Below are 122192 nucleotides of genomic sequence, written 5' to 3'. Positions count from 1 at the left end.
GTACTCTTAATACTCATCATTCACCACTTAACTGGAAAATTAATTTCACCAAGTGAGTAAGCAAGCTTAGTTCAGGGTGGGGAAAGAAACATGATATTCATTTTAAAGGGTGCTAACTTGAAAAAAAGGGTGCCCTGACTTAGTGGTTAAAAGCGCTGAGCTTGTCAGATGGAAAGCTGACAGCCCAGGTTCAAGACCTGTGCAATGGGGTCAACGCCTGTTACTTGTTACATGTTACTCCTACAAACCTAGCAGTTCGAAAGCATGCAAATGCAAGTAAATAAATAGGGAGTTGTCCCATGGCGTGTTGGCTGCAGCAAGTTATCCTGTGGTGAGATGGCCTCTGGATTGGCTGCAGTAAGTTGTCCCATTTTGCAAAAACAAAGCTCTCAGAAGTTAGTAGTTTCTTTAATTTAAGGAACTCTCAGAACAAATATTTTGTCCAGCCGTGTTTTCATAGCCTCTATAACAGGGATGAAATCCAGCTGGTTCTGACAGTTCTGGAGAACCGGTAGCGGAAAGTTTGAGCAGTTTGGGGAACCAGTAGTGGAAATTTTGAATATTTCAGAGAACCAACAAATACCACCTCTGGCTGGCCCCAGAATGGGGTGGGAATGGAGATTTTGCAGTATTCTTCCCCTGCCACACCCACCAAGCCACACCATGCCCACCAAGCCATGCCCACAGAACTGGTAGTAAAAAAAATTGGATTTCACTACTGCTCTATAATCAATATTCTGGTATAGATAAGCCTTCCTTAGAATTGATTTAGAAATTAGTTTTCAGATCTGTCCAGGAACCAAACATTTTTGAAGAGTTACTACCAACCCAAGTTAGGACTTAATTGCTAGGAAATGAATCCACTGTCTTTGATTGTCTAAGGCTCTAAGCTGTAAAGTGAAGTCTTATTTCCGCTTTGCACGATGAGTACATCATTTCCATCATTTCTCTAATTTCCTGCACCATTTTATTCTTTCTGTATTAGTATTGTTCCAGATTTAAAAGTTCTGCTGTTTTCCTTTTTTTCCCCAAAGTCAAGCTGCTTGCAGACAAAGCAATCCTCTCCGAAAGTTCTCACAAGTATTATCACTGATATAGTTCAAAGTATTCCAAAACAAAGATTCCAATTTGCAATGCTCTTTTTTCTCCTGAGGATGTCTCTCTAGAATCCACAATTCTCTTAATTGTTTAACAGAGTGTCCATTTTGTATCAATCTTTGTTAACAATCTAAATTCTTTTTTTTTAACTTTAAAGATACCAAATCAGTTTTATAGTCCAGTCCAAATTAAATAATACTTTTCCCCTCTTTTTTTTTTCTCCTTTAGTTTATCTTTAGGTATAGAGCACCTGTGTTGCAGTGTTTAATATCCAATTGTCTTTTATTTTTCTTAGTCTTCAACAAGAAAGGATGTATTTATTTTCTTTCCAATCCTTTAGTCAATTTTGGGATTATTTCTTCTAATTCTTAAAATTTTCCAGTTAATTTTATTCAAAAATAAATTTTCTTTTCGGGTTTTTGTCCCTTTAAATTTATTTATTTATTTATTTATTTTATATTGGATTTCTATACCGCCCTTCTCCCTAAGGACTCAGGGCGGTGTACAGCCAGATTAAAAAAAACATGCAGAACAAATATTAAAAACAATTAAAAGATATATAAATTTGGCCCAATTAAAACTCATTTACCAATTAAAAACGTTTAAAACATTTAAAAACAGTTAAAAATTTCATCTTAAGCCAGCCCGGCTTGTTTAAATAAATGGGTTTTAAGGGCGCGACGGAAGGCACTGAGGTCTTGGATTCTCCTTATCTCTGGGGGGAGCTGATTCCAGAGGGTAGGTGCCCCCACAGAGAAGGCTCTCCCCCTGGGGGTCACCAGCCTACATTGTCTGGCTGATGGCACCCCGAGGAGGCCCTCTCTGTGGGAGCGCACGGGTCGATGGGAGGTCATTGGTAGCAGCAGGCGGTCTCGAAGATAGCTAGGCCCTATGCCATGGAGCGCTTTAAAGGTGATAACCAACACCTTGAAGCGCACCCGGAAGACAACTGGGAGCCAGTGCAGCTCGCGCAGGAGCGGTGTTACATGGGAGCGCCATGCTGCTCCCGTCACTACCCGCGCTGCTGCGTTCTGGACCAGCTGGAGCCTCCGGGTGCTCCTCAAGGGGAGCCCCATGTAGAGAGCGTTGCAATAGTCAAGGCGAGAGGTGACGAGGGCGTGAGTGACTGTGCACAGGGAATCCCGATCAAGAAAGGGCCGCAACTGGCGAATCAGGCGAACCTGACAAAAGGTCCCCCTGGTTACAGCCGTCAGATGTTCCTCCAAGGACAGCTGCATATCCAGGAGGACTCCCAGATTGCGAGCCCTCTCTGTGGGGGCCAATGACTCGCCCCCAATAGTCAGTGATGGAGTCAACTGACTATATCGGGATGCCGGGAGCCACAGCCACTCAGTCTTGGAAGGGTTGAGCTTGAGCCTGTTCCTCCCCATCCAGACCCGTACAGCCTCCAGGCACTGGGACATCACTTCAAGGGCATCGTTGGGGTGGCCTGGGGTGGAGATGTACAGCTGGGTGTCATCAGCGTACTGGTGGTATCTCACCCCAAAGCCACGGATGATCTCACCCAGCGGCTTCACATAAATGTTGAACAGAAGGGGCGAGAGGACCGATCCCTGCGGCACTCCACAAATGAGAGGCCTCGAGGTCGACCTCTGCCCCCCTGCCAACACAAACTGCGACCGGTCGGAGAGAAAGGAGGAGAACCACCGCAACACGGTGCCTCCCACCCCCAACTCTTCCAGCCGGTGCAGCATGATACCATGGTCGATGGTATCAAAAGCCGCTGAGAGGTCTAACAGGACCAGAACAGAGGAACAACCCCTGTCCCGAGCCCTCCAGAGATCATCAACCAACGCGACCAATGCCGTTTCTGTGCTGTGCCCAGACCTGAAACCCGACTGGAACGGATCTAGATAAGATGTTTCCTCCAGGAATTGCGGAAACTGTCGTGCGACCACACTCTCAACAACCTTCGCCATAAAGCGATGGTTGGAGACAGGACGATAGTTGGCCAATATTGCCGGATCCAGGGACGGCTTCTTGAGGAGAGGCCTCACCACCGCCTCTTTCAAGGCGGTGGGGAAGTAACCCTCACTCAACGAAGCGTTGATAACACCCTGGAGCCAGCCTCGTGTAACCTCCCGGGAAGCCAGTACCAACCAGGAGGGACACGGGTCCAGTAAACATGTGGCCGCACTAAGTCTCCCCAAAATCCTGTCCACATCATCAGGAGTCACAGCATCAAACTCCTCTCAGATAACATTCTCAAGACTATTCCTCGTCACCCTGCCCTGATCTACCCAGTCAGAGTCCAAATCCCCCCGGATCTGGGCGATTTTGTCATACAGGTATTGTCCGAAATCCTCCGCCCTGCCTTCTAAGGGATCCTCCCGCACTCCTGGATGGAGCAGGGCGCGGGTCACCCTAAACAGGGCAGCCGGACGATTCCCTGATGACACAATAGAGGCGGAAAAGTAGTTAGACTTTGCCGTCTCTATCGCCACTAGGTAGGCCTTAATATGCGACCTTACCAGTGTTCGATCAGATTCAGCGAGACTGGCCCTCCAACCGCTCTCCAGGCGTCTTTTCCGGCGCTTCATTTCCCTCAGCTCCTCAGTAAACCAAGGAGCCGCACGGGATCGGCATCGGGTCAGAGGCCGCAAAGGCACAACTCGGTCCAAGGCCCCACCAGCCGCCCGATCCCAGGCGGCTACCAGGTCCTCGGCCGAGTCATGTGCTAGATCCTCAGGAAATGGCCCAAGCTCCGTCTGGAACCTATCAGGATCCATCAGGCGCCTGGGGCGGATCCATCTAATTGGATCCACCTCCCTGCGGCGAGGGGTCGCGGTTCGAAGATCTAGGTGAAGGAGTGAGTGGTCAGACCATGACAAGGGTTCCATGTCTATATCCCCTATAACAAGACCACTCAACCACTGGCCAGAGACAAAAATCAGATCCAGAGTGTGACCTCCCCTGTGAGTAGGGCCATGAACTAACTGGGTCAGGTCCATGGCCGTCATGGAAGCCATGAACTCCCGAGCCACCTCAGACGTTTCACCGACGGATGGCAAGTTGAAATCACCCATGACTAAAAGCCTGGGTGTATCTACTGCCACCGTGGCTATCACGTCGAGTAGCTCAGGTAGGGCTGTTGCCACGCGGCAGGGAGCCAGGTACGTAAGCAACAAGCCCATCTGAACCCCACGGCCCCACCTCACAAGGAGGGACTCACATCCGGCTATCTGAGGCACAGTGGTCTCCCTCGGACCCAGATCCTCGTTAATAATAACCGCCACCCCCCCGCCCCTCCCCTGAGCCCTCGGCTGATGGAATGCTCTGAAGCCTGGTGGGCACATTTCAACCAGAGGGACGCCACCCTCCGGGCCCAACCAGGTCTCCGTAATACCCGCCAGGTCCGCTCCTCCCTCTTGTATAAGATCGTGAATGAGGGGGGCCTTATTGACCACGGACCTGGCATTGCACAGCATCAGCCGAAGGCCCAGCTCCTGAGTATCTAAGCCACCTAGTATCCGAGCAGAGCCTTGGGGACCGGGGCAAGCAATTGCTCTCAGACAGCAAGTGCGAGCCCCCAGCACCTGATGTGGTCCCCTGCTCCCGCCATATCTGCCCCTCCCATTCACCGTGCCGATGGTACAGCCCTCATAGATATCGTCCCCCATCCCTTTCCCAATCCCTCGTCCGGTGCCCCCCGGATCGTTACCCTGTGCCGGGCACGGCTCTGACCCTGGTGGATTTCCCCCCCAATCCGCCTTAGTCGTCTTCCCAATATCTTTAAAAGAATAATTACAACCCCCTCCCCCAGAACCCCTTAAAATCTTTAAAAATTTCCCTAAAAAGCCCCATAAATTCTTCCTTGCTCCATGCCATCTCTCCGGACTCCAAAGTCCGTCATCGAGATAGGCCCTCGATAATGTGGGGGGCCAAATCTGCGAGAGGGGAGAATCTCGCAGGGCGAGGAGTTCCGACACCGAATACATATAGCTATCAAGGGGAAACAGTCCAAGGGTGGGGGACCACTGATGTTATAAGCGTAGGGAAAATTCCAGTCCATGGTCAGGCTGCCAAGCTCCACTGTCCTCTCACGACAGTGGCTAAGGAGGTGCATATCATTCGACCCCGAAAGTTTCCAGGGTGGCCGTCTCTCACCAGGCCAATCCATGGAGACTTTGATAGAAAGCTCAAGGGTGAGGATAGCCATATTCCGCCTCCTCGGCCCCATGTCCATAGAACCAGTATCCCTCCTGGGATTAGCAGCATCAGGGAATCCAATATCCAGCTCAAAGGAGGTTTAAGTTCGTAAATGTTCGTCAGAAAAGTTCTACATGGTAGGGAATCCAGACAGGCCAGATGGAAATGGGAAAAAATTAGGAGTAGTTCAGCAGGCCAAGATGGATGGGAAGCTATGATCGTAGTAGGCCAATAGGCCAAAGCTCAGTCTGAAGGAAGGAGGGGGGGATTCAAACCGCATAAGTTTGTAGTCATTTTCCAGCCCCAATAACCCTCAACCTTCCATTCTAGAGGGTAAAGCTCCCCAATTTCGTCCCCCCCCATCCAGCTCACCCTGGGGGGGGGCTCTGGGTCTCCCTGGGGGTAACCCTTCCCTCAAGGGTCATATACTCTCCAGTCACCCCAAAATCAGACCTAAAACCGCTGCTGAAGAGTCCTGGGCCGTCTGTTTGGAAGTCTTTAGGCCCTTGGGAGCCGCCCCAACCTTAGGCGCCCCCGTCACGACCACCGCCGCGGCCTCCGCAGTCCCCATCGCCATCGTCGCCATCGGCCCCCCCACGGACGTCCCCAGCCGCCCCCTGCCTCCAAAGATCCACCTCGAGGCATCCAGGGGCGTGGGGAACCTCCGTAGGGGCCTCACAACGCCGACGTCGTCCAGGAGCTGCCGCCGCCGCCGCCATGACCGCCCACGACCGCCGCCGCCGGTGCCGCTCCCCTGCAGGCCGCAGACCGCCGTCACCCACCGCCGTCCTGACGTCATCCCCCTCAGCGCTGGGATGATCCGGGGAGCCGACAAAGCTTCCAACGGGCTCCTCAGATGCTGCTTCGTCCGGGCGGGGGGTCATAGATGTTCGAAATGACCCCCCTGAGCCCCCCCAAGCCGAGGCATCGCCCCCAAGAAGCCGAGACTCAGCGCCAGAGCGCCATCTTGGGGCATGCGCAGAAGAGATTGAAATTCCGCTTACATCCTTTTTTCTTCCCCCATACCCATTAGCCTCTAGTTTTACACTGGGGGTTTCAGGTTTTAAAATAATTTTGTTGTTGTTGTTGTTATTTCACCTGTGGGTTGGCTTCAAAAACTCCATTGCATTCATCGCTCCTGCTCAATACTTATTTCAGTTGCCCCAGCTTCTTGACAGCTGCAATGGCTGCCGCCTCTGCCGCCGAATCGGAGAAAGATTCCTCTGACCTTCGAGGAACTTGCCTGTTCCTTTGGTCTTCTGAGGTGCCTCTCCTTCTTCCCCGTCCCTGGATGGTTCTGGTCCAAAGACCCCTCGGCAGCGGTTCGTCAATCCGGGCTTTCGTGGAGCTCATCAGAACACGCTAATTCCCCAACTGTCTCGCCACAACGCTTCCAGTTGAATCCCTTACAGAGAAGACTTGAGGAGAAATGTGATAATCATATTCACATTGTCATACAGAAGAGGCAATAGACTTGTTCTCCAGTACATTGAGGAGCAGAATCAAAACCAGTGGGCTATATGCCCACTCTTACCCAATCTAAAGCTAGATACCAGGCATTGACACACAACTAGCGCATTTGGCCAAGAACTAACAATCTGATCTTGGATTACTCAACCTGTAGGTCAGAGGGTTTATTTTGTTAGTGTTTTTCAAAGAGCATTGTGCTAATGTAGTACCATCCTTAAAACTTTGCCTACTGGTTTACAATAAAAAGTAATAAATTTTTGTAGGAAATAACAATTTTATTTATTTGTATATTTTCTGATTTTTCAACAACAGTGCAAGTAGAGTGACATTTGTAGATTGCTATGCTTCCATGAGCTGAGGTAAATGATACTTTGTCTCAGCCCACTTTGTACTGAAATGAATATTTTCTGTTTTGAAAACAATTTATTTAATCAAAGCTAGTGTACAGCTGTTCTGAGATACTTGAGGAGTAAGAAATGAAGGCCAGGATATTTAGGATGAGATGCAGACAGGTTGTCCTTGTTTAGCAGCTTGATTCTTCTAGCAATCGTTCATAGTTATAATAATGATGAAAAAGTAACTGTTTCCCACAGTTAGCTGAAAGATTTAAAATGGTTAAAAATACTTATGGAGCAAAGTAAGACAGAATTTGAAATACAATTGCATATGGTTTATGAATATTAATTGTGAAAATGTATAAACTTTTGTTGAAATTTGAAACAGGAAAAAACTGGTTAGAGAATATATGATAAAATGGGCTAATAATTTTGTTTATGATATAAAGATGGGATGGGAAACTCTTAGTGGGAAATATGTGGTTAAAAGAGTTGAAATGTACCGTATTTTCCCGAAAATAAGACCCTGTCTTATATTTTTTTGAACCCTGAAATAAGCACTTGGCCTTTTTGCCATGAGCTCAAAAGCCCGATTGGGCTTATTATCAGGGGATATCTTATTTTGGGGAAAACAGGATATATTGTGTTATGATTCAAAGATACTTTTTATAAAATAATGTGTTGTTGGTATAGGACACTAAAGAAATTATCTAGAACATGGGTGTCAAACTTAAGGCAGATCTAAGGGTGCTTAGATCTGGCCCACAGGGCCGCCTTGAAAGCAGTGAAGGACTGGCCCATGGTGCCTCTGCCAGAGAAAACGAAGCTCCCAAGCTCCATTTTCACTGGCAGAGGGTTTCAGGAGGCCATCCCAGCTGAAAATGGAGCTCGGGAGGGCCATATGTGGCCTTCCAAGCTCCATTTTCGCTGGCAGAGGGTTGCAGGAGGCCGTCACAGCTAAAAATGGAGCTTGGGAACCCATTTTCATTGGCAGAGTGTTCGGGCCACCACAGGCGCCCCCGACATGAGTGATGTCAAGATGGCCATGCCAACCCTGGCCATGCCCCCCACCCCCAAGGTCAAACACAATCCTGATGCAGCCCTCAATGAAATCGAGTTTGATCCCATCTGATCTAGAATGTATAAAGGCACTTCAAAAGTATGTTTGAAATGTGAACATCCTGATGGGACATTTTCATGCTTTGTTGACTTGTAAAATAGCTATGCAGTTTTGGATTCAAATATATACTTTGATACAAAGGATATTAAAGATCAATATTCAATTGAAGATTTAATGGAAAGATTCAGCATTCTCCATTATGGAGGACTGGTTGGTAAATTTGACACATTTTGTTGAAAAGAGTAAACTGACTTCTTTGAAAAAAAGAAAAGACATTATCTACATTTATTGAAGGTTAGGAAGCTTGAGTTCGAGACCCAAGCACTGCCATGGGGTGGGGTGAGCTCCCATCCTTCGCTCCAGCTCCTAATGGGGACATCAAACTGGGCTTCCCCCAGACAGTGGTGATGTCACCGGCTAATCCTTCAATCCAGAAGCACATAAATGCTTTCAACATGAGTGCGATGCGACCTATATTTATTGATGACTCGAAACTTCTTACGGTCTTTTTGCATAAAACTGGGGGAAAAAATAAACTTGCGATTTATGGCTTTGATTATTAGAACAGATAGATTATAGAAAGAAGAAGAATATGTTATAATTTTAAAGAATTTAAGAAATATTGGTATTGATAACTTTTATATAATTTAGCAAAGAAGAACCTTTTTGAAAGCATTCTGTGTGCGGATGTGTACATTTCTGAGAGCGAGAATCTTAGAATGTCACCAAGTAGCTGTAAAGCAGGTTTTGTAACCTTAACCAAAAAAGGCTTAATTGAGAGGAAATACCTTAAGGGGACAAACAAAGACTACCGTATTTGAAGCCTACCAGGAAGTGTACCAGAAAGGGAGCTGCGATCAGGAAGTCATCAGATGTTGAAAACTGCTGGATCCTGGAACCATGAGCACTTTATAACTAATGTCATTAGATGCCTCTTTAGACCTTGCCAAAATTTCAAGCAGAATTTATTTATTTATTATTTTATTTATTTTGTCGAATACATATTAGATAATATATGTAAGTATAAGCATGAACTGAATACATAAAATAGATAGGAAACATTAGGACAGGGATGGTAGGCACGCTGGTGCTCTTATGCATGCCCCTTACAGACCTCTTAGGTGAGGTCAACAATAGACAGTCTTAGGTTAAAATTTTGGGGGGTTTGGGATGAAACCACAGAGTCTGGTAGTGCATTCCAGACATTAACAACTCTGTTACTGAACTCTGTTACCTTTTCACTCCTGGGGAAAGGATATTGCAAAATCTCCATTCCCTCTCCACTCTGGAACCAGGCAGAGGTGGTATTTGCCAGTTTTCCGAACTACTCAAAGTTTCCGCTACCGGTTCTCCAAAACCTGTCAGAACCTGCTGGATTTCACCCCTAGACTCAAGTTCCCCCACCATACAGACATACACAAAAGTGACTCTGGTGAGAAGGGAAGGTTAAGTGCCCTCTCCATTTACTAAAATCTAGTTATGTACTGGCTTAACAGCCCCCCTATAACATTTCCTATTATCTCTGGTATTTTTTTAGAAAAAGTTATGCTTCTGATCTGATTGTGGAATACAAAGTAATTGGTTGACCTTTTCTACCAAGTGTCTTTGAAACCTGAATGGGGAATTTCCCAGTTACAGTGTCAGGTAGATCAAACTGACTTCATTTCAGGAACTGAATGCTGCCTCTGTCTCTTCTAATATGTTTCTTAATAAAGATAATTCTACTTTCAGGAAGTTTGGGTACAAAGGATGTAATGTGGTAATCACTGCATTTTGCAATATACTCTTCTCTTAGAGTAGCTGGTGATGTAACAGGGAAATTGTCACTCACCAAATAACTCCATCCCTCCCTTCTTATTAAGATAAACAGACCTCCCATTTGGTTTCAGTCTGAGCCAGAATTAGGCTCTGTAAGCATGGCTGCCTTCCAGCCTCACCTTTGGGTTGTCTTCCTGACTGGGGTTATTGTTGAGGCCTCTGCTGTGGAAACATTCCTTGCTGCCGTCTATGAACATGCTGTTATACTTACAGGACCCACACCAAAACTTGTCTCTCCAGAAGAAGCCCTGAATTTAATGAACAGAAATCTAGACATCTTAGAAGAAGCCATCAAAACAGCTGCTGAACAGGTAAAACGCACGCAGGGATAGTAAGTTCCATCTTCTTTGTACTTGGAAGCTGTGGAATCTCTTCACTGAACTGGCATTCTTCTTCTTTTCTTTTTGTAGGGAGCCCGTATCATTGTGACCTCTGAAGATGGCATTTATGGGTGGGTCTTTACTCGGGAAACAGTTTATCCTTATCTTGAGGATATACCAGATCCTGAAGTAAACTGGATTCCGTGCAATGATCCAGAAAGGTAATCTCATCAAATCTAAGTAGAATCTCCTTGAAGGTAAAGAGCCACTTTGGCTAGTGTGATGGGTAGAGAAAATGGTATTCAACCGGTTCGTACCAATTCAGGTGAACCCACATGCTCTGGCTCTATGACGTCCTATTTAGGCATGTTTTTCAGGCCAGGCGCATGTACGGAAAGCATGTGAGCAAGCAATGCATGGAAGGTCGGGTAGATGCGCGGAAGGCATGCACGGGGGGCAAACTGGTGGTAAAACTTGGAAACCCACCGCTGATGTGTAGCATATAAATTTAATATATAGGCTCAGTACACAAAGTAGTATAATGATTCTCAGTTACTTATAAGCACACTTCTCCATTCTTATAGTGAACTAACAGTCGGTTTTTCTAATGCTCTTGTATGTACACAACAGTGATTCCAATTTGTATTTGTACTGTAAAGGCAGAATTATAGCTGCTTGGATAATTAAGAATAGCCACACAACTTTATTTACCTCATATATAAAATATTTTATTACATTTTACTTGAATTTTGTTTGAGTAAGATTGCACATGCAATTAGGAAATGCTGTTAAAATGTGAGTTTTCAAGTGATTCCCAGTGAAATTTGATTTCTCATTTAAAAAAAAAATTCTTTCTGTATTTAAATTTATTAAAGCTGGTTTCTTTGGGAAGTATATTTCCATAAGTAAACAAGTCTCTGAGAGAAAATGTTCATACACATTTTGCAGATTTCTTTTATTATTTTATGTGGAGAATTGTGGAGTTCTAAAAATATTGTATCAGACTGAATTGATAAGCAGTCATAAACTTGTCTGCCCAGATTTCTGTCACTGGGTGGCAGTATGGCAATAGCTTTTTCCATGTAATATATTCATATTTTAAATCCCTTAGTTTACTGCACTTTTGTATATCTGAGAACATAATTCTCTGTAAAAAATCAAGTTAATTTCCTTTGGGGGAGTGCTGCCCTGAATATTATGGCCCAAGCAGATACAGTGCTAAAAGGTTTTCTGAACAAACAACATTCCTCTCTTGGTGGAATTCACCTTCAACCTGCTCTATCCCACCCAGCCTGTAGACACCAGATCAAGAGTCCACTGGACTTCTGGACTGGCTCTGGGTTGAAATATGTGGATATTATCAGCAGAGATGTCAGCCCCACTAGGTAGACTAAATCATAAAACCAACTCCACAGGAAAGCTTAGGATACTTGAATTGAGACTGGTTATAACAATAGAATCTTGGAAATCTAATCAATCTATACCACCTCTCTCTTCTTACGCTCCAGTGAAGTGGTGGGTGTCTGTCTGCACAATTTGCAAATATCATCTGGACATTTTGATGAAAAATATTTCATCCCCCTTTGCCTAAGCAACAGCTTCCTATATAGCTTCAAGATTATCTTCATTACTTTCTATACTACTGATTCAATCCAAAGCAACGGGTAGCCTCTTCCAACAATTTTATGCAAAAGTTAAAGGGATGTTATAATATTAGTTAACTCTAGAATTCTTCCAACAATTTTATGCAAAAGTTAAAGGGATGTTATAATATTAGTTAACTCTAGAATTCTGGTCAGCTGTGACCTGACCAGAGGCCAAGTGTCACCCAGAAGAATGGGTCTTGTAACTCTCAGAATTCCTCCATCAGGATAGCCTGACTAGAAATTCTCAGAATTGTCAATCTAGAACTACTGGCAGATTAATGCAATGTTTCACCATCTTAGTTTTAGTTTTAGTATGTAGAATAAATGTATACACTGCAAAAGAATATACAAGCCCCAATCTTGATATATATTATGAAGACGCAAATGGTTATACAAAATATGAACCAGCCACAGGTAATAAATTTGCCTCTTCTTCTGGGGTCACTTTTCTAGCCACCATTGATATACTGATAGTAAGACATCCATATATAATTTTTGCTTAAGATTTCCTTGAAAATATGTTATTCGTTTGTTCTTACTCAAAAAAAAAAAAAAGAGAGAGATCTCTTTAAGGCTGTTAATACTTCTAAACAAAGGGATCTGCAGAATCAGAGGTTTCATCCAAACAAAAATCAGCAATTGCATGACACAAGCCCCAGCCCTTTCATCCAGGCATGAAATATCAAGATGCAAAATGCATTTTACCAAGCTAGTATCTGTGTACTGTGGATCGATCTGCCAGATTTCTAGTTCCTAGATACTGCCTTTCTCATTCAGTTCTTCCTTTCCATTTTAGGTTTGGATTTAACCCAGTGCAGAAAAGGCTTAGTTGCATGGCAAAGAATTATGGCATCTATGTGGTTGCCAACATGGGCGACAAGAAACCGTGCAACTCCAGTGATCCAAAGTGTCCCAGGGATGGTCGCTATCAGTACAATACCAATGTTGTTTATGATTCAGAAGGAAAGTTTCTGGCCCGTTATCACAAGGTAACTATTATTAGGATGACTAATATAGGCTTCAAATGTTGTAATGTCCATTAGTTGCCATCTAAACATGGTAGCGCTATCAGTCAGACAGTCCTCTGTGTAAACACGGTACAAAATATAAAGTAATGCTGCTGTATTTGAATTAAAAGAAACATATACTCTCACCTGACTTTTCCATAAGAGCTTCAAGGAGCAAGGATTGCTCCAAGTACTACTAGAAGCATGAAACATTCAGGGGTTCATCTCTTTGTTTTGAGAATATGAAATCCAGTTATTATCAATAACTTCGTTTTTCCTGATTGTTTCTTTTGTAACATTGTAAAGGAAAGCAATAAAGTACAGATATGTAATAGAAAAACATCAGCATCACATGTGTTCGTCCCTGTTTTTATGGAATATTTTTCTTCTAATGATATAAATTGTCTTTATCTCTGTCTCTCTCCACCCCCACCCCCCTTTTATAAACAGTACAATCTTTTTGCCTCAGAAATCCATTTCAATTTTGCAAAGGAGCCACAGTTTGTCAACTTCAACACCTCCTTTGGGAAGTTTGGCGTTTTCACTTGTGCTGATATGCTTAACTTTGGTGAACCTGCCGTCTCATTGGTGGAAAAATTCAAAGTGGACACCATCCTTTTTCCAACTGCTTGGTTAAATACTCTACCCCTTCTGTCTGCTGTTCAATATTACTCAGCCTGGGCAATGGGAATGCGTGTGAATATCCTTGCAGCTAATATACACAAACCCAGTTTGGACATTACTGGTAATTACAACCTTTCTATACTTGGTTTAAAATTAGATCTTAATATGTATCATGCATATAAATGAATGCATACTAACGACTGGCTTAATACCTCACAGAAAATCATAAGTTGGTTTGTTTGTCTTACTTGACATACTGTGTGGCCTTGGCTTTAATGCTTTGGAACCATAGTTCATGGCTTAGCATGTAATGAGAATCTATTCAACTGTTGTGATTTACTGAGGCTTATCAACATGTATAAAATAAGCATATAATGTATAGGCAAACACAGTGGAAAATAAAATTTATTATTGCTGATGAGCATTCTAAAGTCGGTAAAATTAAGACTGGGGGCAATAGGCTGACTCTGCAAAACCACTTAGAAAGGACTGCAAAGCACCATGAAGCAGTATATAAGTCTAAGTGCTATAGCTATTGCTATTTTAATGATGAGAGATGTGTATTATATTTGATTTGGTGCCAGGTTTTCATTGCTTTCAATGTGCTTAGTTTTATAGTTTTAATATGGCCATTATGCTGTTTTAACTTCTGATTGGAAGACGCACAGAGCTGGTTATTAGATGGGTGGCTGTATAAATGTTTTAAATAAATAAAATATAGCAAAACATTGAAATGGGAATATAGCAACTTGGTGACTCAGCATAATACTATAGAGACCATGTTGACAGAATGACCATGTTGACAGAATGTAAAGAATAAAAAGGGAAGTGAGTCAGCACAATGGGGACAAAGTCAGAAGAACATAGAGAGGGAGGAACTGGAAGAAAAAGGCTTAAATTTTGTTTTATAAAACTCTGCCTGATTGTTAAATAATTGCATTTAAAATTGCTTTACCCAAATGTAAATTAGGTATGAATATGCCAAGGTGGTTTTGGTGTCAAAACTTAAAGTAATTCAGTCATCCAGGGAGAAACAATCTCCTGTTGGCTCCAACTCCAACTAAGAAGCCTTGGTGGAGTAGCAGACTAAAGCGCTGTTAAATAGCACTTAGTTGCCAGCTGCCTGCAATTACTGCAAGTTCGACTCTCACCAGGCTTAAAGGTTGACTCAGCATTCCATCCTTCTGAGGTAGGTAAAATGAGGACCCGGATTGTGGGGGCAATAAGCTGACTTTGTATAAAAAAGAGCACCCCTTAGGGCGGGCCAAAAGCCCTACTAAGCAGGTATATACAAAAGTATGAAGGCTATTGCTTAATGCATTGTAAGCCGCCCTGAGTCTCTGGAGAAGGGCGGCATATAAATCGAACCAATAAATAAATAAATAAATAAATAAATAAATAAATAAATAAATAAATAAACAAACAAACAAACTCTTAATTCATTATTTGTTTTAGATAGGGCAATTGCATAAACATAAAAAGAAGCATCATACAAACCAGGTGTGAAATCCAGCAGGTTCTGACAGGTTCTGGAGAACTGGTAGCGGAAATTTTGAGTAGTTCAGAGAACTGAACTACTAAGGTGGACTGCATCACCTTAGCAACAGACTTTCTGGCCCCATCTTCTGTCAGTAAGTGAGGACTACCTCTATTCCTTTTGCTATTCTTTCTCTGAGGGACACCAAGAAGCCCCTTCAGGTGCAGGATGAAGCTGAACAGTTGTTTAAGAAACAGATTTCTGAACTGATCAGGGTTAGAATTTCGAATCATCCATGTAAGAAATCCAGGCCTCTTGTATTCACTCACCAGGGATGAATCTGGCTTTGTTTCAGGTTCTGCAAAATTTTCATAAGCCAGTTTCTAGCAAGAACTTGACGAGCTGCATTCCATTACAGTTGTGATCTACCAGTAGAACAATGAACAGATCTGTCCATCTATTTTGTCTTCACAGGGAGTGGCATTTTTACACCCAATGGCCCGAAGGCATATCACTTTGATATGGAAAGCCAGAATGGCAAACTCTTGGTCGCAGAAATTGAGGCACGTCCCCGTCTTTCTCCCACCTACCCTCCACCTTTCAACTGGAGCTTGTATGCATCAGGGCTTCAACATTTCTCACCAGAGAGCCCAGTATTTCACAGCAGTATCTATTTTGATGATTTCACCTTTACAGAACTCTTGCAAGAGGCAGGAAACTATACCGTCTGCCAGAAAAACCTGTGCTGTTATTTGAACTACAGTATGGCAGAGAAACAAGAGGATGAATTTTATGCTTTGGGTGTTTTTGATGGGCTTCATGTGATTGAAGGAGAATATTATTTGCAGGTAAAGGACTCGATGAGGCATGATGGGTTGTGGGACTTTCGTGTATGGAAGGGAGAAGAGCAGGGATCCATATCTCAACTGGAGCAGGTTATTGTTCTGACTAAGGCATGTTGGCAACAGTTAGATTTCCAGTTAAACTCTCCTTCTTGCCGGCATCTTTTACCACAGCGGAAGGCAGCCGACTATTTAGAAAGTCAGCAAAAGCCAAAAGGCATATAAATAGCTTTGACATTCAGCGTCAGTATTGGATGCCTGAAACATCTGCTTCATTGCCTCAGGATATGCCTGACCTGAATAAAATACTTTCTACTGAATGGAAGGGGGTGGGATAGAGAAACTTTCCATGATAAAGTACTTTCTATGAATTGAAGGGGAAAAAAACTTTCAGCGTGACAAAGCCGTCAGGGCTACATACGCACAAACAACACAAATAAGACTATTCTTCTGTCTTTTCACCATTCTTATTTATTTACCAAATTTGTATAGTTGTCAAAAGTGACTCTTGATGGCATATAACAATCAGAGGAAACACACTCACACCCACACACATTAAGAAATAAATAGTATAAAAAACAAATATAAAACCCCACTAGGCAAACAGAGGATAAAAATGACCACCTCAACAATGGAACCATTTAAGCAATTTTCTGGTTCCCTGGGAGCCTCAGGCCTGGTGACATAACTAGGTCTTGAGGACTTTCCGAAATGATGAGCTGGGCTGATATAATTGGGAAGAGGTGATCCCTCAAGATAACTGGGTCCCATGCCAAGATGGGCTTTAAAGGTTAAGACCAACATCTTGAATTGGGCCTGGAAGCAAACTGACAACCAATGCAGCTCACAGAGCTGGAGTGTAACATGTGATGTTCTGGAAACACACATATTTTAGTTATTTTTTTAAAAAAATTGATTTATATGCCGCCCTTCTCTGGAGACTCAGGGCGGCTTACAATGCGTTAAGCAATAGCCTTCATACTTTTGTATATTTATACAAAGTCAGCTTATTACCCCCACAAACTGGGTCCTCATTTTACCTACCTTAGAAAGGATGGAAGGCTGAGTCAACCTTGAGCCTGGTGAGATTCGAACTTACAGTAATTGCAGACAGCTGGTGTTAATCACAATGCTTTTAGTCTGCTGAGCCATTCTATGAGATGATTATATAAAAGAGTGATGTATGACAGTTCTCATAGAACAATCCTTTTCTAGGAAAAGGACTGAAATTAAAAAATGAACTATTCCTAATAGCTTCATTATATCTAAAAGAATAGGGACCCTGAAAAGACTTGCTAGAGGAATATGGCGTACAACTTTTAAAGGACAGATTACAAAAATAATATTGAAGGGCTTGCGCTAAGAGTTATTTGCTCTTTCACTCTTTTTTTTTTTTTTTTTAGTTTTAGCACCCTCCTGAAAATAGAGTACTCTATATTGCTTGAGGTTGTATAAATCTACCCAGGAATCTTTTCAGCTGAAGAAATGGCAATAAAAACAATTTTAATGCATAAGTGTTTAGTAGTAGTGTAGATTGTTCCAGCTGTTGCGGACAGCATGGGCTGTTATTCTTCATTTTGGTTGACCTGATTCCTTTTTTCTCCCCTCTGACTGTAGATCTGCACACTCCTGAAGTGTAACAGCACAGAGCTGAAATCATGCGGCCAGCGAGTTGATACTGCTGTTACCAGGTTCAATTTCTTTTCCCTCAGTGGCTCATTTAACACTAATTATGTGTTTCCTGAAGTGCTACTCAGTGGGACCCAACTGGCTCCTGGAGAATTTAAGGTAAGTTTCTAAACTTCAGCAAGCATATTGACTTCTTGAGATATTTTTAGGTTAACAAATAAGCCACTTGAAAAATACATACTAAGTTACAAGAATAGTGTTGTGATTATGTTAAAAGCATATCTGCAATTTCACTAGTCTCTATGGAACAGAACAGAACAGAACAGAATTGGGAAGTCTTCTAGTCCAACCCCCTGCTCAGGCAGGAAACCCTATACCATTTCAGACAAATGGTTGTCCAATCTCTTCTTAAAAGCCTCCAGTGTCCAAGCACCCACAACTTCTGGTGGCAAGTTGTTCCACGGATTAATTGTTCAAACTGTCAGGAAATTCTTCTTAGTTCTAGGTTTCTTCTCTCCTTGATTAGTTTCCATCCATTGCTTCTTGGCAACCATTTTTTTCTAATATCATTAGTTGACGACTCTGCTGTGTGATTCATCCAATATACTATTTTCCCTCAGTGAAGAAGACTTGCACCCATTATATCCAGCAAGTAACCACTGGAAAACCAATAGTGTGTTATGACCCAGATTGTCTAGGCAGCAGCAGACTTCAATAGAGTCCTTTATTGCTCTGTTAAATTCCACAACAAACAGCCCTACAACGGCCCGGTAAGGCTTCACCCCAAACTTCCCTGAAGGCAGCCACAAACAAAAGCCAACAAGCAAAAAAAACCAATTCCCGATGGCAAAGACAAGCTGCAAGTTCATGGGACGAGGTCCAGAGTCAAGGTCCACAGGGCAAGTCAAGTCGACAAGGCAAAGGTACAAGGCAAGGCACTGGCAGAAACATGAGTCAAGGCTGAGTTTTTCCAACACTGGGGGAGTGCATGCCAAAGCAAACAATTGTTCCCAACGAAGACTATCTCCCCCCACCCACCCGGCCTCTGCTTAAGTCAACTCTAGCCAGGTATTCCTTGTGAGGAGGGGCAGGGAGACCTCCCGAGCAGCTTGCAGACTTCCTTTGTAATTGTTCCTCATCAGAGGGATCTGCTGTCTCTCATCACCATTGCCTGTCTGCAGCAGATTCCCTCCCCTCCTCCCCATGTCTGTGAGGGCAGGAAGCTCCTGTCTGGTCAACCCACCTCTCCCAATGCCTGAGGGCAGGGGTGAAATCTAAACTTTGTTACTACCGGTTCTGTGGGCGTGGTTTGGTGGTGGTGGGGTAATGTGACTGGGTGGGCATGGCCATTTTTTTTTTAACTTTTAAAACCATTTTTTCTACAACCTCTTTGGCTAAGAGGTTGTAAAAAAATGTTTTCAAAAGGCTCTGAGGATCCAAGCTGAGTTCCCTGATTGGCAGAGGCTTTTTTAAAAAAGCCTCTGCCGATCAGGGAACTCAGCTGGGATCGTCAGAGCATTTAAAAGAAAAAAAAACCCTTGTTTTCTGATCAGGGAACTCAGCTTGGATCCTCAGAGCATTTAAAAGAAAACAAGGGTTTTTTTTTCTTTTAAATGCCTTTGACAAGCCGCGTGATCATCAGAGGCTTTTTAAAAAAACTTTTAAAAGCATTTTTTCCGCCGAAGTTGTAGAAAAAATGCTTTTAAAAGTGAAAAAAAAAGCCTCTGATGATGTGCGGCTCAGCTGGGCATGAGGGGTGGGTGGGGATTTTTGCTACCGGTTCTCTGAACCACCCACCTCCATTGCTACCGGATCAAGCGATCCGTTCCCAACATTTCACCCCTGCCTGAGGGGCCTGGGACAGCATCACCTTTATCCCCTGACCTCTCCAAACATTCTAGAGGAGACGTGCCATCCCCATTGGATGGTCCTGGTTTCAACTCCTCCTTCTCCTCTGAACTGGGATCTACATGGTAGGTGGTAGGTGAAGAACAGCTTTTGCTGGAAGTGCTGAGAGTTTCATCTAAAGCAGGCTACATTAGACTGGACTAGCCCATTGACCTCCCATGCCTGTTCTCTATGGTTGTGTACTAAATTATTCAGCCACGAAAGACAAACTGAGTCCCTATGTTCTTTATTTCTAAGCTTATAATAAAGAGGGAAGGACGCGGTAGGTCAGTGGCTAAGAAGCTGAGCTTGTCAATTGAAAGGTCGGCAGTTCAGCAGTTTGAATCCCTAGTGCCGTGTAATGGGGTGAGCTCCTGTTACTTGTCCCAGCTTCTGCCAACTTAGCAGTTCGAAAGCATGTAAAAAATGCAAGTAGAAAAATAGGGAAGGAAACAGTGTTCCATGCCCCTTTGGTATTTAGCCGTGCCGGCCACATGACCACGGAAATGTCTTTGGACACTGCTGGCTCTTCGGCTTTGAAACGGAGATGAGCACCGCCCCCTAGAATTGGGAACAACTAGCACATATGTGTGAGGGGAACCTTTACCTTTACCTTTTTGTAATAAAGAGAAGGTTTGACCATATCCTGCTAGAAGAAACTTCTGTTGCCATCTAGGGTCCATGCTATAGTTTAGGCCTATACTGAGAATCAAAGAGTAAACCCCTGTACCTCAAGTCTGTCTTCATATTTGAATGAGTTCTAACCCTTGTCCACTATGTGCTTATACTGTAATTCGTGACAAAACAGCGCTGCCAAACATCACCTGTAATTCTGGCCCCAAAAGTATCAGGAATATGAATCATAGAGGCCTCGAAACAAACCAGGCCATTTCCCCTCCAAGATCAGCGAGTAACCAGATGTTATCTTTATTTAGAACAGGCAGCAGTAGAGATTGATGAAACTGGATTGTTTTGTCAGATAGCAAGCTGCATAAAGCAAAAAATAAATAAAAAATCCTGATCGGAAGCTGCTATGCTTAATTTTCAGCGATTAAGCTGTCGGTATTCTCAAGCATATTCCTTCTCCAATAAAAGTTTTGCACATGTGATTTTTAAAAGTATACTTTTTTTTAACCTCCAGGTTTTGCCTGATGGACAGATGATAAGTGAGAAAGGCCTGTCAAAACCACTTTTAGTGGCGGCTCTTTTTGGAAGATGGTATGAAAAAGACTCTCCACATCCTACCTCCACCGCACCATGAACCAGGCCTTGATGATTTCCTTTCCTTTCATGTGGACAATATTCTGTGGGTTGACAATATTAATCCTGGCATAGAAGTTATGTCTATTTTCTAACATTTCTAGCAGCTAAAGAGAAAAGCCAAAGTGAAAGATGATCAATATTCCAATATGCACAGGAGCCAAATGAATACTTCAAATGATGCAAACTTTCTTCATCCTTGAAAATTTATGGGAATCCAGATGTTACTGTATTTCCTTGTCTATATGAGTCAGGGTACCATATTTTTCGGAGTATAAGACGGACCTTTTTCCCCCCTAAAAGGGGGTGAAAATTTAGATGCGTCTTATACACCGAATGTAGCCTCGCCCACCCACTGGCTCCCACTCTTTGGCCTCTGTCTCCCAGCATTTACCCCCTTGTAGTAAGCAGCAAGAAGAAACAGCTCCTTTCAGCTTCAGCACAGCCTAATTAGCACAAGTTGATTGGATAGGCCTCCTGACTCTCAGCTGTTTTGCGCAGGGCTCTGCTGCTTGGTGTCAAGGAGGTAAATTGCTGGAGCAGATTTTTTTTTCTTGTGCTAATCAAGCTATGCTGAAAACGAAAATGAAAGTAAAGCAGGCTGTTTGCTGTTTGCTGCAAGGAGGCAAAATTGCTGGGAGGCAGAGGCAGAGGCAGATTTCTTTTTCTTGTTTTCCTCACCAAAAAAGGTAGATGTATCTTATACTCCGAAAAATACAGTACTTTTCATAACAATTTCCATCTTTTCACTTTCCACCACAAAGCTGTGGAGCAGGAAAAGAAAGGATAGTGCTACTTGGAACTTTAGGCCTCATTATTAGCATTTTAATAAAGGTGATATTAGGATTTTAGCATGGCATTCATGCTTCCTTACAGGCATGGGGCTGGTGTTGTTTTGCAGAGAAAACTACTTTTGAGAGATGTGTGTTTAAAAGTTCAAAAGGACATTGGGACATTAAAGGAAAAAAGGTCATTACCTGAAAACAGGAAGGGTCTGCTATTCTGATAAGCAAATCAGCTTGTGCAAGCAGACTAACCAACAGTTTTAACCATACAGCCTGGCACATTAAATTGAGGCAAGCAGTAGAGAAATTAACTGCTTGCCTCAATTTATTATGCTTAAACTGCTAAGATTGTAAGGAAACAGGAATTGTAGGCTAAGAAATCAATTTAAAAAGGGGGAAAGGTGTCTAGAAAAAAAAGGAACTGGACAAAAGGTGAGGAAACAGATAAAACATGGAGATGTTCATTAAGTGGGGAAGAGGCATTCTGAGAAGATTGTGACTCAGTAGTCTTTGTCGAAGGGGCCTGCAGGGGAGGGATTTGTGCTTTGGGCTGAGGGAATAAAAAGTTGATGAAATCTGTTCCTGGGTGTAACCCACATAGCTGGTCACCCACTCTTGCAAGAACATATTTTATAATAAACTGTTTGCTGCTTCACTTTATGACTCTGTCAAATTACTTACTGGTGAGTCTGTTTCTCACACTCCTTTTTAAGTGTAGGAAATCCTGTTTTCCCTTTAAACCAAAACCATTTATTTTAAAGCACAAAATTTAGCCCAAAACAAGCCTGAGTGGAAAAGGAGAAGATACAACATATTTTAGGGTAGAGGGTCCCCAACCCACAGTCTGCAGCTCACTACCGGGCCACGCCCCATTCGGAACTGGACCAAGAAAGTGGCGGGTGTGCGTGTGCAGCTCCATTTGTGCAAGCGGTGTGTGTGTGTGCTTGCACTCAAAGCTCCATTTGCACGAGCGGTGGGTGCACACGACCCCTACTTGCACAAATTAAGTTGAGCATGTTCACACGCATGCCTGTGGCTCACATGGAACCATTCCTTCACCCCCACTGGTCCGCCAAGCCACTGTTTAGAACAGGGGTAGTCAACCTTTTTATACCTACCGCCCACTTTTGTATCTCTGTTAGTAGTAAAATTTTCTAACCGCCCACCAGTTCCACAGTAATGGTGATGCGCGAGCTATTCTGGGACGAGGCTCTTTTTTTTGCGGTCGCACTATAACGCCATTTAGTTACACTTACATAACGTGAACTAAACTTATGCGTGGGCAATACAAATAGTATATTTTCAGAAATTTAAATTGTCACAGGGAATTTTATGAAAACCTAATGAAAATGTTTTTAAATAATGCTATGAAAATTTTTTAAAAAGTCAATTAAATTAAAAAACAGAAAAGTGCTTCAGTATCAGACAAAACCCCACCGCCCACCATGAAAGCTGGAACGCCCACTAGTGGGCGTTACGGACCAGGTTGACTACCACTGGTTTAGAAGTTTGTTTTCTCTCATATCTAATCAATGCCTTATTTATTTATCTTTCTGACCCATATATATTAAAATGTATGTATCATTTGTTTCTCTGCCCTATATAAAATCTTGAACCCCTTTAATAAAATGCTTTTTGCTTCTCCCAAAGTATTTGTGGTTCTTATTGTCAGTGGTGAGGGGAGCAAAAAGTCACTTTGCAAAGATATTGAGTGTTTCTGTCTCAAATTCAGGGGCTAGCTTCTTTCCAGCCCCACACCAACTCAGGCGCCCGGGTTTCAAAGGCAAAATTCGTATCATATCCTTGTTGATTGGTAGTTTTCTGCATTTGCGCATGATTGCTCTAGAAGGCATCTGGTTATAGTTTATAACCAGGAACAACTGTGCTTAAATATAATATTAAAAAACTTAAATAACAGTTGTATTTTTTAATACAGTTAGTCCTCAATTTATGACTGATTGCTTAACAACTGTTAGTATTTATGCCATAGAATGATCACACCCCTGCCATCCTAAATGGTCACATTGCTTCCCCCACCGCCCCACCCCGATCATGTGATTGCAAATTGGGTGTTTGGATACCAATTAATTTTATAACTGGTTATGGCATTTTGTGGTCATTTGGCTATGATTTGCAATTGAAATCCATTTGAATGAATGGATTCACACCTGTCAACAAATTTGCTTAATGACTGGTGCAAAAAATGTTGTAAAATCACTTTGAGTCATATGGGTGCCTCGGCTTACAACCGTAATGATTTATGACCAGATTTGCAATCCCAATTGCGACCGTAAATTGAAGACTACCTATAGTCCAGTGGTGAAATCCAATTGTTTTTTACTACCAGTTCTGTGGGCGTGGCTTGGTGGGCATGGCAGGGGAAGGATACTGCAAAATCCCCATTCCCTCCCCACTCCTCAAGGAAGGATATTACAAAATCTCCATTCCCACCCCACTCTGGGGCCAGCCAGAGGTGGTATTTGCCGCTTCTCCGAACTACTCAAAATTTCTGCTACCAGTTCTCCAGAACCTGTCAGAACCTGCTGGATTTCACCCCTGCTATAGTCACAATATCATCTTCAAGTTGGTTGGGAGCTGATCTTATATACTAATTACTGTGTCAGTGATGAATGTTGAGGCAACTGATCTGTTTTGCTTTGGTAAAGGGGAAAGAGTATCTTCCCAGGAAAAGTCAATATTGTTGATTAAATTTCTCCTTTCCTTAGTTTCATTGTCATATCTGGGAAGAGGAAGATATGGACAATCCAATCCTCATTTCAGGCCATAAATACTCTATTCATCTTGAAATCAAATGAACAAGTTTGAATTCTTCATGTTTCATCAATGGAATGATTGTACCAATTGAATATTGAGCAATGTTAAATTATCTCTTAGCTCTTTTAAACAAGCATTGGCATTTCCTATATTCAGAGCCTTAAAAAATCCTTCCCCACAGAAACAAGCAGTGAAGTTTCTGAACCCCATTTTTCTTTTAAACAAATTGACTTGATAGGCAACTTATTTCTATTTGTTATAAGTCATTCTATGTTCTATTAGTTGGAGTGGAAAGGCCACTGTGTAGTGAATAAAATGTTCTGAATTTTCTTTTTGTGTTTACAACACTTTTTTCCCCTTAAAATAAATCACTTGATTTATTTAAGCAAGTCTCCCTGGCTTACTTGGACACACATATTGTGGCCAAAATGGCAGTTTGTTATAAACTACTGGAATGTGATATGTAAATCTTAAAAGAAGGATTATGGGCAAGGCAGTATCACTGTACTATAAGCAAGAAAGGTGTGTGTGTCAGGGGTGAAATCCAGCAGGTTCTGACAGGTTCTGGAGAACCGGTAGTGGAAATTCTGAGTAGTTCAGAGAACCGGCAAATACCACCTCTGACTGGCCCCAGAGTGGGGTGGGAATGGAGATTTTGCAATATTCTTCCCCCAGGAGTAGGAAGGGAATGGGGATTTTGCAGTATCCTTTCCCTGGAGTTGGGTGGGAATGGAGATTTTGCAGTATCCTTCCCCTGCCATGCCCACCAAGCCACACCCACCAAGCCACGCCCACAGAACCGGTAGTAAAAAAAATTGAATTTCACCACTGATATATAGATATCAGTGATATATATATGTATATCTCCTACGATCAGTCTTATCTTTATGCAGCTTGAAGTGACTGTCTTGGGTATTAGGGATATTCTGAAAGCAGGGCAAATTGATATTTTATGTATTATATATTATGTATTATTTTTATTATTGTTATTGTTGTTATTGTTATTATTGTGCCTTGAAGTCATTGTTGATTCCTGGCAACTTCCTGGCCTAATCCCATTAGCTTTCTTGGTAACATTTCTAGAAGTGGCTTGTTATTGCCTTCTTTCTGGGGCTGAGGGAGAGCGGTTGGCCCAATGTGATCTAACTGGCTTTGTACCCAAGGTGGGACTAAAATTCATGGTCTTCTGGTTTCTAGTCCAGGATCTTAATCACTGCATCAAATTGTTTGTCCACTGGATTTTGTGTGAGTTGAACTTACATTTAACACATTGCCTTCCTTAGGCATCTAGTAGATGAATGCTGATTAAAGCTCTCATTGAAAGTTATTATACTTTATTTTTATGCTAACTGGTAAAGTTACAGTATATGTTGAGACATCTTGGGGCTTTTATATGCAAATGCCATTTATATATAAATCCTTCCTGGTGCTTATTGCCAGGAACATCCCTCAAGTGTTTAGGAGCCAATGAACTGTAGCACCTGTGAGCTTGGATTGTTAGGTTCAAGGATGCTTAAAAATATATGACATCCTATCACTGAATACGTTCCACTGATCCCAAGATCGCCATTTGTAAAAATCTGTTTTGCTGCTTTAAACAATTCAAGCATCCCAGACATGGGTCCTCTGGAGTGACTCTTCTTCTCCTCCTCCTCCTCACTCCATTCATAGCATCACAGGTAGAGTCAATATTTTACTTGCTGTATGCAAATCATTATTGCATTATGTGCCAATTCTCAAACCAACATCAATTCTTAAATAGCTTTCACAAAAGTTAATCACTTTTTCCCATAATAGCAATAGCACTTAGACTTTGTATACCATTTTACAGTGCTTTTACAATCCTCTCTAAGTGGTTTACAGAGTCAGCCTATTGCCCCCAACCAGGGGTCGGTTCTATTTACCTTTACTATCGGTTCGCTCTCTTATGTATAGAAGCTTCTGCTCATGGGCAGATCACCAATAATGACATCGTGCTGGGTGGGTGGAGCCTCCCGTCAGTTTTACTAGCAGTTTTATAGAACCAGACAGAACTGGGAGCAACCCACCACTGCCCCCAACAATCTGGGTCCTCATTTTACCCACCTTGGAAGGATCGAAGGCTGAGTCAACCTTGAGCCTGGTGAGATTTGATCTGCCAAATTGCAATCAGTCAGCAGAAGTATCCTGCAGTACTGCACTCTAACCACTGTGCCACCATGGCTCATAAATAATTTAATAAATGAATTAAAACATCTCCCAAAGTTAAGTTACTAAGAAATCTGTTTCCAGATGGGCAATTTTAAAATACAGTCTATCATTTGCTTTTCTGTTCTAAGTTAGCAACTGGCATTTCCTTATATTCATCTACAATACATACTTATGTATAGAGTTTGTTTATTTATTTATTTATTTTATTTGTCAAGAATGTATTAGGTAATATATATAAGTATAAGCATGAACTTAATACATAAAATAGATAGGAAACATTAGGACAGGGACAGTAGGCACGCTGGTGCTCTTATGCACGTCCCTTACAGACCTTTTAGGAATGGGGTGAGGTCAGCAGTAGACAGTCTTAGGGTAAAATTTTGGGGGTTTCGGGATGAAACCACAGAGACAGATAATGCATTCCTAGTTGCCCACTTCTCTCTTTCTATGGCAGATTGAAATTATGAGCAACTTTGTTTCTCCCTGCAAAGAAACAGACAAAAGTCTGAGACTCTAATCAGCATACAACTGCTTGTATTAGGTGCCAAATAGTATTGGGAAAGCAATGTGTTAACTATTAGTTGGACTCAGGCAAAATCAAGAGACGGTCCAATAAAAACCAGTAATCACCCTTCCAGGCATTCATCCAGGCATTCCAGGCATTGTTTTGGACAACCTCTGGTCTTCCAGAATGAGGAAGTAGAAGCAGAAGTTGCAAAAGAAAGCCGGTGAGTAGAACAAGTTTGAATGTTATCGGCTTTTTGCGTTCTTTGTTTTATTTCTAATTGAGACAATTGCTTTAAAAAGTATTCCATTGTAAATGTTTCTTTAGAAGTGTTCCCACTTGCCCAGATAAGAGAGAGGCAAATTGAGGCAATAGAATTAATTTTGGGAGACTATACTTGACTCTAACGGGGATAGGTGTGGCTATCGTAACTTCAACATTGGGCCATAAATGGCTTTTGAGAAGGGTCAATCGTAACTTTGGTCATTAAGCAACCATGTGTAAATTGAGGACTGTGTTTTAATCTAGAGCACCTAGATTTCAGTCTATATATTTAGTTTTGGAATATTTATAGAAAAATAGTACAATATTCCTTTTTTTCTTAAAGAGGAAGAAGACTAAGAGCAAAACAATATGCCTGCTTGCTCAGATTGAATCTAACCATACATATTCAAAGATTTGTTTCTTTGTCTGGGTGATTTGAATTAGAGTCAAAACACAGAAATATTGTTGGAAGCATAAAAAGTTCAAAGTGCATCAAACTGTTACTGATTCATTTCAAGAAACCCTATCAAAACTCAACAACTGAAACAATCACATTATCAAAGGTCATCTGATTAAATATATGCTATTTCCAAACACTCTGTCTTCACTTGATCTACCTTTTCAATCTTGTTTTCTCTCCCCCCCAGTCTATAAGGACATGGCATTGGCATCCTCTTCATCTTTACAGCTTGCTTTTATTTTTATACTTCTGGCGGGGCTCAGGACTTTAGCCTTGGACAAATACACCGCAGCAGTATACGAACATGCAGTCATACAGCCAGAAGTAACAGGAAAGCCTGTTTCCCCTGAAGAGGCCTTAAAATTGATGAACCAAAACATGGACATCTTAGAAGATGCCATCCAAAAAGCAGCAAAGCAGGTACTGGGTACTACTTGCTAATATGCATTTGTTGGTAAAATGGTTGTCCTCAGTGGTGGGATTCAAATTTGTTTACTACTGGTTCTGTGGGCGTGGCTTGGTGGGTGTGGCATGGCTTGGTGGGTGTGGCTTGGTGGGTGTGGCAGGGGAAGGATACTGTAAAATCTCCATTCCTACCCACTCCAGGGGAAGGATACTGCAAAATCCCCATTTCCTCCCGATCAGCTGGGACTTGGGAGGCAGAGAAGAGATGGGGGCGGGGCCAGTCAGAGGTGGTATTTAACGGTTCTCTGAACTACTTAAAATTTCACCTACTGGTTCTCCAGGACTGGTCAGAACCTGCTGAATACCACATCTGGTTGTCCTGCAAGGGAAGGTGCTTTACCTTCACTTCTTTTGACAGGGAGCACATATCATTGTGACTCCAGAAGATGCCATATATGGATTTAACTTCACCAGAGAGACCATTTATCCTTACCTTGAGGACATTCCAGACCCACAGATCAACTGGATTCCATGTACCGATCCTGAAAGGTATCTTGTGCTTTGCTTTTGTGTAGTCTCAGTTTAAAGGCACTTGACTGTGGTAGCCTTCTCTTAGGTTTGTGTTTCAGTATTAGAAGGTACACCATGACATGGTCAATGTGTCTTGATGTAGGAAGGATCTTTCCATTGTAGCATCCCATTTAGGCATCCATTAGACCTCACCTGTTATCATCTGTATACATCCTCCAGATAAGTTGAGCTACAGTGTCCATCCACCCTGACCAGCATGGCCATATCTTGCTTGCTTGCTTACTTGTTTGTCTGTTTATCACACTTTTTAACTACCCCTTGGCCTCAGAGAAGGGTTCCAGAATACAATTTAATCATAAAATTAAAAAGAATAATATTATTTTAAAAACAATATATAAAATAATTACAAATTACAAAAAAATAAAAAAAAGAGAATATGCCAATATCTGTCAGCTACATAGACTGGGATGGATTTAATCTAAACTGAAATAATGGTCAGCAATACAATAATTAGGGCCTGAGTACATATTTATAGCAAGCTTTCTCCACAGCGCTCAGGCAGTGCATGTAATCTCTGCTTCTGTTTTTATAACCACTCAAGGAATAGGATGAAAAATGATATCTGCTTCAAGATTCCCCAAAATGTTTGCAACAGAATGCAAATTTGAATTTAAGCCAGCATCTAGCCAGGCTTAGCTGATCTTGCAAAAGCTAAGGATCAAAATGAATACAGTAAGCACTTGGATGGGAACTACCAGGATATCTCACTAGGCAAGCCTGAGAAATGGATAAAATTTCTCAGCAGGAAATGATAAATCACTTCCATAATGATGAGAAAACTATAAAACAGCCATGTAATCAGCAGAAGTCCATCTTGAGTCAAAAGATATGCCAAGCTATGCCCAAGTACATCCATCCCAGTAATTCATTCCCATTTTTAAGTGTGTTCTTCTAATCATTAACTGTGCTTGCTAAGCTGCTCAGGAGTGAAAGAAGAGGAAATGGGGAGGGACAGGGGTAAAATTAAAAAAATTTCCCTACTGGTTCTGTGGGTGTGGATTGGTGGGCATGGCAGGGGAAGGATACTGCAAATTCTCCATTCTCACCCCACTCCAGGGGAAGGATACTGCAAAATCCCCATTCCCTCCCCACTCCTGGGGGAAGGATATTGCAAAATCTCCATTCCCACCCAACTCTGGGGCCAGCCAGAGGTGATATTTGCCGGTTCTCTGAACTACTCAAAATTTCTGCTACCAGTTCTCCAGAACCTGTCAGAACCTGCTGGATTTCACCCCTGCTATAGTCACAATATCATCTTCAAGTTGGTTGGGAGCTGATCTTATATACTAATTACTGTGTCAGTGATGAATGTTGAGGCAACTGATCTGTTTTGCTTTGGTAAAGGGGAAAGAGTATCTTCCCAGGAAAAGTCAATATTGTTGATTAAATTTCTCCTTTCCTTAGTTTCATTGTCATATCTGGGAAGAGGAAGATATGGACAATCCAATCCTCATTTCAGGCCATAAATACTCTATTCATCTTGAAATCAAATGAACAAGTTTGAATTCTTCATGTTTCATCAATGGAATGATTGTACCAATTGAATATTGAGCAATGTTAAATTATCTCTTAGCTCTTTTAAACAAGCATTGGCATTTCCTATATTCAGAGCCTTAAAAAATCCTTCCCCACAGAAACAAGCAGTGAAGTTTCTGAACCCCATTTTTCTTTTAAACAAATTGACTTGATAGGCAACTTATTTCTATTTGTTATAAGTCATTCTATGTTCTATTAGTTGGAGTGGAAAGGCCACTGTGATATTTGCCGGTTCTCTGAACTAATCAAAATTTCCGCTACCGGTTCTCTAGAACCTGTCAGCACCTGCTGGATTTCACCCCTCCTATAGTCACAATATCATCAATATGACTTCAGTAATAGAGTGGTCAATGCCTGGTATGCACTACCTGACTCTGTGGTAACTTCCCCAAACCCCCATAACTTTAACTTTAGATTGTCTACTGTTGACCTCACCCCATTCCTAAGAGGTCTGTAAGTGGCGTGCATAAGTGCACCAGCGTGCTTACCGTCCCTGTCCTAATGTTCCTTTTTACTCTTACTCTTTTCATGTATTCAAATTATGTTTATACTTCTACCTATTATCTTATATATGCTTGACAAAATAGAATAAATAAAATAAAAAGAGCGCAAGCAGCACATTGGCAGAACCAGATACATCTAGTTTGTTATCCATCCTCATCTCTTTCAGTGACCTTAAGAAACGAGGCATTTTTGTCAGTATTTTGCCCCTCATTTAGCAACTAGGTATTGTCATTTTTTTTTCACCCCTGCTTAATGCCTTCGTCAAAAGCACATTTTGGCACAAGAAAAAGGCAGCATTTGGCAACTTGACATAATTTGGCAAAAAAAGGAAGTCTGGAGGACAGAATCACATTTAACAGAGAAAAGCAAAGTGAAAGAAAACCAGAGGGGAAAAAGATCTCTTTAAAGCCAGAAATTCTTTTTAACAGAATGAAATTATTTTTGATTACCAAGTGTTTATTATAGCCATCTTTTATAAAAGCCACCAATTACTTATGAAATGCATAGAACACATTTGCAAGTATTTGCAAGAGAGACACACACAGAGACAGAGACAGAGAGACAGACAGAGAGAGAGAGAGAGATGGTACCTTGTACTTTCAAAGACCTACTCATATTCATTCCTGGGGGTCTCCTGAATTGCTTGATTTCTGGACACACTCCCACCCTCACCCCCTTTTCTCCAGTTTCTGATCATGCCTCAATAATAGAATACAGAAGGAATGAATACTATAATACATGCAATGTTACATCAAGGTAAAATATATTTGTAAAAGAATTTGCTGCTGGGGAGGGGGAAGTAGAAAAAATGAGTGGTCATTGCACAAAGCAATCCTGATACTGTTGACCAGGTATAAAAAAATGTTCTGCAACATGCATTTCTCTGGCCTACATTGGTTTTTATTAAACCTGATTACTGCAAGCAGATGAAGAAATTACGTACATTAATTTACTTGTTTATCGAAAGTGGGGAAATAACTGGAGAAATTTTATGTCATGTACATTTGGTAGAAAGTGTACCGACAGTTGTAAAAAATACATGGGCTCTGAATAGATTTGGATTGAATACAAATAAGTGACTAGTATGAATGAAGTGCAGACAATACATTGAAAGTACAAAGGAAGAGTAATTGGGTTGAGGGGAAGGGGAAGATGAAAAAATCAAGGTTGGGGCGATATATGTGAAAAAAGGAATCGAGGCAGAATTAAAGTACAAAGATACTAAAGGGAGAATTCTAATGGTAGAAATTAGGAGAGTCAACGCAAAAATGATGTTGGTGGGAGTATATGCTCCAAATGAGTAACAGGGACAATTTTATAAAAAACTACACGAACAATTAGGGAGTCAGGCCCATGCTGAAATATGTATGTTAGGCGATTTTAATGGAGTTGTTAATCCACTGAAAGATTATAAAAGTGGGGAGAGAAAAAGAAATAAAAGATTACCTCTACCAAAAAGCTTCTTTGATCTTGTCGATGAAATTAATTGATATATGGCGCACTTTACATCCTCACGATTCCCAATATACTTTTTTCTCAAACCCACAGAATTCTTGGTCTAGAATTGACATGGTATGGACTACTAGAAAATTAGGTTTAGAAATTAAGAAAGCGGATATAAATATAAATACCTGGACAGATCATAAACTTCTTGAAATACATTGGCACCATATTAACAAGAGAAGACAACAAAGATGGAGTCTAAGGTCCAACCTTTTGAATGAAAAAGAGTTTATAATAAAATTAAATGCAGAAATTAAGCGCTTCTTTATTGAGAATGGCAAGCAAGGTACGGCGAAGGAAATTGTATGGGATACCATGAAAGCGTATTTGAGAGGAGTAGTGATATCGTATACGGCATTCAAAAATAAGGAAGAAAGGAAAGTTAGAGAGGATTATAATAAGAAATTAGAGGAAGCAGATAGTAAACTACAACAAAACCCGGGAGATGAGATGGCCAAACAAAAATGGATGATGGCAAGACATAACCTTAACATTCTGGATCAGGAAGAGTTGGCGCAAAAAATTAAGAGAATAAAACACTACCACTTTGAGAACGCCAACAAGTCGGGAAGATGGCTGGCATATAGATTAAAAAAAGAACAGGAAAAAAATCAAATTCTTATACTAGAAGACATTAATGGGGATATCTTGACAAAAGAAGTGGATAAATTAGAAAGAGCGAGAGAATTTTACGAAGCCTTATATAAAGAGGAAGTGATTGACCCAGACAAAATTGCACAATACCTGATGGAAGCTAACTTGCCACAGATAACGGAAGAAGAGAGAGAAATGTTAAATAATAAAATCACAATAGAAGAACTCAAACTGGCTCTCGCCAAAATAAAGAAGAATAAAACACCAGGTCCAGACGGTCTCCCGGGGGAAATCTATGCAAAATTCGAGGAAGAACTACAATCAGAATTGTTAGATATATTTAATGAGGTACTAGTTGGTACAAGAATCCCAGACTCCTGGAAAGAAACCTATATTATGTTGCATTCATCCTGGTGGGCTTCTCATGATTAGTCCAGATTAGGAAAAACACAAGGACAGGTGTTTCTCGGGATGAGGAAGCAGCGAACAAAAGGCTACCATCTCTTTTATTAGTTATCAAAATACAGCGTCATCAGAAGGCGTTATTATGGCTACACATCTCATATTACATACAAGAGATAGAAAAACATCCATATATTCTCCATATAAGTTTCACATTCTACCTATTACAGTAAATCATGTGATTTCTAGGAAAGCAATACTTAAGGTGCAAAAACAAGACTTAACTCTGGTTATTTGGTGCCAGTTACTACCAGGCGAGAGGCCCATCTCCTGTTATCTGATTACCTCACTTCTCAGGAATGTTCCGCAAGAAGATGTCTCTTATCTTTGCAAATACAGTCTATGTTTTGAACAAAGAGAGAACAAAATAGGGCCCTTTAGAGAGTATCCATATGAACCCGCTTTTCATAGTCAGATTATTTCGGTGCTAAACTCCATACACGTGTCCAACCAGTTAAACTGGTCTATACATGTACTATGGCCACCGCATTCCCACAATATTACCCTCATATTGAAAGAAGGTGCTGATCCAAAACAGATAGCAAATTATAGGCCGATTTCTTTGTTAAATTCAGATTACAAATTATTTACCAGTATAATTGCGGAGAGATTAAAAAAAATTCTAAATGGCTGGATTCATAGTGATCAGAAAGGATTCCTCCCAGGGAGGCAAATGAGGGATAACGTGAGGACAGTAATAAATGTTATAGAATACTATGAACAACACCTGGAAAAACAGCTGGCGTTAGTGTTTTTGGACGCCCAAAAGGCGTTCGACAATCTAAATTGGAAATTCATGATTAACCAAATTGATTTGATGGGATTCAGGACAAATTTTAGAAAGATGATTGAAAATATATATTATAAACAGAGAGCAAGCATATTAATAAATGGGGATAAGACACGGACATTTTGGATACAAAAGGGAGTTAGACAGGGATGCCCCCTGTCCCCTCTACTCTTTATAATGGCGCTGGAAATCCTACTCAGAAAGATTAGAGACAACAAAGAAATCAAAGGATTACAAATTAAGAAAGAAAATTTTAAAATACAAGCCTTTGCGGATGACGTGGCCTTAATAATGGAAGATCCCTTGAAATCTGATCCCAAGGTACTCCAGGAAATACAACAGTATGGAGAAGTTGCTGGCTTTAAGCTTAACAAAACTAAAACTAAAATTTTAGCAAGAAATATGACGGAGATAAATAAGAAGCGGTTAGAAAAGTCCCTTGAACTTCAAATAGCAAAGAAAATAAAATATTTGGGAATCTGGATCACTGTAAGGTATTCCTCCTTAAAAGAGGACAATTATAGTCCATTACTACAAAAAATAAAGCAGGACATAGATAGATGGAAGAAACTAAAACTGTCCTTTACAGGTAAGATTTCAGCAATTAAAATGAATATTCTCCCCAAAATTATATTTCTATTTCAAACCATTCCAGTGAATCTTGATAAAAAATATTTTCTAGATTTGGAAAGGAAGGTGCGAGACTTTTTGTGGGAAGGGAAGAAGGCAAGAATTGCATATAAAACACTGCAAGGGAAAAGAAGCATGGGCGGCTTCGGATTACCTGATTGGCAAGTTTACCAGAAAGCGGCCAAATTAGTATGGATCAAAGAATGGGTCGCATTACAAAATAAGAGAATCCTGACGCTAGAAGGCCACGATCTACAGGCAGGCTGGCACGCTTATTTATGGGACCCAAAGAACAAAAAGAAATCATATTTCCACAGACACAAATTAAAGGAGACTCTGATCCAAACATGGGAAGAAATTAGACAAAGATTTTATACGAAAGTACCGATTTGGCTCTCAATTATGGAGGCGTTGATTACTACTAATAAAAGGGATATTGTGAAATTTGGCACGTACAAAGACATATTAGATGAAAATGGTATTCTTAGATCACGAGAAACACTAAGTAATCAAGGTTTTAATTTGGACTGATGGAGCTACATGCAGATAAGTTCTAGATATCAAAAAGATAGGGATCAATTTGGTATAGAGACGAAGTACAACAATTTAGACAAAATTATGTTGGGGTTGAAAAGAAAATGCTAGCCAGATTTTATAACCTCTTATTAGGCGAAGACAGAGCAGAAGGGATAGCCAGGAATCAACTAAGCATTTGGGAAAAAAATATTGGCCACAGACTAAATTTCAATGACTGGGAGGAGGCTTGGAATAGAAACTATAATCTTACTAAATCAGCAACTTATAGGGAGAACCACTACAAAATATTTCACAGATGGTATCTAGCCCCAGCTAGATTAGCAAAAATATTTCCTAGCGCCTCAGGAATTTGTTGGAAGTGTGGAAAGGAGGTTGGCACCTTCTTTCATATGTGGTGGTCCTGCTCGGAGACAAAAAAGTTCTGGGCAAAAATACGAACTTGGCTGCGAGAAATAGTGGAAGAAGATATAAAATTATCTCCGGAAATTTTTCTACTAGGAATGACAGGAGATGGGCTCTCTAAGGACAAGACAGAATTAATTATACATATTATAACAGCGGCCAGATTAACCTTCGCAAAATACTGGAAAGATAAACAAATCCCTCCAGAGATGACAATAACAAATAAAATTCTAGAATGTGCAGAAATGGCAAAATTAACTAGTGTTCTTAAAGACAATGAGAATTCAAAATTTAAGACAGTATGGGAAAGGTGGTACAAATGGTGGAATAATAGAACAAGACTATAAGGATATGCCTATTTCTAATAATGATAGATTTGAAGATACTTGATGTATATAATGTATATATGTAATCGCACGATACCTCAGATGTTACCTGAGATTTGATATTTTCTTTTTAAAAAACCTTTTTTCAAAAAATCAATAAAGTATTTAAAAAAAAAGAAAAAAAGAAAAAATCAAGGTTGGATGGAGTTGATGTATTTTTTTAAAAAGGGAAGTGAGAAATATAAGAAACAAAAGGCATGTGATGTTGGTGGACACATCCATGGTTGGTAGGGATAGAAAGGAATGCAGAAGCATAATAAATGGTGTGTCCTTTTTTTCCCATCTCCTGCCTTTAATTCTTCAGTTACTAATTCTCATTCTTTTTCTATTCCTTGTGTAACATTATTTACCCTGTGAGAGTACAGTCAAGTGTCCAGACTGTTCAAATGGTCATCAAGATTATTTGTAAGCTTGAGCTCTCTACAAGAATCTGAACTACTAGCGGCCAAGGGAAATTAGCAAGAGTTAAGAGTAGGATTTCAAGTTGACCAGGACTTATATCTCTTGTGGGCATGAAGGGACTGATGACGCGTTTGACCCCTCCCTCAGGCTCAGCCTGGTCATCTTCTATATGTACATGTTTATGCATGGGCATATTAGTTTAATCTTCTAGAAGATATCTCAACATATTAGGAGGGCTCCAAGTGCCAAAAGGTAGCATGTCATAACAGAAGGAAAACAACAGCATGGAATCCTGGATTTATTAATCAAATCACAATGTAATTGGATGTGGCATGTTCTCTTTTATGAGAACAATCTAAAGAAGAGGGTTTCCAATCTTCAATTATACATACATACATACATACATACATACATATATATGTGTATGTATGTGTGTGTATATATATATATATATATATATATATATATATATATATATATGTATATATGTATATATGTATATATGTATATATATATATATATATATATATATATATATATATATATATATATATACACATATATATATACACATACATACATACATACATATGTCTCTCTCTCTCTCTGTGTGTGTTTACCACCTAGAATCATGGTTGTTTAGATGGGAATATATAAATTACATAAATAAAGTAAGTTAACTGATTTTGTTTAATCTCTGCCCTTATGTGTGTTTAAAGTCTCATTGCTGAAAATAGCTGGTATGGGAATGGAGCAATTTGGAGTGGGGAAGAAACTGGGTACATTAGATACACTAATCTATTATTTGCTTAACTGTATTTTATTAAATAAACCATAATTTGATGGCTAAGGCTGCATACTAAGGCTTAGACTATGATTTACAAATTACAGTTACTGGATTCACACAATATCAAACAAATAACTTTATAAATTACATGTTGTAGATTTATAAACAACCTACTAAATTATATCATTATTAATTCAAAGTATCTCTCAGCAGGGAACCAGTGCCAAAAAGATTCATTTCATCTTTTCCCCAGTGAATTGGTGTTCCACTGATTGAGAGCACCTAATTATTTCCCGTATCTTTTCCTCTTCAGTGAAAAAAACCCCTTCCTGAATCAATTTCAAACAGAAATATAGCTGGAAGGAAAAAGATTTCACAGCATCTAAAGCTCACCTACTCCAACCTTCATGACTCTTTTCTTTCTTTCTTTCTTCTCTTTTGTATTTTAAAAGAAATAACCTCGCTTCTGATTTATTGCCTGTTTTGGTGTCTCTTTCTGTATTACATCCTTCAACATGGAGATAAATTAACAGAATTTAATTGTACTAATTCTTCAGTTCTGTGGTCTTCACATTTAGATTTGGATCTACTCCAGTCCAAAAAAGACTAAGCTGTCTGGCCAGGAGCAATTCGATCTATGTGGTTGCCAATATGGGTGATAAGAAGAATTGCCATTATATAGACCCAAAGTGCCCCCGTGATGGCCGCTATCAATACAACACAAATGTTGTCTTTGATTCAGAGGGAAAGCTGGTGGCACGATACCACAAGGTAAGATTACAAATTTCACACTTCACAAAGTGGCAGATATATATATGTGTTGTTGTCTGCATGTCACCACAATAACCCCATTTGTGGGGTTAACCCCCAGATAGCCCCATTTGTTTAGAGTTGTCTAGATCTTGTTGTACCCAATGATATAGCATATATAATCAAGATTATTTCAATGTTGAAACCAAAAATGAGCCCTAAATGAAATAATTAAAATAGATAATAGAAGATATTTGTTTTCCAGCACAACTGGAACCAAGCTCTGTGAAAATGCAGGAGACCACTATAAATGTGTCTCAATTACATAAAGAAGATATTCTCCTTGTAATAGGTGCTGATACTACATTATTAATAGGCACAGAGGTTCTGGGAAACCAGTCAATCAGAATTTAAAGAAGTTTTGGGATTTTTTTCCTCTTTTTTAAAAATGCATTACACTTTCACTTTCAGTTAAAAATGACTTGCAAGTCAGTGTTAAGTCAGTGTTACATGATTCATACGTTTACTGAAAAACACCTTACCTGTTAACTAAATGTGTTATCTTTTAAACAGTTTAACCTGTTTAAGGTGGAACGTCAATTTGATTTCCCTAAAGAGCCTGAACTTGCAACCTTCGATACTGCCTTTGGAAAATTTGGCCTCTTCACTTGCTTTGATATTCTCTTCCATGATCCCGCTGTAACCCTCGTAACCCAGCTCTCTGTGGACACCATGCTTTTCCCGACAGCCTGGATGAACGTCCTCCCACATTTAACTGCTATCGAATTCCATTCAGCTTGGGCCATGGGCATGCGTGCCAATGTTCTGGCAGCTAATACTCATAATCCCATGTTCAATATGACAGGTAAGGTACTGGTTGGGATAAAAAGTTTGATTGGTATTTGGTTTTATTCATCAGACAGTTGAGAACCTCCAGCTGGTTGAAAAGTCTCTTCTTTGAGAAATCCTTTAATGCCCGCTTGCCAAAATTAAGATACGCGGGTGTGGTCCCGGCAGACAGAAATTCAGAGAGTAGGGAAGGCATTGCCATCAGTGTAGTATACAGAGTACAGTCCTATTCTTTCTTTATTGTGCTTCTACAAATAATCTCTCATTAGGCATGTAAACAGAAATAGCCTACAAATGAAGGTGAATATACATCACCCAGGATAATGTTGCAGGATCCAATCTGGGTCGGTCAATGGGACCAGCAGTTTTGTCTTCCGAGCTTTTGGATTCATACTGGAGCCCATCCTCAGGGAACTTCTCTCTAGCAGAGTGTGTACTTTGGGCTGTTCTATGTCTGTTAATTTATATAGTACAAGTACTTAGGAGGTGAGGGCTTGGCATTAGAAACAAACAGCCAACAACTTAATAGCCAGTCCTCAACACCCCAATCAACATCTAAAAAGCCATATATAACAGGCACCATAAAAATACCACACACAGAACAACCCAAAGCACACACGTTGCTAGAGAGAAGTTTATTTTATTTATTTATTTGTTCGTTTGTTTGTTTATTTATTTGTCAAGTACGTATTAGTTAATATATATAAGTATAAGCATGAATTGAATACATAAAATGAATACAAATAAAGGGAACATTAGGACAGGGACAGTAGGCACGCTGGTACTCTTATGCACATCCCTTAGGACAGAACTCTTAGGAATGGGGTGAGTTCAACAGTAGACAGTCTTAGGTTAAAATTTGGGGGATTTGGGGATGAAACCACAGAGTCAGGTAGTGCATTCCAGGCATTGACCACCCTGTTGCTGAAGTCATATTTTCTGCAATCGAGTTTGGAGCGGTTTACCTTAAGTTTGTATTTATTGTGTGCTCATGTATTGTTGTGGTTGAAGCTGAAGTAATCATTGACAGGTAGGACATTGTAGCAGATGATTTTATGAGTCATGCTTAGGTCATATCGAAGGCAGTGTAGTTCTAAGTTTTCTAAGCCTAGAATTTCAACTCTGGTGGCATAAGGTATTTTGTTGCGAGCAGAGGAGTGGAGGACTCTTCTCGTGAAATATTTCTGGACTTGCTCAATTGTATTAATGTCCGATATGCAGTGCGGGTTCCAGACAGATGAGCTGTGTTCAAGAATTGGTCTAGCAAATGTTTTGTATGCTCTGGTTAGTAGTGTAATATTACCGGAGAAGAAGCTACGCAAGATTAGGTTTACAACTCTTAATGCCTTTTTGGCAATGTTGTTACAGTGGGCTTTGGCTCTTAGATCATTAGATATGAGTACTCCAAGGTCCTTGACAGAGTGAGGGTTATCTACAAGGTCGTTCCCTGAGGATGGGCTCCAGTATGAGTCCAAAAGCTTGGAAGACAAAACCACTGGTTCCAGTGACTGACCTAGATAGGATCCTGCAGTAATAGCCAAGTTTTGCTTTGTTTCTTTGCATTGCTGATCATAAATACAATTTTTCTTTAAATTTTTGTGAGAGCCTGGAAGTCCACTGGTTCCTTAAGCATAAGGTATATTCTTCCTATTCTATTCTTGCTCATCAGAGTAGAAAAAGGAAAAGAGAAGGCCTATGGGGTGCATTCTTGTGCCTATGAATACATTTTCTGATCTTTTTTCAGAGTTAAATATGTGTGTTTTTGGGGTGGTGTTGTTTTCTTAAATATGTTTGGGGGGTAGGGAAGAAGAAATAATGTATACTGTCTGTCTTGCAAAGACATGATAAGAAAAATGGCTTTTATTCTTGTCATTTTTAGGCAGTGGTATCTACACACCATCCGGATCAGAAGCCTATCATTATGATGCAGAATCGATGAATGGGCATCTTTTGGTTGCAGAAATCTATTCCCATCCTTCTCATTTTCCCACCCCTCTTCCTCCTGTTAACTGGAGCTCATATGCCACAACTGTTGAAGGGTTTCCTGAGAACCATACTTTCTCCGGATTTATTTTCCATGATGACTTCACCTTATCTACCCTTGGAAAAAAAGCTGACAATCTTACAGTGTGCCAGAAAAGTCTCTGCTGCCATTTAAACTACAGGATGATGGAACAACAAGAAGATGAACTTTATGTGCTAGGAGCATTCGATGGTCTTCATGAGGTTGAGGGACAATATTACTTACAGGTATTCTTTTATTTATGGGGGAAATGCTAGACGGAAAGATGAAAGACTAGATGCCCACTAAATTTGCAGGTTGTATGTCTAGATAAACTTCAGCACTTTATTTTCATTATCTCGCTTGGAATAATTGTCTAGTTTAAATATTCGATCACTTTGTGGCTGCATCATGCACATGATGAATGGAAGTCTCTATTAGCAGGAAGAAAAGTAAGTCCTACATGTCTTACTCCTGGGAGGATTGAGGGAAATGTTCCCTCACACAGAGTTCTGGAAACTTGATTACCATGTCCTGTAGGATGCTGACACTGACTGGCATAAGAATAGGACCAATATTTAGTTTCATCCTTTAATTATCTGGATTCTTATTAATGAATCATATATTCATTGATACTTTTGCTGGCTGACTGGTACTTAATCATGCATGAATACATTGCATGGATATGTTTGGATAACGGTCACTGGAAGTATTGATAAGCAGTCAATAAGCTGTGAATATTTGGATAGAGGGCAAGGACCCACCCAATGCTCCAATGCTATTGGAGCAGACCTAAGCAATTGTTTTGCACAGAATGCTGGCCCACCTGTACGCTACACCTGATGGCTCCCTGGAGCCTACCAAATGTATGGAATCAGAAGTTGTGCTTGAGATGATAGGCTGTTTCTCCCAGGCTGAGGTCCACCATAAATTTGAGATTTTGTAATGAAATAAATATGCAACATCTAGGAACGGGCCTTTTCAATGGTGGCTCCATTGATGGTATTCCTCTTTGGAATAGCTTTTCTCAATTAGCTTTGACTATTCTTTCATCTCACTTTACCTCCCCTTCCTTCTATGCTATTGAACTCCAGACAGCTCTGAGAGACATTCTCTTTTTGGCACCAGGCAGAGATATATTTATTTCCCTGGCTACTTTAATCAATAAACACATTGATCTGAAAGACATTTGCTATTTAGACCATTGTTAACTTCTCTGCTACTGCTGCTTGTGTTGTTTGACTAGTATTTTAGGGTTATATATCATAGTTACTATTTTTCGGTATCTGGGATCCCATCTCTAAGGCAATGGCGACATCAATGGTGAGGTACGAGCAAGGGTGAATGCAGCCTGGATGCGCTGGCGAGAACTCACTGGTATGTTATGTGACAAACGAATGCCAACTTGTCTTAAATCTAATATTTACAAGACATCCGCCCTGTTGCACTGTATGGCACTGAATGCTGGGCAGCAATAACAGGGACCGAAAGCTATCTCCAGGCCATGGAAAAGCAAATGTTCCATTGGATATCCGGCATCTCCTTTCTTGACCACATCACAAATGACACCATTCAACAGCATTTTGGTGTGGCACCAATTACAGAGAAGATGAGAGAAGGCTGGCTCCGCTGGTATGAACATGTCCAGAGAGCAGCACCTTCCACCGTTGCCAAGACTGCCTACCAATTAGAAGTCAATAGCCAGCGACCTCGCAGCGGTCCACAACAAAGATGGCAAGACACCATCAACAAAGAAATGCAAGCCGCAGGCCCCGGAGACGCAACTGACCGTGCGTTCAATGATCCGAAAAGAGGACCCTGCATTTGCAGGAATACGCTAGGAAAAAGAAGATATTGTAGTTACAATAGTAACTAGTATTAATTTAGTATTAATTATGTTTAGAATAGATTAATTCTAATTAATTCTGTTTGGGTTTAGTCAATTGAGTTATGGGAAATTTAGTTTTATTTTTAAAAGGTAATATAAAAATGGCAGAAACTTCAACAGCATGCAAATGCCAAACTGCTTTTCAAGGATAAGGATGTCTTTTTTTAAAAAAAAATTACCTGCAAAGGCATTTCTCAGACAATTGCCGAGGCTGAGCACCACACAAAGCATTAGACTGCTTGGCATTTTTTTAAATCTTGGAGTGGCTTGTTTTCAAATTGGCAACTTAAGATATGTGGACTTTGACTCTCAGAATTCCCCAGCCAGCATTCTTGTTGGGGAATTCTGGGAGTCAAAGTCCACATATCTTAATGTATCGAGTTTGAAAAACACTTGCAGAGAGAGAAACTAGAATGTACATATCCAGCAACTACAGGTAGTCCTTGACTTACAACAAATCATTTAGTGACCTTTAAAAGTTACAACGGGACTGAAGAAAGTGACCCATGACCAATTTTCACAGTTACACCTTTGGAGTATCCCCATGATCATGTGATCAAAAATCAGACGCAAGTGGTTCATACATATGACCATTGCTATGTCCCGAGATCACGTGATCAATTTTTGCAAACAAAAAAGTCAGTCCGGAAACCAGATCCGTTTAACCACTGGGTTGCTAACTTATCAACTGTAACAATTTCTTATCACCTGATCCGGTAGCAATTTTTCCTTGTGGTTCAGTGATCCGGTAGTGATCGCTGCCCGGGTGTCATTACTTCCTGGTTTTAACCAGGAAGTAATGTTTTTTTACCTTCTGCCCATGCGCAGAAGGTTTTGCGCATGCACAGAAGGTTTTGCGCATGCGCAAGTGTGCACACACACTTGATGTGCGTGTGTGCTTCCAAACCAGTAAGGAAGGTAAGTAGATTTCACCTCTGAACTGCAGTGATTCACTGAACAACTGTGGCAAGAAAGATTCATAACATGGGGACAAAGCTCACTTAACAATTTTTTTTCAATTTTTTAATTCAATTTATATGCCGCCCCTCTTTGAAGTCTCAGGGCGGCTCACAATACATTTAAAATCCTAATAAAAAACATTTAAAAATTAAAAACATTAAAACTCATTCATACCATTCATGGCCGGATCTCGCCGGATCGCAAGAGCGAGATCAACGGCCCCAGGCCCCAAATGTCTCACTTAGAGATAGAAATTTTGGACTCAATTGTGGTCATAAGTCAAGGACTACTTTTAAAAACTGAGATTTATATAGCTGCAAGTCCTTGGTCACTGTGATACCAGGAACTCCTCTTATGCCAAGCTGAGCTCGTGCTTTCATCTGCTAGTTCTGAGTCAACAATCAGTAGGGCTTCTCCCCCAGCTACCAACATGCACATCAGAGGTGGGTTTCAGCAGGTTCTGACCAGTTCTGGAGAACCGGTAGCGGAAATTTTGAGTAGTTCGGAGAACCGGTAAATACCACCTCTGACTGGCCCCGCCCACATCTATTCTCTGCCTCCCGAGTTCCAGCTGATCAGGAGGAAATGGGGTTTTTGCAATATCCTTTCCCTGGAGTGGGGAGGAAATGGAGATTTCACAGTATCCTTCCCCTGCCACGCCCACCAAGCCACGCCCACCAAGCACGCCCACTGAACTGATAGTAAAAAATTTTGAAACCCACCATTGATGCACATGAGTGAGTTCCACAAAAGTTCCTTGCTATGGAGGAAATTACAATAATGGTTTGTAGTTCCTTTTCAGATAGTAGCAACTTGGCTCCTCTATAGTGAGTAGTTCAAGTATTGTTTGGTCTTCTTCTCCTTCCAGATCTGCACATTGCTGAAGTGCGGAAGTACGAACCTTCAGAGCTGTGGCCAGGCAACCACGACTGCTGAATCCTATTTTGACTTCTATTCTCTCAGTGGCACATTTGGCACAAACTACGTCTTCCCAGAGGTTTTACTCAGTGGGATTCGTTTGGCTCCTGGATTGTTTCAGGTAAGGTGAAATTTTTTAAAATTATAATTTTATTAAATGTGTCAAAGTCTAACATACAAGTGAAAATGAAAGTATTGGGAAAATGGGGGAGGGAAAGGGAGAAAGGAAAAGGTGTGGGATAAAGGGAAAAAGAAGAAGGAAAGCATTGACTTCCGACTCTATTTAGCATAGTAGAATAACATAATAACATGACAACCTCAACCTCAACCTCTTACATTTATGTCTATGGAGATTCTCAGTCATCCAGGTCATGGTTGTCCCAAAGGTGCTTTTTCAAGAGGCAACTGGACTTTCTGGTTTTTCTTTGAAGACATTTTGTTTCTTGTCCAAAAAGCTTATTCAACTCTGACCCACCATCCAGACAGAGCTGAAGAAGCTTCTTGGATGAGAAGCGAAACATCTTCAAAGAAAAACCAGAAAGTCCAGTTGCCTCTTGAAAAAGCAACCTTTGGGACTCTTACTTTTACATACTTAATATTTCTATAACAACAAACTTAACTGATCAGTTCCAGATTTTGTTCAAGTTATTTTATCCATTAAACCTAAAAGTTCCTGATTTAATTTTTTCTATTCACGAATTGTACCCCAGTACTTTCCCATCTAAAGTATACAAATATTGTTAGGGTGGGTATGAACCAAACTGGGCTTGAATAGAAGAAGTGCAGAAATGAATTCCCTAATAAGGCTCAGAAGAAGAAGGTGTTTTGGTCACTTTTTGGAAGCCAAAATTGAATTGTGAGAAAAATGAGGCTTCTCATTGTGTTGTTTTTACTTGAGTATAAACACACACACACACACACACACACGTACGTATGTTCCTCCTATTTTGCTCTTTCAGGAAGCAGAGAACATTGGGGGAGGGAGAATTGAAGGAAAGGAAACACTATCCTTCCGTAAGTCTTTTCTCTATTTAAAATGGGAAGGACAGAAAAGATGTTATTTTCTATGCAGCAGAAGATAGCAGAAGATAGGTAACAGAAGATAGCAGAAGATAGATAACAATTATTTACCTTTTGTATGAAGTAAAGCAATCCTTGCAGGTAATAGTTATACAGTATTACATAACTGGTTATACAGGTAATCCTTGATTTACGATTGGTCACTTAGCAATCGTTCAAAGTTAAGACTGATCTCCCCAGGGCTACTTCTGATTTAGATTCAAAGTTCCAATGGCTGGGGGCCCTCAACAATCACATCATTGCATTTTGGGGATTTGGCAACCACTCCGCATTTATAGCTCTTTGCGTGTCTCATAGTCACATGACCATCACGCTTTATGAATATTTTTTTTTGCTAGCAATTGGTGTTTACTTCTGGTTTCCAGTAAAAACCACCCATTGTAGACAATGGATTTCCTTGACAAATGTGGAGATTGCTTAATGTCCATGTTGATTCACTCAATGACTGCTGCAAAAAGGTCATAAAATTGGGCACAGTCACATTCCAGGCACAATTACAGTTGTAAGTTGAGGACTACTTACATCTGTATAGTGTAATCTATGATTTTAGATTATGTCATACATAATAGAGTAGATTGCTTTTTTCTAAATACTCAACTTTTAAACTCTTGCTGTAAGTAAGCAATTTGTATTAAACACATTGCATGGCTTCAAAAGCTGCCTGAATGTCACAAAAATAAGATCTGTCAGATGATATTTGTCCTATGGTTTTTTTCACATAGACTTTAAAATCCCGTTGCTAACTGTGGCTTCTCCGCTTTTATTGAATTGAGGAATGGGAAACTTGTAAATGTTAGAAGTTGCTTAATTAAATCTCCTAGTAACCCTAATCCACATGTCCTGTGACTATTTCTCCATCTTGATCCAGTTCAGTATTATCTACACCAGGGGTGTCAAACTCTATTTCATTGAGGGCCGCATCAGGGTTGTGTTTGATCTCGGGGTGCTGGGTGGGCATGACCAGGGTCGCCAAGCTGAAGTGGGTGTGGCCTCCTTTTTAGCTGGTGGTGTGATCCAGGCCCATGTAGTTAATATTAAATGCAAAACAGTTCCAAAAAACAAACAGATTTTATTAAAACAACTCATTCTCAGCATATTCCAAATTAAATGAAAGCAAAGTCCTCAAAACACCATTCTTCAGTTTATCTCTGACCTTGGGATAATTAGGCAAACTGCCAAAGGCTTTTCTTGGCAAGAGTTCAGGAAAAGAAGACGCTGACAAGAAAAAAATACAGCCAAACACGAAGCAAAACGGTTGTTTTCCGGCAAAGAGGCCAAGAGCCATTGCCGGTCTTTTAAGCCTTATGGGAGGGGCCAATCATTTCTTGGCCCTACTCCTGAGTCGTCCTCTCTGCATTAGCTGCTCCTGTCTTCTGGCAGCTCTTCTCATATGTGCACTAGGAACAGGCTCCTCTTGTTCCTCTACCTCTCTACTGTTAGCCTCTGGAGTCCGCACATCACTCCCCGATGGCCCTGGCCCCATCTCTGCCTCCGACACAGAGCCCTCATCTGGGCCTTCCCCAGCCTCCAGGACTGGCCCATGTTCTTCCTCAGCCTCATCACTGTCTGACTCCACTGCCAGTCCGCAGGCTGCTGGCGGACCACAACAGCTGGGATGGCCTCCTGCAGCCCTCTGCCAGCAAAAATGGAACTGGGGGGGGCACATGTAGGCCCCTGAGCTCCATTTTTGCTGGCAGAGGGCTGCAGGAGACCATCCTGGCCAAAAACAGAGCCTGGGAGGACCGCGCGTGGCCCTCCCATGCTTTGTTTTCACTGGCAGAGGCACTGCGGGCCAGTCCTTCACTGTTTCTAGGGCGGCCCCATCAGCCAGATCTAAGCACCCCATAGGCCAGATCTGGCTCACGGGCCTTGAGTTTGACACTCCTGGTCTACACTGACTAGCAGTGGCTCTCATAGTTGGGAGTCTTTCCCAACCTTATCCAAATATGAGAGTTGTCACTGTGGGATCTTCTCTATACTATGTTATAAGAACTACATCTCCTCTTAATCTACTACTTTAAAAATGCCTTAACTCAAGAAATAGGAGAAATGTATACCTTATCTAGCTAACTGTATTACTAAAATTCTTTCATTCATCCCTAGGTTTTGAAAGATGGACAACTGGTCAGTCAAAACGATATCCCTCAGTCCGTTTTAACTGTGACACTTTTTGGAAGATGGTATGAGAAGGATCCTCCACACATTCAGAATAAGGTTGAATCCACTATTCAACAACTCAGTTGCTTGATTCTTTTACTGTTTCAGTCTGTTCTGGGGATTATTTAGCAAGAATCAGTCCTCTAATCAGAAGGAACCAGAAAACCAGACTTCAGTTTCTTTGTAGTCAAGAATGACAAAAACTCAAACTGCTATAACACTGTTTATTTGTCATTAATTTTCAACCAGGAAGCCAGCTGGGTTGAATTATTGAGCCTGTCTGAGATTGTAATATGAATTATGCCAACTTTTTGATTGAAAATTATAATCCGTGATAGTCAAAACCCACATAGTAGACTGTAGCCTTCTCCCGACCCATTGTCAGGTGCTCTTTATTTGAGGCTGTTTTAAAAATAAGGTGTCCTAGAGAAGAGAGAATTTTTATATTTGTAAGAGTCAAAAATGTGTAATTTCAAGTAAGGCAATCAATTGGGTTCTCAGATATTGAGAAGAATTTCTAAACTGACATCAGTAATACTTTCTGTTATATGATAATTAATATGGCTATGCAGAAAACGAAACTAAATATGAATGAAAAGGTATGGTGAAACTATGCCGAAGAAAAAATGCCTATAGAATATAAGTGTTAACTAAGAGATCATGCAAACTTCAGATTGAGCAAAAGAGAGAGCAAGAGAAAGAAGGAGGGAGGGAGGGAGAGAAAGAGAGAGATTCTTAGAAAATGAAGGATCAGCAAAAAATGGAGAGTGATAAGTTAGAATGCATGCATTCTGCAAACAAATACTTTTACTTATGGGCAAAATAATTCATAAAATCTAATGAAATGGGAGAAAAAATATTCCAGCATTTGAATTACCAAGAATTTTTTTGGTAATAACAAAAGGCAGGATATGGCAAAGAAGCAAAAATGTTATTGTAGCCTTACTGAACTGTTCTTTAGACTCAGGTCCAAGTTACAGAGGTTCTCCGTGTGTGTGGTGTGTGTGCATGTGCACACATTTTGTGCATGTATGCATCCCTCGAGAATTCAGAAGATGTAAATTGATGCTTCCTGTTTGGAAAATGGGAGTCATTCTTGACTAACAAATAAAAATTCCATCACATGGGGAAATTTAGATATGTAGCTTTACTTTCGTATTACAGTGTGCAGTGTCAGTGATAAGTAACAATCTTAGATTTGGAAATCAATGGTATGTCCATTTTATATGCTAAGACAGATCATTGATGTGACTGAGGGAGCTGAACTTTGAAATCCAGTCTGATATTGATCTGATTGAAGTTGCTGTCCTTGTCTGCCTGTATTTTAAATATTGGCCTTAAGGCTGGTTAAGGAGTGTTCCTTAACCAGCTATCATATGCTGGGCATTGCTATAAACCATCCTTTCTGGTGAAATGTAAATTTTGTTACTACCGGTTCTGTGGGTGTGGCTTGGTGGTGGGGGTGTAATATGACTGAGTAGGCGTGGCCAACTTTTTTTTTTACTTTTAAAACCATTTTTCTACAACCTCTTCAGCTTAAAAAATTGCTTTTAAAGCTTCTGACGATCGCAGCTGACTTGCCTGATCGGCAGAGGCTTTGTTTTTACTTTTAAAAGCATTTTTTCTATAACCTCTTCGGCCGAAGAGGTTGTAGAAAAAATGCTTTTAAAAATAAAATAAAAAAAGCCTCTGATGATTGCACGGCTCAGCTGGGCAATGGGGTGGGGCAGGGATTTTTGCTACCGGTTCTCCGAACCACCCGCTTCCATCGCTACCGGATCGGGCTATCTGGTCCGAACCGGGAGCATTTCACCCCTGCTTCCCTAACATTATCCTTACAGGATACTTGTTAGTCCAACACCTTTGGGAGGATGCCAGGATAGGGAGGACCAAAGAAATCTTTCCTTTGCGATTTGACAGAAGAATGCTGTGTTGTTACAGTCAACATTGTTTTAAAATGGATTGACTACACACATACAGACCAGTGGTGAAATGTAAAATTTGTTACTACTGGTTCTGTGGGCGTGGCTTGGTGGTGGTGAGGTAATGTGACTGGGTGGGCGTGGCCAACTTTTTTTTTTACTTTTAAAAGCATTTTTTTTCTACAACCTCTTCAGCCGAAGAGGTTGCAGAAAAAAATGCTTTTAAAAGCCTCTGACGATCCCAGCTGAGCCGTGCGATCATCAGAGACTTTTTTTTTCTTTTAAAAGCATTTTTTCGGCCGAAGAGGTTGTAGAAAAAATGCTTTTAAAAGTAAAAAAAAAAGCCTCTGATGATTGTGCGGCTCAGCTGGGCATGGGGGGTAGGCAGGGATTTTTGCTACCGGTTCTCCGAACCACCCGCCACCATCGCTACTGGATCAGGCGATCCAGTCCGAACCAGGAGCATTTCACCTCTGATACAGACACACAATTGTTATGCAAGAAGAAGAGGCAGGAAACCTAATTTCTTGAACACTGTTAAAACCTTAAAGGCTAACAAATCAATTAAACCTGTCAATGCTAAGTATGAACATTATCCTTAAAGAAACTTGGTGAAAAGTGTTCCTGGCTTTGAAACATGAAATAATTTGCTATAGTCCTGACCAAAAGAAATCCCTTTCTTTTTGCCAGTATGCCTGCATAGCAACCTTCGGATGTTGCCAGGATAAACAAGAAGCACCTGTCCACAGTGCTCTGTTCCTTAGAAAAGCAGTGCTTTCAAAACCATGCATAATAGCCTTTAACTGATAAGCTGACAAATCAAAGCAAATTCAAAAAATATTAACATTGCAAAAGGTAATTAACTCTGTATTAACCTGGAAAGATGTCCACGTTCAGAATAACATAATGGCAACTGATTGCTTTCGATATTGCGATTCAGTGTATTCTTGTATGTGTGTAACTATTGTTAAACGTAATAGAGCTTATTTCTGAGTAGCACCATTAATGATTGTATTAAACAGCTTGCTACACAAGGAGACATCTCATTGCAATGGGACTTGCCTTCCTACAACAGTGGTTTTCTTCCACACCTACCTCCAGATTCAAAGGAATCCATTCTACTGATTGATACTATACTATTGGTAGACTGAAATTGCTGGGTACATTTTTCTGTTTGTAGAATTGAATCATAAAACTGCTCAATTCTACAGCACTGTATGAAAGGAGACAAACTGGTTATATGTAAATCTCTGTCTGCAAACTGCTTTTAAAATGGCTATTTTTGGAAACATCAGTGCAGGTGTTGAGCAAAACCATTGCCCGATTTACCAATGAAATACTAACTACTGTATTTTTTGGTCCATAAGACGCTCCGGACTCTAAGATGCACATAGCTTTGGGGGAGGAAAACCAGAAAAAAAAAATCTGCCTCTGCCTCCCAGCATCTATCGATATTTATCTGGCTAGCGTCCTTGCAGCAAGTAGCAAACAGCCTGGTCAGCTTCAGCTTGTTATTGCAGTCTGATTTAGCATGAGCAGCTGATTGGTGGTTGGATCAGCCTCCCAGAATACTGTCCATCAGCTGTTCCAGGCTGCGGGGATCATTGCCGCAATTGCCGCCGTCGCCTATCGTCGCCTCTATGCATTCCATTTTTGGCCTCCGCACACCCCGTTTTCGGCCTCCATGCATGCATCCTGTTTTTGGCCGTTCCAGGTGGCGGGGATCAGTGCCGCCAAATATTGGGGTACACAGAGGCCGAAAATGGGATGTGCGGAGGCTGAAAATGGCCAAAGGGTGGGGGCCGGGGAGTGGGGGGACATTTCCACCCACTTTTTTTTGGGGGGGGAAGTGTGTCTTATAGTGCGAAAAATATGGTAAATATTAAGAATTATAAGCCCTAATGATAAACAGAAGGATGAAGATTAAATTCTGTGGATATACAATAGTGATTTAAGAGTTATGTTGATGTGTAATATTATCATCAATATGCTTGAAATGCTTCTGTAATTTTGTAGTCCAGGGGCAAACTTAAATAAATCATTCTGCACAGTTTCATTGTGATTCATTTTAATCAGGAACAATCAACTATCTGACAATTTTAAGTAAATAAATTTCAATATTAAATTAGATTTCAATATTTAAACTTTTCATACACGGGATGAGAAATGTGTTTTCAGGTGTAAGATATGCAAATTTAGTGGTAATAACTATGTGCCTATCTTTAGCATATTTATTTTCATGGTCTTGATACACATTTGATTTATTTATTTTTTTAAAAAACCATTAACGTCCTCTACACTGCAAGCAAACTTGCGCCTGGAAAGATTTATCATCAGCTTATCTTGTCTGAATACTTAATACTGACGTCATCATGTTAGTTAAGACTTTGCATCAGGCTGCAAATGAAATTCAGACTTGGTTGGACTCGGCTTCAGTTAATTGAAGTTGAATGGCTGATAAGTGATATTTTGGGCTATTTTGGATGGATTGGCATTCAAGAAACATCTTGTCTTAGCTAATGAGAATTGTTTTCTGGAGGTAAGATTTATTTCTGATCTGGGGATTTGGATGGGACAAAAGTGTTAAACAAAAAAGTTTGCTTATTAGCAGCACAGTGACAAAGCTGGACAGAGCATTATTTTTTATTTTAAACCTATTAAAAACATGTCTAAGATAGTGAAAGAAGTTTGAGTAAGGCTCTGAAAAGTGTAATTAATCTCTTGGCACGAGGAAGTGGTTTATAGCCTGCCCAGAATAACATGAGTTTAAATTTAAGAGGAGATTTATAAACATTCTATTTTTAATCTATTTAGGAATAACATTTGTAATATTCTTTGAATTTGTCTTGAGTGATTGACAAAGAGTGATAGAGATTAGGTCAAAATCACCCAACTGGCTTCATGCCTAAAGCAGAACTGGATATCAAACTCTCTTGGTTTCTAATCTGATGCCTTTAATGTTTTAATTTATTTGTGGGAGTAAAGATGGAATATAAATTATTTTAATGTATATTAAAATGTTAAAACAGAAATATGTTACTCTAATTTTTATTGCTAAATTGACATAATATTTATATGAATACAGATATATAATTTATATAAAGACATATAATTTGACATGTTGGATAGCACAGAAAATATTTGTGGGAGATGGGGAATACGCTAAATACATTTGTTGGAATCCACTATTGTACATACATTTTCAATTCATGGCTTTTTTTAAAAAAAGTATTTTATTGTTTATTTGTCATGAAAATGGTAATATTTCAAAAGCTTTCATTCCTTAAGAGAGAGTTCTATTTTATGTACAGTATTTCCATGTATACGAGGCACAAACATTCAATTATTTTAAAATTACATTTTATTAAGATGAAAACACTTTACTTGAAACTAGCTGAAGCTCTGGAAGGTCATCCTTGATAAGGCAGGATTTCTATTTCTCCAATTCCACTCCTTTACACTAGCTAAACTCCTACCAGTCCTCAAATTGAAGTCAGTTATAATGTTTACAAATCACAGTACTAGGATTCACATATCCTTACTAGCCCCAAACCACAAAAGCCTTATTGTGGCCCAGCCACATAAGGGTAACCTGTAATCACTGTATCTGTAATTGATAGGTCAGCCCCAACATCCAAATTTAGTGCCAGTTAGAGAGCAGCCAGCCAATGTCTGAATCTGAATACACATTTTCACTGATCAGTTTTGCTGTCACACAGACATGGGGAAATAATCTCAACTCCTTCCCATAATGGAAATAAAATGTTTGCCCTTTTCAGAACCAAAAGTAGTTGAATTTTAGAGAATTTGGATACTGGTGCTAGGGAAAGAAAAGAAGTCCTATTCTCCAATTATTAGGAAAATCTAAGAAAGATGGAACAAAATTCTAACAGAGTGAGCAGACAACTTTAGCTTCAGAACCAGCCGTCCTAAGTAATCAGTAATAGGTCCAGTTTGGAATTATGCATTCAGTTTAATCTCTCTTGTTCTATGTCTACTGTTTTGTCTTTGGTATTTTTGTTTTTGGTACATGCTCAGTAAATAATGCATTTTTGTAGAATGGCAGAGCTTCTCTAAACTGAGAAGTAAATCAACATATTATCTTTTAGGGGGATTTTTGTCACACAGCTCTTTCCTTTTATCTCCCTTCAATTTTAACGGATTTCTATGTAGCTCATTTCCAATTATCTGTGATTATTTAAGCATTTTAGTTTGTTCATTCATTCATTCTTTTTTTAAAACAATGTTGCATTTTATTCATCTCTTGTGGGATTGGTCTTTCTTTCCATAAAGAAGGAAGAAGGAAAGGATTTTCCTAACCATGAAACTCAAACCACAGTACTAGAGATGTTTATAGACTTTTTTTCGTTATTTTTCTTCTCTACCCTTTTGGTTTTCAATAATGCACACAAGCTTTACAAGCCCCATCTCTTCCCCGTGCCAAAGTTAATATAAATGAACATACTTTGATGGATATGAAGTGCAACAGCTGTCAGCGTTCCAGAACAACCCAACTCTAATCAAACACTCCAAGGCAAGCATCATCTCAAAACTTACATTTATTAGAGTAGACATACTGGCACATCTGGGAAACCTGAATCTGAGAGTTCCGGGTTTTCCCTCAATAAATCAAAACCCAAATCCATCCCCTGCACCCATCAGTCCATCACATGGCCCAAATACCATCCATCCCAACTTGAGCCACCACTGCAACCACTCCTCCTCCAGATGCAGGAGCACCAGAACCTTGACCAAAAAGAAGAATGCTATTATGTCTAACTACAATCTCTCTACTAAATCCCCCGTCCTACTTTCCAAGCGCATGAAGGTGACAGCGTGGAAGCTTCCGGTGTGTTCTGCCCCAGTTATGGACCCCAAAGAACACAGCACACACAAAGTCCATACAAACCTTAGTTTACTAATTAAAGACTACTAATGAGCTTTCTTAGTAGTAGTTCGAACACAAATACAGTTTAAATCAGTCTTTTCTGAACAAGGACTGTTAACAGCCGACAAGAATCCAAAGAATAATAACTCAATTCTGAGGTACAGTATTTCAGATAACCGTTATCTTACTGTGGTTGGCAGAATGCCCAGAAGCAATTTGCAGGAAAACTGACAAGAGATAAACAAGAGCCGAATCAAACATTTCTGGAATCAAGATGTGAAGGAATATGAATGAAGTTGTTTCCTGCAAATTGCATCAGTCGTCGTCCTTCCTTAAATAGGCTAGGGGATTGGCCAATTAGCCCCAAGCCTTATCCTTGAGGAGACCTCCTCCTGAAGAGCCACTCCTGCCTTTTAACAGCTCTACGCGCTTGTGCATCGAGAAGAGGCTCCTCCTCTTCTTCCTCTTCACTTATGGGAGCTTCTGGAGGTTCTGAAGGCCCTGGCTGAATCTCCGCCTCTGGCACCACATCTTCTCCAGCCTCCTCATTGTCTGACTCGAGCACCAGCTGCACAGGCTGCTGGCACAGCACCACACCAGCCTCCTCGCTGTCGGAATCAGCTACTAACTGCAGAGGCCGCTGACAGGCCACAACACGGTGTTAATATGGCTTCCAAAGCTAACATCAGCATTTAAAGATGGTGGTGCTATTATTCTGTATAAATAAGAGAGGCAATTGCTTTGTTAAATTCCATCAATCCATCCCATTGTAGTTCAAGACAATGTTCATATATTTATTGATTAGAACATTTATAGGCTATCAATTCCACATGGAATTCTGACAATCTTTGTTGGACTTCAAACCCGATCAGCAAGAACTTGTCTGTTTGTCAGGAAATTAAAGCATGTTATTAAAAATAAAAACAAACGATAAAACAGTATAAAAATCACCATGGGGGAATCAATTAATTTTAAAAAATTCATTGCAGCCCCCCAAATTGCAAAACTTTAATAAAACCCCAATAAGAAAAGTAGGCATACAGATAGTGCACAACTTACAACTATTTGTTTAGTGCAGTGGTGGGATTCAGCTGGTTCAGGCCAGTTTGGGAAAACTGGTAGTCAAATTGCTGGCTGGCTCCGCTCCTCCGCTCCCCGCCCCCTCCAGGAATCCCCACGCACCCCATTTTGGCTTCCAGGTAAGTGCAGGAAGGCTTCCTAGGCCCAAAATGGAGCACGGGTGGCATGTCCCCCCCATTTTTGCTCCCAGGGGGGTGCAGGAAGGCTGAGTGCTGCCTGTCACACCCCCTGGCCACGCCCATCATGGCCACACCCACCCAGCTGGTCATTAGAGCAGAGAACCGGTTGTTAAATTTATTTGAATCCCACCACTGGGTTTAGTGACAGTTTGAATTAAAACAGTGACTTACAAGCACTGATGCACAGTGTCTGTTCTTATGAGAGTTTTATTTAACAGCTATTTGAGAATAAAAACTAGGAAATGATTAGCTAATTCTGCTGGGGGAAAAATGACTAACCATCGGGCACAATTTCATGTAAACATTAGAAATGAAAAGATAAGAAAAAACAAAAACAGCTTGCAGGATCTGTTTTAAAACCTCAGTCATATCCTAGAGGCAGAAGGATTTTTTTTTTCAAAAAAAAGTGAAGGATTGTCATTTCTATAGAGAGAGTAATTAGTAGTGCTCATCAATAGCGTTTCATAATTTGTGTAATGTGCAAACACCGTGCACGTTAAACAAGCATCTAGCATCATATTAACTGATCCAGTCTGTTGATCGGGCCTGTTTGCTCAATAGCTTAAGCCACACTGGGCCATTCGGGATCAGTCTCTGTACACATCAACCATTTTGAAAGGAAACACAAAAGGGCTATATTTCCTTCCCTTTGCAATGCTTGCACAAGGTGGATGACGTGGCTCCTTTTGTCCATAATGTACCTATAAAGTTTAATTAAATGGGAGTTAAGATTTGCCTTTTCTGATAAGAGAAAAGATTTTTACACAGTTGCTTGCCTGACTCTCAGTTCCTGTTACCAGTTGTTTTCTAGTCATGTTGACCATAGATGTGCTTGGTTCTGACTACTGGAAGCCTTAAAAATAAATATGACATGCAATAGTGTATATGCTTCAGAAGCATGTTTTCCCTTTCCTGTCAGTATAGCAGAGAAGACATGAATTATTTTATCTTTGGAATACATTTTGTGAAAGAAAGGAAAGCAAGGTCAGAAAAAAGGGGCAACAGGGGATGTAATGGGGGAGGGAGCATCCTTTGAACCCAGAAAGTGGGAAAATAATACTTCTAGCTAGCTAGCTGGAAGTTCTACACTATTTTCCCATTGCTATATAGAGACCTAAAGCAAACTATCAAGCTTAGAAAGCAGCCAGATTCTACAAAAATAAATAAATGTAAAATGGACAAATTACACCAGATAGCATATTGTTTCTAAAACTATCTAAGGATTATGTCACACAATTGGAACACAAGGGTCTGCAGATGTAACGGAAAGTATGAACTACCTTGGGAGAAAGGGGAAGAAGATATGCTGTCTAGGAAACAATCAGACAAGAGTGACAGGAGCCCACTTAATGGTCAGAAAAACAATTTAGGAAGGACCAGGGGTGAAATCCAGCGGTTCTGACACATTCTGGAGAACTGGTAGCCAAAATTTTGAGTAGTTTGGAGAACTCGTAGCGGAAATTTTGAGTAGTTCAGAGAACCAGCAAATACCACCTCTGGCTGGTCCCAGAGTGAGGTGGGAATGGAGATTTTGCAATATTCTTCCCCCAGGAGTGGGGAGGGAATGGGGATTTTGCAGTATCCTTCCCCTGGAGTGGGGTGGGAATGGAGATTTTACAGTATCCTTCCCCTGCCATGCCCACCAAGCCACGCCCATCAAGCCGCACTACGCCCATCAAGCCATGCCCACAGAACCGGTAGTAAAAAAATTTGAATTTCACCACTGGGAAGGACTCACTCCATTGGACCAAAAGTTAAGAGAAGAGCAACAAAGATGAGTAGAGGACTGGAGGCTAAAACATATAAAGAACAGTTGCAGGAATTGGGTATGTCTATTTTAATGAAAAGAAGGACTAGAGGTGACATGTCAGAGTATGTAGATTTAATAGCTGTAAGCTGATGGAAGGTTGTAAGCAGAGGCAACTGTAAGCTGATGCAATGGGAATGAGGCAGCAGGGTAACTGCCACTTTAAGAAGCTGGGCAGAAGCTGCCTATATAAGGGAAGCTATTAGAGGGCATCTCCCTTCTCCTCATGTTCTCTCTGGTCGTGTATCTCATTGCTCTCCTTGTGTCAGTAGCTGTATGTTAAGGTATTTAACCATGTATAAGTCTGTACATAGCTGTATATAAACCACTGTTAATTATCTAAAGGCTCTATGTGCTGTGTTTTGCTCCTGGGTTTATCTCATAATACTAGTTACGCTGCCTAAACTCTGACATGACATGATAGCAGTGTTCCAATATCTAAGTGGCTGCCCCAAAGAACAGGGAGTCAATCTGTTCTCCAAAGCATTTGAAGGCAGGACAAGAAGCAATGGATAGAGAGTATTCCTGACAGTTAGAACAATTAATCAGTGGAATGACTTGCATGTGTGTGTGTTACAACACTGAAGGTTTTTGAGAAGAGATTGAACAGCCATTTGTCTGAAATTATATAGGGTCTCCAGCGTGAGCAGGGGGTTGGACTAGAAGACCTCCAAGGTCCCCTTCTAACTCTGTTATTTTATTAAAAGCAGAGGTTGCACTCCCATTTGTGGCACTAGCTGACTTACAAGTATCTGATGGCCTAATGTACTATGCAAAACAAATATTTATTTGTCACTTACCAATTCATGGTTTACTATGGTGAGTAAACTCACCAACTTCACTTGCCTGTGAAGGCAAGAACTTTCTGATTTGGTCTTGCTGAAAGCATATTATTGTTGTTTGTTATGGTTACCCAGATTTGACTTAATTTGGCTGGCTTCCTTGCCACTTTCTATGCCACTTGTAGACAAAGGTATTATAAAGCTTGTTTAATCTTGTGACCTGCCAACTTAAGTGGGTAGTTGGATGAAACTTCTTTTTTTCTTATCCCTTCCCCTTATGATTTATTGCCAACCATAGCTGAGGAAGATTTTTTTTTAAAAAAAGTTTAAACTTGCTTTTTTTTGCTACCATGTGCACCCCAGTCAAAGTATCACAAGCTTCTATTGAAGCTCTTATATCATCCAGCTAAAAAGGGGGGAGGAGGTTAAACATTCACAGATGAAAGTTAGACAGAGAACGATAGGGATTATTTCCTCCTTTAGTTCATCAAATCCTGAGAAAATAATTCTTTTAAAAATATCTAGAATTAAACATTTCTGAATTTTGGCAGTAGAGCAAACCACTAAATGAACCATGGAAAGTTCAGAAAATGTAAATATTTAGATGGAGGCTGAAAAGCTTTGCTAATCTTAAAATGGGAAAGTAGCAATATAGCAACAGGATATGCCTTAGCTGAGGACAGCAGTGAGCAATGAAGTCTTAGGTCCTGCTCTCTAACATTCTCCAGACTGTTTCATCTGCAAAAAAGCAAGGTTCACACAGAACAGAACAGAACAGAACAGAACAGAACAGAACTCTTTATTGGCCATGTGTGATTGAACACACAAGGAATTTGTCTTGGTGCATACGCTCTCGGTGTATATAAAAGAAAAGATACAGCCCATTCTCTGGACTTCTCACCTCACAAATTACTACCCCCTATTCTTCCTTACAACTAGTATCTCTGGTCTTCCTACAGATCCACTCTCATCTCTAAAATATGGAAATAGAAGGCCTTATTCCTTCCACTATAGCCATGCAACTCTAGATGAGATTTGCAATGTATCAACCTATTTTCTCTGAGACATTTCTTGAAGAATAAAAAGTTCCAGAGTTCGGTGATGCCCCTATAAAATTAATTATTTAAATAGAAAGTAGTTAATTACAAACAAGAATGTTCTCAGGTTGTATGTATACAGGTAGTCCTTGACTTACAACAGTTCATTTAGTGACAGTTAAAAGTTACAACAGCACTAAAAAAAGTGACTTACGACCAGGGGTGGAATTCAGGAATTTTAGCAACCGGTTCTCTGCCCGATTGCTGAATGGATGTGGCCATGGTGGGCATAGCCTACTCGGCCTCCTGCACCATGGGAGGGGGGATGTTTTTGCCCTTCCCAGATTTGGAGGCTTTCCTCGAACCTCTGAGAGGGTGAAAATGGCCTCCCTGGACTCCAGAGGTTTTCTGTAGGAGACCCTCCAAAGGCTGGAAACGGCCTGTTTCCGGACTTCTGGAACTTCTAGTAAGCCGTTTTTTGCCTCCCAGAGCCTCTGCCCTGAACGTATCTGGCATCCAAAATGGGCCATGTGGAGACTCCTGGGAGGGGCAGGGGTGGGCAGAGTCAGCCAGTCCTTGCAACTACCGGTTCAGCGAACCAGATTAAAATTAATGTCCAGTTCGCCCGAACCAGTCCGAACCAGCTGAATTCCACCTTTGCTTATAACCATTTTTCACACTTTCAGCCTTTGTAGCATCCCTATGATCATGTGATCAAAATCCAGATGCTTGGCAATTGGTTTATACTTATGACCATTGCTGTGTCCCAAGGTCATGTGATCACCTTTCGCAACCTTCCTGCAAGCAAAGTGAATGGGGAAGCTAGATTCACTTAACAACCAGGTTACTAACTTATCACCTGCAGTGATTCACTTAACAACTGTGGTAAGAAAGGTCATAAAACGCGAAAAATCTCACTTAACAAATGTCTCTGTTATCAACAAAAATTGTGGGGTCAATTGTGGTCATAAGTCAAGCACTACCTGTAGAAGCTATTTTGTGACAGTAATGAATGAACCCTCTCTCGAATGAACCCTCTCTCATGGAAATGTCTATACTTCTGAAGCATAACTTAGAAGAGATAATGAATAGTTATTTAGATCAACAATAGTTTTACAAGATTTAGGATTGGTTGCTTAACAACCATTCAAAATTACAATGAGCCCCATACGAGTGCTTTACAGTTCATAAAACATTATAAAACGTGATGCCAGCTCCTTCTGGTCACATGACCACATGACCAGATAAATCTTTATGACTGGTTGCAGCATCCTGCACTCATATAGGATGGAATGTGCACCTGCAGGAGCAATGGGAAAATTTTTAGCAACATATTTTTCCACAAGAGAGGCCCAGATTAAGCGACTGCATAGTCCTGAGCTGGATGGGGGAGGGAGAAAGATGTTCAGGGTAGCCACACCCTGTGGCTACCCTAGAATCTCTCAAGATAGTCTAGAGCAGGAGTGTCGAACTCACGCCCTGCAGGCCGGATGCGTCATGTGCTGGTCCTCCCCCCCACTCTGTTTAGCGAAGGGGAAAAAAGTCCTGATACATCACATGACACTGCGCGGAACCTCCGGCCTCCATTTCACCATCAAAGGGCTTCCTACCCACCTTACCTTGATTTTTACCTATGTGCCTCACCCTGCCTTATGCAACCAGGTGCAACAGAGTGGTGGGGTCTTAACTAGGGCTTATTTTGGGAGTAGGGCTTATATTGGATGCACATATGAAAATCAAACTAGGTCTTATTTTGGGGATAGGTCTTATTTTCGGGAAAACACAGTAGTACATCTGCATGTTTACACATATGTCATTTTCACTAATAAAATAATTTCTGGGAGAAAAGGTGAATAGAAACTGAGAAAATATGGGTTATTTCAGATCTCTTCAGGTCTTTGATTAACTAATCATCTAGTGTCAGTTTCATCCAGATGACTCCTTCAGTTACTTAAAATGGCTCCCTTTTTGTAATTGCAGTGACGATTAATACCTGTCACCATACTTCACTTTATTAGTATTGTCCAGAACATACATCTTTATGTCTTATTAATTCATGCTGCTTTTATTTCTCAAATACTTCTGCATTCTATATTTATATGACTAGGTTGTTCAGGTTGTTCAAAGCCAGAGGTCAGGAGCTCATGCCAGGTATAAATAACCATTCAAAACAGAGACTGAAAGAAGGGATTAAAAAAAATGCAGATGAATAAATAAGGGATACCAAAATGTTGCAGAAGTTATAGCTTTCCACTATACCATTAATTAGTTGTAAATAACTGAGTATTTACTTTAAAAATATTAAAAATCGCTCATATGTTCTAAACTGAGAAGGAATATCAAGAACTATGATCAACAAAGTTTAAATAATTGAATTAATTGTCAATTATAATAAATTCAACCCACATAATGAAAAATCTGTTTGGATTTAAATATCCTCTAAAACTGAAATATAGGCTGCATATGTAAAGAAACCTAAATGTTGAGTACAGTACAAGTCCATGAATGAAGTTGTAGTTTGGGAATGTTTGAGTTGAATTTTAATTTTCAAGTATAGTTATTCTAAATATTATACCACCCAAATCTGATTTGTTGCAGTGCCTGTCATTGTCCTTTTCCCTCTGTGGCTAGTTATTGCCTTAAGTGACAATTTTATCCTTGGCTGCCAGGTTGCTATGTTCTTTGCTGATCAGCGGTTACTGTTTCAATTATCTTGAAACTGATGGCCCATTAAGTCAATGAATCATCTTCAACCCTAGTCATACATGCTTTATGAACCCTTACCTCTCCCAGGGTTTCTGTCCAGGTTGACCAAGCATGTTCTCCTAACTTTCATATCTCCAGCTCACAGCACAGCAAAGCTTCCCTTCCCCATCCTTTTAAAATAACATATTTAAATTGCAAAGTAGAAATAGTGCTACTTTGCTTCTATAAAGCTGACCTATCAGTTTGTTTCCTTACCACAAATTTCCATGGACCTACAGAGGAAGGTAGGAACAAAATAACAACCTGTTCCCTATTGTTTTGATTCATCAGAATAGTGAAGATATCATAATGGAAAAAAAGAAAAGAAAGGTTCCTTGTTGTCTAACATGGGAAGGAGATATGGAAATATCCGTAAGTGCAAATATCTGGGGAATAAATGGAAAGGCACAGGGACTAGCAAGTAAGGAAAAACAATTCCTAAAAAAAAAGAAAAAGCAGTTCAGGTAGGAACCATCCTTGCATGGATGAGAAAACCAGAAGCAGGGGAAGAGGGATTAAGTCTAGACTCTGGGCTGAGCAGAGTCTTGCAATCTAGACTGATTTTCTGAAGTAGGCTTAAGTAATAGCTGGGAGCAGAGAGTAATATGAACATTTTTTTCCCTATTGGATTTACAAAAGAGGCTTGAAGAATTCGATGCAATGGAATAAGAAAGAAAAGAAGGGGAAAGAAATCAAACCTTATGGCTATATTTGAATGAACCAAAGATTTAGATAGTTAGAAGTAAAACAAAGTTAAAGTTGATTTATTTGATCAAGGTTAAAACGAGAAATTCTGGCAACCCTTTAAAGACCCTCCACTGACATCAGAACTGAAAAGATGATTTTTAATGGATTTGTTTATGGATAAGAGATGGGATTTGGGATGAAGAGATAAATATCTGTAACATTACAAGGGGGTGAAGAGTCACCAAATTGGTTTATATTTGCTATGATGAAGGTTGGAAGTAACTTCTTTATATAAGTCTTTTCTCTTATTTATTTTCTTCATACTTTTCCCAACAAATCACCATGCCCATTTCATTGGAAATCAGTCTTAGGAAATGAAGTGTCTTCAGCAAAATTGGATAGGTTCTCGTTTTAAATCCTCAGAACTTTTAAACCCCTTTTAAAATAGCATCTCAATCAATTATGAAATAACTTCACCAAAAAGGGACACTTAAGATCTTGATACCCACCATGCTTTTTAATCTTTTGCATTTTCACTGCATGGTTGTTGTTTTTTAAAAAATATTTATGTGGTCTTTTTAAATGAGAAACAGAAAATCTTTCAGAGCAGATAGCAACATGTAGGATCCTGGAAGGATGCTCCTGCCTATTCACAAAATACCTTATCATGGTCAAGACAATCAAGCTATCAAACTCAGGATACCCACTGTCAAGCTCAGCACACCCACTGTAATAAAAATAAAAGGCATCTAAACTGAGAAGATAGCTCCAGTGTTAGAATTCCATAGCATGGCATGGTATTCCATGTTCCCTAACTTCCGTCTGTGTGTGACTCCAAGTCAGCTTTCACTCCTGGCAACTGTCTGGAGAACTTCCTGCAGTTTCCTTGGCAAGGTTGTTTAGAAATGATTTGCCATTGTCTCCTTCCTGGAGCTAAGAGAGAGAGAGCGAACTGGCTCAATGCTCACCTAGATTGCTTTATGCCTAAAATAGGACTAGAATTCCTGTTTCCCAGTTTCTAGCTGATGCCTTAAGCGCTAGATCAGGGGTGTCAAACTCAATTTCATTGAAGGCCGCATCAGGGTGGTGTTTGACCTTGGGGGCTGGGGTGGGCGTGGCCATGGTGGGTATGGCAAGCTTGACATCACTCGTGTTGGGTGGCTCCTGTGGTGGCCTGAGTGCTCTGCCAGAGAAAACAGGCTCCCGAGCTCCATTTTCGGCTGTGACGGCCTCCTGCAACCCTCTGCCAGTGAAAACAGAGCTTGGGAGTGCCACGGGCCGGATCTAAGCACCCCGGGGGTCAGATCCAGCCCCCAGGCCTTGAGTTTGACACCCCTGTGCGAGACCAAACTGACTCTCTTCCTAGCCTTCGCTTCTGCTAAAAAAAATACAAGCTTTTACTTTTGTTAATTATGTTAGTGAAGGTTGCTTCTACTTGCATAAAATGAAACGTTCAGTTATCAGCTCTGTCCGTCATTTGCTTAGCAATAATCTTCATTAGATTACCAAAGAACACCAGTTCATCTCCATTTTGCCCCTTCAAAATCAACTTATATCTCAGTCTTCTCTAACAATTGACTGGTTTAGGTCTGGCAAGCCAGAATTGGGTGAATTTATAGAGTAAGTCACCATCTTGTATTGCTTTAGCCAAGATAACTCCTTTACTCTTATCTTAGGCTAACTCAAAAGCCTCAATTACCATATCCCTGGGATCATGAAAGGATAGGAACAAAGAAGAAATTTCCTGAGAGAACAATCAATCAGTGGAACGACTTGCCCCCCCAGAAGTTGTGGGTGCTCCAACACTGGAGGTTTTTAAAAAGAGATTGGACAGCCACTTGTCTGAAATGGTATAGGGTCTTCTGCTTGAGCAGGGGGTTGGACTAGAAGACCTCTAAGGTCCCTTCCAACTCTGTTATTCTAATATTCTGATAGCAGCACCTTGGAGAGTTCCAAGCAAGCAGCCTATTCTATTCTAACAAAAAACTGGAGGCTGATGATACTGTGTAATTCCTGCTGTCCAGACTTTGAATATTGAGGATTTTTCTAGAACATATAGCAATATAAAGCACAATCATCCATTACTGGGCAAATGCTGTGGGGCAAGAAGGGATATGAGCCGAGATTGAGGAAAAAATGTTTATTCTAGCCTCAGCTAGTATTTGATATGATTTGCATTCTTAATTTTGAATCCATTACAATACTGCCTAGTCATGGTGACCTAAGTACCATATATTCTTGCTTTGAATTAAGTTTCCAATGCGGATCTTGACTGATGTCCTTCTGCCAACCATAAATAAAAAGAAAATCATAATAAATATACCAATTATCCTCTTCCTTTCTCTTTTTTTCCCTGTTCCAATCCATCTTTCCTTCACCTCATATCTCTCCCCTTTACTTCGCAAAATGTATTCTGCAATTTTTGCCTTTTATTTTACTTACTTTATTGCAACACAGCAATAACACTTAGATTTATACACCACTTCATAGTGCTTTATAGCCCTCTCTAAGCAGTTTACAGAGTCAGCATAGGGCCCCCAACAATCTGGCTCCTCATTTTATCAACTTTGGAAAGATGGAAAGCTGAGTCAACCTTGAGCCGGTGACAATCGAACTCTAGCAGTTGGCAGAATTAGCCTGCAACACTATATTCTAACCACTGGGCCATCCCAGCTCCTTAATCCAGGCAATCCCATTTGCTGAAAAACACTGACTTTTCTGCTGCTCTCATCTACTTTACAAAGGCATCCTGCTATTTAGACAAAAGCTCTCGATGTTGCCCACACTGTGCTTCCATGGAGGGGACAGTATGTTGTAGTTCCAGGGCCAGGGTTGCAGAAAGAATTCTCTACCAGCAAAATAATATTCCCTCTCTACATTATTTGTGTCCCAGGAGTTTGTGCTATTTCCTAGAATAATTATTACATGGGACTCAGATCAACTTTCATATTCTTGGAGTTTAAAGGATTCTGTGTATGCTTATGGGCATTCCTGACTAGGAATTTGATTGAATAGTGATTAATCAATTAAACAAGTTTATAACGATTAAAATAAATTAAAAAAAATATTCATTATGCTCATAAACTAGCATAGACTACACTCGAAGTGGCAACAATAATGGCTCTATATTAAGTTGGATAATAGTGTTATAGTGTATTGCATCTCTTTGACATCATCTAGAGGTCATCCAGATTTCTCAACCCAGATATGGAAATCTGGCCATCTCTCCAGGCATGCCAGCCGTCGCCCGTTGCTCTTCCGGGTTCTGGTGCAAGTCTTCATGTGTGCGGGAGCGCCGGAAACAGGAACAGCAGCTCCCTGGTACACATATGCACAACGGGAAGCTGAGCTTCTGGTTTCCGGCATGTGCATGTGCACCGGCCAGCTGATCTTTACTCGTGCTTGTGTACCAGAAACTGGAAGACCAGGTGACCAGTGCACATGCACATGCTGGAAACTGGAAGCTCAGCTTCCAGGCATGCACACGCACTCCGGGGAATTGTTCTTCCAGTTTCCAGTGCTCCCCCCCCCTTGCGCACACTTTTGTTTCGGCACTCGGTGCCGAAAAAGTTCGCCAACACTCTCCTAGAACACGGCTAGCTACATGAAAGGGTCATAAGACTAATCGATTAATAAATTAATAAAGGCTAGCTACATCGTATCCAGGTCTGATGAAATCCTTGGATGTTAAATAAACAGGGCTCCTTACAGTGTATCAGAATATTTTGGCATTATTATCATTCACAGGGGAAGGTATGTCATTCTTAGGGTTAATTTTACAGACTTTACTAAGCTGTGGTTTATTTCAACACAACAACCTGAATAAATAAAAAAGGCTAGCTGTACACAACACACTGAGCAAAAATAGTGAAGGGAAGTATTACAGCAATGAACTCAGTGACATAAACTGAATAAAAGCCTTAGACTACACCTAGAATACTACATCCAGCTTTGGTCACTACACAATAAAAAAGTTGTTAAGATTCTAGAAAGAGTACAGAGAAGAGCAACCAAGATGATTAGGGGACTGGAGGCTAAAACATACGATGAATGGTTGCAGGAACTGGGCCTGGCTAGTCTAGTGAAGAGAAGGACCAGGGGAGACATGATAGCAGTGTTCCAGTATTTGAGGGGCTGTCACAGAGATGAGGGGGTCAACCTGTTTTCCAAAGCACCTGAAGGCCAAACAAGGAATAATGGATGGAAACTGAACAAGGAGAGATTCAACTTGAAAATAAGGAAAATTTTCTGACAGTGAGAGCAATCAGCCAATGGAATAGCTTTCCTTCAGATAATAGGCAATAACAGTATAAAAATGTATTGCTTCCAGGGGAAAGAAAGATGGCATTCATAAAACTGCAATTGTCTCAAGACTCCTTATTTTACCGTTTTGTCTGTTAGTTATACAGAACCAGGCCATAAATCATTGACTGTGATCGAGCAAAGATGTCCAGCATATGAAATTGCTTAAATCCATTGGGCTGGCAAATACACAACAGAGGATGCTGGTTCCCCTAGCGGATTGCTATGCAGCACTGAAGGTCAGTACGCAGGTTTTGGAGTAGCATAGCTGAATATGCCTGATTAGTTCTACAATATTGATGAAAAAAAGGGGGGGACGCAGTGGCTCAGTGGCTAAGATGCTGAGCTTGTCGATCGAAAGGTCGGCAGTTCAGTGGTTCGAATCCCTAGTGCCGCGTAACAGGGTGAGCTCCCGTTACTTGTCCCAGCTTCTGCCAACCTAGCAGTTCGAAAGCACGTTAAAAATGCAAGTAGAAAAATAGGGACCACCTTTGGTGGGAAGGTAACAGCGTTCCATGTGCCTTTGGCATTGAGTCATGCCAGCCACATGACCACGGAGACATCTTTGGACAGTGCTGGCTCTTCGGCTTTGAAATGGAGATGAGCACCACCCCCTAGAGTCGGGAACGACTAGCACATATGTGCGAGGGGAACCTTTACCTTTACCTTTATTTATGAAAAAGTTGAAACAATGTACAATAAATACTGGCCAGTGGTGTAATACAATGCTTCTCCTCTTTACAGTGAAGTCATGGTCACAAGTAAATGATCATTAGACTCCCCCCGCTTTTTTTTACATCATGCCTTACCTATCCATAGCAGGACTTCCTGTTCCCTTTCTCTCTCTGACTTGGCATTCTGATAATCCCTGAAGCCCAATCATGCCCTTAATTTGCTGTCTTGTGAGTCAAAAGATTAGAGTGACAGAAGAAGTTATGGAAATAAGTAAATGCCCTGTTATTACTGGAGAAGGGACTAAGTAGTAACAGTAACATAGTTGGAAGGGACCTTGGAGGCCATCTAGTCCAACCCCCTGCTCACGCAGACAACCTATATTTGGGATTCGAACCGCCGACCTTTTCTGATTGACAAGCTCAGTGTCTTAGCCACTGAGCCACCTAGGGAGCCACTTAGGGAGCCTAAGGACTAGCCCTTTTCTACATGTATACAATTTCCTGAACAGACACACACACACAGATGAGATACATACACCATAGGATAAGGATTAATGTGCTTTGAAGTTGTGGGAGAAGAATTTTATCTCAACTCTAAACATATATTGTGCTTCCTATCTATCCTTCTTGACAGATGATACTCCTGTGCAGGAAGACACAAGACTAAAGAATTCCTGGTTCTTGCAACTAAAGGAAGATATCACATGTGATATCCATAGGACTGCGCCTGAGATGGGCTTGCATATATCCGAACCTTTTGAAAGGATGCAGTTGTGCTGTGAATCCATCAATGGCTCCTGCATAAAGAACAGCTGGTCAATGAGCATCCGATTTTCCATGTACCTCTTCATGCTGTGTTTGATCCTGGCTACTGTGGCTGGCAATCTGGCTGTTATCATCTCCGTATCACATTTCAAGCAGCTCCGCACGCCTACAAATTTCCTTATACTCTCAATGGCCACGGTGGATTTCCTTCTCGGCTTCTGCGTCATGCCTTACAGCATGATAAGATCTGTTGAGAACTGCTGGTATTTTGGAGAGTTCTTCTGCAAAATCCACACCAGTATGGATATCATGCTGAGCACTGCTTCCATTTTCCATCTTTCCTTTATCTCAATTGACCGTTACTATGCAGTCTGTGACCCGCTGCGATATAAAACTAAGATAAACACTTCTGTCATATTAATCATGATTTTTATCAGTTGGATATTTCCTGCCTTGTTTGCTTTTGGACTGGTCTTTTTGCAACTCAACGTATTGGGAGCAGAAGAAACATTCCACGAGTTTATTTATTGTGTGGGAGGATGCTTTGTCTTTTTCAATGAAACTTCGGGTGTGGTGGCCTCCATGTTTTCCTTCTACATCCCTGGGTTTGTCATGCTAGTTGTCTATGGGAAGATATACATAATAGCCCAAAGGCAAGCCAGATCCATTACAGCTGCTATGAGCCAAATACAGATTAGGTTTGAACTACAGCATCATATCTCCCACAACAGAGAACGAAAAGCTGCAAAAACATTAGGTATAGTGGTTGGGGTTTTCCTCATATGCTGGTCCCCGTTCTTCTTCTGCACCATCTTGAGCCCATTTATGAATTATACAATCCCACCCATCCTTATTGATGCAATGGTTTGGTTTGGTTATTTGAATTCAACACTTAACCCAATTGTTTATGCATACTTTTATTTATGGTTTCGAAGGGCCTTGAAGCTGATTTTATTGGGGAGGGTTTTTCAGCAGGACTCATCCAGAACTCAATTATTTTTGGACTAAACCATACTGAAAGGGAGACACAGTTCCTCAGTATTTCGTTCACCTCAGAGGTGAGAGTGAAGGAGCAGTTTAGCATAACTTTGTATTGTTACTTGTAAATTTAACAGAAATGGGACATTAAAAATGAGAATAACCAAATAATATGTGCAGCTAATTTCTTTCCAGCAGCAACATGGACTTTGAGATGGACCTATGAAGGGAAGGCCTCCATACTGCAAGGAGACCAGGCTGGGATAAAAAAGATAACACTAATTTGTGCCATATTGGACTTTAGTGGCTGATTTATCTTTGCTGTTTCAATACCTTTAAGCTGAGTGCTCCAGAGATATTTGTTTACATACTTTTTAAAATAATCCAAATATTTTCCCAAGATATCTTTGGTCCATAATACCACCTCCTTTAGGCGAACAGAACACTTGATGTCACGCATTCTGTCATTTCTTTCAAAACAATCAAGATTTTCAAAGTTTTCCTCAGTTGAGTAAGCTTCACCCTCCCCCCTCCTTTCTCTACTGGAGATTTCATCACAAACATACTTCTCTGGTATGGCCATATGCTAAATAAATAAATACATTCTTTGGCCTGCTCTAGTTTACTTAGTTGGTGGGAAGGCAGCACACTTAGGAAGAAATGATATGAACAATGAGGAGAGGGGCACAACAGATACTATAAAGTAGTGTACATGTAGTAAGTGACTTGGATGGACAAAGAAAGTCGTAAGTGTTCAGCTGAGTAGTGCTGATAATGTTCACTTTCCATTTCTTAAAAGAACAAAATTGAGACTCGGGAAAGTCGTGCATAGACAAATACACTTCATGCTATATAAATACCGTTCCTCTATCAATCATGTATGAATGAATTCATGTTCTATAGATACATGCTATGTGAGAACTAATTTGTATTTGTGGCTGAGAACCCATCTTACAAAAAAAAAAGTTCTTTGCAGTTTGAAAATAATATAATCAATAATTTATATTGATATTTTTATTAGAAAAGACATAACAATACACACTTGAACAACTACAAGTTGGATTAACTATTCTGCATGTCCATATATTCAGTCACATTTACAGTATAAGTTGTCATTCAATAAATAAATAGTATATATGATTTCTAACAAAGCTTAACTCCTAACAGAATTGGCCATTTAATAGACTGAAATTGAATGTTTTTGTTAATAAAAACCGTGTCCTGGTATTTTCTACCTGACTTAAGTATGTTGGATCCAAAGCATAGTTTTCAAAATAAACCTAACATGCACCATAATACAAGATAGATTTTATAATGCCAGTTTCCTTTGACAGAAGAAACATTGTGTCTTCACAATATTTATTGGCTTTTGTAAAGCCTGAGCAAGTCATATGCAATTATAGAAGCATTCATACAAGCTAGCCACTTTCTAGCCAAAGTGAGGCTATATGCTCCTTCTGGAGAGAATGAAGGTTGCATTTGGCTTTTGGATGGCATATTAAAGGCTACATCCAAAATATGGGATGATCTGGAACAACAATGAATTGTAAATTTAAACTGAATTCAACTTAAATGGATAATGTGATGAATCAGAGAATAATAGTGTATGACTTGGAGGGGACTATAAACTCAGTGCAATACATCCTTTTATGTTCATTGCAAAAATTCTTTAAACAGTCATCAGTTTGCCATCCAGTCTCCTCCATTTGAAACCGCCAATGAGGGCAAGTCCACCAGTCTTCAAAGCAGTTTGTTCCTCTGCTTGACAGTTCTGAATTCCTCCTAATGTTTATCCTGAGCCATCTTCCTTTTCATAATAACTTTCCAGTTGATATCCTGCCCTCAAGAAGGTGACTGCCCCCTCTTGCATATTATAGCCTTTTAGATACTTGAAACTTCTCAGAGTCTTTTCTTCTGTAAAATATGCATCTTGCCTTCTGTCATGTTAGGAGTTCAACAGGAAAATTTGGAAAGGTTCTGGTGACTGCATCTATGGCTTTGGGGAATCCCATGTACCCTAGGACCACAAAGTGTGTCCTCCTGTGTGTCACCCTCCCCCCTCTCCCCCTCCCCTCCCCTCCCCTCCTTTCCCTGGCTCACGGTACCTCTTTGTCCCCATTCCTCCTTCTTCCTCCTGCCCTTCTTGCCCTTTCCCCTCTCCTCACTATTCCCTTCACCCTTCCTCTCCCTCCCTCTCACTTGCCTCTGATAATAACCTGCATGGATAAAGTCTTAAAGACATTAGAATTCCCCTCTTCCTGTCCCCACCTACACATCTCCTCCTGTCCCCTCCCTCTCCCCTCCCCTTGCTACTCTGCCCCAGTCTAGTCTACCTCTTTGTCCCCCACCCTTCCTCTTACCTACCCCCCCTTCCACTTGTCTCTCCGTCCCTCTCCCTTACCTCTGATAATAACTAGCCTGAGTGAAGTAATAACAGTATTAGAATTCCCCCCTCCCTATTTGTACCTACCTTCACTTCTCTGCCTGTCCTGTCCTCCTTCCCTCCCCTCTCCTACCAGGCCCACTCCACTCCACTTCATGCCCCTCCTCTTTCTATCCTCCTCTCCTCTCTTCCCTCCTTATCTGTCCCCTCCCCCTCCCCGTCTCCTCTCTCCCTATCCTCTCCTATCCATACTACTGCACCTTTTTGTTTCCTTCCTCTTCCATACCTTTCTTTCCCCTTTCCCTTTCCCTTTCCCTGCCCCTCCCCTTTTTACCTTTTCTTCCTCCCATCTCCCATACCCATTATCCTCCCTGATCCTGACCCTGACTCCCAACCTACCCTTCCTCTCTCAGGCTATCCCTGCCCCTCCCCCTAACCCTCTCACCCTCACTGCCACCCTAAACCTGACCCAAACTCTCACCCTCATTCACCCCTCTAAGAATGGGTTACAAAAAGAGAGAAGTTTCCCCAGAGTCCAGGAGCCTCACTGAAAGGAATCTAGGAAGGCATCTTCGCTCTGATTGCTGATAACTGGCAGTAACTGATACTTTAGCCTGCAGGGATGAAGTCATAAAGACATTAGAATCCCCAAGGAGACGACCTGTCTCCCTTCTCCTCCTATCAAAGGGTACCTGCTCCTCCACCTTTGTGACCTACACCCATGCTACACAAAGGTCTCTAGGAAGCTACCAAATCTATCACTAAAGCTGCCTATTTGTCATTTTTTGCATGGAATCCATGGCTCCTTGGATGTGGATTGCCCCTTGTTATAGAAGCTCCACTAAGAGCTTCAGTACTGCTGAGCAGCTTAATAGGCTACTGTTTGCTTTCTAAAGTCAGGGGTTGAAAACTGACTTGACAGTGTTTAGGATAGATAAGACCTTGAAATAACGTAGATTTGTCCACTTGAAATCAACAGGACTGAACAGATCTCACTGATTTTAGCAGCACAACTTAGAATCCAGCCCACTGACTGGAAAGACCAATAGAATTTAAACCAAAATTATTCAGCCTGTCCCATTCAGACCAATTGCAATATATACTCTGCTTTGTTTTCTGTTTGAGAAAGGGAAAATGAATCCTTAAAATGTATTATTTTCTTCTCCCACTGTTTGAAATCTCTGTCTTCCACATGCATTTCTCTCACTTGTCTTATTTAGTCAGTGAAGCTCCTTCTGTGTTTCCCATCAAAGAGAAGGGTATCACAAACAGTTGAGAAATGACAGTGGAAATGGAATATGGGGGGGAATTAAACTGCCCCCCATCCTAGGGAATCAATCTGCTTGTAGTGCAGCAGTGACAAGAGGGTCTCCTGCTTGTGCAGGGGGTTGGGCTAGATTAGATTAAATTAACAGAGTTGGAAGGGACCTTGTAGGTCATCTAGTCCACCCACCCCACCTGTCCAAGCAGGAGACCCTACACCATTTCTGACAAATGGCAGTCAAATCTCTTCCTGAAAGCCTCCAGTGATGAAGCTCCCACAACCTCCGAATGCAAGCTGTTCCATTGGTTGATTGTTCTCACTGTCAGAAAGTTCTTCCTCATTTCTAGGTTGAATTTCTCCTTGGTCAGTTTCCATCCATTATTCCTTGTCTGGCTTTCAGGTGCCTTGGAAAATAGCTTAACCCCCTCCTCTCTGTGGCAGCCTTTCAAATATTGGAACACTGCTATCATATCTCCCCTGGTCCTTTTCTTCACTAGACTAGCCATGCCCAGTTCCTGCAACCATTCATCGTATGTTTTAGCCTCCAGTCCCCTAATCATCTTGGTTGCTCTTCTCTGTACTCTTTCTAGAATCTCAACAACTTTTTTATAGTCTGGTGACCAAAACTGGATGCAGTACTCTAGGTGTGGTCTTACTAAGGCTTTATAGAGTGGTATTAGTACCTCACTTGATTGTGATTGTATCCCTCTGTTAATGCAGCTTAGGTTTGCATTGGCTTTTTTAGCTGCCGCTGCACACTGCTGGCTCATATTTAGCTGGTTGTCCACTAAGACTCAAAGATCCCTCTCATAGTTACTGCTATTAAGCCTGGTTTCAACCAGTTTATACAGTATATGTACTTTTGGTTTTTCTTCCCTAAGTGACTAGAAGACCTCCAAGGTCCCTCACAACTGCTATTCTGTTACTCTATCTTCAGAATGAATTCAGTACGATCTCAGCACCCAGCTTCCTTTGTCCAAACTGAGTGTGACACATGATTACAGATAAAATATAATTATTATGTGACTTATGTGTCTATTTTTGCTCTTGCAGTATGTGGCAACATTTATCAATGTCATGATGTCACCCCAGTGTGTTATTTCCTCTCCCTCTTCACTTCTGCATAATTGACTGCCATTAGCAGATCAAGGAAAACACAGCACAACCTGGGTTGCTGCTTTCCTCACAAAAAGCAATCCTGCTGCTACATCTGAAGGCATTGGGCCTTGTGATCTCTGTGTTTCATTTTATAGGGTCCTGGAACAGTCAACTGTTCTTTAAACTTTCCACAATTAAGGTCTAAACCTTGCATAAGAGACTATGGCTCAAAACAGGACAAATATTTAATTTGACAATCTCTCCTGAAGCTACTAGTCATCAGGATCATACTAAGAATAGGCAGAGGATAAATATCCATGAGTTTGTAACCTCGAGACGAAACATAGGTAATAATTTGATCAGTGATTGTACTTGAAGCTGAGAGATCAATCTGGATTTCAGAATTTTGAGTGAAAAGAGATTTAATTGCAATGTGACTCAGTTTCTATACAAAAACATTATCCATTAATGTTTGTCCATTATCACCATGGTGTTTATCTCCAGCTTTATAAACTTTGCATTCATGTGCAATATATTTGAATCACATGGTAAAAACCAAAGTAATTGTGGTAATCTTTCCAGCAAGGTTTAACGAGAGGTTTTTTTGAGGGTATTCTATTCTGCAAAGAAATGGATTTAACTGGAAATAGGTGCTAAGCATTTTGAAGATTAAACAAGTGAGATTCCAGGAAGCCAGACTTACACTTAGTTTTGCAGTTTTTAAACTGATGGGTGCAACATTGGAAGAAAGGCAATGAGACATCATTTTAATCTGTTTATCAGGATGTCTGTTTGGATTAGTGGATTCTGAAAATGAGGAACTGGTGCCAGTAGCTGATACTGAGAACATGACTTCATGAGAAGCAACCATTTCTCTTGGATTAGAAAATCGCCCACTGATATGCATGCAGATCTTCAATTTAAGTTTCTTTGATTAATTTTGAAAACAGTCCTCTGAATTTTGGATTGAATATTTGTGTTGCTGTTCTTTTAGTTCTACGAGCCAGTGAATAAATCTTTATTATATATTACATTCCTTCCAAAGAAAGTTTATGTAAAGCTTACCACCACTTAAGTGTATACTTGAACTTGGGAAAAAAAAAACCTTGGGCCTCTTGTGTCCGATTAGAGACAAACACTGCAGATTCCCAGAGAACCTTCTTGCCATCTGTTTTCAAAACAGAAGACCTCATTTGGGAGAGCAACATTTTGCAGAAGTCCAGCAACACTTAACTTCATTAGCGCCTTAATCGCCTCTGTTGCATAGCTCTTGCTTATTATAGCCAAGAAGTACCACAGAGATGCATTAACAAGGTCTCTGTTTTCTACTGAAACCCAGCAGAACAGCAAATCTGAAGCACGTGAGAAATATGTTTTGCTTTTTTTGTGTCCAACCCCACTATACTCATGTTTGCCAGGATGCAAACTTTGGCCTTCAGAGCATCATTTGCACTATTAAGCCTGTGATATTTGCTATCAACACCTCTAATTGCTACACTCATTGGCCAGTCCCCAAAGAGCATTCCCCACCTGCTTCCAATGGGTTTTCATTAGATGGCATCATATACTTAACTTTCCTGAAAACTTTTGAACAGATCATTGAGAGCAGTGAGAAAGCAATAAGGATGGATTATTACTAGCAATCTAGAGATCATATGCATATGGACTCAGCCTAATAATTCTTCCACTGTTTATCAGCATATATCTTTTTTTTCCCCTGTCACTTTTGTCTTTCCTTCAGCTTTTCTTCTTGATTCTGCTATCTAACTTGCTTTCCATCTCTATGGACCACTTTTTCAGGGTCCAAGTAGACATGATATTAATGTTCCCCCAATTCCATACTTTCTGAGTTGAATGCAGCATGGGAAGAAAAGAGTTAAATCTTTCATTTCCTTTTTTTTAAGGTGTCCTGGAAGACTCCCAGAATAGTCTCCAACTTTGGCAACTTTAAGACTCGTGAACTTCAACTCCCAGAATGAATAGTTGGCTGAGGAATTCTGGGAGTTGAGGTCTACAAGTCTTAAAGTTGGCAAGATTGGAGAACCCTGCTTTGTTGTGTCTGTTATGCTCATTAAAACACAGCTCTCATTTTCCAAAAGCAGAATTCCACTTATTTTCATCATTCTCATTTCAAAGCAAAGCTCATTGGTTCAACCCGATTCCCATAGATAATTTACACTGGGATATAAATCATGGCCCATCATTAGATTTCATTTCTACCTTTTCTCCAGAAGGTCAAAGTGGAATAAGCTGCACACAGAAGTCTGTCCTCCAACTTTCCCCACAGCAACAATCTATGCCCAGCACCCGGGGTGAAATGCTCCCAGTTCAGACCGGATCGGGTGATCCGGTAGCGATTGTGGCAGGTGGTTCGGAGAACTGGTAGCAATGGCGGTGTGAGGCTCCGCCCACCCGCCTGGGTGTTGTTACTTCCTGCTTTTAAAAGGTAAAAGAAAAGCTCTGACAATTGCGCACCACAGCTGTGATTGTCAGAGCCTTTTTTTTTTTACCTTTTAAAACCATTTTTTTACACCTATTTGCCGGAATAGGTTGTCACTATGGAAAATATCCCTATGGAAAATATTAGCTTTTGAAAGAAGGTAAAAATTCCAGCATTTTCCTTTCAGCAGTTTTCACCTGACAAAAAGCAGATAGAAATGTTTCACCATCTAAGCAGTATCTTGAACCTTTGCTAAAAGGCAAAATTGGAAAAGGATAATGAGCTAAAATGCTATATAATTCAATCTATTGAATTAGAAACTCTAGTCTCTGTACTGTCTGCAGAAATATAATTGATTGTTTGTAATGTTAGTCTTCTTAGGTATTCAAATATTTACTTTGTTATAAATAAAACTTGTGATTTTCAGAGCCTTTGTTAGAGCCTTTTTCTTTTATTTTTAAAAGCATTTTTTTACAACCTATTCGTCTGAATAGGTTGTAAAAAAATGCTTTAAAAAGTTGGCACACCCACCCAGTCACATTACCCCCCCCAAGCCACGCCCACAGAACCGGTAATAACAAATTTTACATTTCACCACTGCCAGCAGCATCCCATAAGTTTCTATGGCTACAGATGGATGAATGTAGATCCCCAACTGATAGTTCAATAACTCTACATCTACAGCACTTTGATTATAAGGATTAGTATGCAAAAGTTTTGCCTTATTCAGTTCTCTATTGTTGCTACAGAAAAGTTAACTGCCTTTTATGCTTATCCCTGGAGCTCCAAAAGAGGTTGTTTATTCTGGTAGTTTTATATTCTGTTTTATATTCTTCAGAGTTCAAGGTGACCTACCCAGAATCTCTATTTACTTTATCAGCACAATAATATTCTTATAAAGTAGACTCAGCTGAGAGAAAGAGATTGAATGAGTTGATACGAAAGAGCAATGAGCTGAAAATAACACAAGGAATGCACAGACAAATGCAAAGTCCTTCATTGAAGAAAAAGAATTGAAATAGAAAAGCCTAGGATGGAGATAACTGGTCCGGTAGCATTATTTGTAGGCTCATAAAATCACTGAGAGAGTCCAGCCTAACAGGATAGCTTTATGAGAACAGGAAAATTAGGAATGCCAAGAATGTAAACAAACATTTGTCACTATGAGGACTAGAGATAAGAGGAAGTCAAAGTCAAGTCCTTCTCTACTTAGGTTGGCACCAGAAAAGAATGTGAAATGTTTGAGATGTGTCTGGGCATTTTATTGCTCTGAATTATCATTGCTGCTCACTCACTGTCACTTTCTTTTCATATATCTCATGATTTAGTTTGAATAATATGTATATGTGGATGTAGATGGATAGATGATAGATAGATAGATAGCTAGATAGCTAGATAGCTAGATAGCTAGATAGCTAGATAGCTAGCTAGCTAGATAGATAGATAGATCTTTGCTTTTGAACTCCATTTTGTTTTGTTTTATACCTTTAAAAACTACCATTCTGATTTTATATGCACAGAGAGTTGAACTTCCTTGGCAGAGGGTCCGATGTTAGTTATAATCAAATAAATTATAACTAACATCAGATTCTCTGCCAAGATTCAATTCAAACAGATGCTGGTTATCATCTATAAAGAATAACACGGGGTGCAATCTAATGGTTTCTCCCTTTGGGATTTCATTCAGCATCTTCATACAAACTTTGAGTCCTCGTTCTTTATAAAGTGAAGAATAAGGGTGTTTCTCAGTGGTGGTCCCACATTATAGAACATCCTTGCTTTCGGAGTACCATTTTGCTTTATTTTATACCTTTAAAAACTACCATTCTGATGACCCTTTTATATGCACAGAGAGTTGAGCTGCCTTGTTAGTTATAATCAAAACATCAGACCATCTGCCAAGACAGCCTAATTCTATATTTTCCTTATTTGTGAACCAACTTAAGTCTTTATCAGGACTCGCTATATATCAGCAATTCTATTGATATCCCCATAAATCAACCAGATAGAAAATTGAATCCCTTTCAGTCATTATCTTGTTCAAATTTTTTATTAGTTTATCAAGATTTAATATAAATACAAAGTACAAAAAAAACCAATAATGGGAAAATAAGAGAGGAAAAGAGGAAAAGTGTACGGCAAGAGGGAAAAAGGAAAAAAAAATATTGACCTTCAACTCCTTTTCGTGCAGTAGAAAAAGATAATAAAATCATACCTCAACTTTTTACTTTTATATAATAATATAAATTAACTGTTTCTATAACAACAAATCTATTTAATAAGCAAAACCCAAAATCAAAGTTTCATTTTTTCCCACCTCAAGCACAAAGTCCAAAAGCAGTTTCCAAGCAGAAACAAAAGTTTTTTTAAAAGATTGTCTTTTAAAAAGCTACAAAGTGATGCTACTTTCATCTGCACTGATTAGCAAATTCCTTGCTTTCATCTGTATTGATTGGCAAATTGACTGAGGGGCCTAAATGGCCTTTTACAGTTCTATGATTCTAAATTCAACCTCTCCTACCATATACTTACTTTGATTTTTCTCCTTCTCCTACTCACATAATTTAAAACTTAACTTTACACAGTCTAATTTGGCCCGCAGAGAAGATTTTTAACAAAATCTTGATTGAAAGAAATCTGATTTTCTGATTGCACCATGATCTAAAAGTGTCCCTTTTGTGTAGGTCATAAAACCTGGTAGATGCTGTTTCATAGCTGAGACTATCATGGCCTTGAAAGGAATAATTCCTCCAGGAGAGTTGAGCTTCAGTCTCATTGGTAGCAGTCAACCTCAACGTTTCTATCCCAACATTCTGAGCAATTTTTCTTGTGTCCAATAGTCTCTGGGGAGCTGCTGTGTTATAAAAGCACAGCATGATTTTACCCCTATTTGTTTTGAAAAGGAACGAGATCTTCTGGATATCTAACAGAACATTGATAATTTCAGTAAGTCCATGCAAACGGCTTTCAGGTAGGATATAAAAGAATGAAGGAGTTGCAGTGCACTGTGTGTTGCAAGCAGTGGGGTGGAGTCTAGTAATATATTTCTGTGAAGCTTACTAATATTTGAGAATATGTTTAGCAGGAGTAAATATTGTGGAACCAATCAGCACCACTGTGATTGAAGGTTCCATTCAGTGCAATCATGAAATTCTTGCTGAGACTTATGACTGGTTTTTTTTTTTTATTTGATTCCAATTGTACATTTGATCTGGAGTGTTTCAAAACAGGAGCATTACAACTCCTATCCATGTGAATCCAGAAACATTCTTCGGAAGAGGGCAACCTCTACAAAAAGGAAGAAGGACTGAAAGGAAGGTAGAAGGAAAAGCATATCGCAGTCATTAACCAGCAGAAGGATAATAACAGGAATCAGTTTTGGCTGAAAGACAATATTACATCCGAAGGCTGGCTAAGGGACTGGCTCAGGCTTATGCAACAAGGAAAAAAGAGATTAAAATTAGCAATCTGGGTAATATAAACTTTGAAATAGCAATAGAAAATAAACATTGTCTCTCTCTCTCTCTCTCTCTCCCCACAAACACACACACACAAATAAAACAATAACATTCTCCAGAATGAATTTAAGAATTATAAATTTCTCTTACAGACTCCTGTGAAACCTGAGAAGAATATATAAATAATAATTGACATGGCATGTACAGTACCCACCAAAGCATGAAATAAGTTAAAAGAGCAGCCACTGGTTAATGTGGAGCCTGAGCAATTTCTGAGCTATTCCTTCTCAGGAAACTTAAATTCCTCTTAATTATTCTTTGCCTGATTCTGCATGCCACTAAGCATACCCTGGCAACCTTTTGTGTTGTTTCAGGGATGTTGTAGAAAAATAGAAATTGCTTATACTGTTAATTGTTGTATCCTGATTTGCTGGTCAGGAGTAAGGTAGTTAGAGCATTTTGAGGTTTTGTACAAAACTGGCAACACTTGCTCAATAATTTCTACCTGTCCTGAGTTACAAGGACATACTTGTAATGAATATGGTTTCTTTTTGTATTTTCCAGCCAGAGATGCTAATATAAAGGCCTTACTTTCATGTAGGATATTAAGCTGAGGTACTAAGTGCCCTAAAAAAAAAGTTCTAGGAGAAAGAGCTAGGTTCTGGGTCAATTTAGCTAGTATGGAGGGATATTGAAAGAGAAAAGGATGGGTGAAATATGGTCCATCTGTGTTACAGATTCCTGTGAAAACTGAGAAGAATATATAAATAATAATTGACATGGCATGTACAGTACCCACCAAAGCATGAAACAAGTTAAAAGAACAGCCACTGGTTAATGTGGAGCCTGAACTATTTCTGAGTTATTCATTCTTTTATGTCGTTTCAGGGTTGTTGTAGAAAAATAGAAATTGCTTAATTTCTTAAAAAAGTTCTAGGAGAAAGAGCTAGTTTCTAAGTCAACTTAGCTAGTATGGAGGGATATTAAAAGAGAAAATTCTTCATTAATCCCTTCCTATCTTAAAAAATTCTGGAGTTCTTCTGGAATGGAAGGGGGGTAGTAAAAAGCTGCAATAAGTAATAGGGGTCTGAAGATTAGGCAGCCATCTTAGTTTACATAGCTTTATGCTAACTTCATCCACCAGTGGAAATTATTCAAATTATTTTGCAATAAGGAAAAGAAAATGAGCCATATTTCTTTTACACAGTCCTGTTCAGAAATATCAGAAATAGAAAATGATTAGATTTGCTGCTATAGTTAGTTATGGTAGAAAATTATTTTTATTATTGATTTTAATGTCATCATATAGTTTGTGGCACGTATTTTTTCTTAAGGCACAGGGAAGTTACTTTTATTACACAAAGGAACTTTATTTCAAAGCACTCATAGGATGTATGGAGGGTAATCTTGATCAGAATTTTTTTTTTCAAGGTGACCTCTACATCATACTGCCTCTCTGCTGATAGAAGGGACATGGCTATTGCCTTCCACAAGAACGTAGAATAATAGGGTTGGGAGAGGCCTTGGATGTCTTGTAGTCCAACCCACTGCTTAAGCAGGAGACCCTAGACCATTCGTTCTATGGTTCTACCATTTGTTCTGTGTAAATTCTTGATTTTGAGCTGCCCAGGGTTTGGTATAAGATAGATGGTTATATAAATGCTTTAAATAAATAAACTGAATCTTGACAGAATGAATATCTTCCTTTGATTACAGGATACATTCTGGAGATTCTAATGTAAAATATTTCAGTTAAGTGGGAACTACAGGCAGTAGTATACATTTCTGCATCTAATACTTGTCTCAATTTCAGATAAAATACTATGGTTTTTCTTAATGCCTCCAAGCATGTCATTGATTGTTCTGAATTTGGAAATGAATCCTGTCCTGAAAATCCATGGCCTGCGGGTATGCAAGGGGCCATGTATATATCTCTAAGTGGAATTATCATCATCACAGTTTTCGGAAATATGGCTATCATCATCTCAATCACCTATTTCAGACAGCTGCATTCCCCAACTAACTTCCTCATCCTTTCCATGGCCATCACCGATTTCCTCCTTGGCTTCTTCATTATGCCCTACAGCATGGTTAGATCAGTGGAACGTTGTTGGCATTTTGGAATGACTTTCTGCAAGATCCACTACAGTTTTGACTTGATGCTCTGCTTGGTGTCTATTTTTCACCTTTGTTCAATTGCAGTAGATCGATTCTACGCCATCTGCCATCCCCTTCATTATTCACACAAAATTACAGTACCTAGAATCAGGCAATTAATTATCATTTGCTGGTCAGTGCCATCTTCTTTTGCTTTTGGGTTGGGTTTTTCTGAAGCATATGCTTCTGGCATCGATATTTATAAGATTTTGGTTGCGTGTTCTAGTTCTTGTCCAATAATATTCAATAAACTTTGGGGAACTGTTTTGTTTTCATTTGGTTTCTTCATTCCTGCCTCTGTGATAACTGGAATTTATATAAAAATCTTTGCGGTGTCTAAAAAGCATCTGAGGGTCATGAAAAGTTCAGGCAACAAAAATTCTAACCAGCTTTCCAAAAGCACAGACAGAAAAGCTGCTAAGACTTTAAGTATTGTGATAGGGGTTTACTTCTTCTGTTGGTTTCCATGTCTTATCACAATTTTAATTGACCCTTTTTTAGATTTTTCAACTCCTGCTGTGCTGTTTGATGGCCTCAATTGGCTTGGTTACTTCAACTCCAGCTGTAATCCATTAATATATGGCTTTTTTTACCCATGGTTTCGAAAAGCACTTAGATACATCCTCTCAGGAAAGATATTCCAACAACATTTCTCTACTGCTAATCTCTTTCCTGGAAATAAATGAATGAATGAATTAATGAATTAATGAATATCTTATTTATCAAACTAAGGCAATCAGTGTTTTGTTTTGTTTCTTAACTTAAAATGATATCCTTTGTGCAAGAACAGAAAACGGTCTATCAACCCAACACCCAGCTTCTTAAATGCCATATGGATGGAAGAAATGTGGTAGAAGCCAGAGTTGTATCATCAATGAAAGGGAAGGCTTCTAGGAATTGAATTGGAATGGTGGGCATACCTCCAAATACAATCTAAATTTAGCAAACACAAAAAGGAATGGGGTATAAAGCAAGAATGATCAGAATTAGATAAGATTCTATTAAGCAGGGAGGGTAAGACCATAAGTAAATTATATCATTATTTATTGGAACAAGATATGACTGAGGAACAAGTCAAAGAAACAATGATAATTTGGAGTACATATTTTGGGCATAGTATTGATTTGGACAATTGGTGGAATCTCTGGGGAAAAAAAATTAAAAATTACATTAGCAACTTCATATAAGGAAAATTTATATAAGATGTTTTATAGGTGGCACCTCCCCACCACAAGATTAGCACGAATCAATAAGGGAAATTCTTCCATATGTTGGAAGTGCAAGGTGGCTCCTGGGAACTTCTATCATATGTGGTGGGAATGCCCAAAGGCAAAAAAATATTGGAATCTGATAAAGAGTTGGTTGGAAGAAATTTTGTTAATAAACATAGAAGTCAAACCGGAATGTTTCCTTTTTGGAATGACAGAGGGCAAATACAAAAAAGACATAAATTATCTACTACTGCATATACCTACAGCGGCATGGATAGTATTTGCGCAGAAGTGGAAAGAGAAAGATACGCCAACTGAAGAGGAAATACTACTAAAATTTTCAACTGCACAGAAATGGATAGACTCACCTTGGAATTTCAAGGATAAAAGCAAAGCATTGTACTATAAAATCTGGGCAAAATTCTATGAATGGTTAGGTAAAAGGAGGATAGCCAAGACAAATGTGTAGTGTTAGACTAGAATTATATACGTTATTATAGATAAATATGTATGTGAATTGTATAGATAGGTATATGTAGGTATTTATGTATAATTGTATAGGAATAAGGTATAAAATTATTATTATTATAATACTATGTTTAAATAACATATAAGGTGTAAGGAATATATTATTATATTATCATTAGTTTATTATGTATTAGTTTAAAGTGTTGGAAGCTGCTTGGGGCCAGTGATGTCATATCTATGTCCAATGTTTTTAATTTTGAACTACTAATAAAAAACTTTTTAAAAAAAGAAAAGAAAAGAAAGGGAAGGCTTCTAGTGATGACGATGAGAAGTGTTTTTGCAGGAAGTTTTGGCAATTGTCCAGCTGATACTTCAGGGGGCACTGAACATTCTACAGTCTTTATATACTCTTGGAAGTAAAACTATATAAATTAGGAAGATACTACACATGCAATTTCATCCACACTGTATTGCAATCCTATATTTAGTAACTGGTTTAAAATATAAGTCTGTTAAAAAAATAATATCTCCTTTCGCAGGCTGGTAGTGTTAGAGGCTTTATATTAATGGGTTGGGGTGTTTTCTGTCCCCCCACTTCACATAGGCAGACACACGAGCAAAAGACGTCTACTGGTAATTTATTTTTACAAGCTGACCTGAATCCTTTGGCAGATAAAAGTTCTGGCAGCTACTTTCCGAATGCCTGCCAAGTTTCTTATCACTTCTAGAAACAGGAGTCAGAGTATCTGTAGTCCATTGCTGGGGCAACCAAGAGTTCACAAGGCACAAAAGAGTAATCAGAAGTCATTCACAAAGTCCAAGCCTTAATTCCGAAAGATATCCCATCCGAAGCTCACGATACGCAGTTTTTGTCCATCACAGAGCCTGCAGAGCAACCCCACCCACTTTTATCCCCTGTGGGGCATGGCTCAGTGACTCAGCAATCTCTGGCCCTTCCACACCTCTTCCTTTGCTGCGCACACCTCTCCCTCCAACGCTGCCTGGGATCAATCCAAGATTGATCTTCATCACTCCCTATTAGTGGGTGCTCTGACATGCCTTCCTCCTGGCCTTCAGCTGGAACCTGAGGCATTGCCAGAAAGGAGAGTCCTGGAGAGGGAGGCCTTGTCAGTTCCTCCCCATCACTTTCAGAGTCATCTTCCTCCACGAGGACAGGCTCGGGAGCCAGAGTCACAACAGGGTGAAACTATAGCAGGGGTGAAACCCAGCAGGTTCTGACAGGTTCTAGAGAACCGGTAGTGGAAATTTTGAGTAGTTTGGAGAACTGGCAAATACCACCTCTGGCATCCTTCCCCTGGAGTGGGGAGGGAATGGAGATTTGGCAATATCCTTCACCCAGGAGTGGTGAGGGAATGGGGATTTTACAGTATTCTTCCCCTGAAGTGGGGTGGGAATGGAGATTTTGCTGTATCCTTCCTCTGCCACACCCACCAAGCCACACCCACAGAACCGTTAGTAAAAACATTTGGCTTTCACCACTGGAATAAATATTTAACAGGAAAACCCGGATGGATGGATGGATGGATGGATGGATGGATGGATGGATGGATAGATAGATAGATAGATAGATAGATAGATAGATAGATAGATAGATAGATAATCACTGAACTAGGGCACAATAAAAATCTTGGTTTACGTAGGAAGAAGAGAAGCTAAAGAAGCTAAAGAGAAATACACATAAAGGCCTACGAAAAGAAAACAAAACAAATAGATAGATAGATAGATAGATAGATAGATAGATAGATAGATGGATGGATGGATGGATGGATGGATGGATGGATGGATGGACGGACGGACGGACGGACAGACAGACAGACAGACAGATGATATACTGTAGATCCCATCCTTATCGCTTAATATGCTTTACTTTCCATTTCTCAAATGTAGATAGATGATAGATAGATAGATAGATAGATAGATAGATAGATAGATAGATAGATAGATAGATGATAGATAGATAGATAGATAGATGATTTTGATTGTTTTCAGTTTGAGCACAAGTAATGTAAAATGAATGCAAAAAATAAAAACACAAAACAGATGCAATTTTAGGTTGTATTAACAGGGTTCAGGTTTCCAAATCACAGAAATCAGTAGTTCCAGTTTATTCTGCATTGTTCAGAACCCCCTACTGAGTATTATGTGCAGCTCTAAGCATCCCCATTTAAAAAGCATTTGGATAAACTGGAGCAGGTACAGGCAGGGAAGATGATTAGGAAACTGGAAACTAAATTCTATGATATCCCTGAGAATTCCTAAATTTGAAAAAAAGAAATGAAAGTGCATTGTTACACAGAAGAAGGACAGGAAATATTTTTCCAGAATGCAGGGAATTAAGTTAAAGGAAAGTAGATTCCAATTGAATGTAGTTGTTTTTTTTAAAAAAATCCTAAGGATAACACCCAGCTAGGTGGTTAAGCATAGCTGATCTTGGCCAAACTTGAAAAACTAATCAAGTTAGGACCTTTTAATATTTGCATAGGAGGCCACCAGAATCCAATTCATGCTATTGTCAAGGAAAGTGTATAGATATATCCATAAATTCAAATTAAAAACAGTTTTTTATCTTTACTTAACAAAAAGAGCAATTTGATAGTGAAACCAAATATTCCAGAGGCGTCAGTGTGACATGAGCTTCTGTATCTACAATCTGGATCCATATTTTAATGGGTCCTTTGTGTGGTTGGGTGGGAAGAATATGTGGTTAAATTTGGGAGATGGTTAACATTATTTCAAGACTGAGTGTATATCACATTCTGAATACAGATCTCTGTAATAGTTTGTGTCTATAAGGGAGCTCCAGTGTTGATTTCTCAGAGCTCAGCCTTCCCCCTACGCAGTTTGAATATCTACATGAAACCACTGAGGAAATAAATACATTGACAATATTCAGCTATATAGTGCCATACCAAGTTAATCTGGAGTTGTTTTGATCATGTACCTGGAGTTTGTGAGGAATTGAATAAATGAAAATAATTTTAATTCCCAACAAAACAGAATTATGGTTTGTAGATGACTAATGATTTAGGTCTATACCCATGGTTCCTGTTTAAGCATCAGATGGAAGCCAGGGGCAAGGAGTCCTTGGCCAGGCTTTGATTGGTACGCCAACTGCAGAACTTCTTGAATCAGAATTTCCTTATTGTTTTTACTTGTGCCTCTATTAATTTCATGTTTAGATTATTCCAATGTTGAAAGGAATAATTTCTCCAGGAGAGTTGAGCTTCAGTCTCATTGGTAGCAGTCAACCTCAACGCTTCTCCCCAACATTCTGAGCAATTTTTCTTCTGTCCAATAGTCTCTGGGGAGTTGCTGTGTTATAAAAGCACAGCATGATTTTACTCCTATTTGTTTTTGAAAAGGAACAAGATCTTCTGGATATCTAACAGAACATTGATAATTTCAGTAAGTCCATACAAATGGTCTTCAGGTAAGAGATAAAAGAAGGAAGGAGTTGCAGTGCGTTGTGTGTTGCAAGCAGTGGGGTGGATTCTAGTAATTTCTGTGAAGCTTACTAATATTTGAGCATATATTTACCAGGAGTAAATATTATGGAACCGATCAGCACCACTGTGGTTGCAGGTTCCGTTCAGTGCAATCATGAAATTCTTGTTGAGACTTATGACTGATTTTTTTTTTTTATTTGATTCCAATTGTACATTTGATCCGGAGTGTTTCAAAAGAAGAGCTTTACAACTCCTTTCCATGTGAATCCAGAAGCATGCTTCAGAAGAAGGCAGTCTCTACAAAAAGGAAGAAGGACTGAAAGGAAGGTGGAAGGAAAAGCGTACTGCAGTCATTAACCAGCAGAAGGGAATTGCTATTCAAATATCCAAAACTAAATTGATAATAACAGGAATCAGTTTTGGCTGAAAGACAATATTACATCCGAAGGCTGGCTAAGGGACTGGCTCAGACTTATGCAACAAGGAAAAAAGAGATTAAAATTAGCAGTCTGGGTAATATAAACTTTGAAATAGCAATAGAAAATAAACATTCTCTCTCTCTCTCTCATACACACACACACACACACACACACACACACACACACACACAAATAAAACAATAACATTATCCAGAATGAATTTAAGAATTATAAATTTCTCTGTGTTACAGATTCCTGTGAAACCTGAGAAGAATATATAAATAATAATTGACATGGCATGTACAGTACCCACCAAAGCATGAAACAAGTTAAAAGACCAGCCACTGGTTAATGTGGAGCCTGAGCTATTTCTGAGTTATTCATTCTCAGAAAACTTGAATTCCTCTTAATTATTCTTTGCCTGATTCTGCATGCCACCAAGCAAACCCTGGCAACCTTTTATGTTGTTTCAGGGTTGTTGTAGAAAAATAGAAATTGCTTAATTTCTTTTAAAAAGTTCTAGGAGAAAAAGTTAGTTTCTGGGTCAATTTAGCTAGTATGGAGGGATATTGAAAGAGAAAAGGATGGGTGAAATATGGTCCATCTTCTTCATTAATCCTTTCCTACCTTAAAAATTCCTGGAGATCTTCTGGAATGGAAGGGGTATAGCAGAAAGTTGCAGTAAGTCAGTGGGGACTGAAGATTAGGCAGCCATCTTAGTTTACATAGCTTTATGCTAAATTCAACCTGCCAGTGGAAATTATTCAAATTATTTTACAATAAGGAAAAGAAAATGAGCCATATTTCTTTTACATAGTCCTGTTCAGAAATATCAGAAATGGAAAATGATTAGATTTGCTGCTATAGTTAGTTATAGTAGAAAATTATTTTTATTATTGATTTTAATGTCATCATATAATTTGTGGCACATATTTTTTTCTTAAGGCACAGTTAAGATACTTTTTATTACATGAAGGAACTCATAGGGAGTATGGAGGGTTACCTTGATCAGGATTTTTTTTTCAAGGTGACCTTTACATCATACTGCTTCTCTGGTGATAGAAGGAACTTGGTTACTGCCTTCCACTTAGAACAGGGCTATCAAACTCCCAGCCAGCGGGTCGGATACATCATGTGCTGGCCACACCCACGCCAGGTTTAGCGAAGGGGGAGAAAGTCTCGATACGTCACATGATGCCGTGGGTTTGAGACCCCTGACTTAGAACATAAAATAATAGGGTTGGGAGAAACCTTGGAAGTCTTCTAGTCCAACCCACTGCTTAAGCAGGAGACCCTAGACCATTTGTTCTATAGTTCTGCCATTTGTTCTGTGTAAATTCTTGATTTTGAGCTGCCCAGGGTTTGGTATAAGATAGATGGTTATATAAATGCTTTAAATAAATAAACTGACTCTTGACAGAATGAATATCTTCCTTTGATTACAGGATACATTCTGGAGATTCTAATGTAAAATATTTCAGTTAAGTGGGAACTACAGGCAGTAGTATACATTTCTGCATCTAATACTTGTCTCAATTTCAGATAAAATACTATGGTTTTTCTTAATGCCTCCAAGCATGTCATTGATTGTTCTGAATTTGGAAATGAATCCTGTCCTGAAAATCCATGGCCTGCAGGTATGCAAGGGGCCATGTATATATCTCTAAGTGGAATTATCATCATCACAGTCTTCGGAAATATGGCTATCATCATCTCAATCACCTATTTCAGACAGCTGCATTCCCCAACTAACTTCCTCATCCTTTCCATGGCCATCACGGATTTCCTCCTTGGCTTCTTCATTATGCCCTACAGCATGGTTAGATCAGTGGAACGTTGTTGGCATTTTGGAATGACTTTCTGCAAGATCCACTACAGTTTTGACTTGATGCTCTGCTTGGTGTCTATTTTTCACCTTTGTTCAATTGCAGTAGATCGATTCTACGCCATCTGCCATCCCCTTCATTATTCACACAAAATTACAGTACCTAGAATCAGGCAATTAATTATCGTTTGCTGGTCAGTGCCATCTTCTTTTGCTTTTGGGTTGGTTTTCTCTGAAGCATATGCTTCTGGCATCGATATTTATGAGATTTTGGTTGCGTGTTCTAGTTCTTGTCCAGTGATGTTCAATAAACTTTGGGGAACTGTTTTGTTTTTATTTGGTTTTTTCATTCCTGCCTCTGTGATAACTAGAATTTATGTAAAAATCTTTGCGGTGTCTAAAAAACATCTGCGGGTCATGAAAAGTTCAGGTAACAAAAATTCTAACCAGCTTTCCAAAAGCACAGACAGAAAAGCTGCTAAGACCTTAAGTATTGTGATAGGGGTTTACTTCTTCTGTTGGTTTCCATGTTTTATCACAATTTTAATTGACCCTTTTTTAGGTTTTTCGACTCCTGCTGTGCTGTTTGATGGCTTCACTTGGCTTGGTTACTTCAACTCCAGCTGTAACCCAATAATATATGGCTTTTTTTACCCATGGTTTCGAAAATCACTTAGATACATCCTCTCAGGAAAGATATTCCAACAACATTTCTCTACTGCTAATCTCTTTCCTGGAAATAAATGAATGAATGAATTAATTAATTAATTAATGTCTTATTTATCAAACTAAGGCAATCAGTGTTTTGTTTTGTTTTTTAATTTAAAATGATATCCTTTGTGCAAGGACAGAAAATGGTCTATAAACCCAACACCCAGCTTCTTAAATGTCATATGGATGGAAGAAATGTGGTAGAAGCCAGAGTTGTGTCACCAATGAAAGGGAAGGATTCTGGTGATGATGATGAGAAGTGTTTTTGCAGGAAGCTTTGGCAATGGTCCAGCTGATACTTCAGGAGGCACTGAACATTCTACAGTCTTTATATACTCTTGGAAGTAAAACTATATAAATTAGGAAGATACTACACATGCGATTTCATCCACACTGTACTGCACTGTACTGCACTGTATATTTAATAACTGGTTTAAAATATAAGTCTGTTAAAAAAAATCATATCTGCTCTCGCAGGCTGGTAGTGTTAAAGGCTTCATATTAATGGGTTGGGTCCATAACAGGGGTGAAATCCAGCAGGTTCTGACAGGTTCTAGAGAACCGGTAGTGGAAATTTTGAGCAGTTCTGAGAACCGGCAAATACTACCTCTGGCTGGCCCCAGAGTGGGGTGGAAATGTAGATTTTGCAGTATCCTTCCCCTGCCATGCCCACCAAGCCACGCCCACCAAGCCACACCCACAGAAACGGTAGTAAAAAAATTTTGGATTTCCTCACTGGTCCATAGTATCAAGAGAAAACTGAAAAAGGCAGTTTTTGTGAAATGATGAGGTGAAAACGCCCAGGGGGACATATTTGGCATAAAAGAAGTGGAATTTTTCCCTGAAAGATGGTGTACATTTCACGAGAGTGTCAGCCTTCCGTCTCAGCTACAGAGTAAAACGTTGCAAGGGGTATTTTGAAGAGAATTTATGATAACAGATATGAGAATCTCCTCCAAATCACCTTCCAGTTATCTTCCATAAATAAGTATCAAGAACACTTTGGTCTTACATGCAGCATATGCAAAAAACTTCCAGAAGCCATGTTACTTAAACAGAAAGCAGGAATTTCTACCAAGATGCTATTTTCCCACAAGGTTCTAAAATAAAATCATAAATTTTAATCCCTCGTTTAACTTTATATGCAAAAAAATATTCAAAAACATACTTGTGTACATGATTAATAAGTAACTATGCTCTTTTGTTTAAAAAATCTTTAATCTTTGTTAATCAAAATCTTTGCAAACTTTTAAAAACAGTATCTCTATTTTTAATTTTTTAAAATAATTATAAATGGAGTTTATACTTGTTTCTTCATAACAAGCAAGAATTAATTGTAAATAGTCATTTGCAGCATTGTGAAGTAAGCTGGTTCAGTCTGCAACAATCTTTTACATGGCATAATGCAATGCTATGAATAAATATTTAACAGGAAATCCCATCCTCTTGAAAGAAACTTATCTGAAGAGTACCCTCTTTTTATACTGCTTTCTCCGAATTTTAAGTACTTTGTTCTGCCATAAGTTGTGCTTTTTCTTTTCTTTTTCTGCATTTCTCAGAGCCAACTGCTCAGCAGAATATTGCTTGCCAGAACACTTCCATTGGTTTGGTGTTCTTGCTTGATAAAAAAGAAACTAGAAAGTTTTGTTAAATAAACTGTAAGCCACAGTATGAATCTGGTTGATACATGCATGCACCCACACTGATATTAATAATAACAGTAGTAATTAATTCAGGATTTTCAATGCAATTGCACACAACATATAATCCTACATGTTCTCCATCATAGAACGAAAAATTATTTTTATATTCCAATATGTGAATAAGTTTAGGAGATTCATGAATGAACATTTAGTTTCCAGGCCTTGTCTCTTCCATCTCATGATGTCCTACTTCATATTGTACAAACCTCCACATCTGTTTGACCCAAGTCTCCCTTAAAATTCAAGAATTATAGGAAAGGAGACTAGAGGGCTTCAGTACCCAAACTGACATCTATATGCTTCATGAGCATAAACATACTAAAGAAATAAGATAAGTCACTATTTGAATGATTTGTGGAATTAAAACATGATATGTCTGAAATTGGTGGGGGGGGGGATATTCAATAGCCTTGAAAAGTAGCTGTTAATAGCCAAGATGCAGTTGGGAAAGAAATAAATTTTTTAAAAAAGAAAACCACCAGTGAGTAACATGGGATTTCAGTACTGTGTCATTTATTAACATGCTGCATTTATCATTAACCTCACAATAGCTGAAATAATCTTCTGAAAATTACTTTGGTTAAAATCTCTCAGAAAGAGGAGCCTTATAGACTAGTGATTCAGCTAGAATTGTTTCAGAATTTAATTCACCCATTTTTAAGTAAAATGGGTTAAACCTTAATTCCTGGATTAACATACAGTATGAATAATTGGTGCAGAACCATTTTAGGATTAGAACTGGAGTTTGCGCAGTTGATTTTATACACATATCTAATTTTCTTAACTCCACAATTTAACCTAAGGGGGTTTTTTTTCCTCTTAAACAATGGGATCTGCAGTTCATTTAGTGCAAATTATTTAGTAAATTAGAGGTAGATTTTTATTATCCTTTGCCCACCCATATAACCCTTGGCAAGCTGCATCATTAGTGTGATTTTAAAAGAGGAGATCTCCCATTATGTATTGCTACCGTGACTGTATTTTTCTTCGAAATAAATAAAGAACAAATCTGTAAAGGGGGCAGATCTGAAAGAGGTTCATAACAATACACTACACAAAATAACGCTTTATGCTTAAGACTGCTTTACAAAGGAAAATTCAAGAGCAAAACCAAGAAAAAAGAATTCAATTTAAAAAAATTAAACGATGGCTAGCTGAAATAAAGGACTGTCCCTTATATATATAAGAAAAGGATGTATGGTCTTGAGCCTTGGTGGCGCAGCAGACTAAAGTGCTGTTAAGTACCACCAGCTGCCTGCAATTACTGCAAGTTCAAATCTCACCAGGCTCAAGGTTGACTCAGCCTTCCATCCTTTCGAGGTAGGTAAAATGAGGACCCGGTTTGTGGGGGCAATAAGGTGACTTTGTATAAAAAAGAACACCGCTTGGGGTGGGGGCGAAAGCCCTACTAAGCAGGTATATACAAAAGTATGAAGGCTACTGCTTAATGCATTGTAAGCCACCCTGAGTCTCCGGAGAAGGGAGGCATATAAATCGAACCAATAAATAAATAAATAAATAAATAAATGGTCACTGTATGTATTGTATATACCAGGAATCATTGGTCCTTATATTTATCACAAGCTCTGATTATTGTTGATTGTGTTCTGTTTCCACAGAATCTCCTATGTTCTTCTCTTCTGAATGACATACTTGTTTCTTAACAACACATTATGAATTCCAGCAATCTCTGGAGCCTGCAGGGAGATAAGAGTTTTGAGTCTGTTAATAATTTGCGTCATAAAAATATAAGATTTCCACTCAGAGATATGTGTGGATTTAACCATTGTTCTCGCCATGTGTGGCATTATTTATTTGGTTTTACTTATTAAATTTATACTGTACACCACCCATTTTGCCTAGAGAGGACTCTAGGCAGCTTACAATCAATACAAGCAACAAGATCAAAACATTAAAATGATAAACATTATTATTTAAATCGACTTAAAAATTAAAAAAGATGGGCAAGGTATAATAGTGATCATCTCTATCTTCTATTTCAAACAGCTGCATTCTTCAATCAACATACTGATCTTCTCCATGGCCACCAAAGACTTTGGTCAGCTTCGCAGTAGTGCTATACAGTATGGTTGAGGTGCTGGATTCCTATTAGTATTTAACAGATTAACAGAGTTGGAAGGGACCTTGTAGGTCATCTAATCCAACCCCCCGCCCAAGCAGGAAACCTTACACCATTTCTGACAAATGACAGTACAGTCTCTTCTTGAAAGCTTCCAGTGATGAAGCTCCCACAACTTCTGAAGGCAAGTTGTTCTATTGATTGATTGTTCTCACTGTTAGAAAATTTCTCCTTATTTCTTGGTTGAATCTCTCCTTGATCAGTTTCCATCCATTATTCTTTGTCTGGCCTTCAGGTGCCTTGGAAAATAGCTTGACCTCTGTGGCAGCGTCTCAAATATTGGAAGACTGCTATCATGTCTCCCCTGTCCCTTCTCTTCTTTGGAGACTTCTGCAAACTCCACTATCTGCTGTGATATCATGCTGTGTACTACTTTCATTTCCCATCTATGCTTAATTTCTGTGGATTCTGTGGACCAGGCTTGAAATTTTGGGATTAGACAATTTAGAACTACGCCACCTTCTGTCTGACCTAAGCGTAGTACATAAAATTATCTGCTACAATGTCCTACCTCTCAGTGACTACTTCAGTTTCAACAGCAATAATACAAGATCACGCAATAATATAAACTTAAGGTAAACCGCTCCAAACTCGATTGCAGAAAATATGACTTTAGCAACAGAGTGGTCAATGCCTGGAATGCACTACCTGACTCTGTGGTTACTTCCCCAAACCCTCAAAACTGTAACCTTAGACTGTCTACTGTTGACCTCACCCCATTCCTAAGAGGTCTGTAAGGGGCGTGCATAAACGCACTAACATGCCTACTGTCCCTGTCCTACTGTCCCCATTTATTCCTATCCTTATCCTGTATTCATAATCATGTTTATACTTATATCTGTTATCTTATGTGTTTGACAAATAATAAATAAAAAATAAATTTTAATAAATTTTAAAAATCATTACTATGCTGTTTGCACCCCACTTCCTTAACTCACCAAAATCACTATAATTCAAGGGGGGTTGGGGGTTTTTTAGGGATTAGTTGGTTTACTTCAATCTTGTTTGCTTTGGGTCTTGTTTACTCAGAGCACAATATGGAAGGCCTTGAGGAATATGTAGCCTCCCTCTCCTGCTATGGATTCTGTGCTTTCATTTTTAATAAGATATCTTCCTTCATAGCCTTTTTTTCTTTCCAACATGGTGATGGTGCGAATGTATCTCCAGAAATATCTTGTTCTAGAAACCACCTGCTCCCTGCAAATTGCTCAATTTGCTGGTTGTCACACTGTGAATTGGATGCAAAAATCCCCATTTTTGGTGGGTCCAACAAAAAGGAGAACAAAGCTACAAAGATGTTAAGTATTTTTTATGGGAATATTTACTTTAGCTTCCTTCCTTTTTCTCATCATAACGGACCCTTATATTGATTTCATGACCCCTGAAGATCTGTACAATGCTTTTCTATGTCTGGGATAGTTCAATTCCACTTGTAATCCCATCCTTTATGGTTTATTTTGTTTATGTTTTTGCAAAGCATGAAAAATGATTGTGACAGGGTCCTTCTTCAGACAAGATTCTTCTACAAGAATCTGCTTGCTGCAATTCCTTGAGATGGACAAACACTACTGATGATTAATCCACTTGATCCAGCTTTGAAAGGCTGGTATTTCTTAGTCTTTAAGTGATACTACATCACCACTATTAGAGGAGGAACTGTTTCCCACCCTCAAAAATAATACTATCTTGTGATATTTATAAGATTAATGAATTGATTGTGACATAAGCTTCCCTAAGCTAAATTCTACTTACCATGTGAATGAACTCTTAGTTTATATATGTAGTATATACACACACTGAAAAAATACATTAACATTATAGTATGGTATGGTATGGTATGGTATGGTATGGTATGGTATGGTATGGTATGGTATGGTATGGTATGGTATGGTATGGTATGGTATAGTATAGTATAGTATAGTATAGTATAGTATAGTATAGTATAGTATAGTATAGTATAGTATAGTATAGTATAGTATGGCTACTGACCTCTGAAATGTGTTCTTCCTTTATCCCCGGCAGTCAAAGGATAGTTAGACTTTGTTGTGTACAAGGTTTTTATCTCTATATTTTCTTTTCTATGAGCAACATATACAGCCTATTTGTATCCAGTCCTCTGATAATCACCTTATTCCATTATGTGTAATTATATATTTTCCTCATTTTCCTATTAATAGGGAACATGTTTTAATACATTCAGAACTCAGGCACTTTCACTTCTTTTTTGTAAAGTTCTGAACTATTTGACTTTATACAGTAGATTTGAGAGTTATGTGACTTGGGACATTTCACTGTTTATTGCATACAATGTGAAACAAAAATATTATGTCAATACTCCTGGTTTACACTGTTTACAGTTTAGAATGGGAGGAACACGATGGAGAACTGCATGTTTTTCTATGGTTGTGGCCTGACTGGTCCCAACTAAATTATGGGATTTGAAGAACAAAATTTCTTCTACACACACAAACTTACTGGATGCTTAAAATGAAGAGCTAAGATGTGTGTAATGTGCTTAACGACAATAACAATGTAAAAAACAAGGAAGCTCAATGAAGGATCTGTTGAGAAACAACCTTATTTTAAGTATCTTAGAAATTTAAATGCCTTAAATACTTACGTACCTTAGATATTTCCAATACATGTATGATAACATGCAACCATAGATACTTCAGTTATGCTAATCCTCTAAAATTGATTCTTTCTCTTTTATTTGCTTAGAAAATTTTAAAAAGTGCCTCCAAAGGTGCAAATGTCACTTCTTAACATAAATAAGTAAGGTGGTGACAACATTGATTGACATCCATTAAAAATGTAAAATATTTTTGTTAGGTATAATACCAGAAAGTTATGATAAAGGGACTATATACTTAATGCTACATGCAGCGAGAATTTATTTGCACAATATTGGAAAAATAAGAACACCCCACCAGATGAAAACATAATCCAGAAAATATTGGACTGTGCAGAGATGGATAGATTGACATTGAAAATAAAAGATAAAGGAGATATAGAGTACTATTCAACGTGGAATAGGTTTTATCAATGGTTAGAGATAAGAGATAGAAGTTAGATGAAGAAAGTTATTGTTATGTGTAAGTAAAATATGAATGTTGTCTATAATTATAAATATGCTAGTACAATTAATATGATTATAAATAAGCTAATATAATTATAAATATTGCTATAATTGTTATGTATATTATCATTATCAGTATTTTTTCCTTTTGTAAAATGAAGTGCCTGGACAATACACTGTCTTCAAAATATTTATGTATAAATAAAAAACTTGACTTAAAAAAAAAGAATGTAAAATTGTGGTGACTACCAACCAATGGGAATTCTAATAGCAGAAGACAGATATATTTTTGTACAATGAATAAGGGTTCATGTGTTGAACTAGGAGAAGAAAAACCCAGGTTTTAGTCCACCTTTCTTTTATTAGATTTATTAGATTTATATACCGCCCTACTCCCGAAGGACTCAGGGCGGTGAACAGGCACAAAAATAAAATACATAAGTACAAAAATTTAAAAGCAAAAATAAAACCTCAGACATGGAAGCACAATTGGTGACTTTGGGCCAGCCATTTTCTCTCAGAACAACGTATCTCAGATTGTTGTTTTGGGTAAAAACAAGAAGGACCATAGTGTATACTGTACCTCCTTGAGTTCCTATTTGAAAGAGAGGATGTAAACTTAACACAATAAATAAATATTTGTCCATTTAAGTCTCTTTAGTCTTTTTCCAACAACTGATAATACTAACCTACTATTACCTCTAATTTACTTATGTATTGGATTTTTATGTCATCCATCTCACTGATGCAGCTACTTTGTGCAGCTACTACTGGTCTTAACAAATAGCAATCATAATGAGGAGGTACTACTTAGGAATGATAGGAGATGCAATCCAGCACAACTCAGAGGTAGGTGTCACTTTTATGGTAGATTTTATAGGCCATTTGTCTCTTATGTAGCAGCTCTGCAATCTTTAATGGAACAAGTCATTACAATACTTACTTTGTGGGATTATGCTATCATTTGTTAAACAGCAAGGAATATGCTGGTCCTCCAGACACTTGCGTGCACATTGATGCTAAATGAACATGTTGGAGACCACACCTTCCAATACAATATTCACTAGAGAGGCCTATTATTCCGACTGGCTTATATAAGGCCTTACTTGATTTCCTATTTCTCAGATGCACAATGAAGACAGACTTTGAAAATTAATGCAGTGGATTCTACCAGGTAAACTTCCCTCACCCCCCACCCCCATGTTATTTACATATTTCAATTCCAAGCCAAATGTGTTCTTTCTTCTTTTGTTGCAGTTGTTTAAAAAAAGCCTTTAGGTTTATTTGAATAACACATTGAACTCATTTTAATGCAAACGTATATTGTTTAACCTATAACTGCCTTGAAGCTGAAAAGATGTTTGATTTGAAAACAGATGTCCCCTAATATACCTATCAATTGTGTATTCACATTATTTGGCTTTACTTCCGCCTTTCCACCTTTCCAAATCGGTATAGGCACTATTTATATTGCAGAATGCTTTATCCCAGCTTATTTGTTTTGTAAACTATAAGTTTAATTATTAAACAGTACATCAGTACATCAGCTAAAGAATAATTGCATTGTAATTGCTACCTGCAAGCTGGTTTTCTATTTATATTTTTGATGCAACTGAAAATGAAGGAAAGAGAGAGAGAGAGAGAAAGAGGGAAATATAATCTTTTCATCAGGGAAGAGGTCCAGGATCTCTCCCCGACACATGTATCGATTTGCACTGTTATTTTAACAACTCTTTGCTTTCTCATTCATATTATAATCAATTATTATCTTTCGTTTGGAAAAAGAGCCCACTTTCCAGCAATGCATAAGAAATACAAGATTAAGCAAAAAAAAAAAAAAATCATTTAGCAAATGCGCAATCATATGCTACTCATGCATATGTACACAGCGCTCTTTCTGGCTCAGACAGCCTCTAATTTCAATATGACTTATTTCTTTTGAAAAACAGAACTGCTATTGCTATATATGAATTAAATTTAAAGACTGTTTATAATTTATAAATATGCCAATATAATTAATAGAATTTTAAATAAGCTACTATAAAGAAAAATTTAGTCAAAACTATTCTGTTATATTATTACTATTATTACCAGTATATGTGTTAATATTTCTTTTTGTTCTCTCTTTGTTTTTCTTTTGTAAATGATATACCCTGACAATACACTGTATTCAAAATGTTTATGAATTAGGAAAAAAAAAGGGGGGGTAGAGAAAAACAGAGCTGCTCTCTTCTGTCTTTCTCCATTTTCTTGTGTTTTTTTAAAAAATTCCTTATTTGTCCAACTAGAGAAATGAAGATATTGGGCATGGATGCACTTATGCAGCCAAGTCTTGTTTAACCTACAGGAAAGGAAAAAGCAGAGGCACTCCACCCCTCTGGCAAGCAATTTGGTAAGGCTGGGAAGAGAACAACGAAGAGAGAATCATGCAAATATATACTTGGTGGAAGAGAAGATGAAAAGAAAAAGTTGTGGGTAGGAAACCTGGGGATGGTAAAAGTCATTTAGAGAGATATATTAGAATACCCATAAATATATACCATTCAGGGTGGGTAATTTGCTAGTGAAGGGCATGTTCAGTCACAGATGTCATAGGGAAGAGTGACAAGAGCATATTGGACAAACAAAGATATCCTGCTTCCTTTCTCTTTCTGCCATTAATCTGGGGCCAGATTGAGAGAGAGAGGAGTAATTCAGGTAATAGTGAGTGAGCCCACCTTCTCTGAGATCTTCCACAAATACCCTCCTGCCTTACATTCCTCATATGGAATCAAGTTGTAATTCTTATAGCATCTGCCTTTGTTCCTTCATCTCCAAGAATTTGACCAAACCACTCTGAACAAATCCTTCTTTGGCATTCCTATGCACATTGTCACACAACCCTCTGTAAAAAATAAAAAATCAAATTCGTTTTTTAACAAGGAGCTCTGATAATCCTCTCAAATTCCCCATCGCCTCCTCTAGTATTCCCTTGTATAGGAGTCCCCAAAATGCATCTAAATTCTCCCTTCTCTTCCTCTTACTGAGCAGAACCCTTCAATACAGATATTTATTTATTTATTTTTATTTATTTATTTATTATTTTTTATTTATTTATTTATTTATTTTAGTCAAGCATGTATTTTATGACAGATACAAGTGTAAACATAATTATAAATACATGAAAAGGATACGAATAAAAGAAAACATTAGGACAGGGACGGTAGGCATGCTGATGCTCTTATGCACGCCCCTTACAGACCTCTTAGGAAGGGGGTGTAGTCTACAGTAGACAGTCTAAGGTTAAAACTTAGGGGATTTGGGGAAGAAACCACAGAGTGCAGGTAGTGCATTCCAGGCATTGACAACTCTGTTACTGAAGTCGTATTTTCTGCAGTCTAGTTTGGATCGGTTTACCATGTTATCCAGTTGTTCCAAAGCCCTGTTACAAATTAAAGAGGTGGTGGTGGTGAATCCTTAGTTACTTTTATTAAGACCTTGTCTCAAAAGCTGAATAAGTAAACTTATGTGCAACCTCCAACTGCCATAGCAATAGCACTTAGATTTATATACCATCCCATAGTGCTTTACAGCACTCTCTGGGCAGTTTACAATGTCAGAATATTGTCCCCAACAATCTGGGTCCTCATTTTACCCATCTCAAAAGGATGGAAGGCTGAGTCAACCTTGAGGCCAGTCAGGATCGAACTCCTGGCAGTCAGCAAAGTTAGCCTGCAACACTGCATTCTAACCACTGTGCCACCACGGCTGTCTCATCTAGCTAGCAAAACTGAATTCATCTTTAAATTTCACTCAATAATCACAGAAATGAAAAAAAAATAGGAAGGAAGGGACAAATGTACAAACCTTTTCATATATATATATATATAAAAGAGCCTTGGTAGTACAGGGGTTTAAGGCACCCTGTTATTAAGCTGGTTATTAAGACCAGCTGCCTGCAATTACTGCAGGGTTCGAATCTCGCCAAGGCTCAAGGTTGACTCAGCCTTCCATCCTTTCTAAGGTAGGTGAAATGAGGACCCAGTTTGTGGGGGCAATAAGCTGACTTTGTATAAATATACAAAAGGATGAAGGCTATTGCTGAGCACATTGTAAGCCGCCCTGAGTCTTCGGAGAAGGGCGGCATATAAATCAAATTTTATATATATATATATATATATATATATATATATATATATATATATATATATATATATATATGTTTTTTTAAAAAGGGGAAAAGATATAACGGATGTGCATATTGATTGATGGTAAAGATAAGAACTAAGAATGATTCCACAGTGACAAATCAGGAAAGAGAAGAGCAGAATAATGTTGAATACTGAACCAATGGGATTATACCAGAGGGAATGATGATACATGTTTCATTTAGCGCCTTAGGCTACAGTAGCAATCTTTCAAGTTCTGATTCATATTGTTTCCCAGTGTTGGGGATCACATTCTCTGCCTCGTGATTCACATAATGCCCCCTTTTTATTACAGAACATTTGCTGTAGCAGAATGAAATTTAACACAGTCGGAAGCCAAATGAGCTCCACACCAGATGAAACTACGCCAGTCCCGCTGTGCTTTATGATGAATGGATCCTGCACGAGAACCCTTCATCCCTTTGGAGTCCAGTTAGCCATTTACGTAGTCTGTGCTATTGGTGTGTTAATTACCATTATGGGGAATCTCTTGGTGATGATTTCCATCTTCCACTTCAAAATACTTCACACTCCTACTAACTTCTTGCTACTCTCTCTTGCCCTGGCAGATCTCCTCCTGGGCTTAACAGTCCTTCCCTTCAGCACAATCCGCTCTGTGGAGAGCTGCTGGTATTTTGGAGATGACTTTTGCCGGCTCCACACTTTTCTGGACACAGTCTTTTGCTTGACTTCCATATTCCACCTCTGTTTTATCTCTGTCGACCGTCACTCTGCCATCTGTGATCCTTTGCTCTACCCCACCAAGTTCACCCTACGGGTTGCTTGCATCTACATCACCCTGGGGTGGGGGGTTCCTGTGGTTTACACGTCCATCTTCCTTTACAGCAAAGGAATTGAGGAAGAGTTAGGCCAGTTTCTGCAAGACTTGCCCTGCATTGGGAGTTGTCAGCTGCTGTACAACAAACTCTGGGGCTGGATCAACTTCCCGGTCTTCTTTTTTCCCTGCCTCATCATGATAGGGTTATACATCAAAATATTTATAGTGGCAACTAGACAAGCTAAACAGATCAGGAACATGAACAAAAAGCCCAGAAGGAGCAAACATCAAACAGGAGCTGCGAAAAGAGAAAGGAAGGCAGCAAAAACCTTAGGTATTGCCGTAGGAATCTACCTCTTTTGCTGGTTGCCATTTACCATAGACACTATGGTAGACAGCCTGCTGGATTTCATTACCCCTCCTGTTGTGTTTGATGTTCTTATTTGGTTTGCTTACTTTAATTCTGCCTGCAACCCTTTGATTTATGTGTTTTCCTATCGTTGGTTCAGGAAAGCGGTGAAGCTCATTTTAACATGCCAGGCCTTCTCTACAAGAACATCTGCAATTGATCTATATCAAGAGGAATAGTCTATGATTGGGAGGTCAAATATGGTTAGGGGGAAATAGCATCCCCACACACCTTGCAATCAAAGCACATAAAACTGAAGGTCAATGAAGCTATTTTGGTATCAGAGATGAGAAAATCTTCCTCTTCCTGACAATCAAATAACAATAATGAATTAAATAGCTCATCATTTTCTGCTCTTTCATCACACACACACACACACACACACACACACACACACACACACACACCAAATCACTTTCTTGGGTAGATGCTTTAATTAATTAGTTAGTTAGTTAGTTAATTTGTTTGCTGCCCATTGCACCACACTTTACTTTTCCTGAGAGTAGTGCTAAAGTCCACTGTCAAAGGACTCCAACTTGATTCCATTATTTTCAAGGCAACCTAACGTGCTGTTATTCGTTTCTTTTTCTTTCTACATTTATTACAAGAATGATTTTGTTTTAGTAATGAAAAGAGATCAGCCCAAAGGTGCTTTTTTCAAGAGGCAACTGGACTTTCTTGTTTTTCTTTGAAGATGTTTCGCTTCTCATCCAAGACCTGAAGAAGCTTCTTGGATGAGAAGTGAAACGTCTTCAAGGAAAAACCAGAAAGTCCAGTTGCCTCTTGAAAAAAGCACCTTTGGGACAACCATGACCTGGATGACTGAGAATCTCCATAGTCAAATGGGATCAGCATTGTCCAGGCCTAGCTATTCATTTTAACCAAACAGAACAGTGGTGAAATGTAAATTTTGTTACTACCGGTAACAAAATTGTGGGCGTGGCTTGGTGGTGATGATGTAATATGACTGAGTGGGCGTGGCTAACTTTTTCTTTTTTTTTACTTTTAAAACCATTTTTCTACAACCTCTTTGGCTGAAGAGGTTGTTAAAAAAATGCTTTGAAAGCCTCTGACGATCCCAGCTGACTTGCCTGATCGGCAGAGCTTTTTCTTTTTTTTTAAGCCTCTGACGATCACAGCCTGATCAGCAGAGGCTTTGTTTTTACTTTTAAAAGCATTTTTTCTATAACCTCTTCAGCCGAAGAGGGTATAGAAAAAATGCTTTTAAAAATTTTTTAAAAGCCTCTGATGATTATGCGGCTCAGCTGAGCATGGGGGGGACAGGGATTTTTGCTACTGGTTCTCCGAACCACCTGCCTCCCTCGCTACTGGATCGGGCGATCCGGTCTGAACTGGGAGCATTTCACCCCTGAAACAGTCAAAATAGAGTTGAAAGCTTATACAAGTTAATCAGGAAAAATAGGAACCGGAGATTAATTGTAGAAGGCAATTTTACTTGGTGACATCAGTAAATCAAAGCTCATTTGCTTTTAAAATAATACGTCTATATTTCAACTATAATAAGGATGAATAAAAATAATAATAAGGAATAATAACAAAAAGACAAATGGGAATATATTAAAAAAGAAATGTTCTTTGTGAAAGATGTTATCTGTGGTTGCATGTTCAAAACCTAATCATCACTACTTATTAATTAGGAAATATTTTCCCCATGTTTGATCATATATTGCTTGCAAATAAGAAACACAAATGAATCTCTTTGGAAATAATTTTTTGATGTGAAGACATATGTAAATATCAATAATCTGTTTAGTATCTTTCAGCTTCAATTATGTCTAAGCAATAAAAGCTGAGCTCTCTTGATCAACTGCAAGATGTATCTTGTCTCCTTTTTGCTTGGTATCAAAGCCATGGACATTGGCTTCTGCAGTTGTATATTAAGCTGCTTGACACATTGTATTATGCCATTATTTGTTTAATCATATGTTGTTGGGTTAAAGGACAGGCTGAACCAAAACCAAACAAGTATATTGTGTATCAGCATCAGTGGTGGGTTGCCCAGGTTCGGACCGGTTCTATAGAACTGTAGTAAAACTGGCGGGAGGCTCCACCCACTGCCCCCACCCCTGAAGTTATCAGGAAGCTTCTGCGTGAGCGAAGCGAGCGCCTGCGAGGGGCCCTGTTGCGAACCGGTAGTAAAGGTAAGTAGAACCCACCCCTGATCAGCATGATATAATCCAGCCCTTATCAATTATGATGTTAATCTTACTTCAGATATGGGAAGAGAGAATGTCGCCAGGCCGCTCAATTACTGTCAAAAAGCCAGGAATAGTTGCTACACACACCTTGTCCTCTTGCTGTACCTCTCCTCCTCTCATCTGCAAATCTCCTTTTTAAATCTGAGCTGGATTCCAATGATTAATTATAACTATGGTCAGTGGTGGGATTCAGCTGCTTCGCACTGGTTCAGGCAAACCAGTTGTTAAATTATCCACCCCACCCCACCACTATCAAAGTGGATCCTGGGCGCTGCGCTCCAATGGAGAAGCAGGCAACTGAGTGGCTGGTATGAGGGAAGAAATCTGCTTTCCCTCTTTCTTCTCCATGCTCCTCCTCCTCCCCTCCTGCTGGCTACTCCATTGCCCATTTCTCCATTTGGCCACACCTCCCAACCTGACCCTGGGCGAACCGGTTGTTAAATTATTTGAATCCCATCACTGACTATAGTATACTATTCACAAAAACGCCACCTTCTAATTATGGTGGCATTGAAAGTAAAAGGGATTTCATGACAAGGAAGGAAGAAATGAACTCTTATGCTCGCCATTCTTTCTCTAGATTAGACAATTTTAGACAGTCCTCAGACTAAAAAAATAAATAAAAATGAAACAATCATTTCCCCCCCCCCCTTTCCATTACAAAATTAGATTGGGTAAATTTGGTCAGCTTATAATACACAATACTTCGGTCAACATTATTATGCTCATTTCAATCCACCATTTTGTAAAGCAAAATTGTTTTGGTTTGCTTTTCTCCTGGAGGTGCGGGGCTCAGCGGTGAAAGACGCTGAGCTTGTCAACTGGAGTGCTGACAGCACCTAGCAGCTTGAAAGCAGTTTGAAATGCAAATAGATGAATAGGTACCACTTTGGTGGAAAGGTACCAGCATTCTGTGCACCTTTGGCGTATAGCCATGCTGGCCACATGACCATGGAAATTATCTTCGGATAAGATTGGCTCCTTCGACCACGAAATGGAAGTAAAGATTGTGCCCTAAGATTGGACATGACACGATAGGAAAACCTTTTTTTGTTTTTCTCCTAATCTTGCAAGGTGCTTAAACTATATGGATCTGTTTTATCTGTTGCAGCACTATGGAGATAGATGTTGGTTCCTAACCTCAACAACACCGAAATGATGAAACCTAACTTACAACATATGATGAAATATAACTTACAACATCACAATTTGAGTTCTGCTCCTTTGTATTTGACTCACAATATGTGTGCCAATATAAAGGAAGGCAGACTTTCTGTAGCTGGGGATTTTTATAATTAACACATTAGATTATTCATTTCATCATGGCAAGAATGACAAAGAGAATGTCTTCAAATTTGTTTTCAAATGTTAGGTACTGGTTACATATCACTGAACCTTCATGAACCAAGGCAGTCTATTTTTGAAAAACTGATATAAGAAACATACACAAGGAAGATCTCCTGCCTTTGGGTGTTCTCATTGGTTTCTTGATATCTTGTTGACTGCTTGCTGGGAAAACAATGCTGGTCAGGTTTAATCTGATCAATTCTTATATTTTTCACTTGGTTATGATATTCTTCTCCCACGAAAAAGGCTTAGAAAAAGGTGAAATATATAGTCCTCATTTAGTGATTGTCTCATTTAGTAATGGTGGTAAAAAAAAATAACCTTACAAACAATCTTCATATTTAATGAAGTCATTTAACAGATCAAGATGGGAAATAAATTTGATAATAATTATGACCTTCATAGCTTTGTAAAGCAAAAGAAAGCTGGTATAACATCAGAAACAATTGCAGTGCCACTTAGCAACCACTTCACTTAATGATCACATTGCCGGGCTCAACTGTGGTACTTAAACAAGGACTTCCTATAAATGTTTCATGGTACAATAGAGTCCAACACCTTGTATTCTGAATAAAATCACAACAAATTGGGTGCATTTTAAAAGAAAAACTGATGGTCCATTCTTCATTTAGCTTTGTTGTTGTTAGTTGAAAAGACATGTCCAACCCATCGCAACCCATGGACAACATTCCTCCAGGCCTTCCTGTCCTCTACCATCCTCTGAAGTCCATTTAAGCTCATGCCTACTGCTTCAGTGACTCCATCCAGCCACCTCATTCTCTGTTGTCTCCTTCCTCTTTTACCCTCAGTCTTACCCAGCATTAGGCTCTTCTCCAGTGAGTCCTTCCTTCTCATTAGGTGGCCAAAGTATTTTTCAGGATATTTGCCATTATTTAGCTTAGAGGTGTTTATTTGGATGCATTGCTGACAAATTGTTCATGAACAAGCAACCACGCTGAGCAGTATAAATAAGGTAGCTCTTACCTAGCTTCTTTCAGTTTTCTTACCAGTTGCAATGTAAGATTGTCAATTCCCTGTTCTAAAAGATGAACCAGCTTTTTCAAGCTATGAAATGAAAAACGACATCCAAAATCCACATTAAAGCAGCAACTTCGTTAGGTAGTGAATTAATTAATACACGCTTTTGAATGGCAACAAACTTTTATTAGATAATAAGAGTTCAGAAATTGAGTCAAGGGGAAAAAAATGATATTTCAGCTATGTCTGTACTAGGTTATATTATTGTGAGAACAGTCTGGCTTTTCCAGTTCATCACTGTTGTGGTCTGCCAGCGGCCTGCGCGGATTGTAGCTGATTCCGATGAGACGATGAGGAGGCTGGTGTGGTGCTGCGCCAGCAGCCTGTGCATCTGGCACTCGAGTCAAGACAGTGAGGAGGCTGGAGAATATGTGGTGCCAGAGGCAGGGATTCAGCCAGGGCCTTCAGAACCTCCAGAAGCTCCTTTAAGTGAAGAGGACAAAGAGGAGGAGCCTCTTCTCAATGCATGGGCATGCAGAGCTGCCAAAAGGCAGGAGTGGCTCCTCAAGAGGAAGTCTCCTCGAGAGTAAGCCTTGGGGCTAATTGGCCACTCCCTTAGCCTATTTAAGAAAGAACGCCACTTGCAACAAGCTGTAGAGAACAACTTTAGTTCACTCTCTTTCATGTCTGCAAAACTGCTTCTGGGCTTTCTGCCAACTCTAGTAAGACTGTGATTTATCTTATCTTAGAATTCTGGTAGGCTGTTAAGACAATTCATTAACAGCCTTTGAAATAATAAAGACTAAGTTATTTTGAGTAAATAAGCTTTGTATAGAGTTTGTGTGTGCTGCGTTCTTTGGGGTCCGTAGCTGGGGCAGAACAATTACTTCCAAAAGCTAAAATCTCACAAGTTACTGTATAGTAATCAAAATATAAGATCTCATTATTCCAAGATGGTAAATATCTTCTGAGCTTCAGCACAAGTTTTATTATATATGAAATGGAAGTATGGATACCATCTAAGAATGGGATAGATACCTTGACAGAGGAAGGTGCTGCCTTATGCATTTGCAGACTGGATCCTGAAATATACAAGGCAACGATAATAACCGGATTCACACACTGCTACATTATAGTTTCTTTAATAATGAGTTGTGCATTAAACCAGAATTGGTTTGCTAAATACAACCGGCTGCCACAAACTGTTGTTTAGAAATCATAACAGCTGGGTTCAGACAACAGGCTAAACCAATAGTGAACATTACATTCTGGTTTAATGCAATGTGTGAAACCACTCTAATCTACATAGCTCTTCACAGCTACCCTAGATAATTTTTGTGTGTGAGAAGATATTATGAGAAATATAATCTGGGTTTCAGCAGGTTCTGACCAGTTCTGGAGAACCGGTAGCGGAAATTTTGAATAGTTTGGAGAACCGGTAGTAAAAATTCTGACTGGCCCCGCCCCTATCTATTCTCTGCCTCCCAAGTCCCAGCTGATCGGGAAGAAATGGGGATTTTGCAATAACCTTCCCCTGGAGTGGGGTGGGAATGGAGATTTTACAGTATCCTCTCCCTGCCATGCCCATCAAGTCATGCCACTCCCACCAAGCCACACCCACAGAACCAGTAGTAAAAAAATTTGAAGCCCACCACTGATGAGAAAATCTGAGGGAGCAGGAACCTTGCATATTGGTAAGATGGGTTGTCTGTCTGTTGCCAGGAAGCCATTGTTAGCTTTTGTTGTTCTCTACAGTATTGATTGTGGAAAAACTGTTACACATGGGTTAAAACCCTGGATGGAAAACAAATACTCACTTACTATAAATGAATCATCCTTCCATTGATGTTGTGGAGGGCTTAATCAATATTACTCTGGGTGTGTTCAAGTTAACTTGATGGTTTAGGTTTTTGTTGTATTTATATTTATTTCAACTCTCTCTCTCTCTCTCTCTCTCTCTCTCTCTCTCTCCCTTCTTCCTTCTCCCTTTATGTTTTAAAATTTTCTCTACTTTTTTGTATATGCCTATTGTTCTCCTTCTTTATGTTTATATATTAAAAGCAATTAAAAATCTGTAATCTACAAAGTTTAAAAAACCGGAATAAATCACACATTCTTTTAACTGCCGATGAAGAGGAAGAGATTGTGGATGGTCCATCACTGGAGGCTTTTAAGAAGAGATTGAACAGCCACTTGTCCAGAATGGTATAAGGCTGTGATGGCGAACCTATGGCATGCCTATGCCACAGGTGGCATACGGAGTCATATCTGTGGGCATGCGAGCGTTGCCCTACCTCAGTCCAGCAGGCATGTGCGCGCTGGCCAACTGATTTTTGGGCCTTCCGGGCCCACTGGAAGTCAGGAAACGGGCTGTTTCCAGGCCTCCAGAAGGCCTCTGGTGGGGGGAGACTGTTTTTGCCTTCCCCAGGCTCCTAGAAAGGCTCTGGAGCCTGGGGAGGGCAAAAAATGGGCCTACTGGGCCCATCGTGCCATCACTGGTGGCATCAACTGGTCCAGAATGCGGCCGTGCGGGGGGTTATGGGCGCAACTCGTTGTGCCCACGTGACACCCCTCCTGCGCGAGCTGCACTGGCTCCCAGTGGTCTTCCGGGTGCGATTCAAGGTGTTGGTCACCACCTTTAAAGCTCTCCATGGCATAGGACTCGGGTACCTTCGAGACTGACTTCTGCCACCAATAGCCTCCCACCGGCCAGTTCGCTCCCACAGAGAGGGTCTCCTCAGGGTGCCATCGGCCAAGTTATGTTGGCTGGTGACACCCAAGGGGAGGGCCTTCTCTGTGGAATGAACTGCCCCTGGAAATGCGTAAGATCTCCGACCTCCGGGTATTTCGCTGTGCATTCAGGACCCTGTTGTTCCGCCAGGCCGGGCTATCAACATAATAATTTTAAATTGGGTGTTTTAAATTTCTGGGGTTTTAAATTGAGCCGAATTATTTAATAATTTTAGATTATTTTAATTGATGTTTGTCTTGTGCTTTTAATAGGCTGTACACTGCCCTGAGTCCTTCAGGAGAAGGGCGGTATAGAAATAAAATTATTATTATTATTATTATTATTATTATTATTATTATTATTATTATTATTATTATTATTATTATTATTATTTATTGGTTAATCTTTAGTGAGATTCACAGCCTTTGAGGCTGGTTAATAGCTCAGCAGCTCGAGTCCTAACCAAGGACCTAGGAACTGTTAAGGTATCGTCGGAGGATGTAAGCTGTTCCATATAAGGTGGTTTTTTGTAGAGTCAAAATGTTCAAGTCCGGCAAATTTAGAATTTCTAAATAGCGGGGTAGCCCTTTGGGTATTGCTCCGAGGGCTCCAATTACAATCGGGACAACACACGATTTCTTCTTCTTCTTCTTCTTCTTCTTCTTCTTCTTCTTCTTCTTCTTCTTCTTATTATTATTATTATTCTTATTCTTATTCTTATTCTTATTATTATTATTATTATTATTATTATTATGTGCCAAAAGCAGGGGGGAGAGCGGGGGGGTCATGTGTGCATGCGTGGGGGGACGGGGCGCATTGAATTATGGGTGTGGGCACACGCGTGCGCAATCCCCCCCCCACTACCCCCGCTTTTGGCATGCAATGGCAAAAAAGGTTAGCCATCACTGGTATAAGGTTGGACTAGAAGACCTCCAAGGTTCCTTCCAATTCTGTTATTCTGCAAAGAAACTCAGAATTGGCTCAGGTAGGATGTAAAACTTTACTAACATCAGGTGAGGCGCTGAAAAGGAGTTCTATGCAGCTAGAAAATGTGAGAAGCAGTTTTCGAATGCTAAACCTGTTAACAATACAGCCTAACAAGAAATTCATAACCAGCATAAAATAATGTTAAAATATTAGACGAGGAGAACAATGGGAAACAGGGACATCTCTAGTCATTCTGCTCCAGAAACTTCAGTTGATACCATTGGCCCATTTTCTGTGCCAAAGTATCTCACAGGCTTGTTGTAGGATAACTTAAGCTCTTGGAGGAAAGGCAGGGTGCACATACTGTAAATCTAACAAACCAAAATCTAAAACAGATTGAATAAACAATGCAAGTTTGTTTGTGTGTGTGCGCATGTGTGGCCCCCACAGACACTTGATCTTTGGACAGCATTAGCTAACTATGGAAAAGACTTTATGAAACTGGTATTTGGCTCCCCCTTGTGGCTGGATGAGAGTTTGCATGTAATATCTACAGCTTGCTGGCATTATTTCATTCTTTCTGTAAGGTTGTCATCTTCTCCCAATATATTACTTGCCAATTGTCTGCAGCAACATTTTATTCAAGATTCCATTCTTGCATTCCATTAGGCAGAACCACTACAGGGTTTTCAGGACAAGATTCCCACTCCACACATAAAGATTTCTTTTACAATCTGACAGAATGGATTGGTTCGATTCAAGCCTAATTTGGATTAAAATAGTCCCATTGAAATCACGAGATCAAATTGGCTCTCACCTTTTATTTTTGGACTGATGTTTTTATTGTAGAAGCTACCCAGGTGTTTCACTCTGAAATAAATTGAAGCCTATTTTCTGGCTGGCCTCTTCCAATCTTATTCAAATACAGATAGTCTTTGACTTACAACAGTTTGTTTAGTGACCATTCAGAGTTACAACGCCACTGACAAATGTGACTTATGGCCATTTTTTCACAGTTGTGATCTTTGCAGCATCTCCATGAACATGTGATCAAAATTCAGATGCTTGGCAATTGGTTCATATTTATGTCTATTGCTGTGTCCCAAAAGTTATCTTTTGTAACTTTCTGACAAGCAAAGTCAATGGGGAAGCCAGATTCACTAAACAACCCGGTTACTAACTTATCAACTGCAGTGATTCACTTAACAACTGTGACAAGAAAGGTCGTAAAATGGGGCAAAACTCACTTAACAAATGTTTCACTTAACAACAGAAATTATGGGCTCAATTGTGGTCATAAGTCAAGGACTACCTGTATATAAAGGTAAAGGTTTCCATGTTGGTCTGATGCTAGGTGCTAATCTCTGTTTCTTGGCTGAGGGTGGCCAGCATTATCCAAAGACATTTTCCATGGTCATGTGGCCAGCATGGCTATATGCCAAAGGTGCATGGAACCTTGTTTACCTTCCCACCAAAGCGGTACCTATTTATTTACTCACATTTGCATGCTTTCAAACTGCTAGGTGGGCAGGAGCTGAGGCAAGTAATAGGAACTTACCCTTTGCATGGAGCTCAGGCAGGGGTGAAATCCAGCAGGTTCTGACGGGTTCTGGAGAACTGGTAGCAGAAATTTTGAGTAGTTCGGAAAACCGGCAAATACCACCTCTGGCTGGCCCCAGAGTGGGGAGGGAATGGGGATTTTGCAGTATCCTTCACCCAGGAGTGGGGTGGGAATGGGGATTTTGCAGTATCCTTCCCCTGCCATGCCCACCAAACCACGCCCACCAAGCCATGCCCACAGAACCGGTAGTAAAAAAATTTGGATTTTACCACTGAGCTCAGCTCTCGAACCTGGGTTGTCAGCTCTGCAGCTAACAAGCTCAGTGTTTTTAACCGCTGATCCATTGCGCCCCCTATTCAAATATATGTTTATTAGTTAATAATAACTGGGCATATTATCTATTTTTAACCTTTCTGGACAGGAAAACAATTCTCTGCTTTGAAACAAAGTCCAAGAGAATACCAGGAAATTCTGTCCTTATTGTTATTTATTTATTATTTATTTTTATTTTATTTATTTTATTAGATTTATTAGAGTCCCCGAAGGACTCAGGGCAATGAACAGCCAAAAGATAAAACACACAGATTACGAAATTTAAAAACAGTATAAAAACCTAATTAAATAAATTTGGCCCGGAACAGATTAAAACACCCCTAAAGTTTTAGACAAATTTAAAATTTACAATTAAAAAGGGAGGTTAGGCCAGGCCAGCCTGTTGGAATAAAAAGGTCTTGAGGGCACGGCGGAAGGTGTGTAAATCTGGGATCCTCTGTATCTCCAGGGGGAGCGCGTTCCAAATAGCAGGCGCCCCCACAGAGAAGGCTCTTCCCCTGGGGGCCGCCAGTCGACACTGTTTGGCTGATGGCACCCTAAGGAGCCCCTCTCTATGAGAGTGTACTGGCCGGTGAGAGGCTACTAGTGGCAGCAGGCGGTCCCGTAAGTACCCGGGTCCTAAGCCATGGAGCGCTCTAAAGGTGGTAACCAAAACCTTGAAGCGCACCCGGAAGACCACCGGGAGCCAGTGCAGCTCGCGCAGGAGAGGTGTTACATGGGAATGCCACATTGCTCCCATAACCACCCGCGCGGCCGCACTCTGCACCAGTTGGAGCCTCTGGGTGCTCCTCAAGGGGAGCCCCATGTAGAGAGCATTACAGTAGTCCAGGTGGGAAGTGACGAGGGCATGAGTGACCGTGCGTAAGGAGTCCCGATCCAGAAAGGGACGCAACTGGCGGGTCAGGTGAACCTGATAAAAAGTCCTCCTGGCCACAGCTGTCAAATGCTCTTCTAAAGACAGCCGTGAATCCAGGAGGACACCCAAGTTGCGAGCCCTCTCCGTGGGGGCCAACGACTCGCCCCCAATAGTCAGTGATGGCACCAGCTGACTATATTGGGACGCAGGAAACCACAGCCATTCGGTCTTGGATGGGTTGAGCCTGAGTCTGTTTCTCCCCATCCAGATCCGCATGGCCTCCAGACACCGGGACATCACTTCAAAGGCATCATTGAGGTGGTCCGGGGTGGAGATGTACAACTGAGTGTCATCAGCATACTGATGGTACTTCACCCCGAAACCACGGATGATCTCACCCAGTGGCTTCACATAAATGTTGAACAGAAGGGGTGAGAGGACCGACCCCTGTGGCACCCCACATATAAGGCGCCTCGGGGTCGACCTCTGCCCCCCTGCCAACACAGACTGCGACCGGTCGGAGAGAAAGGAGGAGAACCACCGTAACACAGTGCCCGTCACCCCCAACTCTTCCAACCGGTGCAGCATGATACCATGGTCGATGGTATCAAAAGCCGCTGAGAGATTTAATAGGATCAGGACAACCCCTTAAAAAATTAATTCAGGAAAAAAAAAACAGTTTTATTACAGATATAGTAACTGACTAATATCATCATCATCATCATCATCATCATCATCATCATCATCATCATCATCATCATCATTTTAGCCACTGTCTATCCACTGCAGGATGAAAGCCTCTTCTGCATGTTTCCATCCTATTCATACTTGAGCTTTCTTTTGCCAATTGGGCCCACAATACTTGCTGATGTCGTCAATCCATGTTTTTTATCAAGTGGGATCCATTCTTTGACTGGCTTGAGCCACCTGCCATCAGTTCTTCTTGCTAGGTGACCAGCCCATTTCCATTTCAATTCTCTTGATGATATCATGGACTTCCATTCGTTCTCTAATCCATATGCAGGTCTTTCTATCTTGTAATACCGAACATGTATCTTTCCATGGCTGTTTGCGCCACTTCTAGCTTTTGTATCGATTGTGAGGTTAGTGTCCATGTTTCACTGGCTTATGTTAGAGCAGATAGCACACACTGATCAAAAACTTTTTTCTTAGGAGGGAGGTTGTTCTTGAAAATTATGGATCAACTGAGTTTTCTTAGGAGAATTTTGCAGTCATATGAAGAAAAAATAATGATAAATCCATGCCTTTCATATTGAACTGCAATATGCATAGAACTAGATGTACAATTTCTTTTAAATGCATGTCCCTTTAAGGTTTTTTTCCCCTTCCTCGACTAATGAAAAATAAGTTTCAATTTTCCATGTTTATGAAAAAAAAGTGGCAAAGTTTAAGAACAGTAAAGATGCCTAGAAATATAAATGTGTGTGTGTGTGTTACCATCGATGTATAAAATTAGAATTTTTATAGAATGCCTAGGAAATTTATAGACTGCCAAAAATGGAACATCAAAATACGAAACACTTAATATTTCACACATTTCCTAGGCGTTCTATGCAATGCCAAAAGACAAACTGGCAAAGTATAAAACACTCCTGCTAAAATGTAATCTTAACCTTCCTTGTTCTGACCGGTAGGTCAATACTGGTCTTTTTCCTCTTGTTTTTTTCAGTTAAAAAGTATTTTATTTTGCATTTTTTTTCTTTCATTTTCATACACATCTTTTCAATAAAAGGTTAAGAAGACATTTTTAAAGAGGGTATTAGACAACCATTTGTCCAGAATGGGATAGGATCTCCTGCTTGAGCAGATGTTCTGGCCCGTCAGCAGCCTGTGCAGCTAGTAGCTGATTCCGACAGCGAGGAGGCTGGTGTGGTGCTGCGCCAGCAGCCTGTGCAGCTAGTAGCTGATTCCGACAGCGAGGAGGCTGGTGTGGTGCTGCGCCAGCAGCCTGTGCAGCTAGTAGCTGATTCCGACAGCGAGGAGGCTGGTGTGGTGCTGCGCCAGCAGCCTGTGCAGCTAGTAGCTGATTCCGACAGCGAGGAGGCTGATGTGGTGCTGCGCCAGCAGCCTGTGCAGCTGGCACTCGAGTCAGACAATGAGGAGGCTGGGGTCCGTAGCTGGGGCAGAACAGCAATGGGGTAGTGGACTAGAAGACCTCCAAGCTCTCTTCCAACTCTGTTATCCTGTTATTCTTATAATTGTTAAGATTATTCTTACAATAATCTTTCCACCTTTATTTCTTATGTAACGTTCATCCATAATAGGATAAGTTAGTAATGTGTTAAATAATTTATCGATGAATTATGGATAAATTAACGATGGAGATCAAAGGAAGAGAAGACTCGGATTATTATAAAGTGTGGAATAAGTTTTATACATGGTGGGAAAACAGAAATCAAATTAAGAAATAAGAATATAAAGTGAAATTAGACATTAACATACTGGGTATAAATGTAAATAATGATCCTGCTAACAAAACAGTTAATTATGAATATTTAAAAATAAAGAGAAGGAGCGGGAGGATAAAAGCTAAGAGAAAAGACAAAAGTCGATGCAGAAAGTTGTAAAATTGTATCTATCTGTTGTTAGTATTGTATATGAACGTCTGGTGTACGTGTGTTTTTGTTTTTTGTTTTTGTCTCTTGATTTCTTTTGCTATTGTGTGTTTGGTTTTAAAATGTAAAATACTCAATAAAAATTATTTTATTAAAAAAAAAAGTAATGCGTTAAATAAATTAGGAACAAGATTGGAAAGCCTCAATAACCTGATGGTACACAGGTAGTCTTCAATGTACAACAGTTCATTTAGTGACCATTCAAAGTTACAATGGCAGTGGAAAAAGTGACTTATGGCCATTTTTAATATTTACGACCATTGCAGCATCCCAATAGTCACGTGATCAACATTCAGACAACTGACTCATATTTATGACGGTTGCAGTGTCCCAGGGTCATGTGAGCCCCTTTTGTGACCTTCTGACAAGGAAAGTCTGTGGTTTCTTCCCCAAATCCCCGAAACTTTAGATTGTCTACCGTGGACCTCACACTATTCTTAAGAGATCTGTAAGGGGTGTGCATAAGCGCACCAACATGCCTACCGTCCCTGTCCTAATATTCCTTTTTACTCTTACTCTTTTCATGTATTCAAATTAGGTTTATACTTCTACCTGTTATCTTATATATGCTTGGCTAAATAAATAAATAAATAAATAAGTCAATGGGGAAGCTAGATTTACCTAACAACCATGTTCAGTGGTGGGTTCCTCCCAGTTCGGCCTGGTTCGGCCGAGCTGGTAGCGGTGACGATATGACGTCACCGAACCGGTTCTCTTTCTTCGGGAGCTGCGTTATTCTTACCTTTTATTTGGCCCCGCCCCCAATCTATTCGCTGCCTCCCGAGTCCCAGCTGATCGGTTAGAAGGAAAAAAACTGTTTAAACTCTTGCCGCGGGGCTTCAGCTGATCAGTGTTAAAAGGCAGTGTGGTGGTAGACCAGTGCACTCGAAATACAAATGGGTAGACCAGTGCCGCCAAAAACAAATGGGTAGACCGGAACGCTCCAATAACAAATGGGTAGACCGGAACGCTCCAAGAACAAATGGGTAGACTGGTACAGCTCTGCAAGCAGTTAAAAGCCTAGTAGACCTCTGCTAAATCCTAAAGAATTGTCACATCAAACCACGCCCACAAAATAAGCCATGCCCACAGAACCGGTAGTAAAAAATTTTAGAACCCACCCCTGACCGTGTTACTAATTTAACAACTGCAGCAATTCAGTTAACTGTGTCAAGAAAGGGCGTAAAATGGGGCAAAACTCACTTAACAATTGTCTCCCTTAGCAACAGAAATTTTGGGCTCAGTTGTGGTCCTAAGCCAAAGACTTATCAGTATAACATTTCTAAATGCATTAGGGGAAAAAATCCAAACACAAGGACTGAAATCTGCTTCTTGCTGTTATCGGTCTGCCATCTGGTGGCCAACAGGAAAACTGTAACCGTGTCTATGTAGCCATCAAGAACTAACCTGCTTAATAGGGTCTAAATATCAGTTTATATAAATGCATTTACTTACTTAAAAATATTTGCCTGCCAGTATTTAAGTTGTAGGAATTCAGATTTAATAATATAAAAACAAAACTATTAAAACCTAATAATATAAAAACAAAAACTATTAAAATAGTTGTCTCAAACTAATCTTCAGATATTTTAGAGTTCAAGTCCCATTATACTTAGTCTTCAAGGCCAATTGTTGTTGTTGTTTTTATCTAAGAATGCAAAAAGCACTATTTTGATTTTTGCAAGGGTTGTGATCTCCCAGGCTGAGAGGGCCCTGTATGAAGTACAGTATATTATCTCAACCTTTTGCAGTCAGGATTCAGGAGAGGCTTATTGTATTAAGACAGCATTGTTCATACTTGCGGATGACCTTTGGAGGGCTCAGGGTGGGAGTGGTCTGTCCCTTTCTGGACTCTCTGCAGCTTTCAGTACCATCAACCATGCTATCTTGCTGCAGCAGCTCTGGAGGTTGGGAGTATGAGGCACTAGATGGGGAGAAACCAGCTGCAAGTCAACCATTGCAAGATGGCGTGGTTTGGGGCCTTGCCCTCCTTCCCCAAGTCAGGGTAGGTGATACCTCTGACTCTTGTTTCCCCCCTGGGCAGAACTGTGTAATTTGGGGGTCACTCTGTACTCATGGCTCCTGCCAGAAGAGCAGTTAGCAGCTGCAGCCAGGAGGACCTTTGCACAAATTCATCTTAATGTGTTCATTGCAGCTATTCCTGGATTGCTTTGCTCATGGTTGCTCATGCCTTAGTCACTTTTCGATTGGATGACTGCAGTGTGCTCTAGGTGGGCCTACTCCAGAGGTGGGTTTCAGCAGGTTCTGGGCAGTTCTAGAGAACTGGTAGCGGAAATTTTGAGTAGTTCAGAGAACCGGTAAATACCACCTCTGACTGGCCCCGCCCCCATCTATTCTCTGCCGCCCGAGTCCCAGCTGATCGGGAGGAAATGGGGATTTTGCAGTAACCTTCCCCTGCCACGCCCACCAGTGGTGAAATGTAAAATTTGTTACTACCGGTTCTGTGGGCGTGGCTTGGTGGGAGGGGTAATGTGACTGGGTGGGCATGGCCAACTTTTTTTTTTTAACTTTTAAAAGCATTTTCTCTACCTCTTCGGCCGAAGAGGTTGTAGAAAAAAATACTTTTAAAAGCCTCTGATGATCAGGCAACTCAGCTGGGATCTTCAGAGGCTTTTAAAAGCATTTTTTTTTCTACAACCTCCTCGGCTAAAGAGGTTGCAGAAAAAATGCTTTTAAAAGCCTCTGACGATCCCAAATGAGCCGCGCAGTCATCAGAAGCTCTTTTTTTTTAACTTTTAAAAGCATTTTTTTTGGCCAAAGAGGTTGCAGAAAAAATGCTTTTAAAAATTTTAAAAAAAAAAGCCTGTGATGATCGCGCGGCTCAGCTGGGCATGGGGGGGGGATGCAGGGATTTCTTTTTTTATTTGATTTATATGCCGCCCTTCTCCGGAGACTCAGGGTGGCTTACAGTGCGTTAAGCAATAGCCTTCATACTTTTGTATATTTATACAAACTCAGCTTATTGCCCCCACAAACTGGGTCCTCATTTAACCTACCTTAGAAAGGATGGAAGGCTGAGTCAACCTTGAGCCTGGCAAGATTCGAACCTGCAGAAATTGCAGGCAGCTGTGTTAATAACAGGGTGCATTAAACCACTGTACTACCAAGGATTTTTGCTACCGTTCTCCGAACCACCAGCCGCCATCGCTACAGGATCAGGTGATCCAGTCCAAACCGGGAGCATTTCACCCCTGACGCCCACCAAGCCACGCCACGCCCACCAAGCCAAACCCACAGAACCAGTAGTAAAAAAATTTGAATCCCACCACTGGCCTACTCTTGAAGACCATGCATAAGTTGCAACGGATCCATAATGCAGCAGCATGTGACTTTCGGGGGTGCCCCTCAGATCGCCAGAGCTACATCACTGTAACATGAGCTAAACTGGCTCCTAGTTGCTTTCTGAGTTCAATACAAGACTGGTGATTGTCTTTAAAGATCTACATGGCACAGGGGCAGGTTATTTACAGGGCTGCCTCTCTCCAAGAGTAACTGCCCATCCTATTAGGTCAAATAAGGTGAGCACAATCAAGGTCCCTTGCCTTAAATGCTGTCCTCTGATGGGACTTTGAAGGCCCCCCCGCCATGGTCTGATGTAAGACCCCCTTTTAACTTCCAGAAGGTTGAGAAGACATGGTTCATATCAGTGGTGGGTTTCAAAATTGTTTACTACCGGTTCTGTGGGTGCGGCTTGGTGGGCGTGGCAGGGGAAGGATATTGCAAAATCTCCATTCCCCCCCCCAGGGGAAGGTTACTGCAAAATCTCCATTTCCTCCTAATCAGCTGGGACTTGGGAGGCAGAGAATCGATGGGGGCGGGGACAGTCAGAATTTTTACTACCGGTTCTCCGAACTACTCAAAATTTCCGCTACTGGTTCCCCAGAACTGGTCAGAACCTGCTGAAACCACCTCTGGGTCATACACACACACACACACACACACACACACACACACACACACACACACACAAGCATTGGGCTAGGGTTGTGGTTGAGTCTAAAAATTAATAGTTTGGTTGGTATGGTAGGAAAGGTTTTTTTTTAATTCTGTTTTTACTGGTTATTATGAACTGCCTAAGATCACTGTATGAGATATAAGGACTTGTTAAGTTGTTCAAACAAATTAAATAAATATTAAAACCAACAGAGCAGCTAACAGAGCAGCTACAACAAATGCAACAAGGCAATAATCTTCTGAAAAGATTTGCATAAGAGGAAGTATGGAAATAACTTCTAAGAGACTTGGAGATGATTAAAGTTGTAATGGGGCACACCTTGATTGTGTGATTACCCTCCCAGTCAGATGTATGACAAATGGAGGATGCAATCATGTACAGATAGTCCTCGAGTTACAACAGTTCATTTAGTGACTGTTCAAAGTTACACTGGCCCTGAAAAAAGTGACTTATGACCGTTTTTCATACTTATGACCGTGGCGACATCCCGTATCATGTGATCAAAATTCAGACACTTGGCAATTGACTCTAAAACAGATGTTTTAGAGTTTGTCTCAGTCACTGATGATCCCAGAATTTAAAAACACATGTAAAAACAAATAAAATAAGAGAGTGCACCAGTTACAGGAAGCTGGTTTTTTTCACACCGTTGCGACATCCCTATAATCACATGATCAAAATTCAGACATTTGGCAGTTGACTCATATTTATGACACACTCAACTGTCTCACTTAGGAGCATAAATTCTGGGCTCAATTGTGGTGGTAAGGACTACTTATACTCTTTATTTTCAGGGACCTCCACTGTGGGGGAACCAGGACCTGAGAAAAGGAAGTCTGCCCCCACGGAACTCACTAAAAATGTTACAATGCATTGGGCAGCAGATTCAATGGGCTTATATATATATCACACAACATGGTAAAACAATTATTGGCTTATTGAATATGTTTTAGGTGTGCATATTGTTCTGGCATTTAGAGGTAGGTAGCAGTAGAGCAGCAAAAAACAACAACAACCCCACTCTGTTCGTTTACAATACAAAATTATTCACAAGAAAAAAACGGAAGGCAAGGTTCAGTTCAGAAGTAACATACTGTAACTGTTCTGTTTGTATTACCTTTCGCTAGTGTCATGTTTCATTGTGTGTGTGTCTCTGTGTGTGTGTGTGTAACATACTGTAACTGTTCCGCTTGTATTACCTTTTGCTAGTGTCATGTTTCATTGTGTGTGTCTGTGTGTGTGTGTAACATGCTGTAACTGTTCCGTTTGTATTACCTTTCGCTAGTGTCATGTTTCATTGTGTGTGTGTGTGTGTGTGTGTGTGTGTAACATGCTGTAACTGTTCCGTTTGTATTACCTTTCGCTAGTGTCATGTTTCATTGTGTGTGTGTCTCTGTGTGTGTGTGTGTAACATGCTGTAACTGTTCCGCTTGTATTACCTTTTGCTAGTGTCATGTTTCATTGTGTGTGTCTGTGTGTGTGTGTAACATGCTGTAACTGTTCCGTTTGTATTACCTTTCGCTAGTGTCATGTTTCATTGTGTGTGTGTCTCTCTCTCTGTGTGTAACATACTGTAACTGTTCCGTTTGTATTACCTTTCGCTAGTGTCATGTTTCATCGTGTGTGTGTGTGTGTGTGTGTGTGTGTGTCTGTGTGTGTGGTTTTTTTTTTTATTTATTTATTTTTATATGTCTTCTCCGGAGACTCAGAGCGGCTTACAAGGCGTTAAGCAATAGCCTTCATACTTTTATATATTTTATACAAAGTCAG

General features: G+C 39.9%; 5 protein-coding genes and 2 pseudogenes across 6 annotated transcripts; all 7 read left to right on the top strand.

Annotated features, from left to right (window-relative positions):
- The first annotated feature begins 10018 nt into the window (after window positions 1–10018).
- Window positions 10019–22143, top strand: LOC117666276 (pantetheinase-like). Its single transcript, XM_034418830.3, has 7 exons — window positions 10019–10322; window positions 10422–10552; window positions 12774–12966; window positions 13435–13729; window positions 15560–15933; window positions 17545–17715; window positions 20585–22143. Exons 1-7 carry the CDS (start codon window positions 10110–10112, stop codon window positions 20702–20704), a joined length of 1497 nt encoding a protein of 498 aa, XP_034274721.1. The 5' UTR covers window positions 10019–10109; the 3' UTR covers window positions 20705–22143.
- Window positions 22144–27112: 4969 nt separating this feature from the next.
- LOC117666274 (pantetheinase-like) lies at window positions 27113–69829 on the top strand. Of its 2 annotated transcripts, XR_015731418.1 has the most exons (10): window positions 27113–27181; window positions 27870–28102; window positions 28506–28636; window positions 37790–37982; window positions 38535–38826; window positions 40690–41060; window positions 44529–44699; window positions 47762–47872; window positions 67344–67483; window positions 68553–69829. XR_015731418.1 is itself a non-coding variant. In XM_034418827.3 (8 exons), exons 2-8 carry the CDS (start codon window positions 27881–27883, stop codon window positions 47942–47944), a joined length of 1563 nt encoding a protein of 520 aa, XP_034274718.2. In that variant the 5' UTR covers window positions 27113–27181; window positions 27870–27880; the 3' UTR covers window positions 47945–48947. The 2 variants fall into 2 exon arrangements, 1 of the variants encoding a protein (XP_034274718.2); XM_034418827.3 differs by lacking the exons at window positions 67344–67483; window positions 68553–69829 and having other exon boundaries at window positions 47762–48947.
- Window positions 68651–69829, top strand: TAAR1 (trace amine associated receptor 1). Its single transcript, XM_034418829.3, has one exon. The coding sequence runs from the start codon at window positions 68651–68653 to the stop codon at window positions 69689–69691; it is 1041 nt and encodes a 346-aa protein (XP_034274720.1). The 3' UTR covers window positions 69692–69829.
- A 12382-nt stretch (window positions 69830–82211) lies between these two features.
- On the top strand, window positions 82212–85876 carry LOC117659520 (trace amine-associated receptor 2 pseudogene; annotated as a pseudogene).
- A 3762-nt stretch (window positions 85877–89638) lies between these two features.
- Window positions 89639–90598, top strand: LOC117666391 (trace amine-associated receptor 2). The gene has a single exon (XM_034419053.2). The coding sequence runs from the start codon at window positions 89666–89668 to the stop codon at window positions 90596–90598; it is 933 nt and encodes a 310-aa protein (XP_034274944.2). The 5' UTR covers window positions 89639–89665.
- Window positions 90599–90705: 107 nt separating this feature from the next.
- LOC148116832 (trace amine-associated receptor 4-like) lies at window positions 90706–95977 on the top strand (annotated as a pseudogene).
- Window positions 95978–101984: 6007 nt separating this feature from the next.
- Window positions 101985–103037, top strand: LOC117666417 (trace amine-associated receptor 5). Its single transcript, XM_034419070.1, has one exon. It carries the CDS (start codon window positions 101985–101987, stop codon window positions 103035–103037), a length of 1053 nt encoding a protein of 350 aa, XP_034274961.1.
- Window positions 103038–122192: the final 19155 nt, after the last annotated feature.

The sequence above is a fragment of the Pantherophis guttatus genome, chromosome 1, assembly GCF_059756535.1.
Source record: "Pantherophis guttatus breed Tessera chromosome 1, ASM5975653v1, whole genome shotgun sequence".
Lineage (NCBI taxonomy): Eukaryota > Metazoa > Chordata > Lepidosauria > Squamata > Colubridae > Pantherophis > Pantherophis guttatus.
This window is presented reverse-complemented; position numbering and strand designations above follow the sequence as displayed.

Excerpts from the sequence above, each read along its gene's own strand:
- LOC117666276 (XM_034418830.3), top strand. The coding sequence starts at position 10,110 with ATGGCTGCCTTCCAGCCTCACCTTTGGGTTGTCTTCCTGACTGGGGTT. Across the intron at positions 15,934-17,544 it reads AAGGAGAATATTATTTGCAG|ATCTGCACACTCCTGAAGTG; the intron begins GTAAAGGACTCG and ends CTCTGACTGTAG. Across the intron at positions 17,716-20,584 it reads TGGCTCCTGGAGAATTTAAG|GTTTTGCCTGATGGACAGAT; the intron begins GTAAGTTTCTAA and ends TTTAACCTCCAG.
- LOC117666274 (XM_034418827.3), top strand. The coding sequence starts at position 27,881 with ATGGCATTGGCATCCTCTTCATCTTTACAGCTTGCTTTTATTTTTATA. Across the intron at positions 28,103-28,505 it reads TCCAAAAAGCAGCAAAGCAG|GGAGCACATATCATTGTGAC; the intron begins GTACTGGGTACT and ends TTCTTTTGACAG. Across the intron at positions 44,700-47,761 it reads TGGCTCCTGGATTGTTTCAG|GTTTTGAAAGATGGACAACT; the intron begins GTAAGGTGAAAT and ends ATTCATCCCTAG.
- TAAR1 (XM_034418829.3), top strand. The coding sequence starts at position 68,651 with ATGGGCTTGCATATATCCGAACCTTTTGAAAGGATGCAGTTGTGCTGT.
- LOC117666391 (XM_034419053.2), top strand. The coding sequence starts at position 89,666 with ATGCAAGGGGCCATGTATATATCTCTAAGTGGAATTATCATCATCACA.
- LOC117666417 (XM_034419070.1), top strand. The coding sequence starts at position 101,985 with ATGAAATTTAACACAGTCGGAAGCCAAATGAGCTCCACACCAGATGAA.